Below are 144,179 nucleotides of genomic sequence, written 5' to 3' on the forward strand. Positions count from 1 at the left end.
CCTGAGTAGCTAGGATTACAGGCGTGAGCCACCAGCGCCCGGCGGGAAATTCTTAATTATTAGTATCTGTTGGAATTTTTCTCTTGTGCTAGTTAATTTCCCCAAAGAGTAGTATATCGATCTCCCTTGCTTGGGGCAAGGGTTGTGGTATAAGGAATGAATCTTGGCTGCAGGTTTTCTTAGACTAGAAGGAGGGAAGAAAGAATTTCACAGATGGATAAACTTTCGTCCTTTCTTACATAACAAATGAAATAAACATATAAGTTTTACCCTTTGTATGATTCCAGGATTAGCTGAAACGGAGGTCTACCCTGTACATGGCATTTAAAAGAAACAAATATATTGGATTTTTCTTAGCTTGGGATAAAAACGTCTTCTACAACAATGACATAATTCAGAGAGCAGCTGGTGTGTATTTGAGCATTAAAGTGATGCAGTACTTTCGCTATGCCAGGCTCTGATCTGGATGAAGAACATGAATTGCAGAAAAGTCATGCTGTTACCACATGGAAAATTTAAGATTCAAGTTCACACCTTCTGATTTTGAAGCAATGATTCCTCATAAGGATCCACAGGTGGTATTTGTCACCATTAACCAGAATCATTTGGCATAATCTACCCAGTAGCTTTCATAAAACTTGTTAATATTTAAAAACTGGCTGGCTGAATACAGAAAACTTCATTTCTAGCTTCTCACAAAAACCAACCAGAGGTGTCAACTTTGAGCTCAACCCGGCAACATTACTCAAGCTAAGTGACAAGAGGGTTCCTTAAGTAGATTCTTTTTCTTCATTTTTTTTTTTAATTAAAGGATTGCCTATGTTATCTAATCATTCATTCAGGCAGAGATGGGTTCACAGGTGTGTGATCTGTGCAGTATACTGGGGCTCCTGCTGAGAAGAGCCCTGTGGTTGGTTTAATGTGCCGCTATTGGCATTTTGAAATTTATTATAATCTTTGATCGAGGGAAGGGTCCCACATTTTTATTTTGCACACCAAGCCTGGCAAATTATGTAGCTACTCTTTCACATAGTTATTTGTAACTATGAGCTTTGCCCTAAAGTCCTGTTTTTTTCCCCTTTATACTGCTTCATTAACCTTTACCAAAGTACCTCATCTATTTATTAATAAATTAGAGTCAACTAATCACTTACTAGTAATGAATTCCTTATTGATATGAATGAATCCTTCAATAGTAGATTTAGTTTATTCTTCTCTGTTTTTCCAGGGCTGATTCAGATTTTATAGGGCCTAAAACTTCTATTTGGGGAGGTCTTTGAAGATAAATAGTTACTTAAAATAAGAAAAAAATGATCATTTTTGTAAACTCTACACATTGTATAACTATGCAAACTTGTTGAGGGCCTTTCTCAGGACCTTGCAGTTTCAACCTCATTAGTTTTGTGGGAAAATTTGCTTCTGTGAGAGAAAGTTTAGCACATTTATCTTCACCTTTTAGGACTATGTTACAAAGAAAGAGAAGCGCCCAGGAGAGAGTGCTCCAGTATGCTTAGTTCTGAAAAACATAGGGGAAAAACCCCCAATAATCTATAAAATCAGGCTAGCCTCTTACCATCTTTGAGATGCTGATATAATTAATTGATATCTTTCTTTTTTTCCTATTAGAGTTTTGCTCAAATATTTTTAGCCTTTAGTCTTCTCTGCTTATTCTCTTATAGTCATGATTTCATTATAAATGACTGGTCTTTAAGGCTGTTTTTTTTGTGAAGATACTTTTTTGCTGTTGTTGTTTACTTAATTTTCCTCCTTAAAGTAACTGGATGTTTTCCTGAAGTTCTTTAAAACTTGAGGTGTCCACAAAGGACTAGAGACCTTCCTTAACAAATGCCAGCTGCATATTTACGTTTTTATCCTTTACAAGGCAGTTTATTTTAATTTTAATTTTGTCCCCCAGTCCTGGGGCTTGAACTCTAGGCCTTATGCTATCAGTGAAGCTTTTGTGTTCAACACTCTCATTCTAACACTGGAGCCAAAGATCTACTTCTGTTTTTTTGTGGTTAGTTGGAGATAAGAGTCTGGTGGAATTTCCTGTTGTGGTTGGCTTTGATCCACAGATCTCAGCCTTCTGAGTATCTAGGATTACAGGCATGAGCCACTAGCTACTGGATTACACATTATTTTTATACATAACTCATAATTATAACTGTGGCTTGTCCAGCTTCTTAAAGCTTTTGATATACTTCTGCCTACACTGGTCTTTTAATCTTTACTTTGTAAATATTTACTTTGTAAATAACTAACTTAAAGCACAGAATAACTCATTAAAGCTATTCACTTTTATCCCTATAAGAGCTTAGCATTCATATTTGTATGCATATGATTATGTATAATTTATAAATACATGTGTAGATTTATATAATGGATTTATATATGACATATATTTATTCTTAACCATAGTTTGAGATTCGTAATGAAAGATACATTACTTTTTTGAAAATCTTCAATATTATACAGAGAATATGTCTGAAAAACAGTAAACCTCTACTTATATGTTGACTGATAACATAAAGAATGAATGTCATGAGCCAGGTGCCAGTGGCTCATCCTAGATACTCAGGAGGCTGAGATCTGAGGATCGCGGTTCAAAGCCAGCCCTGGCAGGAAAGTCTGTGAGACTCTTCTCTCTAATAAACCACTAGAAAACCGGAAGTGGCGCTGTGGCTCAAGCAGTAGAGCGCTCACCTTGAGCTGAAGAGCTGAGGGATAGCGGACAGCACATAGGTCCAGAGTTGAAGCCCCACGACTGACAACAACAACAAAAAGTCTAAAAATTATGATTATATGTTCATAATATTATTTTCTCTTGAGATTAATATAGTCTATGGTATAGTGACAAGGTTATATATTTTAAAATTTCAGTGCATTTTGATGGTTTTGACTAAACAAAAACAAGGTTAGAAGAGATGGAGGAGTTGTGGCTCAAGTGGTAGAATACTTGTCTAGCAAGTACAAGGCTCTGAGTTCAATACCAGTATTACCATTAAAAGAAAAAAAGAAGAAAAAATCCAGGCACCAGAATTACACCTGTAATTCTAGCTACTCATTAGGCTGAGATCTGAGGTTTGCAATTTGAAACCAGCCTGGGTAGGAAAGTCCATGAGACTTTCTAAAACAAAGAACCTTTCTTTCTCTTTCTTTCTTTCTTTCTTTCTTTCTTTCTTTCTTTCTTTCTTTCTTTCTTTCTTTCTTTCTTTCTTCTTTCTTTCTTTCTCTTTCTTTCTTTCTTTCTTTCTTTCTTTCTTTCTTTCTTTCTTTCTTTCTTTCTTTCTTTCTTTCTTTCTTTCTTCTTCCTCCTCCTCCTCCTCCTTCTCCTCCTCTTCTTCTTCCTCTTCTTCTTCCTCTTCTTCTTCTTCTTCTTCTTCTCTCTTCTTCTTCTTCTTCTTCTTCTTCTTCTTCTTCTTCTTCTTCTTCTTCTTCTTCTTCTTCTTCTTCTTCTTCTTCTTCTTCTTCTTCTTCTTCTTCTTCTTCATGTTTTCTATTGTAAAAATACTGCACAGAGGGGTTACAGTTACATGAGCAAGGTAATGAGTACATTTCCTATAAAGCATTGCCTCCTCCTTTGTATAAAAGACTCTTTTTAGAGAACACTTTCTAAAAAAGCCAGAAGTGGAGCTGTGGCTCTAGTGGTAGAGTGCTAGTTAGTTACTTGCTCATGTATTGAAAGAAAAAGATGATAGTGCAAAGCAGATTAAAGATCAAATTCTAGGGCTGGGGATGTAGCAAGTATAAGGATTCAAGTTCAAACCCTAGTACTATGAAAAAATTTAAATTATATGAGAAATATTTTTATTCAAAACCAGTCAAAAACATTCAAAATGAAAAGAGTGACATCAAGATACATGACATTCATAAACTAATTTGTTGAATGATAACTCCTTTGTACAACTACTTAAAGATAATTTAAAAAATCAAAATGTCATGTTTTACATGATCTTGTTCATTTAAACCATCTTCCCAGCCCCTACTTTCTTTGTAAGTGCTGGCAATCAAATCCAGGATCTCACGCATGGAAAGGCAAGTGCTTGACCACTAAACCACATTCCCAGCTCCCATTTCCCTAATTTTTAACCTAAAGTTGTAATTGGTTCAATCCAGAGTCCCTTACAATATTAAAATGCACAAAAATATTTAGTAAAATGATATATTTTATCATCAGGAATTGGCTGTTTTGACAAAAATGTAGCTTATATCAGAATTTCATGATGCTTATATAAGCTTCCTTGAAAAAAATTTGTAGATGTCATAACAACTTGTGAAGTTGCCTCTTTATCTAGATATTACTAATTTTCAATATTAGTTTATGAATCAAACTTTTGTCGAATGTTCTACAAAAGATATATTAGAATGATGTATCAAGATAGTTTGCAAATTATTTTATGTTTTATTTTGTTTTGGTTGGTGGTAGGGCTTGAACTTTGGCCCTAGGTGCTGTCCCTGAGCTCTTCAGCTCCAGGTGAATGCTCTACCTCTTGAGCCACAGTACCACTCCAGTTTTCTGGTATTAATTGGAGATAAGAGTCTCACAGACTTTCCTGCCCCATCTGGCTTTGAACTGCAGTCCTCAGATCTCAGCCTCCTGAGTAGCTAGGATTACAGGTGTGAGCCACCGGCTGCAAATTATTTTATATGAAGTCATTATTAACCAGCATTTTCAAACTGTGGTCATTACATAATTTAGAAAAATAATAACTACTTGAGCCATGCCCCTAGACAATTAATTTAAACATTAAGTAAGGAAGGCCTTAGACTGGCTAAGGGAAAAAAATAAAATCTCTAAGTATACTCATTAAAATGGGCTGGGAAGGTGGCTCAGTGGTAGAGCGCTTGCCTTGCATGCCTGAGGCCCTGGGTTCGATTCCTCAGCACCACATAAGCAAAAAGAAAAAAAAGCCGGAAGTAGCACTGTGGCTCAAGTGGTAGAGCGCTAGCCTTGAGCTGAAGAGCTGAGGGACAGCGCCCAGGCCCAGAGTTCAGGCCTCACGACTGGACCAAAAAAAAAAAAAAAAAAAAAAAAGAAATAAAAAAGAAATAAATAAAAAATAACAGTAACCCGGCTGGGAAGGTGGCTCAGTGGTAGAGAGCTTGCCTTGCATGCATGAGGCCCTGGGTTCAATTCCTCACCACCACATTAGCAGAAAAAGCCAGAAGTGGCACTATTGTTCAAGTGGTACAGCGCTAGCCTGAGCTGAAGAGCTGAGGGACAGTGTCCAGGCCAAGAGTACAGGCCCCACAACAGAAAAAAAAAGAAAATAATAACAATAACCAATTGTTAAGTTGAAATCATTTATCTTCACGTTTTACGTTTTCTAACTTTGCTATACAAAATTTTGGAATAATGCTTTTTTCTTGATTTAACTTCAAACTAAAAAAACTGCATGATATTACTTCCTCAGAAGTTTATATTTGGCACAAGTATAAAGAAATATATTACTTTACAAATTGTCTTCTATGATTATTTTAGTGCCTCAAATTTATGTAGAATATTGGCAATCAGGCATTTGTGAATCATCTCCATAATTTCAACAGTACTGTTACATAAACTTAATTCTGTACCATATTTATAATGAGGTAACCATCTTGTCATATGTTATGATAAAATGGTTATATATATAGCATGATAATCACCTTAGTCCTATATTGCCAGCAGTTATGCTAAAGTAATTTAGATGAAGATGTATTTGGGCATTATAGTAACTAATGTAAGTTGAGTATTTTTTGAAGTTTAAATTTTCTTTCATTATTTATTAGTACTTATTAATTTCACAAGAGTGTTTCACTACAATGTTTCATACATGCATATATAGTTCTTTGATTATTGCCCTCTATTGGTATTTTATTCTATATTTCCCTCCTCTATTTTTCTACAGTTTTGCCATCCCCATACATAATGAACATCAATATTTTTCAACACCATTACTCTTTTCTCTCTTCCTTTTTAGTCACCCCTTAATAGTCTCACAATCACATTCATGTTATGCATGCATATACAGTCCAGATCCCACCTATGAGAGAAAACATGCAATATTTGTCTTTCTGAAGTTGGTTTATTTTACTTAAAATGATTACCTCTACAGCCATCAGTTTTCTTGCAGATGACATAATTTCATTCTTCTATTTATGGGTGAATAATACCGCATTTGAGATATCTATCTATCTATCATATATATATATATATATATATATATATATATATATTTCAGTTTCTTCATCCATTAACCAGTTGAAGGACAGCTATATTGATTCTGTAGAGGTTGGCTATTGTGAATATTACTACAATATGGGAACAGGTATCTTTGTATCCTGATTTATATTCTTTTGGCTATATGCTCAAGACTGGTATCATCAGATCGTATGGTAGTTCTAGTTTTAGTTTTTCTGTTTTTTTTTTTTTAATTTTGTTTTGTTTTTAAGAACCTTTATACTGAGCCAGGCATTGGTTGCTCACACCTGTAATCTTAGCTACTCAAGAGGCTGAGATCTGAGGATCATGCTTCACAGCCAGCTCAGGCAGGAAAGGCCATGAGATCCTTATCTCCAATTAATCACAGAAAAAGCCAGAAATGGTGCTGTGGCTCAAGAGGTAGAGAGCTATCCTTGAGAAAAATTTTCTCAAAGACATTGCCCAGACCCAGAGTTCAAGTCCCAGGACTGGCAGAAAAAAAAAAAAAAAAGAAAAAAAGAAACTTCATACTGGTTTCTATGTGGTTGTATTAATTTACATTCTTACCAACAGTGTATAAGTGTAGCCGTCTACTCGACCAGCGAGAAAGAACGACCACCACACCAGGAGTCTTCTCAGATCACGCTTTATTGGAGAGCCTTTTAGTTGATGGGAGAGCTTGGGCGCGAGAGAGCGTGCACCCGAAACATAGCCGCTTATATAGGGAAATAGGAACACGGGTCGGTCTATTGGTCATCTGCCTTTCACCATCACCAGGTGCCACGGGATTGGCTGGGGACTCTACGTGGCTCGCGCATGCGCAAAGCCCAGGACCACCGTCCCGCCAAGCACCGCCTGAAATGGGGTGGTTACCTCAAAGCTGCAAGGGGGTGGGCGGAGTCTCGCCCCGGCTCCCTACATATAAGGATTTGTATAAGGATTTGGCATTCTTATCAGCATTTGTTGTTGATTTTCTTCATGATAGCCATTCTGTCTGGGGCAGAATAGATTCTCAGTGTTGTGCTGATTTATTTCTTTTCTTTTCTTTCCTTCCTTCCTTCCTTCCTTCCTTCCTTCCTTCCTTCCTTCCTTCCTTCCTTCCTTCCTTCCTTCCTTCCTTTCTTTCTTTTCTTTTCTTGTTGTGAGGCTTGAACTCTGGGCATGGGCGCTCTCCCTCAGCTCTTCAACTCAAGGCTAGTGCTCTGCCACTGGAGCCACAGAGCCACTTCCGGTTTTCTGAGTGGTTTATTGGAGATAAGAGTCTCACAGACTTTCCTGCTGGGGCTGGCTTTGAACCACAATCCTCAGATCTCAGCTTCCTGAGTAGCTAGGATTACAGGCATGAGCCACTGGCGCCTGGCAAGCATTAATTCCTTTCTTCAATATTTTATAGGTTTAGTTGTAGAGGTCTTTTGCTTCCTTAAATTTATTCCTAATCTCTTGTGAATAGAAATTATTTTCTAGATTTCTTTCCCAGCCTATTCATTGCTGGTGTATAGAAAAGCTGCTAGTTTTTGTGTAGTGATTTTATATCCTACTATTTTGTTGAAATTGTTTATGAGATCTAAAAGTTCAGGTGGAGTTTGAGGTCATATCATCTGAAAACAGAGAAAATTTGATTTTTTTTCCTTACTTGTTTGAGTCCTTTTATTTTAACTCATATATTTTGTGGTTATACCAAACAGGTATTTGTAATTAAACAACTAAAAGCTTATCAAATAAAAACGTTACATATAATTCCTCTATTGAATTACTGGGTATAAGCCCAAGGATATGTTATAAACAGAGAAAAATCTGTTTATATTTTAAAAAATTCAACCACTTGATAAATCAAAGGATTAAAATAGCATAGACTATATAATAAATGTGTGCCTACTTTCATAATCAATGGCAAGGAGGAAGATTAGTGGCAGGGCAATTGAGAAACTCTCTAGAAAATTATAAAAAGTTCAAGTACTTAAAATATAACATTGTCATATTTCAAAAAGAGGAGAAAGGTGATGCCATTCTTATTTCTAAGTGATGGCTCTAGACTCTGTGTGTAAAAACTAAAACTTAGCCAGGTGCCTGGGGCTCACACCTATAATGCTAGCTACTCAGGAGACTGAAATCTGAGGATCACCGTTCAATGCCAGCCCAGACAGGAAAGTCTGTGAGACTCTTATCTCCAGTGAACCACCAAAAAACCGGAAGTAGCACTGTACCTCAAGTGGTAGAGCACTGGCTTTGAGCTGAAGAGCTAAGGGAGAGCACCCAGGCCCAGAGTTCAAGCCCCCCACAAGTGAAAATAAAACCCTAAAACTCAGTTGAGAGACTACAGCAGAACAGGAATGGCCTGTATATGTGGAATAGGAGACAGAGAAATGAGTGGACAGGACTTAGCAATGAACTGGAAGTGGGGAATGAGGCTAGGAAGTAAGTCAGGAGATTTCCAAGAGTTTGAGTTTAAATATGAGAAAACGCAGAGGAATCCAACAAAGAAAGGAAGAAGAATCAAGAATTTAGTCTTATACGTGTAATAGATATCATGTCTTTAGGATAAGCAAGTAGATTATCATGGCCATAACTGCTTTAGTTCTGAGTTTTTACTTTCATTTGTAGATCTTCAGATATATGTAAAGCATCATTTTTGATTCTTCATATCCCAATAGGCCACTGAAACATTTTTTTAACAAAAAATTTTATTGCAAAGGTGATATACAGAGGGGTTACATATGTCAAGTAATGAGTACTTTCTTTGGGGGTTATGTCATCCCTTCCCTCATTCTCTCTCCGTTTTCCCCCTCTTGATTTCCCTTACTCCCAAGTTGTATAGCTCATTTCCAACATAGTGTCTAGTGAGTATCACTGCTGTACTGGTTCCCCCTTTGTCCCTCCATATCTGTGCTTCCCCTTTCTCTCCCCTCTAATAAGATAAACTCACATATTGAAACTCCTTAAATTGAGGTAAATGCTTCTATTTTGTTGTTGTTGTTGTTTTCATTTTAGGAAGGGAGATCCTTTGTTGGATTCTAATGACTTAGTCAGCAATAGTAATAGTAACTGTTAATATTTGTTGCACATCTGCTAAATATTATTCTTACATGGTTTACACATGAGAATGATGCATGCAAACAGATCAGAACTAAGGCTCTGGGAAATTGAAGGCCTAGCTTGGATCAAAGCAAATCAGTTTGATTACTATTTACATGATAAATCCTGGCAATTACATTTTTCCTCCCTAGCTTGGGTTTTGCCAGCTTTCGTATCCACAGAGATATGGTTGTCAGGGAAACTAAACATTCTGGCTCTGCTTCTGTTTCATTTTATTATTTTGTCAGAAATTTTGTCTAGGGGGCTTACCTACTTGGTTAAATGTTTACTTGGGGTATATTAATCTATTTGTCTCAACAAATGTCTCCATCAACATGGCATTTCAGAAAACTGGAGTAGCCTCTTGCAAGCTTTTTGCAATTCGATTTCAGTTCCTTCTCCCTTCCACTAAAACCATGACTCTCATCTTTGTCGGATCATGTGACCCCACCATCTAGGGCCCTAGAGGGTCCCTCCTTTCTCTAGTAGTCCTACCAGCCCACCCTTACTGAGTCACTGTATGTCTTCACCCTTTCCTACTTCTATAGAAAGATGCCTCAGATCAAATAGTTTATGAATACTAGAAATTGTTTCTCATGACTCTGAAGGCTGGAAAAATCCATGATCAAAGTTCCAATAGCTTTAGTGTCTGATGAGAATTTCTCTCTGCTTCCAAGATGGTATCTTCCAAGATCCTGTGTCCTCTGAAGGATTAATGCTATGTCTTTACAGGAAAAAAGGATAATAGGAAAGAAAGGAATGAATTCATTCCCAAAGGTCCTTTTGTATTGGTCCTAATCCCATCCACAAGAGCCTTCATGGCATAGTTAATTACCTTCTAAAGATCCCACTGCTAATAGTACCATCATAATGATGATTAGGTTCCAACATCAATTGCGGGGGGAGGGGGGAGGATACAGACTTTCATACCAAAACATTGCACTTGTCCAATTCTCTTTTATTCTTCATGCACATTCTGAGTAAGTATCATTCATTTCCAGGCCCTTCCTTCTCCTTTTTTTTTCTCTCTCATGTAGTACTTCTACTTTTTAAATTTAAACTATGACTGCTACCCAAATAACTTTGAGTCACTCCTTAGCTAAAGAGCCTTGATTTTGTACTTTAGCTATATATAGGCAGATACAGCAACTTTGATTGCTGAAGATGGCAATTGAAATAGTCTTGCTATGTAGCTCAGGTTTGCTGATTCTCCTGGCTCTCTCTCCCAAATTCTGAGATTACAAGGTGCTCTGCTACATCTATGAAGATTTTTTTCCTTGGTATGTTGAATTGAATCCAGACCCAGAAGGATAAATGTTAATTTTTTCTCTTATATACAGAATCTAGATTAAGAAAAAGAATATGAAAACAGAAGTGCGATTTTTGGGGAAGAGGAAAGGACCGTCAGGAGAGGGAAGAAAGAAATGAAGATAAGGGGGATGAATACAACCAAATTATGTCACTATACAGATCTTAAAGTGTTACAAGGAAATGAGTCCTTTCTACAATTAATACAGCCTCATCAAAAAGACTTAGAAAAAAGTAGAAAAAAATCATTGTTTTGGTCTCTTACCTGTATTCTGAATGTTTTATTCTCCTACATTACTTGATCACCATCAATACATTCAATACATTTAACTGAACTGACCACAATTACTAATTAGCTTTCATATTGTACCTACCTTATTTCTTTCTGCACTTTCTTCTAGAATCTGGATTGTCTCTTCCTGTGTAAGCAAGCATCTCAAAGGACAGGTTCCTATTTGACTCTGCCCCTTCACCTTCGCTTTCTGCTAAGTCTAAACCTTCCCCAACCTTATATCTAATGTATTCACAGCAACTGATCTTGATAAGATAAATAGGTCTATCTTATTGACTTATTGATTCTCTTTTGACAATGTCAGTCTTTGTGAACCTCTTCTTGACTTTCCGTCTAACTGCATGATCCTTTGTGAAATTACTGTTGAAATTCCTGTGTGTTCACTATGTAAATGTAGTTCTATTCCTAGGGTTATATCTTTGGCTCTTTCTTCTCCTCTCCTATTCTCTTCTTTTGTCCTCTCCTTTCCTCCCTTCTCTCCACTCCTCTCCTGTCTTCTCTTTCCTGTCCCCTCTCTCATTTGCTATCTTCCATAGTAAATTTCTTTATCATTTAGTTAATTCACACATTTAGCTAATTCATCTGCTTTAAAATACCTTATGAACCTTGGAGATGTTAGCATTAGACTTCTCCTCAAAAGAAAAAATAAATACTTAAGAATTTCCTTACATAGTTTTCTTTGTAGTAAGAGTAGGACAAATATGTATAACCTAGACTGTTGCTTGCTCTCATCTGAAGTAAAATCATTGGCTGGGAATTTTAGTCATGTAAAGTCATTCAGTTGGTTTAGCTAGGTCATTCCCAGGTCTAGGTAGTAACAGATTTGATGTACTATTTCTTGCCACTGGCCTGGGAATATAACTTGGTGATAATATATTCACTAATTTATAACCAAACCAGTTATTTTCACCAAGTATAAAGCCATTAATGATATCTTCTATACCACATCATAGATGAAAGGAGCTTGCATTTGTATATGGTACAAGAGGGGGATCAGGAAAAAAAATGCAAGTGTAGAAGTTAAAAATTAGGTACTGAAAATAAAGGAAGTTAAAAAAAACTAATAGGAATTATAAGTAAAGGGGATGGAACTGGAGGTGAGGCTCAAGTAGTAAAAGGCCAACTGTGAGCAAAATAAAATCCCTATGAGAAAAGGAGACCCTGAGTTCAAACCCCAGTACTGGCAACAGCAAAATAATAATAATTAACATAAAATAAAATAAGAAGAAGTGAGGAAAAGGGGATGCATGTGAGCTGAAGGTAAACAAAATAACAGTGGATAAAAATAAGTTTAGCTATTATGTGGAAGGATGTTATATTCCTGGATTACAAAGTGACAGAAATATTAAGAATGATAAAACAAACAAGTAAAATGAACTACCAATAGAAAATTTTATAAAAAGAGGAAGAGAAAGAAAAGTTAATATTCAGCCAGGCGCCAGTGGCTCATGTCTGTAATCCTAGCTACTCAGGAGGCTGAGATCTGAGGATCACAGTTCAAAGCCAGCCCAAGCAGGAACCTCTGTGGGACTCTTTTTTTTTTGGGGGGGGGATCCAGTCGTGGGGTCTGAACTCTGGGCCTGAGCAATGTCCCTCAGCTCTTCAGCTCAAGGCTAGCACTCTACCACTTGAGCCACAGCACCACTTCTGGCTTTTTATTTTTTGCTTATGTGGTGCTGAGGAATCGAACCCAGGGCCTCAGGCACGCAAGGCAAGCGCTCTACCACTGAGCCACTTTCCCAGCCCCTCTGTGGGACTCATCTCCAATTAACCACCAGAAAACCGGAAGTGGTGCTGTGGCTCAAGTGTTAGAGTGTTGGCCTTGAGCTGAAGAGCTGAAGGACAGCACCCAGGCCCAGAGATCAGATCCCACGACTGGCAAAAAAAAAAAAAGTGTATATAACCTACACATACCCTCTTGTGTACTTCAAATCATTTCTAGATTACTATAAGACCTAATAAACATAAATATCTTATAATAGTTGTTGGACTGTGCTGTTGAGGGAAAATGACAATAGAAAAGCTTTACATGCTTTGTATAAATGCGATTTTTTTTTTTCCTAAATATTTTAAATCCATGGTTGGATGAATCTACAGATGCAGAACCTGTAGGCCTGTAGGCCTCACAAAAGTAGGGCCATCTAGTCTACCGGCCACATAAGGCCTGAAAAATCATTTGGTCCAGCTCTGCCAAGACAACTGCAGGCTGGACTTGAAATTCAATAAATGTAGAGGCATTTTTTTCAAAGTTAAGTTCAAAATAAACCAAGGCCCACAAATGACAGTATAAATATTTGAATGGCCTTTGGCAAAAAAGAAAAGAAAAGAAAAACGGCTTATCACCCCTAGCTAAGGGAACAAAAATTAAGTTGCAAAGTTACAGATAAAGTTCCAAAGTTAGGGGACAAGTTGGTAAATTTTTAGATGAAGTAGTCAGGGAAGTTTTACTGAGGAAGTAACTTTTGGATTGAAGTATGGAAAACTGGAATGTGCATTCCAAGTAGGGAAAGCAACACTGACCTATTTGCAGACCGTGGAAGACACCCCAGCTTGAGGGAAAGGAGTAAGATAGTGGTCGCGAATTGAGGTCAGAAAAGATCAAGGATAAAAAAGTAGATCTCATAGTACCTAGTACATCATACTTCAAGGGCTAGGGCTGAGGGTTTGAGGATAGTCAACCAAACTTACAAGAAACTTCATAGGCCTGTGCTGTGTGTGTTTAGTGGGTGGATAGTGGTTAGGACAAAGGTAGCACAGTGGATGTCTCTCAAGCTCCTGTTTTGAGCAAATGAGTACAGTTCACTATATATTAACCATTAGAGGAAAAGCTGGCTGGGTGAGAAAGCTAATAATTCCTAGGGGTTTTTGTTTGTTCTTTGAATTCTTTCTTTCTTTTTTTTTTCTTTTAGTCAGTAGTGAGGCTTGAACTCTGGGCCTGGGTGCTGCGCTTAGCTATTCAGCTCAAGGCTAGCACTCTACCACTTGAGCCACAGCACCACTTCCAGTTTTCTGAGTGGTTTATTGGAGATAAGAGTCTCACGGACTTTTCCTATTTAGGCTGGCTTTGAACCCCGATCCTGAGATCTCAGCCTCCTGAGTAGCTAGGATTATAGGCATGAGTCACGGGCGCCCAGCTGTTCTTTGAATTTTTGACATGGTGTTTCTTTAAATTCTTGTCTCTTTCACACAGAACACAACATTATTGGGTTATAGTACAATAAAATGCTGTTTATAAATGAAAGTGAATTTGATGTGTCTTTTACCTAAGATTATATAAATATATTTGTCAGTTAGCTAGTGTTTTTAGTTGGCATGATGCCACAGACAATGTGCTAAGTACCATATGAAGTTCTTGTGCAAGATAGGACTAAAAGGAGTCAATAATCAGTTAGACAGAAGTCTCTTTGGTCAGAAAAGGGATTTGGGAATATTTAACCTATTGTGGTAACTGAAGTTACCCTTTGTGTGGTAGGCTAAACTGAGGAAGTTCATCATTTTGTGTTCCAATAAGAGACACATTCACAAAGAGAATCTGGAAGTGCATTGGCTTCCTAGAATGCAATGGGAGAGAGGGTTTCAGCTAGATGCTGAGAAACCAAGGAACATAGCAGAAAAGCACACAACTAATTTAGTTTTATGTGGGGTCACTGTTGGCCTTAGTTAAGAAAGGTGGAATTGAGTAGGGAGAATCTACTCAGTGGAAGGTAGAAAATGAGTAGAAAGAAAGTGAAGTCATTGAAAACAGACATTGTTTCTGGGGGAAAAAATGATTGTGACAAAGAGACGGTGAGAAGAGGACGGGCTAATTGGACTTCATAGGTAATGAGTGATGCATTAATAATATAAGGATTATGTATGGCTTTCCTGTAAGACTGGAGGAGCAATCTTTCCTTGGTACTTGAAGAAACTATGCAGAGCCTGCTCATTTCATGCTATTTACTGGAATAATTCTTGCTGTTTTGCAACAAGGGAGCTCTCAACGGCACCCTGGTTTTAAGAAGGCCACTCATTCTTCCAGAAGAGTTTTCAGCTGTCCACCTCATCCCCAAATAAACACAATTCTCCAGTCTTCTTGAAATTATATGTAACCAGATAATTAGTTTAGACAAATGGATATAAACTAATGTCCTGAAAGAACTCTGGAGGGCTGGGAAGGTGGCTCAGTGGTAGAGCGCTTGCCTTGCATGCATGAGGCCCTGGGTTTGGTTCCCCAGCACCACATAAGCAAAAAGAAAAAAAGCCGGAAGTGGCGCTGTGGCTCAAATGGTAGAGCGTTAGCCTTGAGCTGAAGAGCTGAGGGACAGTGCCCAGGCCCAGAGTTCAGACCCCACGACCAGACACCCCCCCCCCCCACCAAAAAAAAGAACTCTGGAATACCTTCCTTAAGGAACAGTTAATTTGTACTATGTTACACACTACTCTTCTTTGTACCTTCCTGCTGGTTTTCTTATATATTATATGTTATCATGAGCCCAGGACAGCAGACACTCTTGCAGTCTTAATTTAAGAAGATAATGGATGGGGCTGGGAAGTTGGCTCAGTGGTAGAGTGCTTGCCTTGCATGCCAGAGGCCCTGGGTTCGATTCCTCAGCACCACATAAGCAAAAAGAAAAAAGCCGGAAATGGCGCTGTGCCTCAAGTGGTAGAGCGCTAGCCTTGAGCGGAAGAGCTGAGGGACAGCGCTCAGGCCCAGAGTACAAGCCCCACTACAAGAAATGTACCCATTGTTGTTCTCCCACTATCCCTTGTTGTTCTCCCACTATCCCTTCCCTCCCCCACCTTCTTTTCTCCTCCCCCACGCTGGAACTTGTAAAGTTCATTTCTAATATACTGTCTTGTGAGTATCATTGTTGCAATGGGAATCCTGTGTCCTTGTTTCAACATTTTGTTATTCCCCTTTACCTCCCCAAATTAGATAAATGTATATACAAGATGCAGGGTACCAAAATCAAGTACAGTGACAATAGGGGATATACCATATGGGGAAGATATATACCATAGGGGGAAGAACGTACAAAGGAAACAAAAAAAAAATCACATGGTACATTTAAAACAGTAACAATAAAGACAGACCTCTTGTGTCCGTATCTTGGGGTTCATTTCATAGTCTTTGAAAACATCATCCTTTTCCTGTGTATGTATAAGGAGATCATAACTTCAGTTCATATTTTTCTGCTAAACTTCAGTTCATATTTTTCTGCTAACTGGACACAGTTACACTTCCATAACTCAGAAAATATATTAACTATATCTTGAGCTTACTCTCACAGAATATCTTTTTTGTTGTTGTTGTTGTCTTTGTCGGTTGTGGGGCTTGAACTCTGGGCCTGAGCGCTCTCTCAGCTCTTCAGCTCAAGGCTAGTGCTCTACCACTTGAGCTATAGCACCACTTCCGGTTTTCTGATGGTTTATTAGAGATAAAAGTAGCTAGGATTACAGGCATGAGCCACCAGTGCCCAGCTCACAGGGTATCACAGGGACTAACAAGTAGGATTTTAAATTTCACTTCTCTGATTTGAATTGCCGTACTCTTTCTGCCTCATTCGTAAGCCATAGAATTAGGTGACCATCAACTGGCACTGTAATTCCATCTTATCACATCAGAGCTCCGGTGACTTTCCTTGTGCCCACTTCTAAACATAAAGTTTACATGTCTGTATGCTATCATGGCATGCCAATATTTTGGAAAGTTTTGTAGAGAAATTCAGTTGTGACTGTCCTTAGATAAATTATGTTTTTTTTTTCATTGCTTAAGGACTTTTATTAAAGCAAGAAGTTTATAATCCAAATTATGTTTTAAATTATGTTTTTAAAAAGGGTTCTTTTAGTGCAGCAGTGAAGTGCACTGGATATTAATGAAAGTGAATTACACAACTGTGGGTGGAGATGGGAGGGAGGGAATGGGAGAGAATGAGGGAACAGATGACACTGTACAAAAGGAAATGTACTTACTACCTGATGTACGTAAATGTTACACTTCTATATATCACCTCTATATTATCAATAAAGGAAATTTGGGGGGGGGTCAGTTGTGGGGCCTGAACTCTGGGCCTGACCACTGTCCCTCAGCTCTTCAGCTCAAGGCTAGTGCTCTACCACTTGAGCCATAGCCCCACTTCCGGCTTTTTCTGCTTATGTGGTGCTGAGGAATCGAACCCAGGGCCTCATGCATTCAAAGCAAGCACTCTAACCACTGAGCCACCTTCCCAGTCCCAATAAAGGAAATTTTAAAGGTTTTTTTGTTTGTTTTGTTTTTAGCTGGGTGTGGGTGGCTCACGCCTATAATCCTAGCTATCCCCGAGCCTTAGATATAATGAGCACAGTTTAAAGCCAGCCCAGGCAGGAAGTTCATGAGACTCTTATCTCCAATTGGAAGTGAGGCTGTGGCTCAAAGTGGTAGGGTATTAACCTTGAGCAAAAGAGCTCAGGGACAGTGCCCAGGCCCTGAGTTCAAGCCCCATAAGACAGAAAAAAGACAATGTTGTACGGAGGGGTTACAGTTACATGAGTAAGGCAATGAGTACATTGCCAATCATTGTTACCCCTTCCCTTTCTTCTTGTTGTCCTACTATCCCTTCCCTCCCCAGCTCCCACATTCCTATTCCCCCTCCCCAGCTTGCTGCCTGTAGTTGTATGTTCATTTCCAACCTACTGTCCAGTAGGTGTCTTTGTTGCAATGGGTCATCCTGTGTCCTTGTTTCAGCGTTTTGTTATTCCCCTTCCCTATGTGTATGCTCTTTTGGGTGTATGTATGCTGGTACCTGAGCTTGAAATCAGTGCCTGGTTCTTCTTCCCTTGTCCTTTTCACTTAAACCTAATGTTCTGCTACTTGAATTACAGCTCCGTTTCCAGATTTATTTATTCAAATTAGGGGTTAATCTGAGATAAGAATCTCACAGACTTTCCCAGCCTGGGTTTCCAAACCGCAATCCTCAAATCTAAGTTTCCTGAGTAGCTAGGATTACAGATGTGAGCCACCAATGCCAGCTTTAATTTCTTTTTCTTTTCTTTTTTTCAATTTCTTTTTTCAATGTTTTTATAGTTTTAATTATAGAGGTCTTTCACTTCCTTAAATTTATGCCTAGGTATGTTTTTGAGGCTATTGTGAATAGAATTTTTATTTCTTTCTCAGACTATTTATTGTTAGTGTACAAAGAAACTATGAGTTTTTCTATAATAATTTTGTACCCTGCTATTTTGCTGAAACTGTGAGATCTAAAAGTTCAGGTGGAGTTTTAGGGTATCTTACAGCACCATATCATCTGAAAATAAAGATAATTTGAATTTTACTTTTTTGAAGGATCATTTCTTAAAATAAATGCTTTAGTTATAAACAATTCTTAAGAGATCAAAGTTAATACAATCTTAAAAAAAATTCTGACCCAAATTTTGCCCAGAATTCTTTTTCAGTTTACTTCATGTACTTATTGCTTTTTCAATCAACAAAGGCAATCAAAATTTGATTGACTAGGAACCTATCCAAAGTCTTGTAATTTTATCTTCTTCAGTCTACCTCTCAAATAATTATGTTAATAACTAAAAGAATGATAGGTGTGGATTGAAGTTCTTCAGAGTTAAAACTATGAATTATTCATCTTTGCAGTTCTCCCAACTCCTAGCAATGTAAAGAGAACACTTGTAAACAAATGAATGTGACACAAAGTATAATTTCATTTACTTTCCATTTTTCTGTTTAAAGTGTTAGCAGTTACTTCTAGTCTCCTTGTCCTCACACTGAACTATACAAACACTCCTGTCTCTAATAAGGGCAGTTGCCCCTATTTTGTCTGTGAGCAGTGCCTAATACAGTTGAGAAAATATGCATTGTATTTTGTACTACCCTTGGGATTAGAGATAATGTAAGCAACACATCTAATGATAGTTAAATTGTTCTAGGCCAAAGTTTTGCTGGTGAATTGAATCACAGTGCCATTCATGTTTAGGAAAACCAAGATTAGAGATTGACTCAAAAAGATCACAAACTACAGTTGTAAAGTACAGATTTATGATGTGACCTCTGAAACTAATTATTCAGCAAAACTGCTGCCATTAAAAAAAAAAAGGCCAATATGATTTTTAAGCCATGAAAACATTTTAGCCAATGATTCTCCTAACACACCTTCTGTCTGAAATGACACGCTAATTCCTTGGAGATGTCACTTTTTGTTTACATTAAAAGGAAACCACAAAGCTCAGCAAGAAAAAAATGACTATCAGGTGAGTGACATTCTACCTTTGCATCAGGGAAGTTAGCTTTATTTTTTAGATGTGGTCATTCTAACCACCATGGTTAGGAAAGCAGAAGTAAAGCAGGACAGGAAAGGAGGGCCAGTATGGAAACTGGTAGCTTTTTTGTTGCTGCAGGTGTGTGGGAGAGAGAGCGAGAGAAGGAAAGAGTGAGAGAGATAGAAGAACAGAGTTGGGGGGGAAGAGAGTGGGGAAAAAAGGTGTGTTTTGAGTTGAGAATGTGTTAGGGTGTGTGCTGTGCTGGGAGTGGGTCTGTTAGGTGGTGAGTATCGGGAGTGTGCATGTGTGTTGGTGTGTGTGTGTGTTGGAAGTGGGAATGTGTGTGGGGGGTGTTGTTGGGAGTGTGTTGGGTTTGTGTTGGGAGTGTTGAGGGTGTTGGGGTATGTGTGTTGGGAGCGTGCTGTGTGTGGGAGGTGTTTGTGTTGTGTGTGTGCTGGGGGTACTGTTAGGAGTTGTGTATGTGTGTTGGGGGTGTGTTGGGATTGTGCATGTGTGTTGGGGGTGTTTGTGTTGTGTAGTGGAAGTGTGCATGTGTGCTGGGGGTATTGTTGGGAGTGTGTTGGGTTGTATGTTGGGATTGTATGCGTGTGTTGGGGGTGTTTTTGTTGTGTAGTGGAAGTGTGCATGTGTGCTGGGGGTATTGTTGGGGGTGGGTTGGGATTGTGTGTGTGAGTGTGTGTGTGGGTGTTTGTGTAATGTATTGGAAGTGTGCATGTGTGCTGGGGGTATTATTGGGAGTGTGTTGGGGTTGTGCATGTGTGTTGGGGTGTGTTGAGGGTGTGTTGGGATTGTGTGTGTGGGTGTTTGTGTTGTGTAGTGGAAGTGTGCGTGTGTGCTGGGGGTGTTGTTGGGGGTGTGTTGGGATTGTGTGTGAGTGTGTGTGGGTGTTTGTGTAATGTATTGGAAGTGTGTGTTGGGGGTGTTGTTGGGAGTGTGCGTGTGTGCTGGGGGTATTGTTGGGAGTGTGTTGGGCTTGTGCATGTGTGTTGGGGTGTGTTGAGGGTGTGTTGGGATTGTGTGTGTGGGTGGGTGTTTGTGTTGTGTAGTGGAAGTGTGCGTGTGTGCTGGGGGTATTGTTGGGAGTGTGTTGGGGTTGTGCATGTGTGTTGGGATTGTGTGTGTGTGTGTTTGTGTTGTGTAGTGGAAGTGTGCGTGTGTGCTGGGGGTGTTGTTGGGAGTGTGTTGGGGTTGTGCATGTGTGTTGGGATTGTGTGAGTGTGTGGGTGGGTGTTTGTGTTGTGTAGTGGAAGTGTGCGTGTGTGCTGGGGGTGTTGTTGGAGTGTGTTGGGGTTGAGCAGGTGTGTTGGGAGTGTGCGTTCGTGTGTTGGGTGTGCGTGCATTGCGGGGGGTGTTAGGTGTATGTGCGTGATTGGATCCGGGCCTGCGGGGCGGCACAGGTCTGGTCAGTTGCTGGCCAGGCGGGTTTGTCCAGTGCAGACCGGAGGCAGCAGGCTCCTCAGGCGGCGGCGGCGGCGGGCGGGGCGAGCGGCGTCTGGGTCAGCGCAGGGCAAGGAAGCGGGAGGGTGGCGCGCGCTGCCTCCTCATCCCGGTTACAGGGTGTCCAGTGGGAGCCGAGGCCGCATCTCGCGGCAGTGCTGCCAGCGCGCAACGCAGCCGGACACTTCCGGTAGGACAGTGACGCTCGGGGCTCGGACCCGGACGCAGCGCGCAGGCGCCGGGGGGCCGCGGCCGCTGAGGGCTGGAGGGTGGGGGTGGGGGCGTGAGGAAGGGAAGCCGACTCTGCGCCTGCGCGCTGCCCAGGTCGGGAGGGGGACGGCCCCGGCGCTGGCGTCGCACACTCCGGGGACGCTCGGCGGGGGTTGCTCTTCGCTGGTCCTCCGGGCGGCGACGCGTCGAGCCCCCTGCGAGCCCCGCCAGGGCGTGGGGAGGTAAGAACCCCCTGAAGACTCGGCCTCCCCTCCTCCCGTGCCCTCGCGGCGGGGCGGGGCGGCCGCTGGTTTGCGCGGCGGGTCCGTCCCTCCCTTCCTCCGGGTGCCGCGTCGGTCTCTCGGCCGGTGTCGCTCCCCGGTGGCCGCGGAACCTCCCGCGGGGGCGATCTCCTCGGCTGGGGGGCGGCGGGACCCACCCACACGCCCGTCCGTGGGAGCGACCCGGGCCGCGGCGGAGGAGGAGCTGCGTCCCGGGGAGGGGCTGCGGCGGCGGCGGCGGCGGGCGGAGTCTCGGGTTCCCGAGGAGTGCGGGCCTCGGCGGCGGGAGGGCCGGGCCGTCCCCGCGGCCGCGCCCCCGCAGCCCCGCAACCCCGGTGCGGCGCCCGACGCACCTCCCGGAGGCCACCTCGGTCCTCCACCTTGACACACCATGAAGAGCTGCCCTTACTTTAACAGCAGTTACCGTGATTGCAAACGACTGCGTTCCGGACGGAGCTCGTTGGACGCGTTAGGAAAAACAAAACCTCAGCGCAGCTAGCCCGACTTCAGACAGCCTTTTAGTTAAAAGACCAGTTGTTGATCGGATGAGGTCCCCTGGTTTATTCGTCTGAGCGCGCTGCCTCTGGAAGCTGATACAGTAGAATACTATGTAGATTTCTCCCTCATAGTTTCCTCCCCTGGCTATCAAGCTTCATACTTAATGGTAATAGGTGAAAAAAAACCAAGGCATTAGGAAAATGTATTCACGTAACCAGCCATTTAATATTTTTTTGTGTTCTCCCTGTAATTAATTAAAATGATGAGATATTAGTATGTAGTTGAATTATTGACTTGTGTCGTTATAATGCTTTATAAATATAATTGTGATTGTACCAGTAATGCGAGAGCAAAAGTATCTTTTGATGTCATAACATTAGATGTAAAACTCAGGGCTGGGAAGGTGGCTCAGTGGTAGAACGCTTGCTTTGCATGCAGGAGGCCCTGGGTTCGATTCCTCAGCACCACATAAGCAAAAAGAAAGAAGCTGGAAGTGGCGCTGTGGTTCAAGTGGTAGAGCACTAGCCTTGAGCTGAAGAGCTGAGGGACAGCGCCCAGGCCCAGAGTTCAGGCCCCAGGACTGGACCAAAAACAATATATATATATATCACATTATAACAAACAATAGAGAAATTCAGACTTAAACATACTATATCACAAAGAGCAGCAAAAGATAAAAAGTCACTTCATGTGGCCTGGGCGCCGTCTCTGAACTCTTTTTGCTCAAGACGAGGACTCTTACCATTTTGAGCCACAGCACACTTCTGGTTTTCTGGTGGTTAATTGGAGATAAGAGTCTCACAGACTTTCCTGCCCCCGCTGGCTGGGAACTGAATTCCCATTTAGTTATTATCCGGTCATATTGTTACATAATGGGATAGCATTACAGTTCATTTTTAACAGTGTCACTAGGGTAATCACATCTAAAAAAATTCTTGAGTACCAAAATAATTTTTGTTTCTTAATGCAGTATAATTACCATTTAGAAATTAAAACTCAGAAAACCATTTTTCATTTGTTTAACACTTTGATTAAAATAACAAATTAGATTTGTATAAAAATAGTTATATCTAGAACAAAATTTAGTGAGAAGAGTGGTATTTTGCCTATAGGCAAATCTCTTTAATGTCTGGCACTACAGAATACACCTGAATTTTTTGTTTTTGTTGTATTTTTTTTTTTGCTCAGATCAGTCTAATGTACTCTCAGGTTGAAGCATAAGAAGAAAATCCATCCTTGCAGAGATATGTATGGAGAAAGGGAATATCTGGGAGACACTCCAAGACTCTTGGGCACTTTCAGGGGTCCTTAGTGCACAGTTTGAGAAAGCTGATTTAATCATTCTGGTATTAATAAGCTTGTTAGGGTGCTTCCAATTTGACACTACTGCAAACTTTAAATGGTGAAAATTCTTTCTGATGCATTTTTATGCAGAGCTGCCAGTGTTTTCCTGAAAGTAGAATTGTTAGTTCATAGACTGTGCTGGGGTTTTTTTTGGAGGGTGGGGGGAGAGTGGAGGGAGGAAAGATAAACATAAATATTGCTTTTGATGCCTATGTAATTTTTCTGCCTCCTAACATTTGCATTTAGATTATTCCACCTAAAGACTGGTGAAACAGTTTTGTATATTTCAGTAGTTTTAGACTCAAGTTTCTGATGAGTTGAATTATCAGGTCAAATATGGGGAATCTTATTTAAGTCTATTGTCACATTGATTTTTTTTTTTTTTTTTGGGGTCCGGTCATGGGACTGTGAACTGTGATCCTCACATCTCAGCCTCCTGAGTAGCTAGGATTACAGGAGTAAGCCACCAGTGCCCAGCTCAGAGTTGTTTTTTAAATCAAAGTTCACCAACACTTTTACCTTCAGGTCAGATATGAGACATTATTGATACATATTGTCACATTGGCTTTTTTTTTTTTTGAAAGGTATCAGCTTTCTGTCAGCAGTATCAGTTGTTGTTTTCTTAAATCATACTTCATGAAGATTTTTTTTTTTCTTTTGGGGCCGGTCGTGGGAACTGAACTCTGGGCCTGCGTGCTGTCCCTCAGCTCTTCAGCTTAAGGCTAGCGCTCTACCACTTGAGCCACAGCGCCACTTCCGGCTTTTTTCTTTTTGCTTATGTGGTGCTGAGGAATCGAACCCAGGGCCTCATGCATGCAAGGCAAGTGCTCTACCACTGAGCCACCTTCCCAGCCCACAAAGATTTTTATTACCAAAACTTTTATTATTTATATAACTTAGGTTTCAACTTAGTAGGGAATAGGTGGTTCTCTTCTTTCTTTTTTTTCTAACTCCTTTGCTTTGGTGATGTATTGATAATTGTTTTCATGACCTTGTTGTCTGATGGCATTCACAGTCTAATTATCAAATGTTTTTCTAACAGATTTTTATTATATTTTATATTGTAAGAATACATACTAGAACTTTATAGAAAAGAATATATTATCCTTTATCCTGTTTTTAAAATTACATATTTATTTTAAAAAATTGTTGTTGGTGGTGGTGGTCAGGGCCTGTCTCTGAGCTTTTTCCTCTAATACCACTTTGAGCCACAGCGTTACTTCCAGTTTTCTGGTGTAAAGCCAGCTGGGGCAGCAAAGTCTGTGAGACTCTTATCTCCAGTTAACCACCTGAAAACCAGAAGTGTGCTGTGGCTCAAAGTGGTAAGCGTGCTCATCTTGAGCAAAAAGAATTCAGGGACAGCGCCCAGGCCATAAGAAGTGACTTTTTATCTTTTGCTGCTCTTTTTGATATAGTATGTTTTAAGTCTGAATTTCTCTATTGTTTATTATAATGTGTCACCTGTGTCTGTAGAGTTTCTTTTAATCAGTTCTGCAAACTTGCTAGCATTATGTTTACATACAATTGTTTCTCTTTCCATTGTCTCTGTCTTTTTTTTTTTTGCTGGTCCTGAGGCTTGAACTCTGGGCCTGGACACTGTCCCTAAGCTCCTTTTGCTCAAGGCTAGGCCTCTACCACTTCAGACACAGTTCCACTTCTGGCTTTTTCTGTGATTTAACTAGAGATAGGAGTCTGACAGAAACTGGGCCCTGGTGGCTCCCACCTATAATCCTAGCTACTCAAAACCAGACCGGGCAGGAAAGGCTGTGAGACTCTTTATCTCCAATAAACCACTCAGAAAACCAGAAGTGGTGCTGTGGCTCAAGTGGTAGATCACTAGCTTTGAGCTGAAGAGCTGAGGAACAACACCCAGGCCCAGAGTTCAAGCCCCATGACAAAAAAAAAAAAAAAAAGTCTGACAGACTTTCCTGCTGGGGCTGTTTTCAAACCTCAATCCTTAGGTCTCAGCCTCCTGAGTAGCTAGAATTACAAGCGTGAACCACCAGCACCCAGCTTGTCTCTTCCTTTTTATATTTTTCTTTTTCTCATTTCTTTCTTTTTTTTGGTTCTGGTCATAGGGCCTGGACACTGTCCCTCAGCTTTTCAGCTCAAGGCTAGCACTCTACCACTTGAGCCACAGCGCCACTTCCAGCTTTTTTCTTTTTGCTTATGTGGTGCTGAGGAATCGAACCCAGGGCCTCATGCATGCAAGGCAAGCACTCTACCACTGAGCCACCTTCCCAGCCCCTCTTTTTCTCATTTCTATGGACTACATTTTAGGTAATTTCTTCAGATAGGTATCCCAATTTCTTCAATTCTCTTGTACCCCATATTTAAAGTAACTCTTTTATCTCTATTTTTCTCTCTTTCTGGACTAGAGAGGCTCTTAGCCCATGACAATAATTATTTGTCATCTTGTTATTTGTTGTCTTTGCATTTTGTTACTTGTAACTTAATTTGTTACAACTATTATTTATCTTTTTATCTTATTTGTTAATCTTTTTGTCCCTCACTGCTTATGATTGTTAACCATTCTAGGCAACCATTTGAAGTAATTTATTAACACATTCTTCTGTTGTATTTATTGTTATTATTATTTTATTTTTTGCCAGTTCTGGGGCTTTAACTCAGGACCTGGGCACTGTCTCTGAGCTTCTTTTGCTCAAGGTTAGCACTCTACCACTTGAGCCACAGCACCACTTCTGGCTTTTTCTGTTTATGTGGTACTGAAGAATGGAACTCAGGGTTTCATTCATGCTAGGCAAGCACGCTACCACTAAGTCACACTTTCAGACCTTGTGTTATTTTTGTATACTGTTTTCCATCTTAAATTATAAATTCATCAAAAAAGTACTGTTAAGCTTTATTTTTCTCTTTTCAGATAATATCTTCTGGTATGAAATAGGTGACACTATTTCATATTGCAAAATTAAATGTTATATCTTCTGTTTTTCTAGACATAAAAGAATTAAATTTTGAGTAAGTCTACGGGCAGGATGGAGAGTTATTTTAAAGCAGCTGTCTGTGACTTGGACAAACTCCTTGATGATTTTGAACAGAACCCAGGTTTGTCGGCTTTCTATTTTATCACTAACAGAACTTTTAAATGTCTGTAATTCAGTAATCTCAGGAATAGAATACAGTTTAGAGTACAGAATAGAGTAGAGTTTGGTCACATTGTCATCTTCTGTAAAAAGTTGACCTGTTTGATTATAACATATTAGTTCATTCTTATATAGAGTGGAATTAATACCCAGAAACAGAAGATACTAGAAGTTTCTTTTCAGATACAAATTTATCTATCAGGAAAATCTACAAAATCAGCATGTGAACAAACTAAAAGTGACATGAAAGAACTACACATAAGTTGAGATTTCATTACTATGAGAAATGGTACTTCCCTCAGAATGAAATTAGGAAACTGGCAGAACAAAATACGTAGATTGTTTTTTAACTCTTAGTCTGGGTTTTGCAGTACAACTGATTTAGAAGGGGCTGGGAAGGTGGCTCAGTCGCAGAGTGCTTCCCCTGCATGCATGAGGCCCTGGGTTCGATTTCTCAGCACCACATAAGCAGAAAAAGCAGGAAGTGGCACTGTGGCTCAAGTGGTAGAGTGCTAGCCTTGAGCTGAAGAGCTGAGGGACAGCGCCCAAGCCCCACAACTAGCCAAAAAAAAATTATTACTCTTGATATATATATATATATATATATATATATATATATTTTTTTTTTATATAAATGAAAACCAGAAAATACTCTAAAGCCAAATAAAAAGGCCATATAGCTTAGAAGTCTTAAAATGCACAGTATCTTCATCATAACTTTTTTATTAGTATATATTAGTAGAAGGGGGTTTCATTGTCTTTATGATTTTTACCTAATTTGGGTCTTCTAAATAACTTCGTTTCTATTTTAATTAGATGAACAAGATTATCTCCAACATCCACAAAATACATATGATTCTAACCACTGTTCAGTTTCTTCAGAGTTGGCTTCTTCACAGCTAACTTTGCTATTACCAAAGGACCAGCAATGTGTTAACAAGTGTGCCTCATCAGAAACATGCTGTGAAAAAAATGAGACTCTCTTGACTGAAAAACCACTTGAAGGACTTACTTCTATACAAAGTGAAAAAAATGTAACAGGACTTGACCTCCTTTCTTCTGTGGATGGTAGTACTTCAGATGAATTACTGCCTTTATATATGAGCCGATGTAGTAAACCTGTCTGTGACCTGATAAGTGACATGGGTAATTTAGTTCATGCAACGAGTAGTGAAGAAGACATTGAAAAATTATTACCAGATGACTTAAAATCTAGTACAGATTCTTTGATTGGATTGGGTTCATCTTCAGTTTCAGATACTCTCTGTGCTTCTTCAACAGACCATGATAGTGATACTGTCAGAGAAGAACAGAATGATATCAACTCTGAATTACAAAACAGAGAAATTGGTGGAACCAAAGAATTAGGAATAAATATAGACACATCACTTTCAGATACCTGTAAATACAGTGGAACAGAAAATTTAAAGGGCAAAAGGGTCTCTAATGAATTAGAACCAGTTGTTGATTTTAATATGCCCTCTGCTTTCATGCAACAAAGTTCTACAGTGTTTGATGCCAAAGATAATCTAGAACACAAGATTCTGTCATGCGGGTTACAAAAAGATGATGGTTGTTTGGCAAAAGAACAGGTAAATATGGTAGTCAGAAGCACCACAGAATGTTTAAAAGAAGGAGATAGTATGAATATTTTGCCTAGCAGTCTTCCAAATACTGATTCAGACTCAAAAGATGAGAATTTCAAATTGCCTGACTTTTCTTTCCAGGAAGATAGAATTGGTGTGGTAACAAAACAGTCTGCAAATGAAAACTCAAGAAATTTAGACCTTAAGCATAACACCACTACAATCCAAGATTCTTCAACTTTACCTCTTTCAAGTGAAAGTATACACTCTTCATTGTCCTGTCTTTCATTATCTGGGTCTTTGTGTGGATCACTAATTGATAGTAAAACCCAGGATGACGTTTTACCTCAGAATGAAGCTAAAGGTCATAAAGAAGATGCAGTGACTATGCATGAAGATTTACAGAAGATTACTCTTATACATGGGGGACCCTTTGGGGAGACTGATCTGTTGAAAAAGGAAAAATCTAAAACCATATTTCTTCAGCCAGTAAATGGAAAGAGAGGTAACAAAGAAGTGGAATGTGAGCAGATGGTAAACAGAGTTGAATCTTTGCAGTACCATGAGGATTCTAGTTCTGCAGCTACAGCATCTCAGGCAGAGCTCCCTGGTGCTAGCGCCACAGAGTCTCTGGATCATTGTGAAGGTCTCAGTTTTTCAAGCAACAATATAGATGGGCAAGACTTAGATTACTTCAATATTGATGAAAGCATGAAAAGTGGCATGCTAATTAGTGATGCTGAACTTGATGCTTTTCTGACAGAACAGTATCTTCAGACCACTAACATAAAATCTTTTGAAGAAAATGTAAATGATTCTAAGTCTCAAATGAATCAGATAGATATGAAAGGCTTAGATGATGGAAATGTCAGTGATATATATTTCAATGCTGAAACAGGAGATCATGAGAAAAGTGATGGTATTAATATGCTTTGTGAAACAATTGATAAACAAAATTCAAGAGAAAATTGTGGCCTTTCTGTAGGAGAAAAATGTACAATTCCAAATGAACAAGGGTTACCTACTAATAAGTCTAAGATGATAAATGAATTACCGGCTTCTGTTAGCAGTCAGTCTGCTCATGTTGGAGGGGCTAGACCTAAACAATTGTTTAGTCTTCCATCAAGAACAAGCAACGCAAAGGAACCAAATAAGCTGGATGTTCCAAATATGCCAGAAAGTGAACCCTGCCTAGCAAATACTATTTCTCCAGTCACTTGTACAACAGATTCTACAATTGATTCTCATGTTGGCTTCAACTCTAATTACATTGATATAGAAAGTAACTTTGAAGGTGGATCCAGGTTTGTAACTGCAAATGAGGAGTCCCCACCTGAAAACACTTGCAAAGAAGGCTTGGTTTTGGGCCAGAAACAACCTACTTGGGTTCCTGATTCTGAAGCTCCCAACTGTATGAACTGCCAAGTCAAATTTACTTTTACAAAACGGCGACACCACTGTCGAGCATGTGGGAAAGTAAGTTAAAAATCTTTTTGTTTGTTTTTTGTTTTATGGTATTGGAATTGAACCCAGAGGCAAGTGTTCTATCACTTACATTTATCTCCAGCCAGGTCATTTCTTTTGAGTCTTTGGAAACCCAGTATAAAAATGCTGATTAATAAGTGGTTATATGTTTATATTAATTTACAATGAGATTTTTTTTTGCTTCCCTATCATGGAAATACATAACGCGCTACTATTTTGCAGATTGCTTGATAGTTGTGGTAAATATATGCTGGAAAGTAATGAACATTTAAGTTTTGTGAAATTTAAGAATATTGTCCTTAGCTTTGTGTCACACAAGAGTTTGAATTCAGGGCCTTGCACTTTCTGGGCAGATACTCTTTTACTCTTTCCCAGCCCTTTTTTAGATCTTCATTCTAAAACCCTCCCAACTGAGCTGTTTTAGTGGAGTTTCAGCCCTTTTTGCTTTCATTATTTTTCAAATAGGATCTTACATTTATGCCTAGGCTAGTCAGACCATGATCCTTCAATGTATACTTCCCACCTAGCTGGGACAACAGCATATACCACCATTCTCAGCTTTTTGTTGAGATGGAGTTCTCATTGCAGACCAGTTTTGAACTGAAATCCTAATGACTTCTCTGGAGCAGGTGCAATTACTGATGTTAACTACTGTGTCAAGCTGAAAAAGGGATTTTGGTTCATTAATGTAGGATCTTCCCTTTGCCTCTAATATGTATAATATATGCTAGAAATAAAATAATATGCTTGAAATAAAAACATTTTGTATTTTATTCCTTATAGGTATTTTGTGGTGTCTGTTGTAATAGAAAATGTAAACTTCAATATCTTGAAAAGGAAGCAAGAGTATGTGTAATCTGCTATGAGACGATTAATAAAGGTGAGTATTTATTTACCTGACATGTTTGCTTCCAGTAATTCAATACATTTGTTTTTTTTTTTTTAATATGGATTGTGACAAAGATAAACTTTTTATTTTCTTAAGGCAAGGACCTAGTGTTGACTTATCTGGCTTAGGTGGGACATCCCAAGGCTTGGTTTCTCTTCTTTTTGTTCCACTCTCACAATTAATACTACCAGTCTGGAAAGGAATCATTCAGTTTCTGGAGTAGCAGTTCATTAACTTTTAACAGGTACCAAGTCCCTAAATGCTGCATTTCATCTGCCTATTGGTTTTGTCACCATCATTGTCATCCTCATTACCTTAATCTCACATTTATAAAATACATACTTAAAAATAGTGCTTAATATTATCTATAAATGTCTTAAGGCAAGATAATAATTTGTACCTTTCAAGAATAACCTAAATTGAGAATAAGATATAAAGTAGTAATATGACTTTATGAATTTTTAGGACTGCCATGCTGTTTGTACGTTATAGTCTTTTTTTTCCCTAAGTTTTAGAGTGTTATGTGTATGTGTGCATCCCATTGTTCTCCGGCTTTCTAGCTAGTTTTCATTTTTAGCAGTAGTTTTGGTGGTCTTCTTTGAGTTCTTACAGGTTTTATGTGAGTGTGTTATGTTTTTTGTTCCCCCTACATACTTGTTCTTTTGAGTACTTCTTGCATTCTTAAAAATTTTTGACAGTTCAAGTTCTCAGCAAAGATTATTTGGAACACTTTGACCAGACCTGTGCACTAGCTCAGACACTGCTTCCTATTAACCAGGAGAATAAATACCTGATAATAATTTATTTTTCTCTTTTGAATGAAGATTAATTTTTTTCAGCAATTCTCCAAAAAGCTCTGATGTGAGTCTGTTAGCCTGAGGTAAGCTGTCCTACTCCCTGCTGTTGATCTATTCTTTGGAAGATAATAGACTATACATTCTTTTAACAGAGTATAAATATTTTCTCAGTAACCACTATTGTTTGTGAAAGTCCTTATAGTTTTGTTTTCTCTTACACTGTTGCAGTAGTCTAGAAGACAACTGTTAGTGCTGCTAGCCAAGATAATTTGCTACAATTCAGAAATTTTAGAGCAAGCTCTCACATAATTAGCTCTGAAACTCATAAAAAATGTTAACAGGGCTATAAAGAACACAGCAGTGTTCTCTGAGTTCACAGGTCAGATTTTTGAATAAGGATTAAGACATATTCTGACTACAGAATCCAAGAAAGGAGAAGATATAAGAGACTCAATACATATAAGAGACTCAATAATAGAGACTCAAACTTTGGTTTATCAGAGAATATACTGTGAAATGAGTTTGTTCAGTTCTGTTTTATTTATTCTTTATATCTTACACAGTTTTATCAATAGGGCTATAAGCTGTACATTACAAGAAAGCATTAATAAAAGTTATCTTGCCATCAGCTATAGGGTTGGAAATAATAAGAATGAATATTTTTATTAAATAAGATTCAAGAGGGCCTGAGAAGGTGGCTCAGTGGTAGAGCACTTGCCTTGCATGCATGAGGCCCTGGGTTCGATTCCTCAGCACCACATAAGCAAAAAGAAAAAAGCTGGAAGTGGCGCTATGGCTCAAGTGGTAGAGCGCTAGCCTTGAGCTGAATTGCTGAGGGACAGAGCCCAGGCCCAGAGTTCAGGCCCCACGACCGGACCCAAAAAAAAAAAAAAAAAATAAGATTCAAGAGTTGGAAGGCATGTTCACTGTAGGAAAGAAGAAAAAGATGGTAAATAATGGAAAAGTTGTGCTACGATGTATAAGTTTTAGGAAACTATGCATGTGAATGCTGTTAGGAAGAGTTGGAGCAAGTTAGAATTACTTTAAAGCCCTAAGAGTAAGCAGTTGGGTTTCACTTGATAATAGGAAGATATCTTGGTTGTTGGAAGCCATTTTTTGAGTGATGTTATTCATTGGCATTTAAGAAAGATTATTTTAGCAGTAGCCAACAGCAGATCACTTTGGAGAAATGCTGAAGGAAAAGCTACCAGAGCTGATGTATATTTTGATTGAAAATGATTCAGCAATTTTATTCTATTTTATATTACTCAATACTATTCTATATTGCAGACTCAGGAATATTGAGACTATTTTGTATTGAAATTGGGAACAAACTAGATGCCCTATTCTTATGGAACTTAAAAATATAGTGGAAAGGGTTGGGAAAGTGGCTCAGTGGTAGAGTGCTTGCCTTGGATGCATGAGGCCCTGGTTTCAATTCTCAGTACCACATAAGTAGAAAAAGCCAGAAGTGGCACTGTGGCGCATGTGGTAGAGTGCTAGCCTTGAGCTGAAGAGCTGAGGGACAGTGCTCAGGCCCAGAGTTCAGACCTCACAACCAACAACAACAACAAAAAACAACACAAAACACAAAAAACAAATATAGGGGAGAGAATAAACAGGATTCAGATGGTGTTAATATTCTGAAATGTCATTAAAAAGTATCAATAGAGCAGATAATGACAGATTTGTGGCAAGATGTTCATCATAAGATGGACATCATACAAGGTGGTCACCATAAGACTTCTAAGATAATATGACATGTAAATTAGAAACTTGAAGGGAGAGACCAGAGCTATGTACATGTCTAAGAAAAGGACAGAGGCAGAGGGAATAAAAATAGCCAAGAGCCTAAGCTAGGATAGTATGGGATTAACTTATTGAAGTACAGGAGGCCTAGGTGTCTGGATTGTTTTAAGTGAGTGGGAGTATAATGAGAAATAAGGTTGGACAGATAAGCAGGAAGGTGGAAGAAGTGGGGATCTTTTGAACCATCTTAACAATTTAAATTTCACTGAGGAGTGGTAGTGATTCATGTCTTTAAAAAAATGATTTTGAACCATGTTGGAAATAAACCCTTGAGGTATAAGGGCAAAAATAAAGACCTTCATATTTTATAAAAGATTATTTTCTGTAGTAGATGTCAAACATATGCCAGATATAATACTGAAATAACTCATTGGTAGGTTATCAAAGTGGAGTGCTACCAACTAGAAGAAGGAGCCAGACAGAATCTTTGTGAAGTGCCAACTTTTTTCTGGATTGGCTTATTTATTTATTCTAACAACTGAAAAATAACAAATTACTATAATTTACTTTGAAGTCCAAAAAAGACTCCTAATACTATTTTTCCCCTTTATAGCTCAGGCATTTGAAAGGATGATGAGTCCAACTGGTTCTAATCTTATATCTAATCATTCTGATGAATGTGCCACTATCCAGCCACTTCAAGAGACCCAAACATCCAGTATACCTTCACCTACAACTTTGCCAATTTCAGCACTTAAACAACCAAATGTTGAAGGTAATGAAGAAAACACCACGTCTTAAAGATTAATTATTAAAATAGAATTATCTATTATAATCAGAGTCCAGACAGGGAATAGAAACCAAACTAAATAACAAGAGGGATTTAATACAGGGAATAGGTTACTACACGCATGCTTGAAGACTAGAGTATCAAAATGGGCATGCTCAAGAGTCTCAGCAGCCCCCATCACTAGGGTTAGTGGATCTTTAAACTTCTTGCCCAAATTGTACTCAACCCATAATAGTCTTGATCGCAGCCTCTTGAGTAGCTAGGATTATATGTATGAGCCACCATGCCTAGCCTGTTTCGTATTTTGATAAAACATTTTATTTTTATGTCTTTTTATGCATGTTTCTTTACTTATCCATTATATTTCTGATCACCACTTCTCATGTCTGCTTCAGTCCTTGAATTTTATTTACCCTTCACTTATTATAGAGGATGTGAAATGTCTCTCAAAGACTTGTTTTGAAGGCTTGGTCTCCTGTGTAGTGCTAAGGGGGTAAGTTATTAGATCTTGAGGGCTCTATCCTGATTAATGGATTAATGAGTTAATCCATTACTGGATTATAATTTAGTGGTATTGCAGAGAATTGGTGGAAACTAGGAAGTAGGGCCTGTTGATGAAGTGGATCACTGAAGGTAAGCCCTAGAGTCTTGCCTCCTCTTCCTTTTTCTCTTTCTTTCTCTGCTTCCTGTCTGCTATAGGGTAGGCAGCTTTGCTTTGCTACACCCTTCTCACCATGATGTCTTGCCTTGGCATAGGGCCAAGCAGCCTTGGACTGAAACCTCTGAAGTCATGAGTCAAAGTAAATTTTTCCTCCTTTGAAGTAGTAGTCCCCAGTATTTTGATAGAGGAATGCAAAGTCCTTAAGATACTATTCCACATTCACAGTACAGCCTCAATAATATCAGCTTTATAGCTTTCCTAGTATCTTTCATGGGTAATCTCTCTGAACACTGCAGAGTACCGAGGGCTGCACTTGGCCTATTAGGCTTCATTTGTATGAGATCTGGAAACACACTCTGTTCACCATAGATGAATCACAAAAAACCATGAGAATTGGCAGTCTTGAGAATTTGGGACTTGCCAATGGATAGCAAAAGTTTTGAAAACATTTCTTGACCCATTTGGTACTGGCCAAGCTAAAATGAATTTCAACTGATTCTAGGTCCATGTTCCAAAGAACAGAAGAGAGTCTGGTTTGCAGATGGCATTTTGCCTAATGGTGAAGTTGCAGATACAACAAAATTATCATCTGGAAATAAAAGATGTTCTGAAGATTTTAGTCCTGTCTTATCTGGTGTGCCCATGGTAAAGAATTTAAGTAACTTATTAATTAAGTAAAATGTTACTTTATAGGTAATTCCTTATGTAATTATTAGAGTGCTTGTCTTTTGAATGCTTTGAGTTGCCTGAAATGAGAAATGTACAGGCGTGCCTACTTTTATTGCGCTTCCTTCATTATGCTTTGCAGACACTGCATTATGTATGAGTTGAAGTCTGTGGAAACTGTCCACAGAACAAGTCTTATTTGACCTATTTTCAACAGCGCAGTTAAAAATTTTTAGCAGTGGGCTGGGAAGTTGGCTCAGTGGTGCGCTTGCATTGCATACCAGAGGCCCTGGGTTCGATTCCTCAGCACCACATAGGCAAAAAGAAAAAAGCCGGAAGTGGCTCTGTGGCTCAAGTGGTAGAGCGCTAGCCTTGAGCTGAAGAGCTTAGGGACAGCGCCCAGGTCCAGAGTTCAGGCCCCACGACCGGACCCAAAAAAATTTTTTTTTTTTAGCAGTAAAAGCATTTTTAAATGAAGCTGTGTACTTTAAAAAGCGGTGCCAGTCTTGGGGCTTGAACTCAGGGCTTGGGCGCTAACCCTGAGCTCTTTTGCTCAAGGCTAACAATGTACCAGTTGAGCCACAGCTCCTCTTCTAGCTTTTTTGGTAGTTAATTGGAGGTAACAGTCTCATGGACTTTTCTGCCCAGTCTAACTTTGAACCACGATCCTTAGATCTCGGGTTCCTGAGTAGTTAGGATTACAAGCATGGGCCCCTGGCACCCAGCTATATTTTTTTATATAATACTATTACATGCTTAATAGACTGCAATATAGTATAAACATAACTTCTGTATTTTCTGATAACCAAAAGCAATTTAAATGATTTGCTTTATTAACTATGGCCTGGAACTGAGCCCACAGTCTCTCTGAGATATGTCCTTATTTCTGTAGTTTATTTCTGTAGTATATTTATGTCTTTATGCAGTTTAGATTTGTATTCTTTTTAGTGTGAATTTAAGGCAATGGCTCTGAAACTCTTTGGTCTTGGGTCCCTATTACATGTTTAAAGTTAGGGAGGGCTTGAAAGACAGAAGTTGTGTGGGATTTTTATTACTAATTTCTGTATTTAAAATTAAAATAGAGTAAAATTTAAAATAGTTCACTATTCTAATAGAAATAATATTTTCAGGAAAAAATATTTTTAAACAAGTATTTTAGTAAGAAGAGTGACATTAGTTCACATTTTTACTATTTTTAAAAAATGTTTGCATTAACAGTACACAAATTTCACATCACTTCTGCCCATAGTGTTTTATGATATGTTATGTTCATTAATTTCATGGAAGAGAATCCTAGGACATTATCAACTCCCTGGCAATGCCAGGGATCCATGGGCCACATATTGCTACAATGAAATGTAATGAGACTTTTTAAATTTAGATCAATATTGAATTAATGTTTTTGAAAACTTCTCGAAAGATTCTGGTAGTGATTATTTATGCATTTACATAAAAGTGCTAGGTTTAAACAGAAAATGAATAACATGCCATTTGTAAGTATGGGTTCTTGAATTCAAATTTACAAATAAGCCCAATTATCCAAAGTATGTCCTTAGCTATCACCTATTCTTAATCATTATTTCAACAAAATGAAAGTTATAAACAGGATAATACATTATCACTTGATTTCATGAATTGTTCTCACTATTATTCCAGACAGTTTAGAGAAAGGGGGGCTTGCCAGACGTTGGTGGCTCATGCCTGTTACCCTAGCTCCTCAGGAGGCTGAGGTCTTAAGAATCTGTGGTTTGAAGCCTTTGGACAGACAAATCCAAGAGACTCTTATCTTCAGTTAGCCAGCAAAAAGCCAGAAATGGAGGTATGACTCAAGTGATAGAATACCTACTGTGAGCAAAAATAGCTGAGCTCAAGGACCTAAGTTCAAGTCTTCATGCTGGCATTAAAAATGGGAAGGTGGCTTTATTAAACCTGTCTTGATGGGTAGTTTTTTTAGGTGGTTGCTATTATGGAATGTATCTGTCTTCTGCTTCCTAATCACTCCCCTCCTTCCCTCCTTTCCTTTTCACCTATCCTTCCAGAGCTTTTTTGACTGGCTGAGTTGAGCTGAGTTTCTTACTGTATAATATGGTACAGGATCCTCAACTTCTCTTTTAAGTCAATAATGTTAAATAATACTTTTCAAGTCAATAATATTAGACTCATTAATATCTACCTAAGCATGCAGTAAGAGTAAAACCTTATGCTCTTTAATGGCATCTGCCTCTGAACTTAGAGAAGTACAATGGCATTGTTTCTTGGGAACTTTGATTTCAGAAAAATTTATGAATACATTGTGGTTTTTATTCTTACTAGAAGGAGTTTGATTATAGGTATCAACGTTTGTGGTTGAAAAGATAATATGAAGTGATTAATTTGTTTTCTGTATTTTACAGACTGTAAACACAGGAGATCATACTCTTTCTACAACAGTGGGAAAACGAAACAATGAAATAGGAGATAGTACAAGAAATGAGATAATTCAGAATCCTATTTCTCATGTCTCATCTTCAGAAAAAATGCTTATAAACACAGCAACTGAGGGGTTACCGAATGCTGCTTCTTTTACTCTAGATGATGATGTTTTTGCAGAAATTGAGGAGCCATCTAATTCAACTGGTATCATAGTTAATAGCAATTTACCTGTTGCTACTATGTCAGATTATAGGTTATTGTGTGGTATTGACAAATATGTTTGCAAGAAGATTTGTCTTCTACCTGATGATGCAGATGGTTTGCCTCCACTTCTAGCAGCATCTGGAGAAGAAGAATCAGGTAGGATAGCAGTTACTTATAATTTTAAAAAGAATATGCTGGCGAATTTGATTTATATTTTATGAATTTTTACCTAGACAATTTTGTTGTATGTACAAGAAATGATGATTTTAGTTTACAAAAATCTTATTACAGAAAGCAAATCCTAAATGACTTGAACTTTTATGATTCGTTTTTTCACATCTGGATCCCTTATTAGAATTAGTCAAAGTGCAATATAGTCAAGAAATTCAGAGACTTGTAGCATTCCATTATATTAGTGTTACAACTTAAAATAAGAATCATAGTACCAAAAGAAAAAGAGTATTAGATTAGATGACAAAACTAGGGATTTTTAGTTCCTCATCTGCTCTTTATTTCACATGTGATTTAAAGCATCTTATTTTATTTCCTTGGGTCTTAGTTTCCTTTATAAACAAAATGTTCTCTAAGGTCCTTTCCAAGTTAGAGATTATATGACTAGCTCATAAGAGTGGCACCCTAGAATAGGTACTTGGCATCTCAGCCAATATGTTGTATCATGAAACATGAAATGCTGGTCCTCTGCGTAATATAGGGAGAAGAAGCTTAAGATACCTGTTCTTGGGATGTCTGTAGGGTCCTTTTTTTTTTTTTTTTTTTTTTTTTTTTTTGTCGGTTGTGGGGCCTGAACTCTGGTACTGGGCGCTGTCCCTCAGCATTTCAGCTCAAGGCTAGCACTCTACCACTGAGCCACCTTCCCAGCCCTGTAAGGTCCTTTTCATAAACAGCTACAGTGACAGAAATATATGAAGTTTGTTCTTTGTATGCCTTGTATATTTCCTATATATTTTTTTAGCTGTGTGTCACTATAGCACCAAGAAGTATTTATAACATAGAGCTAACAGTATACCCCCAAGTTATCCATATTTGCTCTTTGTAAACTAGAAATTTTCACATACTTGTAAATTTCAGAAGCTAGAATTGCAACGATGGCCAAACTAGAACGCACTTTTGACATACATACTTGTTTTAAAATTTTGAAGATGCTAAAGTTTTACATGTAAGCTGTTTAATCAATGCATTTGTACATATTCTATATATACATATGTACTATATGTATATATATATTACTACATATATTTATAATAACTATATATACAAATGATTTGTTGCATTTATAATATATCTTTCCTGGATAGAAAGGTAAAGATGACTATAAAATAGTTGACAGGATGTCGATTGATTTTATGAATATATTTTTGTTCTTCAGTTTCATCAAGCTATTGGTGAATTTGCACATTTGTATTTTTTCATTGTAAGCATATTTAAGAAGATATTTGTGCTGACTGATATGTGACCTCTTTTGTTTAGTGCCTGTCATACAAGAGCACCCATCCCATGAACAAATAATTTTGCTTCTTGAAGGTGAAGGGTTTCGTCCTGTTACATTTATCCTAAATGCTAATCTACTTGTGAATGTCAAATTAGTATCTTGTAAGTAAATATTCATCTTTTTGCTTAATTGTTAAGCTAGACTTCTGAAATAATTATGTCCTTTAAGTAAGATTTTGAATAGCAACAGTGAAAAAAATAAGCAGCATTTGATGTTGGTTCTTCAGTCATATATGATTAAATAAATTTTACAAACTTATAATCAATGGAACTTGATGTATAAGCTTAAAAAGATTTTTGTAGTATCCCTCTGTTCATCCTAGGTTAAGTTCATTGTTTTAATAAATACAGTATATTTTAATTCTTCTATACAGTGGACTCATGGCTTTTAGAAAAGTTGACATTTGGTAAATGAGATAAGCAGGAAGCATGATTTAGTAGCAAGAAAGATAAGTTTTAAAGTAAATGACATTGATCTAATTTAAAAATTCCTGAATAATAATCCTCATTACTCAGTAATATATTTGTCAGCGTATTCTCTTTGAAAATAACATATTCTTAACTTACTTTATTTCAGAATATTAGTAAACCTCTTCAGTATTATTTGTTCTTTGATTTAAGATAATCCTTTTTCTTTTCTTACATTAAAATAAGAAAATAAGAAATTCAAAAAGTTGTACTTCATGCAAAAACAGGTTTTAGCTTATTAGATTAATAGAAGTTAATTTATGATTGTATGCTTTTGTCATTCAAGATTCTTCAGAAAAATATTGGTACTTCTCAACCAATGGATTGCATGGTTTGGGACAGGCAGAAATTTTTATTCTGTTGTTATGCTTGCCAAATGAAGATAGAATTCCTAAGGACATCTTCAAACTGTTCATCACTTTGTATAAAAATGCTCTAAAAGGTATAACGTTTTATTAGTACTGTCAGAATAGGAGATGTATAGACTAGTTAAAGGAGTTTATGTTTTTGCTTGTGTAAATTATATGGAAGATTGCTTCATTTGCAGTCTTCTTACTTCATTGCTGTAAAGGGATTGCTGATTTCCTTAAAAGAACCTAATCATCATTTTCACTCCCCTTATGATAGATTTAAGGATAATTAATCATCATTTTTCATCTCCTTAAACTTAGCACTAAATTGATTAGTGATTTGTGTCTGTATATAGAGGTTCAATTTTTAAAATGGAAATGTATCTACTTCCTTGATTTTTAAAATGTATTTATATACTTTCTTACCATTTGTACCACATTGGGGGATGTAATTTGGTAGAAAAACATAATGATATCTATGGTTAGAAATATTTTCAAATTCTTGTTCATCTTTCCTAGTTCCCATGAGTAGATAGCATTGAATAGATGACCCCAGTTTGCAGTACTGGATTTGAACTCAGAGCCTTATGCTTGCTAGGCAAGTACTTTACCATTTGAGTTATGCTCCCAACCCTTTTTGCTTCAGTCCATCTTTAGTGCTCACCTGAGGCCAGTCTTGGACTGTATTTATTGCTCCTACCTCTGCCTCCCAAGTTACAGGAGTGCCACCACTCCTAGATTGCTTTTTGAGATAAGGTCTCATTGATTTTATTTTATTTATTGTTGGTTGTGGGACTTGAACTCTTGGCTTGGGCGCTGTCCCTGTACTCTTGAGCTTAAGGCAAGCACTCTACCACTTTAGCCAACAGCGCCACGTCCAGTTTCCTAGTGGTTTATTGGAGATAAGAGTCTCATGGACTTTACTTTGCTTGGACTGGCTTTGGCATCAAACTGATTATCTTCCTATTCTCTGCATTTTAAGAGGCTGAGATTGTAGTTATGTGCCACCACACAGACTAGATACTTGTCTAAGATTAGAAATAAGCAGACTAGTCATGGTGGTTCACAAATGTAGTCCCAGCTACTCAAGAGAGATTGGGATGATTATAATTCCAAGCCAACCAGTGTCAAAAAAAAAGTGAAACGTTATCTCAATCAGTAGTCTAGCATGGTATATACTGTGATGCCAGCTACTCAGGAATAGATAGTAAGATTATGGTCTTAGCCTAGCCCTGGACAAAAATACAAGACACTGTGCAAAAAATAACTAAAAAATATGCAAGATGTGGCTTAAGTGGTAGAGCACCTGCCTATCATATGTGATGTCTTGAGTTCAACCCTATTATTGCCCCTCTCACTACCCTACCAAAAAGAAAGGGAAAATGGAAAAAGGAAAAGTAGGAATGAGAAAAACATTCTCTATTTGTCTTAATAAACTCTGGGTTGGACATTTAGAATTGAAAAGTTTTGTCAACAATTACAAAACAATTTTTAATGTTTTTATTAACAATTTTGTTTCTAGGAAAATATGTAGAAAACTTGGACAATATTACCTTTACTGAGAGTTTTCTCAATAGCAAGGATCATGGAGGATTCTTGTTTATTACACCTACTTTTCAGAAACTTGATGATCTCCCATTACCAAGTAATCCTTTTCTTTGTGGAATTCTTATCCAGAAACTGGAAATTCCTTGGGCAAAAGTTTTTCCTATGCGTTTAATGTTGAGATTGGGTACAGAATATAAAGGTAAGTTTGAGAATAATAAGATTGCATATTTTTAAATGCACTGTAAAGGAAAACATTCAGGGAGATTATTAAAATAATTTAACAGATTTACTGGAATTACTTTTCATTTGCTCTATTTTTAAATTCCTGAAGCATCTTCTACCAAGTTAATCTAGACAACCTTGGTATGTTATGTAGTTTCTAGGTGTTCATAAGTAACTTTAAATGTTTTCTGAAATTCAAAACAAAATGTAGAAAACTTTGATAGTGTTATTTTTGTTGAAGTCTTCATAGAAGCATGTATTAGTGAGAGTGAATAATTATCCCTTAGATTATCAGTGCTACTTTATTTACTTGCTGACTATAACCAAGAGTTAAGTATTTTGTCATTTTTCTATGCCTTAAATTTTTAATTATTATTTTTGGATTCTTGATGTTATCAAGAATCCAAAATATCAAAAATGATAATGCTAGGCACTGGGAGCCCATACCTATAATTGCAGTTGTTCAAGAGGTTGAGATCTGAGGGTTGCAGTTTGAAGCTAGCTCTTACCTCCAATTAAAACAGCAAAAAAGCCAGATATGGAGCTGTGGCTAGGCGTAGTAGAGTGCTAGCCTTGAGTGAAAAAGCTAAGGGACAGTACTAAACCCCTCTAAGTTTGCTCTGGTATTGGCATAAAAACAACAAAAAAGTGATAGAGGCTAAATTGTGTGTGTGTGTGTGTGTGTGTGTGTGTGTGTGTGTGTGTGTGTGTGTGTGTGTGTGTGTGTGTGTGTGTGTGTGTGTGTGTGTGTGTGTGTGTGTGTGTGTGTGTGTGTGTGTGTTCTTGTATATAGTTTTGACACAACTGGAGATTTGGAAACTGTTGTAATGGCCTAGTTATAGATCACAAAATTAATTACAGTGTTACTCTTTTTTTTTTTAGTGAGGAGGAGAATTGATGCCAGTATTGGGACTTGAATTCTAGGCCTCAATGCTCTTGCTCAGCTTTTCTGCTCATGGTTACTTGAGTGCTGTACCACTTGAGTAACATTTTCACTTCTAGCTTCTTCCCCCACCTCCCCAGGTTAATTGGAAATAAAAGTTTCTCTAATTTGTCTGCCTTGGACGGCTTCAAATCCTCTATCCTCAGATCTAAGCTTCCTGAGTAGCTATGTGAGCCAACAGTACCCAGTTAGTGGTTTAACATTTTGAATTCTCATCATATCTTTATCCTTAATATTTTTTTTTTTTGGGTCCGGTCATGGGGCCTGAACTCTGGGCCTGGTCGCTGTCCCTCAGCTCTTCAGCTCAAGGCTAGCGCTCTACCACTTGAGCCACAGCGCCACTTCTGGCTTTTTTCTTTTTGCTTATGTGGTGCTGAGGAATCAAACCCAGGGCCTCCTGCATGCAAGGCAAGCACTCTACCACTGAGCCACCTTCCCAGCCCCTATCCTTAATATTTTTCAAGAAATAATTTGGTAAATGGGCAGTACATCACATCTGATGAATTTTAGGCATTTGATTCTAAATAATATTTTCTTTCTTTTTTTTTTTTTTTGTTGGTCGTGGGACTTGAACTCTGGGCCTGGGTGCTTCCCTCAGCTCTTCAGCTCAAGGCTAGTGCTCTACCATTTGAGCCACAGAGCCACTTCCAGTTTTCTGAGTGGTTTATTGGAGATAAGAGTCTCACAGACTTCTCTGCCCAGGCTGGCTTTGAACTGTGATCCTCAGATTTCAGCCTCCTGAGTAACTAGCATCCGGCTCTAAATAATATTTTCTTGGTGGAAAGTTCAATATAGGGAAAATTTTTAAAGCCACATTGTGGTTTGAGGCTAGTCCAGGCATAAAGTCCAGACAACATTTCAGCCAATAAGTTGGGCATGATGGTGTGCACCTGTCATTCCCAGACTGGCCCCCAAAACCCTGGACCCCTTTTCCCACAAAAGCTAAAGCAAAAAGGGCTGGGAGCATGAATCAAGTGGTAGAGCACCTGCTTAGCAAGTACAAGGTCCGGAGTTCAACCCCTGGTACTACTAAAACAGCAGCAACAACAAAAATTACTTTCCTTTGAGATTTTTGTTTTGTATAAACCGGAGAAGATATTTAATTGAGTCAACTCTTTCTCCATTCAGCCTAATGTTTTGTTTCTGATAATATTGGAATGTCATTTTTTGTGTGTTATATTTTGTTTTGTTTCCTAGGTCTGGGCCATGAACTCAGTGTTCAGATTGTTTGTTCATGACAAATGTTAACTTTGAGAGAGATCTTCAGCCAAGCTGTTTGCTGGTTATTTTGAATATGGAGTCTCAAAAACCTTTCTGCCTAGGCTAACTTTGTATCTCAGTATAATAGCTAGGATTACAAGCATGAGTCCCCAGTGCCCATTTTGAATGCTATTTTTATGGATGATTAGAAGTGACTAGCTAATCATAGTGAGTAGGGAAAATACAGTCTGTAATAAAGGCCAGTATTTTGGCTGATAACATCTATAAACAATAGGACCGAAAGTTGGAAAATTTTGAAGCAACATGTGGAAATTATTTTTTAAAATTGCAAGTGTTGAAACTGTAAAGTTAATACCTATTTAGTGGTAATGAAGAAAAATAATCAATTATACATGGAAATAAGTACTCTCAACTATTTTCTGTATTCTTATGTTCTGCTAAATTTTAGATAAACTGGCAGTTTTTTAATTTGTTGTTTTGTTTGGGTCTGTGCATTTGTGTGAAGTTACTGGGGCTGGAATTCAGGTCCTGGGTTCTATCGTCCCTTATAGTTATTTTCCCTCAAAGCTAGTGCTCTACCCTGGAGGCACAGCTCCATTTCTGGCTTTTTGCTGGTTAATTGGAAATAAGAGTCTTGTGTACATTCCTATCCAGGGTGGCTTTAAACAGTGATCCTTGGATCTCAGCCTTCTGAGTAGCTAGAATTACAAACATGAGCCACCAGCACACAGCAAAATTGGCATTTAGAAGGTAGTGGTGCTCGTGTAATTTTAGATATAGCTTGGCTTTTATTATAGAGATGTACAGTTTACAATATGAAACAAGCTAATGACAAAAGTTAAGGTCTCACGGGGCTGGGAAGGTGGCTCAGTGGTAGAGCGCATGCCCTGCATGCCAGAGGCCCTGGGTTCGATTCCTCAGCACCACATAAGCAAAAAGAAAAAAGCCAGAAGTGGCGCTGTGGCTCAAGTGGTAGAGCGCTAGCCTTGAGCTGAAGAGCTGAGGGACAGCGCCCAGGCCCAGAGTTCAGGCCCCATGACCGGAACCAATAAAAAAAAAAAAAAAAAGGTTAAGGTCTCAGAATAAATTACTAAAACTAATGCGAATTAGCTATGCTTTAATGTTGAGACAGTCTGATTGGAAAGTCATTAAGTGTTAAATTAGGTAGTATATAAATTCCCTTTTGTAACACTGATAGGCCATGAATCTGTTGAGAATAATGTAAATTTACACAATAAGGGTTAATATCATATTTCATTTTCCCCTGATGACTGAGTGGTGCTTATGCATAATGTTTGTTTGAAAATAAGAATTAAAATAATAAACATGACTTTATTTTTTAAAATTTTATTGGTAGTAACCAGTTTTTCTTATGTATATGTAGCCTATCCTGTACCTCTAACAAGTATCAGAGGCAGAAAACCTCTTTTCGGAGAAATAGGACACACTATTATGAACTTACTTGTTGTGAGTAACAAGTTATTTTATTAAGTATTCTTATACTAGTAGTTGAAGTATTGAACAAATTGTATTTGTTTACCGTTTCGATTTGGCATTTTGGGTATCTGAAAACTCTTATTAAAACCTAATTCACTTAATATAGAGTATTTTTGATGAGTTGAGTTTTATTTTGGTATCTCTTCATTTATGTATGAATGATTCTGATATGTTCTGATGAGTTCTGTTGCAGTTTTTACATACTTAGGTAATATAAGACCTTTACAAAGAGCTCTAGAATTGTTGAAGCTTTAGTAAAATGATTAGTAGTAAAATCAATTTGTTTTGTGGTTTGGGACAAATAATAGCCTTAGTTTCCACATTTGTAATAGCAAAGGTTGGATTCAGTGCAGTTTGATTCCCTTTCACCCATTTTGTAATTTTGTGTTTACCTGTTGCCATAGAGAAATATTTATGGATTTTTCATTAATCCATATCTGGTTTCAAGACTGTGTTAGTCAGATTTCTGCTACTGTGACAAAATACCTGAAGTGATCAAATTATAAAGTGAAAAGGCTTACTTTGGTTCCATAGTTTCAGAGGTTTCAGCCCATAGCCACTTGACACTGTTTTGTAGGGGAGAGCATAGGACAACATGTGAGAACTCTTCACAGAGGAAGTCTGCTCACCTGATGGTGGCTGGGTAGCAAAGAAACATGAAAGGATTGGGACACTAATATCTCCTTCAAGGCACACTTCAGTGACCAAACTTTCTTCTACTAAGCACCTCCTCCAAAAGCTCCCCCTCCCATGCAGCACCACAGGTTAACAAACATTTAGCACATGGCTTTTGGGAAACAGGAAAACCATAGCAAAGACCTGTATTTGGAAGATCTGGGGCTAGAAATAGAAGTTATCACCAAGCACTGCAGAAGTCTATTAGGTAGCTGGAAGGATTTGTTTAGTTTTGTAACAACTTATACAGTTGGTACTAGCTTTCTAGATAGTATTTTGATAGCTCTGTCAGAAGCTTTAATGTGGTAGAGCCTAAAAGGCTTTAATGGATAGGTAAATTTTTGTGAGTAGCAATGTAAAGTTTGTGGAAATGTGATTCTTTTATGTAGGATCTTCGAAATTATCAATATACCTTGCATAATATAGACCAGCTATTGATTCATATGGAAATGGGAAAAAGTTGTATAAAAATCCCTCGGAAAAAATACAGTGATGTGAGTATACTTGGTTTATTAAAATTTTAAAGATATATGTTAAACATTAGAATTGCTTAGTATTGTTAAAATACATTTTTTATTTTGAATTAGGCTAATATATAATGGCAACAAGTATGAAATTGACATTTTAGAATTTGGTAATAATTTGTTTAATCCTATTTTTTTCATCATCAAGTGATTGTTTTTTTCTAGGTGATGAAAGTAATAAATTCTTCTAATGAGCATGTCATTAGTATTGGAGCTAGTTTTAGTACAGAAGCAGATTCCCATCTGGTCTGTGTGCAGAATGATGGTGTTTATCAAACACAGGCCAACAGTGCCACTGGTCATCCTAGAAAAGGTAAGATCACTGCTCCTAGTGCTAATTTATAAAGCCTCTTCAATTGAAGAACTCACTTCTAAGGAAAATACACATATATTTTACATATTTGCTGAAATGATAATAAATTCTTAGTTGCTTAATTGCTTGAAATTTCAGCTACATAAGTAACGTGTTGGGTACTTCCAATTTGTGATATTTTCTTGTTAATCAAGCTTGAAGACTTGTAAGACTTCAGTCCTTTTGTGCTATTCATGTTTAATATACACTATGGGACAAGTCTGAGTAATTCTCTTTGGAGTAAGGTGGTTTCATTTTCGCATTTAGTCCCTGCCTAACTCTGTTAGTTAGGAAAGCACAGGGTGGAAAAAGATGAAGATATGTAAAATTATAAATAGGTCAGGCTATAAAAATGATGAAGATGGTCAAGTGAAGAACATGTATGAGTGGCATTGTGCTCCGTTGTGGCTGAATGGCCTCAATGACTGCTGTGATTACCAAATCCTTAAAATACTGGGCCTGAAAAATGTGAAGTGAGGTAGAGATAAGTATTCCATGTATTTAACTCATTATTATAGGATAACATACTTAAAATAGCCTGATACTCTGGATGCTAATACAACTTTTTCCTCTTTATAAAGGCAACATATACTAATTTTTAGTGAGCTTAGGAAATGTCCTTTGAAAACTAGTAAAAGAAAAGGCCGAGAAAAGGCTATTGTTGGCATTTTATTATCTTTCCTTTTTAACATTTTATACTGGATATTTATACTTTTTGTATTATGTTTTACTTAATGTAAATTAACATCATTACATTTAATAACTCAATATTGGTTGATAAGTAAATATATATGCACAGACAAATATGTGTGGTAAGATTCAGAACATATGAATATTTATACAGTAATTAAAACGAACATTTTTGTCCCTTAACTATCTAGGCATCCTCTTACAGGTAACTGAACTAGTATTAGTCAGTTCCTTGATCCCTTTTTCAGAGACATTTTTTCCATTAGTAAATACATACATGCATAGACATCATCTCTAAGATATTTAAAAAAATTATTTTTGTCAGTCCTGAGGCTTGAACTTGGGGCTTGGACTCTGTCCCTGAGCCTGTCTGTGTTCAAGGCTAGTGCTCTACCACTCGAGCCATAGCATCACTTCTGGCTTTTTCTGTTTATGTGGTACTGAGGAATTGAACCCAGGGCTTCATGCTTGCCAGCAGGCACTCTACCACTGACCACATTCCCAGCCCCATCTCTCAGATTTTTTAAAGATAAGTTGTAACATTGTTCCATTGTGCATCTTGTTTTTTTTTTAAATATTTCATGGTGGTAATTCTTTGTATATAAGGAGCTTATCTGTCCGTTATGTTGTTATAAATTGTCAGCTATTTATAAAAATGCTGTTCTGAATAACCACATACTTATCTGTAGGCTGAGTTCCTACAAATGGAATTTCTGTGTCAAAGTCACATTTATTTGTAATTTAATATACAGTTATCAGGTGTGGGCTTCCCTTCTGAATTACGGTCTCACTAATATTATTTCTCATACCCTTATATAAGCATAAACATTTAACATAGTGTAGCCTATTATTGATTACACAAAAAATCAAGTTGTTTTTATGCAATATTTTAATTTTATCTTTTTTTATTGAATTTCTGATGTATTAGAAGCATAATATTTATTGAGTACTTAAAACATATATGATCTTGCCCAGGCACTGGTGGCTTATGCCTGTAATCCTAGCAACTCAGAAGGCTGAGATCTGAGGATCATGGTTTGAAGCTAGACTGGGCAGGAAAGTTCAGGAGACTCTTATCTCCAATTAATTTACGCGTACTGCACACACACATACATACACACAGATACAGAGAGAGAGAGAGAGAGAGAGAGAGAGTAGAGCTGTGGTTCAAGTGGTATAAAGCACTAGCCTTGAGCAAAGAAGCCCAGGGACAGCACATACACACTCTCTCTCTCCAACCATCTCTCTTCCTCTCTCTTCTTTCCCTCTCTCCTCCGCCCCGTCTGTGGTGCTGTGACTCAAGTTCTTTGAAGCACTAGCCCAGGGACAGTACCCAGGCTCTGAGTTCAAACCTCAGGACTAGCATTCCCCCCTCAAAAAAAAAATGGTCCACATTCTGATTTTCACAAATATCACATAACGTAAAATAAGCACTTTATAACATAATGGTTATTTTATTATCAGTGACAGGTGCAAGTTTTGTGGTATTCAATGGTGCTCTGAAAACATCTTCAGGATTTCTTGCTAAGTCCAGCATAGTGGAAGGTATGAGCTTTATTTTTGAATGTTTTAATACAAAGGTGTTCTTTTAAAAATGTATTTGATGTTTGTAAAAGAATTATATATGTTATAAAGAATAGGGCCATAGACTTAGGTGAAATGAAGTTATCATCTAATCCAAGAATTACAGCATGACCCCAGAATTAACTACAAGACTTAATATTATGTTGAGTGTTATCTTGTTTAAAAAATATTATTACTGGGCTGGGAAGGTGGCTCAGTGGTAGAGCGCTGGCTTTGCATACCTGAGGCCCTGGGTTTGATTCCTCAGCACCACATAAGCAAAAAGAAAAAAGCTGGAAGTGGCGCTGTGGCTCAAGTGGTAGAGTGCTAGCCTTGAGCTGAAGAGCTGAGGGACAGCGCCCAGGCCCAGAGTTCAGGCCCCACGACCGGACCCCCCCCCAAAATATATATATTATTACTATAAAGGTGATGTACAGAGGAGTTGCAGTCACATAAGTCAGGTAATGAGTGCATTTTGTTTTGGACAGTGTCATTCCTTCTCTCACTGTCTTCAGTTATTCCCTTTCATCCCCACCCACAAATTGTATAGTTCATTTTCAACGTAGTGTCTAGTGGGGACCACTGTTGCATTTGTTCACCCTTTGTTCTACCATTTCTGTCCCACCTATTACCCTCCCCAAAGACAGATAAATGAATAAAACAAAAGGAAAAGAAAAACAACCAAAAAAAACCCCCTCTGTGCTGTGGCTAAAAGTGATAGAGCACTAGACTTGAGCTGAAGAGCTCAGGGACAGTCCCAGGCCCAGAGTTCAAGCCCCATGGCTGACAAAAAAATAGAAAGAAAGAATAAGTCTATTGGCATTCATACTTGTGTATGTATACATGGGATACACGTTCCAATTTTTTCTTATATTTCTAGGAGTGGAATTTCAGGGACAATTAATTAGTGACTACCTCTGCCAGAAACTGCTAAAATGTTTTATGAAGTGTTTAAAGCAATTGTTTGGTGTTTTTACCACTATTACAAACAATAGGGAAGTGGTGCTGTGGCTAAAAGTGATAGAGCACTAGACTCGAGCTGAAGAGCTCAGGGACAGTCCCAGGCCCAGAGTTCAAGCCCCATGGCTGACAAAAAAATAGAAAGAAAGAATAAGTCTATTGGCATTCATACTTGTGTATGTATACATGGGATACACGTTCCAATTTTTTCTTATATTTCTAGGAGTGGAATTTCAGGGACAATTAATTAGTGACTACCTCTGCCAGATACTGCTAAAATGTTTTATGAAGTGTTTAAAGCAATTTTCATTAACATTGATGTATAAGATTTTTTTATTGGTGTACATAGTCTCCAAACATGGTATGATCATACTATTAAATTTGTGTCAGTCAGTAGGTGTTTCCAAATTTGGTCATTATTGGCATATTTCTATTTATTAAGAAGTAGATCACCTCATTGTATTTATTACTATTATTATTATTCTTTGGTCAGTCATGGGGCCTGAACTCTGGGCCTGGGCACTGTCCCTCAGCTCTTCAGCTCAAGGCTAGCACCCTACCACTTGAGCCACAGAACCACTTCTGGCTTTTTCTGCTTATGTGGTCCTGAGGAATCGAACCCAGGGCCTTGTGCCTGCAAGGCAAGCACTCTACTGAGCCACCTTCCCAGCCCTGTATTTATTATTTTTGTTACATTATATTTTATTATTTATTAGGCACATACATAACTTTGAAATGCCTATTCCTAACATTTGCTCATTTTTCATCTGTTTGTATGTTTACTTATCTAGCTAACTTGTAATTGGTATAGTGTTAGACACTGTACATCTTTCACTTCCATTTTTTTTTTTGAGGGGGGGTCCGGTCGTGGGGCCTGAACTCTGGGCCTGGGCGCTGTCCCTTAGCTCTTTAGCTCTACCACTTGAGCCACAGCGCCACTTCCAGCTTTTTTCTTTTTGCTTATGTGGTACTGAGGAATCGAACCCAGGGCCTCATTCATGTAAGGCAAGCACTCTACCACTGAGCCACCTTCCCAGCCCCTCACTTCCATTTTTTAAGTTACATATAGTAATCCTGTAATCCTGTTTATTTGCTGTTCAGTGTTATATATATATATATACATATATATATATATATATATATATATAAAATGTGTAATGATTAAATTGGCAATTAGTCTTCCATTTTCATAAAACCATTTCTTTGTATTGGAAAACTTCATATTCTTCTCTTATAGTTCTTTATGAAATATTTAATAAATTGTGCAAACTGTAGTCCCCTACAATAGAATGTAGTCCTCTATGTAACTGTATTTTGGTACGTCATTTAACATCTATATCTCCCTTCTACTATCTTTCTTTGTCTCTAGTAACTACTGTTTTATTCTCTACTTGTATGAAATCAGTTTTTTAGTTCCTACATGTAAACTGGAAACAATTTTTTTTTCTGGGTGTGGTATATTCACTTAACATAATGTCTCCCAGTTCCATCTATGTTGCTGCAAATGGCAGCATTTCATTCATTCTTCTGGGTGAATAGTACTCTGGTCTGTACACCACATCATCTTTACTCATTCATCTGTTGCTCTCAATGTATTTTAACAGTGAATTTTATGGCATAGGAATACAGACTGATATTTGGAAAAAGAAATGTAAAATGTAACTTTCCTTTTTAGATGGCTTAATGGTCCAAATAACTCCAGAAACCATGGATGCCTTGCGGCTTGCTCTACGAGAGCAAAAAGACTTTAAAATTACTTGTGGAAAAGTCGATGCAGTAGACTTGAGAGAATATGTGGATATATGCTGGGTAGATTCAGAAGAAAAAGGAAATAAAGGGTAGGAATTTTTATTAGTACAATGTAATTGATTTGATGGAAGGAGATGGATAAAAACTATGATATAACTAAATATTTCATGATTGAACATATATTTATGCCACTACTTTAAGTGCTTATATTCCATTTAATAAATATAGTCTGGTTTTTCAAAGATGTGTTTTCTTGGTCACGTTGCTATTAATTGGTGGCCAAATTGGGAAGGAACCAGTGTCAAAACATTTATTGAATAGCATTGTGGGCTTGACAAAAGTCAACATATTTTCCGCTATATGGTGTATTTTTTAATCAAATAATAATACCTTTTGGATGGGTGAATATGGACACTGGCAGTCTTGTAGATGATTACTGCTGTTCCTTCCACTTTTCAATTACCCATAGTCTTTCCCTTTTGGAGATTGCTGAGGGGTGGAACACAGAAGGAAGAGGTGGGTGGCTAATGCTGAAACATTCCAAAATAAATTTTTAAGTTGAGACAGTTTGTTTTTTGTTTTTTGTTTTGGTCAGTTGTGGGGCTTGAACTCTGGGCCTGAGCACTGTCCCTCAGCTCTTCAGCCAAAGGCTAGTGCTCTACCACTTGAGCCACAGTGCCACTTCTGGCTTTTTCTGTTTATGTGGTGCTGAGGAATTGAACCCATGGACTCATGTATGTAAGGCAAGCACTCTATAATTGAGTCACCTTCCCAGCCCTGAGGAGACAGTTTTTATGTTAGGATACTACTTAAGATATTTTAAACATAGGCTCTAATTGACTATATGAAAAAGAAGATATAATTTACTGATTAACAAAAATTACTTATACATTCAAGAAGTTGGGATAAGTGAAGTAGAGATTTAATTGTTTTGCCTATAATTGAGATATTTGTTATTTCAAGCTTTCATTTTCTTTCACCCATTCAAATCTGTTAATTTATTTTATAAAAAGTACTTTGTTAATAAAAGGATTACATTGTTTTATTTTGTAGTGTTACCAGTTCAGTGGATGGAATATCATTACAAGGATTTCCAAGTGAAAAAATAAAATTAGAAGCAGATTTTGAAACTGATGAGAAGATTTTAAAATGTACTGAGGTAAGGGGAAAAATTTTTTTTTTTAGTCTTGAGATTAAACTCAGGGCCTGGGCACTGTCCTGGAGCTCTTTTTATTCAAGGCCATTGCTCTACCACTTTGAGCCACACTCCACTTCCAGTTTTCTGGTAGTTAACTGGAAATAAGAGTCTCACAGACTTTCCTGCCTGGGCTGGCTTTGAACTACGATCCTAAGATCTCAGCCTGCTCAGTAGCTAGGATTACAGGCATGAGCCACCAGCACCTGGCATTCTTTTTTAATGTAGAGAGTACATAATTCTACCTTTGCATGTTTAACTACAGTTCATTACACTTCTTACTTTATACTTTGAGATGCAGATTTTCACCTATGTCTGTCTTTTACCCATCATGTTTGGATTTCAGCAGACTAACTTCAGGTTATCATCATGATGGTCCATTGCCATATTTGTTTGTACTGTAATATGTTATTTCACAATATTTTTATTTTACTCTTACAGTGAATAAAATGTTTTATTGACATCAGCTTATAATTAGTATTCTTTTTTTTTTTTCCCTGCTGGTCATGGGGCCTGAACTCTGGGCCTGGGCACTGCCCCTCAGCTCTTCAGCTCAAGGCTAGCTCTCTACCACTTGAGACATAGCACCACTTCCAGCTTTTTCTGCTTATGTGGTGCTGAGGAATCGAACCCAGGGCCTCATGCATGCAAGGCAAGCACTCTATCACTGAGCCACCTTCCCAGCCCCTATAATCAGTATTCTTATAAAAGTTATTTTTGCTTTTTTTTTTTTTTTGGGGGGGGGGTCCGGTCATGGGGCCTGAGAACTGTCCCTCAGCTCTTCAGCTCAAGACTAGCGCCCTAGCTCTACCACTTGAGCCACAGCACCACTTCCGGCTTTTTTTTTTTGCTTATGTGGTGCTGAGGAATTGAACCCAGGGCCTCATACATGCAAGGCAAGCACTCTACCACTGAGCCACCTTCCCAGCCCTATTTTTGCTTCTTTTACTTTTTATTTTAATGTTCTGGGTTTAGGGCTTGAACCCAGGTTCTAGGTGCTGTTCTTGAGCTCTTTTGTTCAATGCTAGTGCTCTACCACTTGATCCTCAGCTCCACTTCTGGCTTTTTTTTGGTGATTAATTAGAGATAAGTGTCACGGACTTTTCTGCCCAGGCTAGCTTTGAATTCCAATTTTCAGATCTCAGCCTCTGGAGTAGTTAAGATTATAAACCTGAGCCACCAGTGCCTGGTGTGCTCACACCATGTTTTAAGAAAATAAGAGAATATGAAATTATAGAACTAAAGCCTCCCAATCCTTTATTCTCCCTCATTCAACTATCCTGTAATCAGGTAATCAGGTATTCTTTGTGATTTTATGTATGTGTAAGATAAAAGCTACAGTAAATATAGAAACAGTAGAATATTATCTTTGGTCTTAATTTCATATAGCTGTCCTTACAGGATGGGCTTTGTAAACTGAGATAACAAGAATTTCATTGATAACAAGTCAACTTTAAGTGAAAATAACTGAGCCTTTTTCATAATCTGCAATCTTTGGTTTATATAGAGTTAACTGTAGATATATATAGAGAGAGTTAAATTGTAGATATAGAATGTTCTCACTGTATTTGATGTCGGTATAATTTGTGCAGGGGAAGGGGAAAAACAAATCGTTTAAATAGGGATACAGGTGGACCCATTGCAACAATGAGATGTACAAGTCGTTATGTCAAAAACAAACTTTACAACTTTCGTGGGGGAGGATGGGGGGCAGGGAGGATTGGGTGGGGGAGTGGGGGGAGGATGGGAAGGGATGGGAAGGGGAAACAAAGGAGGAGGCTACAATGCTTGATAAGAAATGTACTCATTATCTTGCCCATGTAATTGTAACCCCTCTGTACAGTATTTTCACAATTAAAAAAAAATAAAAAAAAGAATGTTCTCAACTAATGATTTTCATGAAACATTGGAATTAAAATTTAACCAAAAGTAGCAGTTGGTACATTTAAAAAATTTTTTATTGTCCAAGTGATGTACAGAGGAGTTAGTTACATATGTAAGGTAGTAAGTACATTTCTTGTCAAACTTATTACCTCCTCTCCCATTTTTTCCCACTTTCCCTCCCCAAGACATATTGTCTTGTGAGTATCACTATTGCATTGGCTCGCCCTTGGTCCTTTGTCTCACCATTTTGTTGTTCCCCTTCCCTTCCCTAATTAAGATAAAGGTATATACAATACCCAGGGCACCAAAATCAACTGCAATGACAACAGGGGATAAACAATAGGAAAAAAAAAACCACAAAACAAAAAAGAAATCACATAATACATTAAAAACTACAAAAACAAAGAAAAACCTCTTGTTTCCATGTCATGGAGTTCATTTTGCTTAGCATCATCTTATATGGTCATATGTACATAGCTATTTAGCTATTCTGCTCATCTGCTAGGATTATCCTAGACAAATACTAATTATTACAAATGAGGAAACCATGGGATGTTTCTTTGGGCCTGGCTTACTTCACTTAATATGATCAATTGGGGTGCATTTTTAAGTTTCTTTTATTTTTAATCATGACTTGTTTCCCAATTAAATTCATTTTAGGTGATATACTTCCCAAAAGACCAGGATTTATCTACTTGTTATCAGTTTGCAAAAGAAATAGCCATGGCTTGTAGTGCTGCATTGTGCCCTCACCTGAAAACTCTTAAGGGGAATAGAATGAATAAGATTGCACTAAGAGTTTCCATTGACACTGATATGGTAAGGCGGATTTTGTGGTGTGATTTTGAAATGAATACACTGTATATTAAAATAATTAAAAGAGGGCTGGGAAGGTGGCTCAGTGGTAGAGCGCTTGCCTTGCATGCCTGAGGCCCTGGGTTTGTTCCTCAGCACCACATAAGCAAAAAGAAAAAAGCTGGAAGTGGCGCTGTGGCTCAAGTGGTAGAGCGCTAGCCTTGAGCTGAATTGCTGAGAGACAGCGCCCAGGCCCAGAGTTCAGGCCCCACGACCGGACCTCCCTCCCCCCCAAAAAATCAAAAGATATTTCTGTAACTTTTTGAGAAAAAGGGTCTTTTTTTTTTTTTTCTAAATGGTGCTGGGAATGGCACTGAGCTTCATCCCCAGCCTTTAACTAGAACTTAAGGACATAAAATATGTGCTAAACACTTCATATGTATTATCTCTGTTGATCTCCAAAACAGAATTTAGCCAATTTTTAAAATAAAAGGCCAGACAATAAATATTTTAGGCATTGCAGGTTGTTGTGTCTCTCTTACAATTCAACTCTGTCATTATAGTGGAAACAGCTATTGACCAATATGTAAAAGAATGTGGCCAGTGAAATTATTTTACATATAGCAGGGTGTTCTGACCCATGGCTATCCTGCCTGATTAGTAATTTATTTATTTATTTATCTATTTATCTATTTACTTATTTATTCATTCATTCTTTTGGTCATGGGGCTTGAACTCTAGGCCTGGGTGCTGTCCCTGAGCTCTTCAGCTCAAGACTAATCCTCCTACCACTGAGCCAAAGTGCCACTTCGGCCTTTTCTTTTTATGTGGTGCTAAGGAATGGAATCCAGGTTCTCATGCATGCAAGGCAAGCACTCTACACGGAGCCACCTTCCCAGCCCTGATTAGTAGTTTTTTAAACTTACTTATTCTGACTAAATTCACATGATTTAAAATTTTAAAAGTTTGAAAGTATATATGTAAAAGGATCAGTGAACATTGCAGAAAACTACATTCTCAGTATATTCCTTTTTTTTTTCCGATTGTGGGGCTTGAACTCTGGGCCTGGGCGTTGTCCCTCAGCTCTTCAGCTCAAGGTGAGTGCCCTACCACTTGTGCCACAGCACCACTTCAGGTTTTCTGAGTGGTTTATTGGAGATAAGAGTTACATGGACTTTCCTGGTGGGGCTGACTTTGAACCCGGATCCTCAGATCTCAGCCTCCTGAGTAGCTAGGATTACAGGCTTGAGCCACCGGCGCCTGGTTGCATTCTCAGTATATTCTATGTAGATGTTAGAACCTTGTAGATGATAAGTCCAGACAATAAAGTAAATGGTACTAGTAGATATATATTTAAGGGTTGTTACCTTACATATAAGGTAACAACCCTTAACTCTCAACCCCACTTTACTTCCACCTTTCCTCAGCTCTCTATCCCTGATCAAGCTATCCACATTCAATATTCTTTATTATTTTATACATGTACAAAGCAAGTAGGTGTGTGTGCTTTTTTTTTTTTTTTTTTTTTTTGGGTCCAGTCGTGGGCCTGAACTCTGGGCCTGGGCGCTGTCCCTCAGCTCTTCAGCTCAAGACCAGCACTATACCACTTGAGCCATAGCGCCACTTCCGGCTTTTTTTTTTCTGCTTATGTGGTGCTGAGGAATCGAACCCAGGGCAAGCGCTCTACCACTGAGCCACCTTCCCAGCCCCTGTGTGTGTGCTTTTTATCTCACCTTTTATACTATTTTTACCATGCTTCCTTAATATGTCATAGATCTATTACTCATTAGGACATATTTTTTTAACAAGATCTTCATGCATTATATGGTGTATATTGTTAAAATTTAGATCGTCAACACAATATTTTGTTTTTGAAAAGTATGAGTACAGCCATAAGAAAAATTTCTAGGGGAATTGACAGATTCAAGTATGTACTCTATAGATAATATATTGTTCTAAACAGCAGTCATGCCAATATATTTCTGCAAATGCTGAGAGATCTTGCTCCTATGTCATGCATATGTGGGGGCTGGGAATCAAGCTCAGGGCCTCATACATGCTCTATAGCTAAGCTATATTCCTTAGCCCTAAAACTTTTGGACTTTGACAATTTTATAGGTAAAATATGATACCCCAATATTATCTTAACTTGTATTATTCTTAACAATGAATGATGCTCATCTTACAAGTAAAAGCTGTTTGTTTTTCTTTGAACTTGTGGTTCAAATCTGTTAGGTATATTTAATTTCTAACTGTTTCCAACATCTCGTAAAGACTTTCAAAGAAGATTCTCATTAGAGTGGTTAAAATACTGGCTTGTTTTTCTCCAGCTAAGATATATTACTGGAAAAAGGAAGTTTTGTTTTCAAAGCTCCCTTTCAAGAAAACTACTTGTAATTATTGGTTATTTGAGCAAGCATTGTTGATTTTTTTTTTAGTCAAATAGAATTTTACCATCAATATCAAATTCTAATATTATCACATCTGAAATATGTTAAGTAAATTTTAAAAATATTATTTAAAGTAATTTTGATAATTATTCAAAGACCCAACCCTTCCATTATATTTATATATTACTTAAAAGAATAATATCTGCCAAAGGAACAAATATAATTTTTGTAGTAGATGGATAAAAGAAATAATGGAGCCGGGCACTGGTGGCTCACGCCTGTAATCCTAGCTACTGAGGAGCCTGAGATCTGAGGATCGAGGTTCAAAGCCAGCCCGGGCAGAAAAGTCCGTGAGACTCTTATCTCCAAAAAACCACTAGAAAACCGGAAGTGGCACTGTGGTTCAAGTGATAAAGTGCTCCCTTGAGCTGAAGAGCTGAGGGACAGCACCCAAGCCCAGAGTTCAAGGCCCACAACTGACAAAAAAAAAAAAAAGAATGGGAGAACATAGACTGTTTTTTTTTTTTTTTTAAAAATAAAGTGTCTAGTGTTTGTACTAACATGCCTAAACTAAATATTTTTAAATATTTTTTAAATACTTACATTTATATTCATCTGTAAAAGTAAACTAGATTGCTAATCTTCAGGGTCATCTTATCAAGATTTTCTTTTTCCCCAGGTTGAATTTCAGGCGGGATGTGAAGGCCACCTTCTGCCTCAGCATTATCTAAATGATCTTGACAGTGCCCTGATTCCTGTGATCCATGGCGGGACCTCCAGTTCTAGTTTACCATTAGAAATAGAACTGGTATTTTTCATTATAGAAAATCTTTTTTAGTGAAAGGATGTGTTATATTTTATATTTTGAACTGATCTGTTAAAACTATTTCTAGCACCACCTCTGAAATGCCACAATGTTAAAAAAAAAAAAAAAAGTAAACATTTAATGACTGAAACATAAAAGCTTTGCTTTTTTAGGCAGAAATAATCTAAGAATTTAAGAGAATAACAGTTATTTCAGCTTTACATAATACAAGTACCTGAATGACACAGATTTCTTCTCACTTTAAGAAATATGTCTTATTTACTGTGTTAACTGTTAAGCCAAAGTATCTGCACTTAGTTATACCTCTTTACACCCAAGAGTGGTTTTAATGAAGGCGCTTTTCAGATGTAACCATATGAAGGAAATATCTGTTTTGTGTGTATGCCACTTAGAATACCAGTTTCTAAAGTCTGTTAAAAATCTGTTTCAATGGCACTGATCAGTTTGGAGATCTTAGACACAGTTCTTTGAATAAAGCCAATAATTTATTTGTATAAATGGAGTGGAAATCTACCTCCATGATTACATAAACTGTTTGGATTGGAGTCAGAGTTTTACATTTTTCCCTTAAATTATTATTATATATATATAGAAAGAGAGAGAAAGAGATAGAGGTAGGTAGATATAAAAACAAATATTATCATTTTTCTTGATTAAATGGTATTCATAAAATAATTGTGGGTGCTTCTGGATTTTATGATTCTATATTTAAGTATATTGTTTTTATAGTAACATATGATTTGAAATGTGTTTTATAAATGGTTAATAATTTATAAATAGGCAATATTTTTATATCACAGTGTATTAACTTTTTTCCTTCCTTTCAAAGTATACCACTGCATTTAACATTTCTAAGACTGACAATAGGCCAGAGATGATCCTTGAAATAGTTATTATGTAGCAATAAATGCAGCCTGAAACAGATTTTTTTACTTCCATGTTAATCCTTAGAAAGTTCTTGACAACTTTTTTCATCAACAATGTATGAAGTATACATTTTAATGAGCTAATTACTTTTACATATTTTAAATTCTTTGTATGGTAACTATTTTTTATACCAGGATATTTAAAATAAGTTAAAGACTATGTATTTGAGACTGTTACAGAGCTTTCCATATTACTTCAAGCAGCAAAAAGGAAAGAAAAAATGTGTATTGTATAAGTTATGTAAAATCTAATCATTACTTTGATGCCTTTTTTATTCTTATGTGAAATATATGTTTTGTATCATAAACACTCATTGCATATCTAAAGAAAAGGAAACTACTAACACTACATAGCCCTAATTAAAAAGCATCTAAAATTATAGATCAAATCAAGTCTATAACTCAGGATCAAAGGTCTCAAAATAGGAGAGACGAAGAATTTTAATCTCTTTGGGCATGTGGTCCCTGCTCAATCACATCTTTAGTACTAGCCAAATGCACATGTTGCCGAGTATTGTCTTCTGGTAATTGCTATTTCATAAACAATGTAAAATGTTGCTGGTATTAGTTAAATGGCAACATAATTTGTGAAATTTACTGAAATGATATAAAAAGTACATTTCAAACTCAGTTTATGTTTCTTTTATATAATGTCTGTTTACATGTTGGAAAGTGTTTTGTAGAGTAGGTGCACAATTTATGAACACTAAATTCTTTAAAGTAATCAAATAGATGAAGGCTTTTCTACAATGGGTTAACTTTGGATTCCTTTTCATAAAGCATCTATATTCAGTAACAGTTGGAATTGTGTACCTAAAGTTTGGTGGCACATGTTTAAACATTCTTGGTACATGGATATTTCTAAATGCATTTGTACTTACTTGAACATGTTCTTCCCATTGGTACTTGAAATACTAATTTTTTAAGGGTTAAGAAATAGAATGCCTTCTTGTAGTTCATCTAGATTGATCAGTTTTTAGTTGTATGCTTTTTCATACAACTAGCTTTCCCTGAATTTTGAAATATGAAGTAGAACATTGCCCCTTTGTTTTATATCTATATCCAACAAACTAGGGATGCATCTGTATGTGTGGTGTGTGCAGAGCAATTTGTTAGGTTTTGTTAGGAAAGGAATAAAAGCATTGCTTTGTCTCTTGGAGGTAATATATAGCAAATATATTTTATATAATATATAGTAAATATATTTAATTTTTTTGCTATACTAGAGATATGACTATGTGGTAACAAAACAATCCAGGAAGAGGCTGGCCATACCAATAAAAAATGACAACCTGGGATACTGTTAATAGTGGACACTAAACTTGTTTAGGTAAAAGTTGAGAATCTGAAAAGGAAGTAATATTGTAGAAAGACTGGACTTCTTTTTTTTTTTGGCTAGTCCTAGGGCTTGAACTAAGGGCTAAGATGCTTTCACTGAGCTTCTTTTTCTCAAGGCTAGCACTCTACTACTGAGCCACAGCTCCACTTCTGGCTTTTTTTTTTTGAGTTGTTATTGAAGATAAGAGTCTCATGGCCGCGCGCTGGCCGGCTCACGCCTGTAATCCTAGCTACTCAGGAGGCTGAGATCTGAGGATCGCGGTTCAAAGCCAGCCCGGGCAGGAGAGACCGTGAGACTCCTATCTCCAATAAACCACCAGAAAACCGGAAGTGGCGCTGTAGCTCAAGTGGTAGAGCGCTCGCCTTGAGCTGAAGAGCTGAGTTACAGCGCCCAGGCCCAGAGTTCAAGCCCCACGGCCGACCAAAAAAAAAAAAGTCTCATGTACTTCCCCAGCTAGCTTCAAACTGTGATAATCAAATCTCAACCTCCTGAGTAGCTAGGATTACTGGCATAAGCTACCATACAAGCATAACATTGATAATGTGACCCAGGTTTTAAAGAATATATCTAGAAATAAAACAGAGGGCTGGGAAGGTGGCTCAGTGGTAGAGTGCTTGCCTTGCATGCCTGAGGCCCTGGGTTGGATTCCTCAGCACCACATAAGCAAAAAGAAAAAAGCCGGAAGTGGTGCTGTGGCTCAAGTGGTAGAGCACTAGCCTTGAGCTGAAGAGCTGAGGGACAGCACCCAGGCCCAGATTTCAGGCCCCACGACTGGACCAAAAAAAAAAAAATACTTGAGCTTGAGCAAAACAGAAACTTCCAGCTCATTCTAGGTTTTATTTTTTCTTTATGGTTTTTAAGAAATTGTTCATGTAATATATGTGTGTGTATTCATGATTCAGAAATTTTTTTTAATTTTAATTTTAATTTTTTGTGAACATACTATACAGAGGGGTTACAATTACATGGGCAAGATAATGAGTACATTTCTTATCAAGCATTGCAGCCTCCTCCTTTGTTTACCCTTCACATCCCTTCCCAGCCTCCCCCCGCCCCCCCACCCCCTCAGAAATTTTTTAAACAATGTTAAGTTTTACTTCTCATCTGTATGCATCTACCCTTATATTTCCCACTCCTTAGCCTCAATAGGTAGTCATTTTTATTTCCTAATATGCCAAGATTTAGGTGTAGTTTCAACAAATACATTATTTCTCCCTTCCTTTTACAAGCATACAATACATTGTTATTATGTTATTTACTATTATATAAGAAATTCTTTGAACTTTATGCCTGACTGAAATTTTGTTTCCTTTGAGAAACATTATCTCCCAATCTGTATCTCCTCCAATTCCCTATCAACTGTCACCAATTCAACCCCTGGAAACTACCATTTACTCTCTGCTTCTATGAGCTTAACTTCCTAGATTCTGCATGCCATGCAGTGTTTGTCTATCTGTGCCTTGTTATATCATCTACTGGCCACCAGGTTCATTCCTATATTGCGATGACAAGATTTCCTTTCCTTTTAGCCTGTAGCCTGAGTTACTATACTCAAACACCCCCTTCAGTTATGGCTACCAGATTCATTCCTATGTTATGATGGCAAGATTTCCTTTCCTTTTAGCCTGAGTTCACACACACACACACACACACACACACACACACACACACACACACACACACACACACACACACACACACACACACACACACACACACACACACACACACACACACACACACACACACACACACACACACACACCCTTCAATTTTACATTAGGTTAATTCCATGTCTTGTTATTGTGAACAGTGTTGCAATGAAAATGCGGTGCAGATAGTCTTAGATATAACTTTATTTCCTTTTAGATATATTCCCAGTGGATTATTGGATCATACAGTAATTTCACTTGTATTTTTGAGGAACTTCACACTTTTTCATGACTATGTTTATTTTACTCCCTTATAAAACATAGCATATTGAACACAATTGTACCAACTCAGTTACTTTGGGTTTTGTAGTTTATGTTCACAATCTTAAAGTTTTCATTACTTCTGACCACTTTTCCATAGTGATTGAGAAAAGCATCTTAGTTACAAAAAGGAAGAAAAACTATTACTGGAATTACAGCATGCTTTTTGTAGGAGTTCTTTTTTCATAACAAAATTTTTATTACTAAAATACTACATGGCTATCTTTCTTACTGGAATTAAATTTCTCTAATCTGTTTTTTTTTTTACTAGGCACTAAGCACTAGGCACTAAATTTGTTTTACCACTTAACTGATACATTAGTATTTCTCGTTTATTGGATTTTTATTATCTCATATTAATTGTACGAAATGTGTTTCAAACTTCAGGCTGGTGGCTCACTGATGTAATCCTAGCTACTCAGGAGGCTGAGATCTGAGGATGGCCATTCAAAACCAGCCCAGGAAAGTCCATAAGACTCTTACCTGCAATTAACTACTACAAAGCCAGAAGTGGAGCTGTGGTTCAAGTTGTAGAGTGCTAGTGTTGAGCAAAAAAGCTAAGGGACAGAGCCAGGCCCTGAGTTCAAGCCTCAGGACTTGTACACACATAAAAGATGTCTATTAGGGCTGGGAAGGTGGCTCAGTGGTAGAGTGCTTGCCTTGCATGCCTGAGGCCCTGGGTTGGATTCCTCAGCACCACATAAGCAAAAAGAAAAAAGCCAGAAGTGGTGCCGTGGCTCAAGTGGTAGAACGCTAGCTGAAGAGCTGAGGGACAGTGCCCAGGCCCAGAGTTCAGGCCCCACAACTGGACCCCCCCCCAAAAAAAGATGTATTTTATTATAACATACATTAATCTATTTATTCCCAATTATTTTCTCTTGCTCCATCCCTCCAGATTTTTAGTGGCTTTAAATTTTTTTGTTTTGTTTTTATTTTTTATTTTTGGTTTTAAATTTTTTTGACTGGATATTTATTTATTATTAATAAGTTTTTTTGATTGTGAAAATACCATACAGAGCGGTTACAATTACATGAGCAAGGAAATGAGCACATTTATTTATTTATTTATTTATTTATTTTGTGAACACACTGTACAGAGGGGTTACAATTACATGGGCAGGATAATGCGTACATTTCTTATCAAGCAAGCACATTTCTTATCAAGCATTGTTGCCTCCTCCTTTGTTTCTCCTTACCATCCCTGCCCTGCCATATCCCACCCCTCCACCTCTACCCGCCCCCCCGCCGCCAAAGTTGTAAAGTTTGTTTTTCGACATAACATCTTGTACATCTCATTGTTGCAATGGGTCCTGTATCCCTATTTAAACAGTTTAAACAATTTGTTTTTTCCCTTCCCCTCCACAAATTATACCAACATCAAATACAGTGAAAATAGGGGTTATAGCATGGGGAAGAGGGGAACTCTACTGCATTGTTGGTGGGAGTGTAAACTTGTTCAACCACTTTGGAAAGTAGTATGGAGGTTCCTCAAAAGACTCCACATAGAGCTCCCCTATGACCCAGCAATACCACTTTTGGGCATTTACCTGAATGATCACAAACAAGACCATACTAAAGCTACCAGCACAACCATGTTTATTGCAGCATTATTCACCATAGCTAAAGTATGGAACCAAACCAGATGTCCCTCAGTAGATGAATGGATGAAGAAAAATATGGTATATATACACAATGGAATTCTGTGCCTCCATCAGAAAGAATGACATTGCCTCATTTGTTAGGAAATGGAAAGACTTGGAAAAAATTAAGTGGTTTTAACTTTTATTTATTTATTTTTGTCGGTTGTGTGGTTTGAACTCTGGGCCTGGGCACTGTCCCTCAGCTGTTCAGCTCTAGGCAAGCTCTCTACCACTTGTACCACAGCGCCACTTATGGTTTTCCGAATGGTTTATTAGAGATCAGAGTCTCACGGGAAGGAGGAAGTAGCAATGCTCAATAGGAAGTGTACTCATTACTCATGTAACTAAAACCCCTCTGTACAGTATTTTTACAATTAAAAAAACATAAAAAAGAAGAAAAAACAGTCTCATTGGCTTTCCTGCCAGGGCTGGCTTTGAACTGCAATCCTCAGAGCTCAGCCTCCTGAGTAGCTAGGATTACAGGTCTGAGCCATCGGTTCCCAGCTTAAATTTTGTTCTTAATATCCCATTTTGAATTAAGCTTGGACTGATAAACAATATATTTTGGTAAACATGTTCTACATTTGTGATAAAAATTCAACTATTTTTTGTGCTTTATATAGATGAATAGATCGAATATTAAAGATTGTGTGTGTGCACATATGTGTACATGTACCAGTCTTGAACTTGGGGTCTAGGCTCTGTCCCTGAGTTTTTGCTCAAGGGTAGCATGCTGCCACTTGAATAATAGCTCCACTTCTTGTCTTTTTGGTGGTTAGAGGTAAGATTCTAATGGACTTTTCTGCTCAGGATGGTGTTGACATGTGATCCTTAGATCTCAGCTTCCTGAGTAGCTAGAATTACAGGCATGAACCATCAGTGCCTGGCAATGATTTTTTTTTTTTTCCTGGTGCTGGGACTTGAAATCCAGACCTAGGCACAGTCCCTGAGCTTCTTTTGCTCAAGGCCAGCATTCTACCACTTAAAACACAGCTCCACTTCTGGCTTTTTGGTAATTTATTGGAGATATGGCTCAAACTTTCCTGCCCGGGCTGGCTTTGAACCAACATCCTCAGCTCTCAGCCTTCTGAATAGCTTGCTAGGATTAAAGATGTGAGCCACCAGTGCTCAGCAATAAAGATCTTTTTAATAAAATCTTAGTCTCCCAGATTGCCTCTACAGTGATTTCCACTGCCTATTACCAGAACTGTTGTGTGGTTCCCTTACTCATACTGGTTTTGGTCTTTGTGACCAGTAGAATATGGTAGAAGAGTATATGATAAGACTTCGCTGTCCATCTTTAGTCCATTTGTCTTTCTTTCCCCTCTGTCTCATCTTCTCTTGGCTAAATAACTGAGGGAAACTAGCTAGCTGCCAAGTGTAGGCAGCTACATAGAGGACCTGAAGCTTTCCACCAACAGCACATGCACACCTTCAGGAGGCCCTGCTTCTCACTCTAAGAAGATAACCAATTACCTTTTGTAAGATAATAAATGTTTTAAACTTAAGATTTTGGTCATTTGTCACATGTAGCAACTGATATTCTATAATACACATATTAATTTTGAGCAGCTTTTAAGTAAAAATTGCTAATGGTTTTGACAAAATTAGACAATTCATTTATGGACTCCATGCCACCATTCATAGGTGCTAAGTATAGAGAATGAATTTAGCAGTTAATTTGCCCTGCAGTAGCAAAGATGCAATTGTGGAAAACTTCTGTTTCTGAAAACTGCCTACCTGGATATTTAGGTCTATGCTCCCACTGAAAACAACAGAAGATGATTAGAGTCGTCATAAAACAAAGATTTTAAGAGAATAAGGAATGTCCAGTCCAACATTAAAAGTGAACATGAGCTATATTGTAACAACCATATAAAGGATAACAAAAATCAGCTCAGGCCTCACATAGTGGGGTTAATCTAACAAGAGATCCTATTATCACTTTTAGAATGAGGAGAAACCTATCAAAAATAAAAGCCAAGTTTAAAGTTGCATAAGTCACACAAATAATCTTATGCATTGCATTAAGATACATCAAACCTGATGCCTTCAGGTTCCAGGAACATAAAATTTTGTTTTGCCAGTCCTTGGGCTTGAAATCTGGGCCTGGGTGCTGTCCCTGAGCTTTTGCTCAAGGCTTGCATTCTACCAGTTGGGCCACATCTCCATTTCCTGCTTGTTCTGAGTAGTGTATTGTAGATAAATCTCATGGACTTTCCTGCCCTGGCTGGCTTTGGCCCACGATCCTCTGATCTCAGCTTCCTGAGTAGCTAGGATTATAGGCCACAGCCACTGACATATAGCCTAAAATTAAGTCTTTTCCATAAAAAATTCCATGTAGGATTCAAGTCCTTTTTTGAATACAGCATCTACTAACACAGAAAAAAACATTTTGCTAGATTCCAAAAAGAATAAAACTCATATACATAGGCATTCACTTTATGGTTTCTGAATTTTAAATTTAGATTTGGAAATTCATGCAAAAAATGGCAAATTACAAAAATACTGTTGTTGCTTGTGATGAGCTGAGCCCAAACAGCCCTTCTGGCTCAGGAGCAGCAGTCACTGGAGTTGCCTCTCAGTGACTATTCCTTCCAGTAGTAGCCATTGTCTGCCAACATTGTACCTTCACCACCACTGCTGCTGAGCCTTCTCAGGTTCTTGTGCAGGATGAGGGAAGATTGTGTGAAGAACTTAACTCAGAAAAATAAATTGAAGGCCTCTGCTCTCTTTCCATCCTCTTCCCCAGGAGATATCTCTGTGTTTGCGTGTGTCACTGTCTCAGTGGCTTTGAGGTTAGGGGTTCTTACACCATTGCTGTCTTCTGGTTTTCCCTTTAGGTATTTTTGGAAGGTGACACGTTATTGGTTGTGTCCTACAATATCCTGATGAGTTATTAATTCCTAACCAGTTTCTTTCTGCAAATCCCTCCCTCCCCCTCCCCAGGGTCATAGGAAGGCTATCAAAACTAGAAGAGGCTAGGATAAGGAGCTAGAGGCAAGATATTTGAAGCACTCTTTTGTGTCTGATTTCAGCCTACTAGGCCAAGATGCTGACCAAGGGTCTTGGGTCCTAACTGATTTACTTTCAATGCTGCAATGATCTTCAAAATTAATTCTGAATGCTACTCATCATTATATCCTCCTGCATCTGGTCTCAAATGAAAAGTAAGTGCTAATTGGGTTAAGGTGGGCCTCTTTGTCCAAGACTATGTCATAATCACATTTTACTTTTAAATCACCACCACACCCCATTTTTTCTTAGGTGGTCACGTGTAATCACAGGCACAGGGTGACTTTTTTTTTTTCTGTCCGTCATGGTTCTTGAATTCAGGGCCTGGGCACTGTTCCTGAGCTCTTCTCCTCAAGGCTAGTGCTCTACCACTTGAGCCACAGCTCCACTTCTGGTTTTCTGGTGGTTAATTGGAGATAAGTCTCATGGACTTTGCTTCCCAGGCTGGCTTTGAACCACAACCCTTAGATCTCAGCCTCTTGAGTAGATAGGATTACAAGCGTGAGCCACCAGCGTTGGGGGTCAGAGGGTGATTCTTGAGATGTGGAATTCATTGACAACCATGTGTCAATCATTCCCTGTGGGCTGGCCTTGGGGAAGAACTTAACCCTTCAGGTTCCTGAAACCTTGATAAAAGTTGGCCAGATATAAAAGTGATGGTCCTACTCAACCTCTCTTGAGACAACCCATTGTCACTTCTGACAGTGCCTTTCTGTATGAACTTCACTTTTTTTTTTTCTTGGTCGGTGGTGGGGCTTGAAGCACTGTCCCTGCGCTCTTCAGATCAAGGTAAGCGCTCTACTGCTTGAACCACAGCCCCACTTCCAATTTTCTAGTGCTTTATTGGAGATAAGAGTCTCACGGACTTTCCTGCCCGGGCTGGCTTTGAACCGCGATCCTCAGATCTCAGCCTCCTGAGTAGCATGAGCCACCGGCGCCCGGCATTGAACTTTACAATTCTTAATAAACTCAGGTTTTGCTCTAGATTTGGTGTGTTGCCTGAAATCTCAAGAATACAAAGCTGCCTTGACTTCTGGTACCACTAAGGCCCTCAAATTTAAGGAAGAGAGAACAAAGTTCAGTATTTTTATGCAGCAACACTCTATTCTTGGGAGCACTGATGATTTCATGGCGTTAGCGTATGAGTAGGATTAAAAAGAAAATATACCCAACTTTGGAAACCCATTCTTCACACTAGCCACTTCATCTTCCCCTAAGGTGGCAAAGCTAGAAGCTCCGGTGGTACTTCAGGTGCTGTGCGCGTGCGCAAAGCTCTGCGCGTGCGCACTCCTCCTCACAGGCGCGCCCGCGAGGCACAGGCCTGCAGCCTGCCCGTAGTGGAGTCAGATTTCCACCCCTCCCGTGAAGCGCCTGCGCGGACGGCGGGCGTCCGTCACCATGACAACATCGGCTGGGGGCCCAGGTACTCCTCTCTCCTTGACGTCGCTCCGGGCGGTCTCCGCCGTTGCCCGCGGCGTGGGCTTCCGGGCGGCGGCCTCCCCGGGACACGTTTCGGGCCTCAGTACCCGGGTGGGCGCTGTCGGGGATTCGCCCGGCGGAAGAGCGCCGCTCCGTCCCCGCGGAGCCCCGGTGGCTGGGGATGGACCCCGTCCGCGCCCGGCGCGCGGCGCGGAGGCTGGCTCCGGGAGGAGGTTTAGGGAAGAGCATTTAGCGGGCGCGGGACGCTGGCAAGATGGTTGCCTTTGGAGGACTCGCTTGAAATGGAAGGGCGGGGACGCCTGTGTAATCGGTGGCACGGTGGGTCGCTGGGGTTGGTGGGAGGCTTAGCCTGGAGGCGCCGGGCCGGCCGCGTGCGCTCGCTGCAGGCTCCACCGAGGTGCTCAGGCCTTCGCTGGGGTCGGACCTCTGCCGTCGGAGGCAGTCCGCGGCCTGCAACTCCTCCCAAAATCAGCCGGCCTGGTGACACTTCTTTTTCAGGGTAGCTGTGTTCCCAGACGTATGAGCATTTTCTAAAGTTCTTCGCTTTGAAGAAAGTAAGGACCGAAGTATGTTTGTACCCTGCATCTTTAAAAAGAAAAATCATATCCTCGGTGCTACAAGAGCTTTTAAATAGACATAATTTCAAATGACTGATTTTATTTTATTTTTAACTTTGTGTCCGTCATGGGGGCTGATCTCCGCCTGGGCGCTGCCCCTCAGCTCTTCAGATCAAGGCTAGCGCTCTACCACAGAAGACACAGAGCCACTTCCAGCTTTTATCTGCTTATGTGATACTGAGGATTCGAACCCAGGGCCTCATGCATGCGAGGCAAGCGCTCTACCACTGAGCCACCTTCCCAGCCCTAAATTTTTTTATCCTACAAAAATAAAAATGTGTTCTGAACACATAATAAACACAAAAGGCACATTAGGATTTATGATGAAAACTTCCTTCCCATCAACCGATTAATTCCAAGCTTAGGTCAATTAAAGTGTCAGAGCATGCTTAAGGTAGGCTAGAATAGGCTATGACATTGGGTATTAAATGTATTCTTATTGGGCATAAACTGTAGGCCTGGGTGCTGTCCCTCAGCTCTTCAGTTCAAGGTGAGCTCTCTACCAGTTGAGCCACAGCGCCACTTTGTTTTCTGTGGTTAATTGGAGATAAGAGTCTCACGGACGTTCCTGCCTGGGCTTTGAACCGCAATCCTCAGATCTCAGCCTCCAGAGTAGCTAGGATTACAAGCGTGAGCCACTGGCGCCCGGCTAAATGTATTCTTTTTTTTTGTTTGTTTGTTTTTTTTACTGTCCCTCCCCTTCCCCCCTCTAAATGTATTCTTGTATTTCCAATTTATAATATGTTCATCTGGACATGTGTCTATTCTCAGACGCAAGGAGCATCTTGTACATAGTTATGGCTGAGTACATACAATGTAGCAATTCACCTATTTAAAGAATTAGTAGATCTGGGAATGGTGGCTTCCACCTATAATCTTAGCTACATGGAAGATGTAGGTAGGAAGATCATGATTTTTCTAGTTTCCTATGAAAACATACATACCTTAATTTTAGACTTTGTAAGATAGAAACTTCTGTTTTAACTACCCAACTTTGTCAAGGTAGCATGAAAATAAGTCCCCCAGAGAGGTATGAATAGGTGCAGCACAGAGATATAGAGTCCTAAGTCTACTCCTTTCTCAGCCTCTCCAGCCATCTTCCCTGCCCCCTTTTATGGTGCCAGTCCTAGAGCTTGAACTAAGGACCTTGATATTTTGTGCTCAAGGTTTGTACTCTGCTACTTGAACCACAGCTCTGCTTCTGGCTTTTTGGTGGTTTGGAGGTAAGAGTCCCACAGATTTTTCCTGCCTGGGCAGACTTCAAACTGCGATCCTCAGATCCCAGCCTCCTGAGTAGCTAGCTTTACAGGAATGAGCCACTGGTGCCATCTCTCTCTCCCTTTTGTGATGGGGCCTTGCTTTGTAGCCCAGGCAGGCCTCAAAATTACAATCCTCTGGTGCCAAATTCTGAGGGCTGGGTGTAAGGTGTATGCCACCACAGCTGGCTCCATTTAGTGTATCACAGTGAATACTGTGATTTCATTATTTTCTTATTGGACATGTTGGCCATAAATTGCCATTTAAGTTTGTAAGGCCATGACTGTTTGATGTGCTGAATAGGGCCAGTGTCTGAGGTGAATGCTTGGGGACAATGGGGTCCCCAGCCAACTCTTTATTCAGAGTGGTTGCTACATCCCATGTGTATTGGTTAGAAGTTGTCTTTATTTGCCCCTCTCTTCTCCAATCAAATACTGCTTTGCACAATATTTCATTGGCAGTTTCTAATATCTGTTGTTTAACAGTTAATGAAGGGCATAATCTTATGCATGAGATACTTGAAGTCACTTGGAAGGCAATTAATAAATGGTTGAATAAATAAGCAGAGTTAGAGAGATGATGAAAATATGGTGTATTTTAAGTAGTTGACAGATAGAATTAACTACATTTCTACATGCTATATAAGTCTATAAATACTATCTCAAGAGTTCACTTAACCACTCATGAATATTTCCAAGAGTCATAATCTGAAGAGAATATGCAGCAGAATGTTCATTGGAACTTCAGATGGAGGAAACAAATTGTACAAAACTAACAAGTTTCAAGCATAACTTTGGCTTTATATTCTTATTTTTATTTATAGGTCTGGGATATGATGTGAAATTTCTGAAGTTTCAACCCTTGAAGATCTATTTCTTGCCATTTTAATTTTCTTCCTGCATCCTTTTTTATGCTTCAGATGTTCAGACCATCTTGAATATCTACTGATTATTACATTATGTAACATATGATATCTTTATATTTATTATATACTTGCAGCATCATAATATATGTTGTCTTCAAGTGTTTGTATTTTTCCCAGTATAACTACTTTGTTAATATCCCTTACCATCTTCTATTCCTTTTTATTAGAGACATACTGTTTTAGCCCAGCAATCCTTCCTGTAGGCATAGACTCAAAGGAAATAAAATCACTACCTTGTAAAGATATCTCAAGAGCATTATTCATAATAGCCAATGTATGGAAACAAGCTAGTTATCTGATGGCCGATTTTTAAGTAAAGATGTGTTGTCCACACACACACAGATACACACAAAGAAGAATATTATTCATCCCAAAAATGACTTATTAATAGCCACAAGTGCATGAGCCTTGAGGGAACTGTTAGTCTAAGTGAAAGAGCTACACAGGAAAGAAGGAAATACTGTGTGATGTTATATAGAGAATTTAAAAGAGAATTCAAGTATACAGAAATAGAGAACAAAACTTTAGTTGGGTATGTGTGGAGAATATATGTCAGAGGATATAAAGTGGCAAATCTGTCAAACACATCTGTAGATCTAACATATAACAAGAGGATTATGGGTAATAAATTGTAATACATATAGAATGTTAATTTGCCTCATATAGTAACCTTTTATCTATCAATATACGTCTCACCACATCATGCCTACATTTGTTTAATTTTGCTTCAAAATTTTTTGCTCCATTGAAAGTACCAGTCTTTCTCATGTAAATAAATCCTGTTATTTTAGGATCATGGAGTGAAAATGTACTGGAATATTTTCTGAGAAATAACCAGATTACAACAGAAGATGGCGCTGAGATTGTCTGGTATCATGCTGCTAATCACAAGGCACAAATGTATGAGGCCTTGAGAAGTAAGTTGCTTGCTTTCACTTATCTTGGAGCTAACACAAGTAATAATTTCATCCCTGTCTACTAAGTTAGCTGTTTTATTTCTCAGAGGCTGTTATTGGAATCTTCAAACCACCTCAGTAGCCAAAAAGCCCTTGTACAAGCTGACCTGTTTCTTCAAGTTCACCTGTTATCACCTTCCTATGCTTCTGAAATTCTGAAGAGTTAATTATTTAGCTTACTCCTTTCTTATTATGTACTATAGTTAAAAGAAGTCTTCGCACTTTCAGCTTTCCCCTGGATACCTCCTTCTCTTAAGTCCACAAATTCATCTGGGAGAAGACTGTCTTCTCCTAGTTGCTACAGATGACAGTGTTGCCAGGTTTTACTGCTGCATAAAACAAGTTGTATATTCTCATACTTCAAATAAGAGTTTCCACACTGCTCTTCCCACTTCCATGACTAGCTCTTTCCTTGCCTTTGTAGCCCTCACTAGGTTTCAAAGCCAATGATGCATTGTTCCTATTTTTTTGTGAGGGCAACACTTGACTTCCAGATGTTTCCTTCTGTTTATATACCTCAAACTTACAACTTAAAATAGCATTGTGTACTATGTCTCATGATAGTGTGGGTCAACTGACTGGTTCCTTTGCAGGTGGTGTAGATGTAGACCAGAGTCTTTATAGAGCTGCAGTCAATGGGGAGCTCAGCTGGAGCTAGAAATCCTATTGTCAAAGAATATGTGCTTATAAACAGAGATATGAGTTTTCAATATACACTTCAGCCATAAGTAATACATAACCACAGCTTCAAATTTGAGAGTTGAGAAGAAAAAATAATGATTCATTATTTCCAGAAGACTTCTGCAAATCTTAGTAAGTCTACCCTCACATACTCATTTTGCTCAGTACTGGAACATGTACATAAGTCTGACAACAGTTTATGCACTCTGTAACTTAGGCAGTGTTTAGCTTCTGGGCACCTGTTAATTCATCTGAAAAAAAGTAAGGACAACATATAGGGCTTAGTATAGTACCTGGCATGTAGTCATTCCTCACCATTAGCTTTCTTTCCTTCCTTTTCCATTCCTCATTATGTACAGGGCATGGCATTTCCTGTGTTTCTGCTTGTTGTTTTATTAGCACTAACTGAAGGTTTTCCATTCGGACAGGCTGTGCTCACATGATAGAGGCTGATGTCCTTCTTCCAGGCGACGAGTCAGAGCATGGTCAGCCAATCATGGCCCACCCTCCTGAAATAAGTAGTGATAACACTTTGCAGGAGTGGCTGGCAGAGGTTATGAAAAGCAATAAAGGCATCAAGCTGGATTTCAAGAGGTATTTATACAAACATGTGTTTGGTTGTTTCAGAAAACTTTGAGAAAAAAATTAATAGTCACACATACCCATGCCTGTGTATTTTTGTACTTAATTCAAACTGCTAGTTGAATTATAGGCTTTAATATGTTCCAGGAATGGACCTGATGCTCGCTGAGATATATATGCTAAGATTGTTTCTTGGAACCTTTAGAGGCTACAATTAATTTTTATAAAGGAATTAGTCACAAGTGATCTGTGTGATAACAGAGTGGTAACTTAAAAAAAAAAATGCTTCTTTTGGGCTGGGAAGGTGGCTCAATGGTAGAGCGCTTGCCTTGCATGCCTGAAGCCCTGGGTTCAATTCCTCAGCACCACATAAGCATAAAAGAAAAAAGCTGGAAGTGGCGCTGTGGTTCAAGTGGTAGAGCACTAGCCTTGAGCTGAAGAGCTGAGGGACAGCGCCCAGGCCCAGAGGTCAAGCCCCACGACTGGACCCCCCCAAAAAAATGCTTCTTTTGTTGAAAAGCAATCTGTGAGGGAGAGAGTTGGGAGAACATTATTGAAGCAGTTAATATGATTTATTATATGATTTATTATATTTGTAAATAGAATTATGTAGAGTTTTTCAGTAACTAAAGTGTTCTTTAAAATATTGTTTTGGAAGTATTGATAGTGAAGTGTGACTAAATGTCATTTCCTTACTCATAAATGAAAATTATTTATAACTTGTATTTATAAGAAATACCAGGAAAGCTCACGATAAGCTTCATGAAGGCTGCCACTATTGAAATTCAGAATTGATGCTAAACCTACCTCATCTCTGAATCATATTTTAAATTTGAATTAACTCAAGAAAGTAATAAGGATTTAGAATCCTTATAGATTTAGTAAAGTAGTCCAGCCATTTGCTGTAGGACAAGCTGTGTCAGTAAGCCTCGTTGTTGGTGAATGAGGGTATACAGAATCTTGAGTATACAGCAGTTCGTATTGATGGGGACTTGTGAGTTAAAGAACTGGCTTAAAATTATGAAGATTTTCCAGTGGCATCTGATTCAACTGTTTTATTGACAAAGAAACTTACTTCCCGAGAGGTTTTTTGAACTACCAAAGACAATAGCTAAGCTTTGCTGACTAAACTAGCACCAGATCCTACGATTTTGGAAATATTTATTCCACCATGAAGTAGAGCATTTCATCAGTAGTAATTGGCAATTTCAAGTTTTAGACCTCCTTGCCTTTTTAAGAGCTCAATTTTTCTTGTTTACTGTTTCCCCTTAAATTGTTCCCTGGGATGTTTCCTTTGGCTCCCCACAGATTAGCTTGTTTATTCTTAAATGCTAGCAGCTACCACAAAAGAGCCAGGCTATTAAAAAAATTAATCCTATTATTTGAAGGGGAATGACCAAAACAGCTGTAAGAACATGTATTATTTGTCAGACCATCTTCTAAGAACATCACATGGGTTTTTCATTTAATCTTCCTAACAACCCAGGATGTAGGTCATTGTTGTTATCCTCCTTTTCCACATAGGGAAATGGAGGCAGAGGGGGTCAGGTAGGCTGCTGGAGGTCGTATGGTTAGTAATGGAGAGCTTCAACCTGGCTGGAGAGTGTAAGGGGAAGGAAGCTAAATAATATTCTAATCAAAATTTAGTTCTGAAGCTTGAATTCAGGACCTGGCTGCTGTCCTTGAGCTCTTTTGCTCAAGGCTAGTGCTCTACCACTTCAGCCACAGCTTCACCTCTGAACTTCTGATATTCATTTTTTTGGGGAGGTGGGGAGTGGTTTGTTGGAGATAAAGAGTATCACAGACTTTCCTACCCACTCTGGTTTTTAACTTTAATCCTGAGATCTGAGCCTCTGGAGTAGCTAGGTTTATAGGTGTAAGCCACCCATGCCTGGCTAATGTGTGGTATTTAAATTTTTTATCTGGAGTTTTGGCAAGGAATTACTTTTCCATAATAAGTAATTTAAGTGACTTATTACAATTTTGAATATGATTTTTATTCTTTCATCCTAATTTCTAAATGAAATTCATAAGAAAGCGTGATATTTTGGTCATTGTAGCTTTATAATGCTCTTTGAAGTCAGATAGTGTGATGCCTCCAGCTTTGCCCTTTTTGCTCAGGATTACAGGCTATTCTGGATTTTCTCTGTTCCATATGACTTGACATGAGAAATGACACACCTTATTTGGAGTTTACAAGCGCAGATTTAGGGCTTATTAATCTTCCATTTCAGGGGCAGAAGAGTAGAAGAAGGAAATATACCACATAGGAGCAGAGTGACAATGAGAAGCTAAGAACTAGAGCCTGGCTTCTCTGGTTTTAGTGTAGTACTTTATGGGATTGTTGATTTGACTTTGGAAGGTACACAAAAGGAGTAGAAAGAAGGACAAAAGCCCTGTTAGACATGTCCCGTCTTGAAAAAGCGGAGGACCATGAGGGGGGCTGCTCATTCTCCCGAAGTCATCCTCATGATTCTTAGTCTTCCACCACAGATGAGCTACTAACTGTTTTACACTAGCCTAGTGAGGAGCTTCCGAACTTCTACTGGGTCTATAAGTAATGGCACTATTCATAGATCTGTAGAACTTTTGCATTCCTTTCATGAATAATAAGTAGAAATCAATATTTTGAAATATAGTGTAGGTTAGCTTTTTCCTCTGCTATGATCCTTGATTTTATTTGTCAAATATTTTTGTATTATGCTATTATCATGAATTTGAGAACATCAACACCAGTGGTCTAAAAGCCCTTTTACTGTGAGAATGTTTTGTTAACAGCCAACTGTTTTTAGTCTGGCAGCCGTGGAGCCATCCATGATGCTGCTGGAAAAGGTGAAGAGATACCTGAAGTGTCCTGTGTGGATTAATGCTGATATTCTTCCGGGTCCAAATGGGAGTAGCAAGGTAGTAGATGCGAAACCATTTATAGACACCGTGACATCCTTCTTTCCAGATGTGACATTTTCCCTTGGTTGGACAACAGGCTGGCATCCTGAAAAAGTCAATGAAGGTGATTGATCATTCTAATGTGTTTAAAGTTAGTCAAATTAAAATATCCTCCAGTTATAAAAATAGTACCTTTAATACAAAGCCAATAAAAAAAACAAACCCCTTCCAACAAAATCTAAGAGTCTAGTGCTGAGAAAGTCCTGACCCTTCATGTATGGGTTTGACCCTTCTTTCACAATGGCACTGTGCTCATTGGTTTCACTCTCTTCATCTATCACCAAATGGAAATACTTGGTTGAAAAGTCTAGATTTACTGAAGTGAAGTTGCCTCTTTACATATTTTGAACAAGTCCTGAGTTGCTCTTGTGTTGTTGTTGAACCGTTGAACCATTTTAGTGCCTTCTTCACCCTCTCCCCCAATTACACTGTGAAGCAGACTCTATATTTTAGATAATGGATGCAAAAACTTTTCAGAAGTAAGAGTAATTGAAGAGCAAAAGTTCTGCCCTTTAGATATTAGAGGCACCTCCTTACGTTTCTTTGATTGGACAAGACATTGGGAAGCCCAGAGACACTTCTGGGGCTAGATTTGTTCTTTGCATTCGCATCCTGCTACAGGTAGACATGATCGGCTTCTTATTACACTCCCTTGGCTCATGTTTGTATTTTCTTTGCAAATCCTTAGGCAGTGATGTCTAGGTTAAACAGCCAGTAAACAACTCAGTGCCCTAGAACATTAGTTCACATGGTAAAAGTAATAAAGTAGATAGCATTTGGAATCTACACAGGTTTTATCTATGGGCTTCAGCGCACTCTTTTTTTTCTGCTTGAGGGCCTGGGTCCTGTCCCTGAGCTTTTGTGTTCAAGGCCAGAGCTCTACCACTTAAGCCACATTTCTACCTCTGGCATTTTGGTGGTTAAGTGGAGATAAGAGTCTTTCAGACATTCCTATCTGAGCTGTGATCCTCAGATCTCAGCTTTCTGTGTAGGTAGGATTATTGATGTGAGCTAGTCATTTTTAAATTAATTGGCTATTGCTTTGTATTATCATTATGTGTGTATGGGGGTGCTGAGGATTGAATTTATTGCCCTATTACTGAGTTGTTTCCTCAGGTCCAGATATAACGGCTTCATGTTCAGCATGAGGTTCGAGTAACTGCCACCTAGTGGGTAATGACACAGATTGTGACTTTCTTAGCCAATAATTGATACAATTGAGAGAAAAAAAACTATCCTAACTCAATTAAAAATTTCTAATCATTTAGGTTTTTATTATTTTCATTGAGGTAATACGTAATTTAAAATGCTGAAGAGTAGCACTGTTTGAAAAGAAATGTACTTACTTACATAACTGTAACCCCTCTGTACATCACCTTACAGTAAAATAAAATTTTAAAAAATGCTTGAAGAAAATAAACTGAAAAGTATTTAGTACCTCTCTTGTGATTATAAACTCTATCTTGTCCCTATGTAGTCTAACAAGGGCTCTCCCCCAGGTTTGCACCTAGTAAACCATGTCTGGAACCAGAGTGTGCTCAAGTTCTTTTCCATCACTGTGCTTTATCCTGTTCTACTTCTTATGCTAAAGATTGTTAAAAAGGGTATGTATAGCTTTCTAACCATAGTATAGTTTCTGTTAGCGATCACTTCTTCTAGTATTCTAGTATTCTGTAATTTTGAAAACTTAAAGAAAAAAACATTTCCTTTTTATTTACCAGAAATTTACCTACTAAATTGAGATATTCACTGAGGATTTCTGCAAATCCTCCTTTACCTTCCAAGACTTTTTTTTTTTTTGAGAACATACTGTACAGAGGGGTTACAATTACATGGGCAGGATAATGAGTACATTTCTTACCAAGCATTGCAGCCTCCTCCTTTGGTTTACCCTTCACCTCCCTTCCCAGCCTCCCCCCTCCCCCCCACTCAATCATACCCCCCTCCCCCCCCCACCGACATTGTAAAGCTGGTTTTGACATGACATTTTGTACTTCTCATTGTTGCAACAGGTCTACCTGAATCCTTAAACGACTTGTTTGTCCCCATCTCCTCCACATGTTATACTGACATCAAATATAGTGAAAGCGGGGGTTACACTGTGGGGGAGGGACATACAAAGCAACAAAGAAATAATCTTATAAATGTGTTAGAAACACATGCATGAAAGAAATGAAAACATTAAAATACATATTTAAGGATTCGTTTTCCTAACATCACATTATCTGACCTTTTCCGCTTGACTCATACCTATACTAGATATTGCAAATAAGGGAAACCATGGGACCTATGTTTCTTTGGGCCTGGCTTACTTCACTTAATATAATTTTTTCCAAGCCTTTCCATTTCCTAACAAATGGGGCAATGCCATTCTTTCTGATGGAGGCATAGAATTCCATTGTGTATATATACCACATTTTCTTGATCCATTCATCTACTGAGGGGCATCTGGGTTGGTTTCATATCTTAGCTATGGTAAATAATGCTGCAATAAACATAGTTGTGCTGGTAGCTTTAGTGTGGTCTTTTTTGTAAATATTAGGGTAAATGCCCAAAAGTGGGATTGCTGGGTCATAGGGGAGTTCTATGTGAAGTCTTTTGAGGAACCTCCATACTGCTTTCCAAAGTGGTTGAACAAGTTTACATTCCCACCAACAATGAAGTAAGGTTCCTTTCTGTCCACATCCCCTCCAGCATCTGTTGTTGTTAGAGTTCTTGATTTTTGCTGTTCTAACTCCTTCCAAGACTTTTTACAACCCACTTTTGGTAGAGATTAGGGCAATACAAAATGAAACAGTTTTAGATGCTATTTATACACAACCAGTGCATTTTCTAGAATATCCCAACAAGATTTATAAAGTCAGTTTTACTTCTACTTCTACTATACATAAAATCTGTAAGTGATTTGGACTAGCCACAAAGAAAATTGAATTGAAGTCAGTTATCACTTAAACAGCTAATAAATACCTAGTAATCACTTTTTCTTGGAAAAGTTAACTAACACAAATAGAAAAATCTCCATTCATAGAGCATATTAATGATACAGAATGACCTAAGAGATGACACATACCTTAGAATCTTTCAATAAAAATACTATCATATTTTTTTGTTTGAGAGATTAAAAGTTATTTATTTATTTTTGGTGCTGATACTAGAACTGGGCATTTTCACTCCCTGTTGGAGCTCTGCTGCTTGAACCACACCCCCACATAGCATTTTGCTAGTTATTTGGAGATAGAGTCTCTCAGACTTTTCTTCCCAGGCTGGCTTTGAACCTTGGTCCTCAGATTGCTGCCTCTTGAGTATCTAGTATTACAGACATACGCCATTGATGCCTGACTTTGTGGGTTTTTCTTTTCTTTTCTTCTCTTTCTGTCTCTATATACTTAAGAAAAAGATCTTAGGGCTGGGAAGGTGGCTCAGTGGTAGAGCGCTTGCCTTGCATGCCTGAGGCCCTGGGTTCGATTCCTCAGCACCACATAAGCAAAAAGAAAAAACCCAGAAGTGGCGCTGTGGCTCAAGTGGTAGAGCGCTAGCTTTGAGCTGAAGAGCTGAGGGACAGTGCCCAGGCCCAGAGTTCAGGCCCCATGACCGGACCCCAAAAAAAAAAAAAGAAAAGAAAAAGATCTTAGCGATGAAGTAAATTAAAATTGTTTCAAGTATGCTTTTTTTTACTTGAGAGATTAGTAAAACTTCCTTGGATTTTGTTTTCTATTTTTTGTTTTGTGCTGGAGATTGAACCCAAGCCTGACATATTTTAAGCTCATGTTCTATCATTGAGCTACACCTCTATGCCCTTAAAACCTCTTTAATGTTATAAGTTGTTGTGCTCTAGATTAATGTGGTATTTTTATTTATTTATTTATATTTTTGTTGGTCGTGGGGCTTAATCTCTGGGCTTAGGCGCTGTCAGCTCAAGGCGAGCTCTCTACCACTTGAGCCACAGCACCACTTCCGGTTTACTAGTGGCTTATTGGAGATAAGAGTCTCACAGACTTTCCTGCTCATGCAGCCTTTGAACCACAATCCTCAGATCTCAGCCTCCTGTGTAGCTAGCATTACAGGTGTGAGCCATTGGCGCCCAGCTATTTTTTTTGTTTTTGTTATTTTTGTCGGTCGTGGGGCTTGAACTCTGGGTCTAGGCATTGTCCCTCAGCTCTTCAGTTCAAGGCTAGCACTCTACCATTTGAGCCACAGCGCCACTCCTGGTTTTCTGGTAGGACTCACAGACTTCCTGCTCAGGTGGGCTTTGAACCTTGATGCTCAGATCTCAGCTTCCTGAGTAGCTAGGATTACAGGTGTGTGCCATTGGCGCCCGGCGATATGGTTTTTATATACATTTCCCACTACAGATATTTTCTTGGATAACCAAGTATGGGAGTGTGATTCTTCACAGAAAAATCACAAGTTTGAGGCTATTTGAGCTACATATTAAGAACCCTGTCTCTTAAATTTAAAACCTAAAACCTTATTTGGTTGGGTTGGAGATATGACTTGGAGTTAGGTAATTTGTTTGCCTTGAGTAAGACCCTAGGTACCTCTATCCTACCACACAATTAAAAAAATGTTCACTTGTATTGTGATATTTCAATTTACTCTGACTCCAAATGGAAAAACTTATAAATTATTCATTTACCTGTAAATTTACAATAGATTTATCTATTTGAGCTAATTGATTTTTTATTTAATTGACTTCTAAGATTTTAATTAGAAATCTTCATTTTTTTTCTCTTTCATTTCAGGGTACAGTTGGACAATGGTGAAAGAGATGGAATATATATGCAGTGGACTCAATCAGCCCGTAACATTCCCTGTCAGGGCAGCATTAGTCAGGCAGTCCTGTTCTCAGTTACTTTGGCTATTAACGAAATCAAACAGGTATGTATTAGTTTAACAAGGTAAAGTGTGCAAGTGAGTATGTGTGAGAATCAACTGAGCTTGAAAATCATAGGACAGTGTGTATGAGAAGAAAAGGAAATGGAAAAGGTTGTGTATATGCACAGATTTCCCCAGCAGATGGAAGCGCTGTGGACTTTCTCTTAACAGCTAGTCTTTTAACCTGTTTCATACAAAAGGTTGTATATGAAATAGATGCTCCCCCAGTGCTATCATCTTGCTTTATTATTACACAGTCACAAACTGTTAAAAGAGGATAAATTAGTTTCTCTCTTAATTCATTTCATTTCAGAAATCTTTTTCATACAAAGTTTTATTAAAATTCCCTTTTTTCTTTCTCTTTTCCTTCTTGGATGGATCTCTATATTGCATATATTGGGTGTATTAATCCTCGAAAGTTTGTTCACAATGTTTCCTTGTTTTTTATCCCCTTTTTTTTCTTTTCTAAGTATACAATTTCACATAAACTCTTTGAGTTTATGGAGTATTTTTTCTGCTTGAGTCTGTTGCTCATTGTTGTATTTTTCATGACATTATATTCTTTAGTTCCAGGATTTCTGTTGGGTTCTTATTTTATGATTTGTCTCTATTGTATTTCTTTTTTTTATTTTTTCTTTTTTTTGGGGGTCCGGTTGTGGGGCCTGAACTCTGGGCCTGGGCGCTGTTCCCCAGCTCTTCAGCTCAAGGCTAGCGCTCTACCACTTGAGCCACAGCACCACTTCTGATTTTTTCTTTTTGCTTATGTGGTGCTGAGGAATCGAACCCAGGGCCTCATGCATGCAAGGCAAGTGCTCTACCACTGAGCCACCTTCCCAGCCCCTCTATTGTATTTCTAATTTTGTTCATATGTTGATTTCCTGATTTCATTCTCTTATAGCTTCCTGAGCATCTTTTAGAACAGTGTTTTTACATTCACAGATATATCATAGTTTTTTCATTTCTTCTAGGTTGTTTAGAACAGAATTATTGTGAGCAGAGCACTGGTTGCTCATGCCTGTAATCCTACCTACTCAGGAGGTTGAGAGCCAGAGATCAAAGCCAACCCAGGTAGAAAAGTCCATGATACTCTCCAAAATAACCAGCAAAGAAGTGTGGCTCAAGTGACAAAGCCACTAGCTGAGCAAAGTTAGGCCAGTATGATACCCTGAATTTAGAAAACTGTAAGAAGAATAGCAGTAACAGTAGCAGCAGGAGGAAGAGGAGAAGGAGGAGGAAGAAGTGGAGGAGGGGAAAGGGAAGAAGGTGGAGGAAAGAAGAAAGGAAGGAAGGAAGGCAGGCAGGCAAATAAGGAAGGAAGGAAGGAAGGAAGGAAGGAAGGAAAGAAGGAAGGAAGGAAGGAAGGAAGGAAATTACTGAGTTCCTTTGATAGAGTTATATTGTCAAATTTCAACTCTACTGAGCATTTTAGATGGAAAGACCTTCCCGAGTCAAACTGTGTCAAGATTCTGTGGCTCTTCCATAACTGTTCTCTGGATGCACATACTTTACCCATCTTATTTCTTCTTTTGTGCTTTCTCTTAAGCTTGGACAGCCAGTCTGGAAACCTCCTATTTATTTTCCTTCCTGTAGTGCTCTAAAGCAGTGAAGCATATTTTCCAAATTCAGAAGAATCAATCTGGCTGTTTGTGCTCATGCATGATCTGCAGAGGCTTGAGTGTGCCATTTGTGAGGATGCCATGGACGAGGGCGTCACAGAGTACTGGTTGTAATCATGGGCCTGTAGAGCATCCACAGGTATCCATCCTCCAAGGCTTGTAAGCAGAGATCTTGGAAGTCTGTGACATGATTAACGGGAACTCCCCCACTTCATTGAGTTCCATGGATTTATTGCTTTGAGCCCTCACCTCTTCTTCCTCCTAGTTGCCCTCAGGCTTGATCAGATTCCCTCAGTATCCTGGGTAAGCTGAATATGAATCAGATTTCTTGACCATCATCCCACAAGTTTAGGGAAACTGAGAATTCATTATGTTTCTACTTTCCCACATGGGAAAAATCAGATGGCAAGGAGGTCTCTTTGGACCCTAACTGAATTACACTGGGAGAATGGGGTGTGGATAAGGTGAAACTGTTCTTTTTCACCCTTCTCCAGTGTCTCCTTAATACTTTTTTCCATGGGTCATTGCCCAAAATCAATGTTTCTCTAGGAGGATGAGAGCTGAAAACTATAATGTGTGCTCGCGTAACTCATTGAAGATGACAGTCGTGCCCACATCTAGCTTCATGTAGAGTTGGGGAATGTAGTTTCTATTTTGTATGACATTTATGTCTAGAAAAGAATTCAGAGGTTTATTAAGTAAAAAGGAGAATGGATATTGAACAAAGCTGCCAGTTTCTGTCACACAGTTACATATACTGTTATTTAAATAAGAAATTGGTTCCAAAACCCAAAAGAATAAAGGATCATGCTGTGAAAAATCCTTTCTTCCATCTTCCTGACCAATCTTGCTAACCACAGTTGTCAGTTTCTTGTTATTTTATTTATTTATTTATTTTTTGGTCAGTTGTGGGGCTTGAACTCTGGGCTTGGGCGCTGTCCCTGCGCTCTTCAGCTCAAGGCGAGCGCTTTACCACTTGAGCTACAGCACCACTTCCTGTTTTCTAGTGGTTTATTGGAGATAAGAGTCTCACAGCCTTTCCTGCCCAGGCTGGCTTTGAACCATTATCCTCAGATCTCAGTCTCCTGAATAGCTAGGATTGCAGGCATGAGCCACCGGTGCCCAGCTAACAGTTGTCAGTTTCTTATTAACCTGTTATTAGCTTCTTTGTAAATATAAGTGGATATGTAAATATAGATTCTTATTTTCCCTCCTTGTAAAACAAAATATCCATTGTATACAGCTAGCTTATTAAGGTAAGAGGACAGAAGAAGGGAGGGAGAAGAGAGGTTGTGCTGGAGCAGGGATACCTCCTGAGGTGTTGTTTTGTGTTTTGGTTAACTGACTTATACTTGATGATAATTTATATAACTTATGTATGTTTTTTGGACAGTAAGAAGCTTTAAAATGTAGGTAGATAATTTATTTGAATGAACATAATTTAAGATACTCTTTAGCAATTTTGTTTTTTCATTTTTATTTAAGTTCAGTGGGGGGGGGAATATGAAATGAGGCAAGCTAACACTGGAAAGCTCTTCTTTTAACCACGATGATCATATCTGTGTCTTTTTATAAGTCTTGTCACCATGGTGCCCAGATAAATTAATAGATTCCATTCTAGCATGAAATATAGGCTTCAAAGAGAATTTTCACTTTTCCTTTCCTCTATGATCTGTGTGGTAGTTTAAAATTATTTCTGGTTTGTCATATAATACTGCTGTGGCAAAATCCAAAGTACTTTCCTTTGTTATATATCGAAAATGGTGTAACTGTTCACGAGGGCAGGAATATGTCAGTGTAACAAGACCATATGCCCAATTACACAGCTATTTCTTATGGGTAGTAGAAGAAATGCTTTGGGGATTACCTCCTCCCTTCCTCCAAATTATGACAAATTTATGGGGAAAATAAATATGAAACTACTTAGGGCTTTGCTTTTCCATAAACTCTAATGTAACCATATGACTGAAAGAAATTATTATTATTGTTGTTGTTGTTGTTGTTTTACTAGTCCTGGGGCTTGAACTCAGGGCCTGGGTGCTGTCCCTGAAGCTCTTTTGCTCAAGTCTAAGACTCCGCCACTTGAGCCACAGCTCCACTGCTGGCTTTTTAGTAGTTAATTGGAGATAAGAATCTCATGTATTTTCCTGCCTGGCTGGCTTTGTAGCTGAGATTACAGGTGTGAGCCACCAGGACCTGGCTAAGAAATGAATATAGGGTAGAAATGACATTTTGATTACAGTATTCGTAAATCCATAAAATGTTGCATATGTTATTGTTCTTTTTTGGGGGGGGGGTCTGGTCGTGGGGCCTGAACTCTGGGCCTGGGCGCTGTCCCTCAGCTCTTCAGCTCAAGGCTAGCGCTCTACCACTTGAGCCACAGTGCCACTTCCGGCTTTTTTCTTATGTGGTGCTGAGGAATCAAACCCAGGGCCTCAATCATGCAAGGCAAGCGCTCTACCACTGAGCCACCTTCCCAGCCCTATGTTATTGTTCTTTAACTTCAGAAATGGTTGTAAATTTATTCTTTCTAATATTCTTAATAACATCCCTTGATGTGTTATCATCTCATACAAAAATCTCCCAAAGAGATAGCAGGGCCATCATAAGTGACTATGGATGTTGACAATGGTAGTGATATTCTGGTCCCTTCACATTCTGCTGTTAATGCTTTCCCCTCCTACAGACTACTGAATAAACCCAGGTTACAGCTCTCATTTTTTTGTGTATGTGCCTCCTGGAGCTTGAACTTGGCCTGAGCACTGTCCCTGAGCTCTTTTGCTCAAGGCTAGTGCTGTAGCACTTGAGCCTCAACTCTACTTCCAGCTTATTGATTGTTAATTGGAGATAAGAGTCCACAGACTTGCTTTCCTGGGTTGGTTTCTAACTGCAATCCTCAGATCTCAGCCTCCAGAGTAGCTAGGATTATAGGTGTGAGCCAATTGGGCCCAGTAACAGCTGTATTTTTTTAATCTTTTTTTTTTTTTTTTAAATCAGTCCTGAGGCTTGAACTTTGAACCTGGGCATTGTCCCTGAGCTCTTCAGCTCAAAGTGAGTGTCTACCACTTGAGCCACAGCACCACTTCCGGTTTTCTGGTGGTTAATTGGAGATAAGAGTCTCATGGACTTTCCTGCCCAGTGTGGCTTTGAACTGCAGTCCGCAGATCTCAGCCTCTTGAGTAGCTAGGATTACGGGCATGAGCCACCAGTGCCTAGCTTAACAGCTGTAATTTTGACATTAGGTAACACAGTCCCTTCAGTTCCTTTTTCCAAAATTTGACATATTTTTATTTATTTATTTATTTTTTGTGTTACTAGTCTGAGTTTCTAAAAGCCATATAAGGACTGGGATATAGCTCAGTGGCAAAGCACTTGCCTAGCAAGTGCAATGTCCTGGATTCAGTCCCCAGTACCCAAACAGAAAAGATATACACACACACACACACACACACACACATACACACACACACACACACATATATACATACACATGTATATATGTATATATCTGTGTATATATATGTATATGTATATTTGGCTTTTCATATATATATATATATATATATATATATATATATATGCAGTTTAAAAACCCAAACAACAAAATAATAAAAGCCATGTAGTATTTCTGTAATTCAAATATAGTTGTTATGCAATTTTGACAAACACCGGTGTTAAATTTTTTAAATCTCTAGTCTCTTTGTTGTTGATGAAGGAATGAAACAGGAAAGTATAGTTATACTATTGCTAATTAACTTAAGTTTGTGTATGTTTGGTATAGAAACAAATATGTATTTTTAGACTTAGTAGAATCACTTGCCATTGTTTCTTACCAAAAAAAAAAAAGGCTTTTAACTACATAGTTCTCTTATTTTAATACAGGTACAGCCTGACTATTTGGACTGGAAAAACTGATAACTATCCCATTGAAGATTTGCTTTACATTAGAGAACACTTTAATAAAAATCAAGTTTTCTATGACATTTTGGAACCACAAAATCAAGAATTTAAACAAGCCATTGGAATCAAAGTTAATTTCTGAGAAAATTTGTCTACATCCTGTTATCATATCCATCTGTGCTTTATTTTTGCAGTTATTTGACAAAGGTGAAAGGGACAATTACATTTTAGTATTTTAACAGCTGCCATAAAATCATTTTTTTTAGTTACAGTAAAAATACTTAACTTGGGTATAATGTTGCATGTTTGTAATTCCAGCATTTGGAAGGCTGGGGCAGATGAAGGTTTGATTTAAAAGGACAACAACAACAAAACCTCTATGAGTTTTCTCCTAATGACCATGCATTAATTTTGTGAAGAGACCGGAATAAATAAATTGCAATTTGGTGATATTTGACCCTCTATTCTTTTTTTTTTTTTACCCTCTATTCTTTAACCCTAAATAGTTTTTTGTTTGTTTGTTTTTGCTGGTCCCAAGGCTTGAACTCTGGGCCTGGGTTCCTCCCTGAGCTTCTTTTGCTCAAGGCTAGCATTCTATCATTTGAACCACAACCCCACTTCTAGCTTTTAATCATTTATTGGAGATATGAGTCACATGGACCTTTTGGCCCAGGCTGACTTCCAACTGTGATCCTTAGATTTCAGCCTCCTGAATAGCTAGGATTACAGGTGTGACCCACCAGCACTTGGCTATTTTTTAAATGTTATGTTTAAAAAATCTTGTGCACTGATGACTTACACCTATAATCCTATCTACTCAAGAGTCCGCTGGAAACTCAGGCAAACCTACAAGATTTTTGGAAATCAGATATCTGGAACTGGAGTTGTGGCACAAGTGGTAGAGTGCCAACAATGAGTAAAAAGTTGAATGAGAGGTGAGGCCTTGAATTCAAGTCTAATACCAGCACATACACATAAAAAAAGAGAAAAGAAAAATTGTTTTATGTTGAGATATCTCTGAGTCTAATGTTACTTAGGTTAAGGTTTAAAGGTACACTTGTAAACTTTTCTTAGGAACATCAACAATTACGAAATTTATTCTGTTGAGTAGCAAATTTGAATGATTATTCAGGGGGAAAAGCAATCTTTTTTTTGGGGGGGGTCCGGTTGTGGGGCCTGAACTCTGGGCCTGGGCACTGTCACTCAGCTCTTCAGCTCAAGGCTAGCGCTCTACCACTTGAGCCACAGTGCCACTTCCAGCTTTTTTTCTTTTTGCTTATGTGGTGCTGAGGAATCAAACCCAGGGCCTCAGGCATGCAAGGCAAGCACTCTACCCACTGAGCCACCTTCCCAGCCCCATGGGAAAAGCAATCTTTATCCCTACTAATCCTCACACAGGTGGTGGTAAGCCGGAAGGGAACCCTTGAACTATGGAAAGTGAATCAAATCCATCAGGTATACTTGTGGGGAGTAGCCTTGCAGGCAGAAAAGGTACACCAGCTAGGTGGGAAAGAGCCTTTGTCTTGACATGGTCAAAACAAAATATGAGGTGCCAAACTATGAAGCAAGGGATAGATTTCCACACTAAATTCATACCTTTCCTCTTAGTCAGTGGGAGCCATGGCACTATTTTGAGGAGAAAAGGTTAACCATCAGCAAAGTGTAACAATGGGTTACAAAGTCAGGAAGAAGACAGAAACCAATCAAAAGAGTAGGACTTCTTAAAATGAAAGAAGAAAACCTTTAAGTAGTATGGTAACAAAAGGAGATGAAGAAGCAGAGAGGGAAATTAAAAAGGAAGTCTTGTAGGAGTTTCAAAACAAGACAAATGAGTATGCAAGAGGGGGGGAGGGATCTAGGATTCTTAGCTTGGATGACAGCAGGCCAGATAAAGTCACTGAGCCCAAACAGGATGAGAAAGAGGTTAGGCATGGCTTTATTTCCCCCCACTGGTTCGTTGATATTGCTACCCTACACCAACTAACAAAGATAAAGCCATCTATCTGACATTGGACTTAACCTACTACTATTAAGAAAGATGTTCTATTTTATATTTAATCCTGCCAGTTTCTTCAAAATCAACTATCCTTACTCCTCCACAAAATGCAGTTACTTCTCTTTTACTACATATTTCAACTATTTGCTAATCTTATATATTAGGACCACCCACACAGCACCATGATCAGAGTGGAAAGAAAGCATGCAGCATGTGGCTCTCAAGGAGGGCTCCCTTTCTTCTCCCTCTGCTCTCTGGTAGCACCCAGCCCACTAACCCTGGTGACTGAGTTGTGCTCACTATAGTTGGTGTTGTAGATCAAAGCTAGTAGTTGCTCCCTTCTTCACGAACATGAATACAAAGGTAGAGTTATAGCTCTTGAAATCCTGAAATCCCAAAGCCTATTTTCAACAATATGTTATTTACTTTTTGTGACTGGACAAAAATACCTGACAAAAACAGAAGAATTTATTTTGGCTCATGGTTTCAGAGGGTTCTGTCCATAGATGATTAGCTCCATGGTTTTGGGTAGAATAATCAAGAGAAGCTGGGGATGGATGAACTTCTTCACCTCACTAAATACAGGATACAGAAGGGGGAATTTAAGGGGAAAGGGACCAGGGACAAGATGCCCCATAAACTCACCCCTCCAAGTGGCTGATTTCTTCCAGCTTGATCCCATCTCCTAAAGTCTCCAGAACCTCCCAAAACAGTGCCACTTGCTGGAGACCAAGCATCCTCCTGGTCTTGTGGGGACATTCCAATTTTTCAAACCATAGCAAACTTTCTTTTCAACCTGCAGCATCTAGAAGTATTAATATATAAATAAAGCCATCTCTAAATGACTCCTGCCATGGATCACTATTATCTATGTTCTTGGAAATCTTGGTCTCCAGTAACTAAAAATGTTACTTATAAAAGTTAATGAAGTTTCACTAAAGTTAAATCCTATTGTTACATGATATTATAATTTAACATAAGACCAGATTAAACATACACACACATGATTCTGTTATAAGCATCTGTGATTCAGCTTTGGCACATTAACATATATTTCACTTAATGGAGTGTAAAGTCCCATAGAATGGCCTTAGAACCAAATTCCAACAATCATGGCACTGAAAATATTCTTAGGTTTGCTAGCAAGTTAAAAAAATAGTATTGAGTTTTTCCTAGCTTTAACAAATGTAGCACAATTTTTATGTTCAAATCTTTGCTCTCAGCATTTAAGAAATAAAAAAAACAATAATCAGCAATAGTCAAAATGATTTTTAAATCTTTATTGGTACTGTCTTCTTTATGAACTAATCTATTTACATGTTCTTCCAAACTATACCCTTACAATGTAAAGTCAAGTACTTAACTCGATATTAAAACTCGCAAAAAGCAGTTAGCTACTTATAAACATCAGGTACAATTTTAAGTTCTGAATAAAAAAATTTCTAATGTAATGAATGCTTTGTCAAAATATTAACTGGAAAAGCCTCTAATTTTTAAAATAAAAGTCACAGTAAACAATTACTACGTACACAACAACTTGCTTTTATGACATTACTGAGAAGAGCACTGTGCCCAGCATTAGGCTCTTTTCTCTATTTCTAGAATGCAAATAAAGTTGTCTGTGACAATTATCAGGTTAATACCTTTACATTTTTAGTTGGATTTGATCTTTGTTTAGAGCTGCTAGTCTGAAATAAGTCTTTGTATAAACACCGTACTTGGAAGCCATGAAGATATAGTCATTTTTTTGAATATTTTATAATAGCATTTATTTTGTTATTCACAGGTGCTAGAATACTAAGGTGATTGGAATGTCACACTAAGGAAATTACCTTTATCCTTATTGTATGGATGTCTAATAACTACATATCAGAAATAAAAAGATATTAATACTGACCGAATGCTTAATACATTTTAGGATTACATTTATGCTTTTTAAAAAATAATTTTAGCTAATCTAATCTAGTAACTTTTCTTTTAAAATGAAGCAAGCATTTAGATTTATGATAAATTCCAAACTTTTTTCTTTTAAATGTTGTTTCCCCATTTGATTACTTCTTTTTGGAAGACAGGAATAGTAAGTGAAAAGGGATGCCTTTTAATTTTTGTATTATCTTGTTATTGGAAAGATATGTATAATAAAAGATATGGATGAAGCCACGTGTTGGTGGCTCATAATTGTAATTCCAGTTACTCAGGAGGCTGAAATCTGAAGGTCAAGATTTAAAGACAGCCTCAGCAGACAAATATAAGAGACTCTTATCTCCAACTAATCATCCAAAAGCTGGAAGTGGAGGTATGGCTCAAGTGGTAGAGTGCCAGTCTTGAGTATAACAGTTAAGGGTAAGTTCGAGGCCCTAAATTTAAGTCCCAATACTGGCACACACACATACACACACTCACACACACACACACACACACACACACACACACACACACACACTAAAAAAAAAAACATGGAGGAAGAAAAAGTCTCTAAGCTAACATTATATGGTAAGTTTGTTTAAAAAGACAAAATGAAAGCCAGGTGCCAGTGGTTCACCTCTGTAATCCTAGCTACTCAGGAGTCTGAGATCTGAGGATTGTGGTTTGAAGCCAGCCCAGGGAGAAAGGTCCATGTGGCTCATCTCCAATTAACTTTGAAGCCAGAAATGCAGCTGTGGCTCAAGTGGTAGGTAGAAAGCTAGCCTTGAGCAAAAGAAGCTCAGGGACAGCACTCAGGCTCTGAGTTTAAGCCCCATGACCAACATAAAAACAAAATGGGGTAGGTGAATGAAGAAAGGAAGGGGGTGGGGAGAATGAAATCATAATGCATGTTGATGAAACTAGGAAAATTGAGGGGAGGGGTTAGATTGGGAGGCATTTGGGGAGAATGATGAAAGGGGTGACATTGATCAAGATGCATTGCATTTTTAAACTGACTGTTGGAGCTGGGAATGTGGCTCAGTGGTAGAGTGCTTGCCTAGCATGTATGAAGCCCTGGGTTCAATTCCTCAGTACCACATAAACAGAAAAAGCCAGAAGTGGTGCTGTGGCTTAAGTGCTAGCCTTGAGCAAAAGAAGCTCAGGGATGGTACCCAGGTCCTGAATTCAAGCCCCAGGACTGGCAATAAAATAAAAAATAAAAATAAATAAACTGACATGTTGAAGAATAACCTTTTTGTACCACTACTTAAAGATAATAAGAATATAATTAAAAAATAACATTTAAATTTAATTTTTTTTAAAAAATGCAAAAAGTGGCCCAGAAAACTCAACAGACTATTAGTACTTTATGACTCTGTCCTACCAGCTCTACCTTGGTTTAGCTGGCAGCAAGAATAATGGTTGCCCATTCTAATGACAGTGGCTGGCCTTTATAAATTAGATTGTTGCCTACCTGCAGTCACTATTTTTTTTAATTTATATTTTTTGGCTTATACATATTTGTAGCTATCAGTGTTCTCTTTTATGCTTTTGGTACTACGGACAATTGCAACTAGTTTGTGATTAATTTACTGAGATGAAAATTTATAAAATCACTAACATGAGAACATGATGTTCTCATAACACTTTAAGCCAATCTAAAATTAAAATTTTTTTTCTAACATAAATTACTATCTTTCTTTACCAATATTTCTTTAAGTCAAAAACCACAGGGAAGTTTTGAGGGGGGGAAAAAGCTTTCATTTTGTTTGAAAGAATTCTTTTAGCAGAAACTGTGTATTACTGGTGTGTTCACTATGCCTAATATGAAACACATTGTATTTTGATCCACCTAACAATGTTGACCAACTAATTACAAGACCTTAAAAGGAGAGGGACTTAGATTTCATCTCCAAGTCTATGTTTTTCTGATATAGACATTTGTGTTTTCTAGCCATCTCTTAAAAATTTACTAATTGCTTAATTTGTTCTGTCTGCAATGACTGTCTCCTTAACAACATTTTTTTGCTTTTGTATTCTTTAGGGAAAATAGGAACAGTTGGCATAAGCACTTTTTGACCACAAGACAGAAGGCTGCAAATCTTGTTGCTGACATTGATATCTGCAATGGGAGGGTGAGGATTTACATTTAAAGGTGGCAGAAACCCAGGTCTGTTCTGCACAATACTATGATCAAAAGAAAAAGCTCCAGAACCACGCCTTTCTAAAATTGCATGATTTCTCCTGCTCAAGGAAGCTGGTGGAATATTCTCCAACAATTCTTTGGATCCTGACAACAGAGAAGGAGATGGTGAGAAGATTTTTTTCTTTCCTGTAACTGTTTTGCCATCTTCTCCTGTTGGAGGGGTCAGACCCTCTGAGAGCTGGGAATCAGAGCTGTAGTGATTAGCACCAGAGTTTCTTTTCTGAACTATACTTTTCAAGGTGGATGCAAATACTGTCTGGTTCTCATCTGGATCCTGGTCAACAGGGATTTCAATACATGGCTGATTTCCTTCCGGAAACAAAGACTGGAAGTTTATTTCATCATATGACATCTTCCTTGAGTTGGCCTGATCAAAGGCTCTGAGTAAATATGCAGTGTCTTTTACATCAATGCTTTGGTGTCTAGTGATGAATCTCTTGGAAAGTGCCAGTGCATTGGTTTTGTAGGATAATTCTTCCTCTGGAGTAATATCTTGGAGCTCTTCTTGTAAAGAGGCCACTCTATTTTGGTGCTTTAATGATGGTGGAGTCTTGATCCAGGCTGGGTTCTGGGATACCTTGGGTCCATTAGAAGCCATTGCAGGTTTCCTTACAGGGGAGCCTGGGTCCCAGGTGTCGTCACTGCTTCTGGAGGGCTCTCGATCTTTAAAGCCAAAAAGTGTCAGGTCAGTTTCAGAAGAGGGCGTTTTGATGTCTATCTCTGATGGAGTAGTGCAGGTGGCTGGGGAGTGACCCCCATCAATATCTGCAGGAGGCATATTTAGGTACTGTTGAGTAGTATGCCTCCCAGAGGGGGATTTTGCCGTTGTTATGATGATGACCTCTTTCCCTTTCGCCTTGCAAGCACTAAGGAGAACATTCAGGGTCTCTCTGTCTTCTGCATTTATGGCATAAATCAGAGCTGAGTAACCAGAATGGTCTTGCAAGCTGAGGTCAGCTCCACTCTTGAGGAGCAAAGAAACCACTTCTGGACCAGCTTTTTCCAAGCAAGCATGCATTAGTGCCGTTTTTCCAGATTTGTCCTGGATGTTGGGATCAGCATTGTTCTCTAACAGGTATTTAACCATCTTGGCTTTACTGACACTCTGGTGATCAACATGTTTGGTCCTACATGCAATCATTAGAGGTGTTTCCCCTCGGTCATTGCTCTCATTGATGTAAGCACCACCTTCTAACAAAAGTCTCGTGAGGCGAAGGCGGCTCTGATGGACTGCTTTGATCAAGGAATTCCCATCACTTGAAATTTCTGTACTTTCATCCATCCTCAAAAGTCAGAAATCAATACCTGGTTATCAAAGAAGATGAAGACCAAAAGGTGAGCCAAAACCAGCATCCCAACTTAAATTTATTTTGCTACTTAAAATTTCTGAAATGTGCAGATATAAATGGGCTATGCTATCAATACTTGTGGAGGAAAGATAGGAATTGCAAAATGAAAGAAATACAGGATGGCAATGACCTTCAAGGAATTACAACTAATATGAAATTTTAGTTATTGTAATTTGAAAGTGTAAATTTTCAAAATCTTTCTGAATATTTATGATTTAGCTGTAACATAGTACTTTCCAAAATATCACATTAAACAATAATATATGGATTTTCTATCTGTGAGAAATAGCTCCACTTCTGGCTTTTTGATGTTTAACTGGAATAACAGTCTCACAAATTTAATACCTGGGCAGGCTTTGAACTGCAATCCCCTAGCTACTCAGCTTTTGAGTAGCTAGGATTACAGGCGTGAGTCACTGGTGTCCAGCAACTAAAGAATACTTTAAAGAATATCAGCCCACAAAGACAAAAAAGGAGAGAGAACAGCAACACATTTAGAAAGCCAAACAAGCCAATGGTAACTGATTTAACCTAAGAAAGCTGCACCTCATGTCACTGGGGGTAAGGGCTAGGAACTAAACCCAGGCCTAGTACAGAATTCTCAAAATATGCAGCCTCAGGAAATTACAGAACTGAGATTAGGGTGGGTGGTGAAGACTTCAGCAAAGATTAGGAGGGTCTGGTGAAAAGCTGTTAGAAGCACAAAGGCTGTGCTAATTGAAGTGTAATCTACCTTGGGCCAGCAGCAGAAAGCGGCTGAAAGCAGACAATCTTAGGCTCCAGCCCTGAGCCACTGAATCATAGCCTAAATTTTGCCTGGCTGCAAGTTTGAGAAGTGCTACCACTGTGGTTCCTCCATCACTAATCCCTGACAGGCAGACCCTAAGGGATGTCCAGAGATTTGTTCTCAAAAAAAGATGAAATAGTAGGTGTCTGGACTGGAGATGCTCTTCTCTTTGGAGCAAAAGCTGGGGAGAGAGGAAAGGGCGGGGTTGGCAATTGTTTGTATGCTGACCATTACCTAAAAGGACTCACAACCCACTTCCCTCAGCTACACTACAAGATGGTTGGCAGCCTACCTTACCTCCTGGGCAAAAACTGCTATACTCTTCTCTCAAGACTAGGACCTGCCTAAGAGAAAGCACATAAGGTACTGAGCTCACATGTCACCAGATCACTGCACAATAATGATGACTACAGGTGACAAGCCTCACCTGTAGGCTCTGGGACTCTTACCATTTTTTCAGACCCAACTCTTTGTCTATGAATAGTCCAAACAACAACAACAAAAAAAAAAAACAACAGGAAACAACCAGAAGGCCTCTTACATTAAAACAGAAACCAAAACAAGTAGGAAAAGTAACTTGGAGGAAACAGGTTGTAGTTAGGAAAATGAAAACTTCACTCAGTGAGATGTTGTAAGCATGAAACAAGAGTAAGAAGATTCTTTGACAAAGTGATATTCAGAAAATACAAAAAGAACTCTCAAAAGGAAAGCGTATAATACAAAACTGCAAAACTCAATAGAAGAGTTGGATGACAACGTGATAAAATCTCTAACATACTTAATCAAAAGAATAACAAAAATGGGGGCTGGGAAGGTAGCTCAGTGGTAGAGTGCTTTCCTTGCATGCATGAGGCCCTGGGTTTGATTCCTCAGCACCACATAAGCAGAAAAACCTGGAAGTGGCGCTGTGGCTCAAATGATAGAGTGCTAGCTTTGAGCTGAAGAGCTGAGGGACAGCACCAGGCCCTGAGTTCAGGCCCCATGACCAGCAAAAAAAAAAAAGAAAAGAAAACAAAACAAAACAAAAATGACGACAACAACAACAACAACAACAAAAAACGACAGCACCAGGCTAGGAACTCCAACATTCAAATAGAAGTTCCAGTAAGGAAAAAAAAAATAATAGGAAAAAGAGATAGCAAGAGAAGGATAAAATTTCTAGGACAGGCGATGGTAAGTGTCTCACACCTGTAATCCCAACAACTTTGGCTAAGATCAGGAGAGTTGTGCTTCATAGAATAGAGTGGGCAAAAAGTCCACCACCTCATCTCAACATGTGATAACATGCAGCTGGCATCTCAGCTACAGCGGGAAGTATAAAATAAGAAGTTCATGGAAGTGGTGCTGTGGCTCAAGTGGTAGAGCGCTCGCCTTGAGCTGAAGAGCTGAGGGACAGCACCCAGGCCCAGAGTTCAAGCCCCACGACCAGACCAAAAAAAAAAAAAAAAGTCTCAAACATTTGGGCTGGGAAGGTGGCTCAGTGGTAGAGCGCTTGCCTTGCATGTCTGAGGCCCTAGGTTCGATTCTTCAGCACCACATAAGCAAAAAGAAAAAAAGCCAGAAGTGGTGCTGTGGCTCAAGTGGTAGAGCGCTAGCCTTGAGCTGAAGAGCTGGGGGACAGCGCCCAAGCCCAGAGTTCAGGCCCCATGACTGGACCAAAAAAAAAAAAAAAAAAAAAGAAGTTCATGGTCCAGGATTGCCTGGGAAAAAAAGCAAAACTGCATCTAAAAAATAAACCAGAGCCAGGCACTGGTGGCTCACACTTGTAATCCTAGCTACTCAGGAGGCTGAGAGGATGGCAACTTGAAGGTAGCCTGGGCAGGAAAGTCCTTAAGAGTCTTACCTCCAATTAATCACAGAAAAAGCCAGAAGTGATATTGTGGCTCAAGTGGTAGAGTGCTAAACTTGATCAAAAGTTTGCCCAGGATTGGCAAAAATAAATAAACCAGTGCAAAAAGGGCTAGAGAGTAGTTGAGTGCTTGCCTAGCAAAAGTGTGAGGCCCTGAGTTCAAAATCTCAGTACTACAAAGAAGGAAAAGGAAAGAAGTGAGGAAGGAAAAGAGGGAGGAAGAGAGGGAGGAAGGGAGGAAGGAAAGAAGGGAGGGAAGAAGGAAGGTAGGAAGGGAGGAAGGGAGGGAGCAGCAAGGGAGGGAGGAGGGAAGGGAGGGAGGGAAAAAAAAATTTATAGCTGAGCATGCTGGTGCATACCTGTCATCTTAGCACAGACGGGAGATTGAGAGTTTGGGACCAGCCTGGACTACAAAGACCCTGCTTAAAAAAAATTCTAGGTTCGCAGATGTGAGTTACCAAATTGAAAAGGCCTAATTACAATATAGCACTATGAATGATATTGACCTTGACACATGCTTGTGAATTTCCAGAACATAGAACAGAAAAGATTGCATGGACTTGTAGGAGTAGGTCAGGAAGGTGCTTCAGGGTGTGGAGATAAGTCACATATGAACTGATCAAGAATCGGCACAGATGCAGATATGGGAACAACAAGAATGGAACATAATGGAGAAATGTCTTTAAAAATCTGAAGAAAAAATTATCCTAAGCTTTGAAGTCTATATTTAGCCAAACTATCAAGCAAGAATTAACTGGAGGGGCTGGGAAGTTGGCTCAGTGGTAGAGTGCTTGCCGTGCATGCCTGAGGTCCTGGGTTCGATTCCTCAGCACCACATAAGCAAAATGAAAAGAGCCGGAAGTGGCGCTATGGCTCAAGTAGTAGAGCGCTAGCCTTGAGCTGAAGAGCTGAGGGACAGCACCCAGACCCAGAGTTCAGGCCCCACGACCGGACCCCCCCCCAAAAAAAAGAATTAACTGGAGCTATGCTCTATCAGGATGAAATAGTGAACAAGTGAACATGAAAATGACAGAAGACAGATCTTTAGAGAAGAGATGTGCTCAACACCTCCCCTGCAGCCCCGCACGCCGCCCCCCCCAGAAAAATGCTAAAGAGCTGCCTATGGGACACACAGACATCCTCTCTAGGATCCGCCTGCCATTTTACCATGTACCACCTGAGAGCCTGCCTGCCCATCAGTTCTGGTTTCTACTTGCTGTGTCAAGATACACCTGTGCTTTCTCCTTGTCCTGCTATCTGTGTGTAGGCTGACAGTGCTCACTTCTGCTCTTCTCATTCACCATGTTCTGACGTCTGGGAGAAGTCCTGGGCTCAAGAGAAGGAGGGAACAGCCCTCTCCCTTTGCATCCTAGGACTCACTGCTGATCTTGAGGTCATCTCGTTAGTGCTCAGGGATGCTGAGCATTCTTCATTTGTCTCTTTTGTGCCTTTCACCCAATTAAGTAATTATGCTATTTAGGGGCCATTTATAAGTAGAAAATAAGAAGGAAAAAGGAGTGGGACTCAGGAGAACAAGGCAAGTCGGGAGGGACATTGAGCTTCACATAATGTTCTGTCTCTCAACTTAGATGGTTTATATAAATATATAAGGGTGTCTGCTTTTTATTCTTTAACTAGTATTTATTTTAAGCCAGGCACTGGTGGCTCACACCTGTAGTACTAGCTACTCAGGAGACTGAGATCTGAGGATCATGGTTCAAAGCCAGCCCAGGCAGGAAAATCTGTGAGACTCTTATCTCCAGTAAACTACTAGAAAACCAGAAGTGGCACTGTGGCTCAAGCAGTAGAGCACTTGCCTTGAGCTGAAGAGTGCTAAGATAGCACCCAAGCCCAGAGTTCAAGCCCCATGACTGACCCCCCCCCAAAATAGTATACATTTCACATAATCTTCTGTATGATACTGTTCTCATTTATTTATTGCAAATAGAACATGTATAAGAAAGAGAGCATATGTGAACATATAACATTATTAGAATTTAGTCATAATAAATTTTGTTTATATTTGTATATATACAAATAATGTATTTAGAGTTGAATTATTATTATTATTATTGTGCTGGAGTTTGAACTCAGGGCTATGAATGCTTAGCTTGCTTGCTCAGCTGGCACTCTACCACTTGGGCCATGTCCCCAGGCCTGCTTTTTGCTGGTTATGTGGAGGCATGGTCTCATGAACTTTTCTGCTGGGACTGGCTTTTTTTTGGTCAGTTGTGGAGCTTGAACTCTGGGCCTGTGAGCTGACCCTGTGCTCTTCAGCTCAAGGCATTTACTCTACATGTGAGCTACAATGCCACTTCCAGTTTTTTTTTTTTTTTTTTTTGGGGGGGGGGGTCCGGTCGTGGTGCTTGAACTCTGGGCCTGGGCGCTGTCCCTCAGCTCTTCAGCTCAAGGCTAGCGCTCTACCACTTGAGCCACAGCACCCACTTCTGGCTTTTTTCTTTTTGCTTATGTGGTGCTGAGGAATCGAACCTAGGGCCTCATGCATGCAAGGCAAGTGTTCTACTACTGAGCCACCTTCCCAGTCCCTACTTCCAGTTTTTTGAGTGGTTAATTGGAGATAAGAGTTTCACGGAGTTTCCTTCCCAGGCTGGCTTTGAACCGTGATCCTCAGATCTCAGCCTCCTGAGTAGCTAAGATTACAGGTGTGAGCCACTGGTGCCTGGCTGCTGAAACTAGCTTTAAACCATAGCCTCCTGAGTAGCTATATGCAGCAAAAGGTATTATTGACTGTATTCATGCCTAAATATTTCATCTGAGTACTGTGAGTTCCTAAAAGGTGGTATTCCACTTGGTTATCATTCATGATGCAAAAACAAAGGTCAATTATTCAATAAACATGTCCCTAAACAAGTGGCAGTGAGTGCTTTGATATTATACCCTCCCATTGTTACATGCCAGACCTAAACATACCAGTAATGCAGGAAGGCAGGAATTAAGAATCTGTAGCAATCTGGTTCCAACTCAGAGCTCTATTCTGGAAACAAAGCATTTCAAAAGAGCCCATGTGAGACAATGAGTACAAAAGAAACCTCTTAGCATTTGTTCACAAACAAATGGTTTTGATATGGCTAAGAAATTTGCAGGAGTAAGTTGGAACATAATAGCAAATACAGAAAGCACTTGTTAACTGCAGTCCAAGAAATATACTTCCAATTATTAAAACATACACACACACACACACACACACACACACACACACACACACACATGTTAAAAAAACTTGGACATAAGCATTTGAAAAAGATATTCAAATACGAACATGTAGCAGGGTGCTCTAATTGAATATTATAATATCCTACACTTTCTATAGTTTGGAAAGTCTTTTTTTTTTTTGTCGGTCATGGGGCCTGAACTCTGGGGTCTGGGCACTGTCCCTCAGCTCTTTAGCTCAAGGCTAGTGCTATACCACTTGAGCCACAGTGCCACTTCCAGGTTTTTCTGCTTATGTGATGCTGAGGAAATGAACCCAGGGCCTCGAGCATGCAAGGTAAGCACTCTACCACTGAGCCACCTTCCCAAACCCTATTTGGAAAGTCTTTTACTTGTTTTAGAAGAACTTTTGGGGGAGCTATCAGACTTTTTACCCACTCTTATATAAAGGATCTTCTCCACAACACTAGACCTGGGTACTTCCTAGAATCACGAAAGAGAAGAATAGCTAGCAATGTGCTGGTGATGGGATGCCTGAATCTGGTATTGGAGTCAGGATACCTAGACAGGATGACCTAGGATCATTTTCCATAGGCCCTCTGAGTCCTGTGGAAAGGAGAATGCTGTGACTCCAGAGTCTCAGAGAAGCTGAGCAGCACCCCAACTGGATGTCCATGTATATAATGGCAGACTCTCTCCCTAGAGGCCTGGAGTGTTGTCTCGAAAACATGATGCCATGATGTTTGTTATTTCTTCTCTATCTATCTATCTATCTATCTATCTATCTATCTATCTATCTATCTATCTATCTATCTATTTATGTCGGTTGTGGGGCTTGAACTCTTGGCCTGGGCGCTTTCCCTGCATTCTTGAGCTCAAGGAGAGAGCTTTACTGCTTGAGCCACACTACCACTTCTGTTTTTCTAGTATTTTATTGGAGATAAGAGTCTCACGGAGTTTCTTGTCCAGGCTGGCTTTGAACCGTGATCCTCAGATCTCAGCCTCCTGAGTATCTAGGATTACAGGCATGAGCCACTGACACCTGCAGCTTTTCTTATTTTTTAACAGACAGTGCCATGCTATGTTTCCAGGCTAGCCCTGGGCTAAAGCTATCTTCCTGCTTTAGCCTCCTGAGCAGCTGGGATTATAGAAACATGTCACTGCATTTTCTATCATGGCTATTGAAGCCACTTGGTTTGTTCCCACTTAGTACAATTCTGTTGTTGCTTAAACAATAAAACGTGCAGAGAAAAAAAAGTTGTTAAATACTTTATCCTCCAAATGCATAATACATGTATGGGTTCCTAGTGTTCATTGTATAATCTGTGCCTTACTGGAATATTTCCTGTGTTTTTAGTCCTTTATCTTCTTTCAGGTAGTTCTTTTATCTTGCTTTATCCATTTATACACCAAAAGTGCCAACATTTAAGCCTGACTTATATTTCACTATGTTTGATGTGACTACTTCCCTGCCTTGAATGTTCTTTCATCCTGTCTCCTCCTGTGAGAAGCATCCTGCCTGAACACCCAGAACTGGTGTCATATTAGTGTCCAATCAATTCCTTTGTTACATTTTAGACAATTCTGAGGTTCAGGTACCCCTTTCATATACATAATCAACTGGAAAGAGCTCAGGGTCAGATAGAGCTAGATTTCAATTGTGATTCTCCTTCTTACTAGATACTTATAGTATGTCTGGTTAAGTCTTAGCCTCTCAGATTGAGTTCATCTCCTGTGCAATGACAATTGTATATCACTAATTCCATGCAAACGTGAAAATGAAATTGTACAATGTTAGAAGGAGATGTTTTTCTGTTGTATCTTCTGCTCACTATTTTTTAATGTATCTCAAAATTTAGCCTTCTTTTATTTTGATCACATCTCAAATCTATAACCTATTTAAGCAACAGCTAAAATGTTGAAAAAATGTTTAGAATCTATAATAATAGTTGGTAAAGTATGCAAGGAATTTAATAATTGGGCAATGTCCTTTATGTATGTACATTTTCCAAATACCATTATTTCAGCATCATTGTAAGATGTTAATTATTAACCATATTAATCTTTAACAAAACAAAGATTGATTCTCTGGACAAATGGATCAGAAATGCTCCAGACTTGCAGACAGAATGCTGAAAATGAGGACTAAGAGCCTGTGGGCTGAACAGTAGTATCCCTTGCTCTGTCCTGCTACTGGGGGACTGGGAGCCAGAAAAAAAAATGTAAAAATATTGCATTTAGAATTTTGTGCCCTAGTAAAAATATCTGTTGATAAATGAAGCAATTCAAACCATAACGACACATACCCTTTGAAGCAGACACCCACTCCAAACAGAAATAGAAAATTACCTGAAAACATGATTCCAGATTTCATAGTTTACTTTTGTCTCTTCTCTCCCCTTAGATGAGGTTTTCTACCACCAGCTGTCAGTTCCTACCAAGGAAATCAAAGCTATTCAGACTCATATAAACACCAATGATTTGTTACGCGCATTTGGAGTCTAGTTTTTTAATTCCTTGTTAAGAAATCTTTACAGTGTTCAGTTTATCACATTTCACTGATTATGAGTTTGTAAAAACATCTGGAGTGGATCCTTTGCACAGCAACTGGGTATGTGTCTGTTTGTAGAGTCTGACCAGCAGTGAGTGCTTGGTGGAGGGCGTAGAGAGCCTGGTCACTCACGTGGCCCCCATTTTGTGAAGCTGAGGAGACTGAGGAGGGAAAGCCCCTCATCTTACTCACTTGCCTGGGGTTTAAATGCAAGGTTCTGTGTTTTTACCTTAATACCTCCATGGTAGTGAGAATGTGGGCTGAAGTGCTTTGAAAGCCATCTTGGAGGTGACAGGCAGGAATTTTCCTGCAGTTATATTTTTTTCTCCCCATTCCCCTTCCCTCTCAGATTTCCTTTCATTAGGACAATAGGGACATTTCCCTTTCTGCCTTTACTAATATCTCCAAGGAGGATCCATGCTCCCTCCCATAAAACGAGTGGTTTGGTGATGGTAGAGGAGGGCCCGCTTGAAGATGGGGGGGGGCATCATAAATGGGTGTTAAGCTCAGAACTCACTCCTTTCCCCTGTCCCTAGTCACTGGCATTCTACATTCTGTGCAAGAGGCATCAGGAACCTGGGTTCGCTCTCTCACTTTCTTTTCAAGTTATCAACATATGAGAAGTCATTCTAAACTAGAAATAATATCTACTTTGTAGCAGATGATTGTGAGGATTTTTATAAAACCTACATACACTTGCTACTTAGGAATTCAATAGATATCGGTTTCCAAATATAAATCAGCAAGTAAGAGTCCCTGCCTATGTGTTCCCCTCTGGGCTTGGTGGGATCTGACAATGAAAGGCCAAGTTTAATACATCAATGGCTTCTCCATCCTAAGGATCACATGAGCCTGTTGCATAGATTCCTCATTCCCGTCCTATCCGCAGTCAACCTCTGTCTCCAGCTTACATAGAGTTGTCTCCATCTTCACCCCGGGATGGTTTGATGCTTAACTTACCTAGTGGAGAGAAGAGCCAGGTCAGTTGCCATATCCCAGAGAAGGGTTAAGGGAGCTCTCAAGTCCTAGGGAGACTTAACATTGGGATGGAACTGACCTGGATGGGAGGTTTGCTGATCTTCTGAGGCCTGGCGAAACCCAGAGTCCCAATGGGCAACACAAAGCCAGGATGTAGAGGCCCGCTGTACTCGAAATGATGCAAACCTGCCAGCCACAAGCTCAGCGTGTCTCCTCTCTAGCTAGAAGAAATGTGCTCCGTCCCCAGAAAGGAGAGGTGCAGAGCCAGCGCAAAAGGCTGTACCTGAGATGGTCTGGAAAAGGGAACGACTGGCCGGCAAGAGTGCACTTCCCAGCTACTGGTTCCTAAGAGATATTCAGAAACAGCCCAAGGAAAAGAGGAGTTGGGAAGCTTTTGTTGTGTTTCCCACAGCTATTTTCTAGTTCCCTCAGGCCTGTAGGTCTGGACCACAGGGCAACTGATGCCCCACCATCTTTGCGTAAATCCCTTCCTCGGCAGAAGAAGAGCTAAAAGAAGAGGCAGGCAGACAGAACCTCAAACCTGCACCTACCTACCTCCAAGTCTTTGAGAACCAAGGTGAGTGGATGCCCGAGCTGCTGAGAAGGCTGGTGGCCCCTTCACGGTCCCTCCCCCGCGGTCGTTTCCTCGGATTTTTTCAGGAGCAGGAAGGAGCAAGGGCAAGGCACTGTCAGAGAAGGGCAAAGGAAGGTGACTGGGGCGACAGTGCTGGGGCACGGGTGGGGGCGGGGTGCGCAATTCGTCGTCTCCTCTCTACGCCAGGGCCAGGAGCGATTGCCATCCATGAAAATAGGCTGGGCTCCGTTGCCTCTGCCGAGTGGCTCCCCGCCTGGGGAACGCGGCCCTTCCTTGGGAAATGGCGCGTCTGGGGAGGGGACAGCCATCGCACTCCTCCTGAGGCAGGTGAGCCTTTGCACGTCCCAGCTGGGGTCTGGTTTCCGAATGCCATAGATGTGCGCGCCCCGGAGCCACGGGGACCCAGCCGCCAACCCCTAGTATGGCTCTTCTGGAACAGCCGGTGGCTGCCAACAGCTCCCAGCCCCCAGCCCGCCCTCGGGGCCCGTCCCGCCCGTCCCGCTGCCCAGCGGCCCTGGCCCCTGCGGAGGCGCGGGCCAGCCCGACCCTCCGACCCGCGCGCTCCCGCGGCGGCGCCGGCACTCTGCACCCCGCGGTCCCCGTCCGCTCTGCGAGGCCCACAAGGAGACAGAACCTGCATCCCAGCTGCCGCCAGCTGGAGCCCTAAGCGGGAGGGCACTGCGGGAGGGGGGGGGGTGACTCCGGCAGAACGCGCCCCGGGGTGGCGGGCCAGTGGTTCCTTTTGGCTGCAGGGGGTGGGGGCGGCGAGGGGCTGCAGCCCGCGGGCCCTCGGCCGGCCGGGTCTCCCCCGCCAGGGCGCTGCAGTGTCTGGATGCGCGGGAGGTGTGGACACCCAGGGCCTGAGCCGTGGCACCGAGCGGGGCGCACGGAGGCCAGGCGATCGCGGGGCCCCTGGCTGCGCCCTAGATGCCCTTCTCCCAGCAGTCGCCCCGGACACCCAAAGTTTCCCCAAGTGCAGCGGGCAGACACGGCGCAGCACACTGACCTGGGACGCGCTGTCGAGTTGGCGATGGCGCCCGCTGCCTCCCCCGGCTGCTCCCACCCTGGTTGCTGGTGGCCCCTGGGGCTCTGTCGGAGGATCTGGGCTGTGATCTTCAGCACCACGGTGGACCTTGGATCCTGGTAAGTGCCTCCCGGTTCCCGCCCCTGCTTTGGCAGAGACTGGCGGTTGCGGGCGGCGAAGCGCAGCGTTGGAGTGGGAGCCCGGAGGCGCGCACCTCGCCAGACGCCCGGGTGGCGCGGCGCTTCCGCTGCGAGTGACGCGCCGGCTTCCCGCTGCCTGCAGGTGGGGGCGGCGGGCCCGCGCGGCCCCGCTGGCCAGAAGATGCTCCCCGAAGCCCCGCCTTCTGTCCTCACAAGCCCCGCCCCTGACCACCACCACCACCACACCACCCCTCTCTGGCCACCTAGCTTGGGTCCAAGCACAAGGGCGTCAGTGTTTTGTTTTTTGTTTTTTTCTGTAAAGATGATGTTCCTGGGACCGCTGGTCAGCGGCTTGCACCCAACACTCCCCCACCAGCTCATATCAACCCTGCTGGTCCATGATTCTGCCCTTCTCCATGTCCTTCTCTCCTGTTATTATCCCTGTACCCCACTTAGTGGAAGCCAGAGAGTCACACACATCAGCTTGGAGTGTTAGTGTTTTTATTTTATGACTACCTAGCCCTATTACTCTACTATTGAAGTTTAATATATAGCTTAACAAAATTCCACAAAAGAAATGTCATATATTAAACTCCACCAAGAGATCAAGGAAAAAGGAATTAAGTAGAATTAACTGGTTTAACTCTTCATTTATCATGGACTGTCTGATTGGAGAAAATATCGATATTTTCCATTGTTCAGATAATGTCAATGAACACAGCCAGTAATTCTCCCCAAATGGGGAAGGTAGATTGATCTCTCTGGGCTGGCTCCTTTATAGAGGAAAACAGCCGAAACAAATGCAAAGCACGTTCCAAGGACAAGCTGCTCCAAAGATGGGCTCTGAAGGAGCTGGAATCCTAGGTCTAGGTTACCGTTTTTCGGCGCTCATTTGAGGGCATAGGGAAGAGAAGAAAGAAAACAAAAACAACAACAAAACAACAACTGGGCAGGTTTTCATGAAGGCATCCTTCTCTTCCCTTCCACCCTTTAAAGTTTGTACTGATGCACAATTTACACATCAAAAGATGCACATTCACAAGTTATCTGACGCATCGTCTAGATCAAGAAACAGAACATTACCAGCTCCTAGAAGTCCCCCCTTATATTCTTGGGAAGATTATTGATTTCCAACAATGAAGTTGATATTGCTTGTTTTTGCACTTTATAACACCAGAATATGCCCTGCAGTGTGACTTTTTCTCCTCAATACTATGTTTAAAAGATGCATACTGTTGTGTGGTTGTCACTCATTCCTCTTTACATATAATATTACAGTAGGTGTATGTACTTCAATTTGTTTATCTTTCCCCTGATAGACATGGGTTAATTCTCAGGTTTGGGATGTTACAAATAAACCTACTATGGTAATAGATGCTGGTTGGTGAACATACATATGGATTTCTTTTGGGTACATACCTAGGAATGGAATGTGAGTCATAAAGTAGGCATATGTTCACTTTCTGAAGATATTGCTGCTTTGTAAAGTAGATGATCCCATTTTCACTCTATTAGTATCCAGTTGCTACTTGTGATCAAATATGTATCACTACAAGTTTAGTGATTCAAACCAATACAAATTTGCTTTCTCACCATCTAGATTTCATGTGGCTAAAGTCAAGGTGTCAACAGGGTTATGGGTGTGTTTTCTCTGGAGGCTCTGGAGGACACCCCATTTTCTGCTGTTTCTAGCTTTTAGAAGCTGTTTTGCGTTCTTTGGCTGGTCGCCCCTTTCTGTATTCTCAAGTCTCTCTCTCTCTCTCTCTCTCCCCCCTCGGTTCTTCTTCCCTCCCTCCCATTTTCCACTGTTTATGTTGTCCCATCTCTTTCTTCCTCTGACTATCCTGCCTCACCTTCTTGGGGACTTTTGCAACTACACTTGGACCCACTTGGATAATCTGCCATCTGAAGGTTCTTAATTTAACCACCCTGAAAAACTCCTCTTGCAATGGCAAGTAACATTTTTCTAGGTTCTAGGAATGAAGATATGTTTTAGGTACAAGTTAAAGTAGATTTTTGGATTTGATAAGCATCCTGTCCAGAAATTCGTCAATCTGCTTTCTATCTTTAAGAAATAAGATAAAAAAAAATCTGATCCTACTGATCAAGATATAGAGACCTGTGTGTGATTAGTCTGCCCTCTTGAATTAAAAAAATCCCATGGTTATCATTAGCCTAGCTATCACCACTGAAATTTTTTTTCTTTCTTTTTTTCTTTTTGTCAGTCATGGGGCCTGAACTCTGGGCGTGGGTTCTGTCCCACGGCTCTTCAACTCAAGGCTAGTGCTCTACCACTTGAGCCACAGTGCCACTTCCAGGTTTTTGTTTTTGTTTTTATGTGGTGCTGAGAAATCGAACCCAGGGCCTCATGCATGCAAGGCAAGCACTCTACCACTGAGCCACCTTCCCAGCCCACCACTGAGATTTTATAAAGCAAAACAGAATATTGTAACAGCTATCACTTAAACCTACTCAGCTGGCATTCTTGTGTCTAAAGTGCTCAGAAGTTGGTACACCATGTACCTTAGAAGCGGGGAGATGGGTAGGAAACTGCCATAACTCTGTTTTCCTTACAGCATTACATGTACTTAATGGTAGAAGACTGAAATATTTGTCCAACAATTAGAATTAAGTAAGGATGTAGATTATTGCTATTTTTGTTTGCTGTAGGTTCAAACCAAGTAAATTAGGAAAGAAAATGAAACAAGGGATTTAGATAGGAAAGAAAAATAAAGCTATCATTTTCAGATGACATGATCTTGTGTATAGAAATGACACACTCACACATATAATTAAAACTATTAAATTAGTTCAGCAAGGCCATAGGATGTAATATCAATATGCAAAAATGTATTTCAGTAGCAGCAAACAATATGAGATGCAATTATAAATCTATTCCCTTTACTAGAGCACCAAAACAAATACAGCAGCAATAAACAATATGAGATACAATTATAAAACAATTCTATTTACTGGCGCATCAAAACAAATACAATATTTGTGACAAAATTTTGTGTGAACAAGAAAACCATTGGTGAAAGATATTAAGGAAGATCTTAGTAAATGGAAAGACATCTCATGTTTATGGATTGGAGGACAATGCCATAGGATGGCAAATCCCAAAATTCAACACAATGACCATCAAAACTCCAACTCTCTTCTCTCCACCCCTAACTCGGTAGGTGTCCAGCATGCTGCAAGCATGATAAATCCTCATCTTTAAAAAAATCCCAATATTCAAAGAAGCAATGCAACAGTAATATCAACAAGACAATATGTTGGAAATGATCTGTACAACTTGGGGGTGGGGAGGGTGGAGTGGGAGGGAAAGTAGGAGAAAAATGAGGGAAGGGTAACATTTGACAAGAAATGTACTTACTACCTTACTTATGTAACTTCGACCCCTCTGTACATCACTTTGACAATTAAAAAAATGTAAAAAATATACAGTATATTGGCTGTACATGGAGAAGTTGTTTGCTGCAATTTCTTTTTTTTTTTTTTTTTTTTTGGTCGGTCATGGGGCTTGAACTCTGGGCCTGGGCATTTTCCCTGCGCTCTTCAGCTCAAGGCTAGCACTCTACTGCTTGAGCTACAGCATCACTTCCAGTTTTCTAGTGGTTTATTGGAGATGAGAGTCTCACAGAGTGCCTGGACTGGCTTTGAACTGTGATCCTCAGATCTCAGCCTCCTGAGTAGCTAGGATTACAGGCATGAGCCACTGCCACCCGGCTGTAATTTCTTTTTTGTCAGTAGTGGGCCTTGAACTCAGGGCCTGGCCACAGTCCCTGATTCGTTTTGCTTGAGGCTAGCACTCTACTACTTTGGGCCATAGCTCCACTTCTGGCTCTCTACTGGTTAACTGGCCATAAGGGTCTCACAGACTTTCCTTTAGGGTCTAGCTTTTGAACCAAAAAATCCTCAGACCTCAGCTTCCTGAGAGGCTAGGATTCAAGGTGTGAGCCACCAGAGCCAGGCTCCTTGTGCTATTGCTGCAAATGTAGCACATGTATATGATGAATTCCCATCAATCTCCTTCCTTATCCCACTTTTCTTAAAACAATTTCAATCACTTTCATTTTTCTTTTTCATACATGCAAGCAAACAATTTCAACCACATTTTACCTCATTTATCCTTTTTGGTAGTCCTCCTCCCTCTTGTTCATCCACCCAATAAACAAAGTTTATTTTACTTTCCTGTGATTCATTTTTAGTATGTATTAATTGTACACTAATATATTGCACACTAAATATAATATGCATATGTTATATTTTGCTCAGGATAACTTTATTGCTTTATCAGTCTTCCCACTCCCTATTGATCAACAGTTTACATCCATTGGTGTTCATTTTTAAAAGTTCAGATCAAATTCAGCAGTGAGTCCATCTGGTCTGCGGCTTTTCTTTGTTGGGACACTTCTTTTCACGATTTCATTCTCATAGCTTGTTATGGTTCTGTCTCATGAGAGGAGAGAAAATCTTTGCTAGCTAGTCAACACATAAAGGATTAATATCCAGGATAAATAAACTTAAACATCAAAGAAACAAATAATCTAGATAAATAGGCAAGCAAAGAAAGCCAAATAACAAATGGAAAGAAATAATAAAGATTAAGGCAGAAATTAATGAAATGGAGATCAAAACAGCTCTACAAAGAATCAATAAAACAATAAAAGTAAATAAGATTAATAAATCCTTAGGTATACGTACACTTCCTTGTATGTCATGCCTTCATAGCAATATTCCCAGCTCTTTGTTTCCATGATCATCTCTTCTATCTGAATTGTTGAGAGTACCCATCTCAGTATAGGTAACGAGCATTGGATGACTGATGGTAGTCTCCACTTAATCTGGGAGTTGGGAGAGGATCCTGAGGGCTAGGGAGGGGGATGATGTTTTATGACACACTAAATGAATTCAAGAAGCCCAGAAGACAGTGCAGAGGATGAAAATGAGAAGCACTTAGGAGAAGAGTAAGTAGAAGGATTTGGGGCTCCATCCCCAGAAAAGTGCATATGCATCTAAATAATGGCTCAATTAAGGGGGTCAGGACAGACTTTGAGGTGGATGAATACCTTGTGCACTGGCAGTAATTCAATGTCTATTGATCTGTGACAGTTTACGCTTGCTACACTCTAAAATGCCGCACTGGGCTGGGAAGGTGGCTCAGTGGTAGAGCGCTTGCCTTGCATGCCTGAGGCTCTGGGTTTGATTCCCCAGCACCACATAAGCAAAAAGAAAAAAGCCGGAAGTGGCACTGTGGCTCAAGTGGTAGAGCACTAGCCTTGAGCTGAAGAGCTGAGGGACAGCGCCCAGGCCCTGAGTTCAGGTCCCACAACTGGACCAAAATAAATAAATAAATAAATAAAATGCTTCACTGCAGCTGTATGAGCTGTGGAGGTAAAAGGATCGTGATCTGAGGCTGGCACTGGCAAAAAGTGGGAGATCCTATCAACAAATACCTAAAGTGAAAACGGGCTGAGGGTATGGCTCAAGAAGTAGAGCATCTGCCCAGCAAGTATGAGGTCCTGAATTCAAAACCAAAAGACAAAGGAAAGAAAAGAAAAAGAAAAGTACAGCTCTTTCTTGGGTAATCTTTGATGAGAGGGTATTACTGATGGGGGTGGAAAGCATGAGGCCACTGTGTTGGGTCTCAGGACTCATAAGGCTTTCACTGAGCACCACTGGAGCTTAAAACAAGATTCTAGGTAACAGCGTCTGTGGCCTCGTGCTACATCCCCTTCCCTCATCTCCGATTTCATCCAAGCTCTCAGTACCTAAAGTGGTGACATTGGGAACACACCCTTTAAAGTCCCTTCCCCATTCCTGACTCACTCACTTCACCGCTTCCTTCCTAGTTCTGTCTCCTGGGATTACAAACTACATTCCTAGACCTGGTCCAAGTTCTTCTTTGAGGGCAACTAAAAGCCACAGCAAAGGAATAAACTTCACAAAATAGGATAGTACCCATAAGGGACTCATAAGTTTAGCATATTTGGTAAGTTTTCTTGGAAAACAACTAAATGAAACTAAAAGGTAGATTTCAATTTAACAATACTGAGAAGCACGGATTCAAGTCCTTTGTGATTGTAAAATTTAGTAACAATTCTTCCATGTTAATAGCTATAACCAGGAAAAGTTGACTATTCCAGAATTGTTTCTTTTGATACTGTATTAATCTCATATCTTATGGAAGCATTTGTTCTCAGCTAAGTGTGAAGAGGTTGGGTTGGCTACATCTTGTATCATAACCTTATGTTAAGCATTTCTATCCTGTCATTCAAAAGCGACTTTATTCAACTTACAGAGCTTACATATCTCTTAGCATTTGACTTTTTCTCATACTGAATGGAACACATGGGTTTTTCATCAAATAATCTTGGAACATGTCATGAGAGTAAACAATGAATGAAAAACTATTATTTTGTGCTTGGGGTCAATTATCTTTAAGGAAAGAGAACTTAATGTTTTAATTGCAAAACCAGTGTAACAATACTAAAAAACATGAGTGAATAAAAGCCTCAATGCAAACCTACTATTAAGACATTTTAAAATTATGGTTGGCCATTTTATAGATTTTTTAAAAATGTAATTGTACCACTGGCAAAATATTGTACCCAGTCCTTTATCCAGAGAAAATCTGAGCTTAATAAAGTTTTTTTGGGAAATTTGCTAGTCCAATAAAGTAATCAACATATATAATATATAATATACTAATCAATATATAATCAATATTATATAATCAAAATTATATTATATATATACCGAGAGAGAGAGAAGAGAGAGAGAGAGAGAGAGAGAGAGAGAGAGAGAGAGAGAGAGAGAGAGAGAGAGAGAGAGAGAGAGAGAGAGAGAGAGAGGCATTATGGCTTGAATGTGTTCCCTTCCGAATTAACAAATTGTCTGATGGGAGCAAAAGGTGGTATCTAGCCAGGCACTGATAACTCATGCCTGTAATCTTTGTTATTTGGGAAGCAGAGATCAGTAAGACTGCAGTTCAAGGCTAACCTGTGCAAAAAGTTTGTAAGACCTCTTCTCATGACTAGCTGGGCATGCTGGTGTACATCTGTCATCCCAGCTCAGCGGGAAGTGAAGGTTGTGCCTCAGGTCATCCTGAAAATAAAAAAGAATTGAGACCCTGTCTCAAAAATAAGCAGGACAAAAGGGCTGGAGATGTGGCTCAAGCATTAGAATATTTGCAGGCAAAGATGTGGCCCTGAGTTCAAGTCTCAGTATTTCTATTTTTAAAAAATAAGAAGATTAAAGTCTTTAAGAGGCGATCAGGTCAGGAAGTGGTGCTGTGGCTCAAATAGTAGAGCACTTGCCTTGAGCTAAAGAGCTCAGGGATAGCACCCAGTCCCAGAGTTCAAGCCCCATGACCAACCAAAAAAAAAAAAAAAAAAGGGAAAGAAAAACAGGGATCAGGTCATCAGGGCTACCTCTTCATTAAAGAAACAAAGGGGCCCGGGCTGGGAATGTGTCTTAATGGTAGAGTGCTTGCCTAGTATGCATGAAACCCTGGGTTCGATTTCTCAGTACAACATAAACAGAAAAAGCTGGAAGTAGTGCTGTGGCTCAGTGGTAGAGTGTTGACCTGAGCAAAAGAAGCTCAGGGACAGTGCCTAGACCCTGAGTTCTAGCCCCAGGACTAGCAAAAAAAAAAAAAAAAAAAAAAAAGAAAAAAAACACATAAAAAAGGAAACAGAGGCTCTTACGTATAAAAGAGGCATCACACTGAGAGGCAAGCTAGCCTTTAGCTAACCTGTTGAAAGAAGGCCTTCACCAATCACAATAGGCTTAGACTTAGACTTCCCAACTCCAGAATGGTGAGACATAGGTTGCTGTTTATAAATTATCCAGCCTCAAGCACAAAATGGATCAAGCCAAGTGGCCTCATCAGTCACCTCCCTTGTCTATGCCTATTTATACCAGGCATCTTTGCTCTATTTATGAAAGAAATCACAACAAAATTCCTTAAAATATCGAGCCCTGTTTTAAAAAACATTTTTATGATTTTCTTGAATTTAAATTTTTTTCCTTAAAAGTTTTAGTTGTTGGAGAGGAATATGTATCATAAATGCAGAGCAGTATACTTGTACTTCAGTATCTGAGCAACACTATTCTTCATGCAACGTTTTTATCTGTATTTTCTTCCAGGCTGTATGATACTATACATTTATCTTCCAGGACAATGAAAATGTGTCTTCATTTACTTATTTTTTAGTGCCAGTCCTAGGGCTTGAACTCAGGCTTCGGTGCTGTGGTGCTGTCCCTGAGCCTTTGTTGTTGTTGTTTTTTCCTCACGGGTAGCACTCTAGTCCTAGCCAGACCTCCACTTCTAGGTTTTTGGTGGTTAATTGGAGATGAGTCTCACAGGAATGCCGTGTCTGACTTCAAACTGCCATTCTCAGATCTCAGCCTCCTGAGTAATTAAATGAGCCACGAGTGTCCAGTGGCAGTATGTCTTTTTGCCATTCCCAGCGCTCCCCCCCCCCCCCACCAGTGGTAGGAACTTTAGACATGAACATTCCTTATTTTTCAATTCTAGGAAGTTTTTCTTATATTATTTCCTTGATGACTTTTTATTTTCTCTATTCTATTTTGGGCCACTCCTACTTTTGCACTGGTATTGTCTTAATCATATATATATATACTAATATGATCTCGCCTATTATTATCGCTTTGGTTATTTTTCTGCTTTTGCTAAAATGTCCTCAAATTTATCTTTCTATTTCATATAAAGCTTTTAAAAACTGATAGCATCTTTTTTTTTTTTGTCAGTATTGTGTTTTGAACTCAAGGCCTCGCACTTGTTGGACCTGAGCCACACTTCCAGCCCTGTGTTTTGGCTGATTATTTTGGAGATAGAGTCTTGTGTCCCATCTGGGCATACACCTGAGCTGTGATTCACATACTTTAGGTTTCTGTCATTGTTAGAATCATAAGCCCCACTTGCCATGTCCAGCTTCCCATGGAGTCTTGTGGACTTTTCTGTCAAGTCTGCTCTCAAACTGTGATCCTCCTGATCTCAGACTCCCAGACAGCTGGGATTCCAGGCATAAACCCCCACTGCCCTACTTTAACACCATAATTTCCAGGAATGATTTATTGGCATCTGAATAGTGACTTATCTATAGCACTATTCTCTTCTTTCACATATATAAAATATTTTACTTTTTTTAAAGACTACTAAGTCTATACTGAAGCTAGATATGAGTGTACATGCTTGTAATCTCAGCTCTCAGGGAAGCTGAGGCAAGAAAGAAAGGGGGGGTTATTGAATTTATTCCTCTTCATTATGTTAAAGTTTATATTTTTGGTATTATGTTTTCCAACATCTTAAATCTGGTAGGAGAAAAGGTCTTGAAAATCTTAACTAAAAACTTGAGACTTTAATGTCATTGGAAGATTGGTCAATGAGTATCATTTGAGCTCTGTGTGTGTGTGTGTGTGTGTGTGTGTGTGTGTGTGTGTGTGTGTGTGTGCGCGCGCAAGCGCACTTGTGCATGCAAACATGTGTGCGCTGGTCCTGGGGCTTGAACTCAGGCCTGAACACTGTCCCTGAGCTAGTGCTCTACCACTTGAGCCACAGTACCACTTCCAGCTTTCTGGTAGTTAATTGGAGATAAGAGTCTCAGAACTTTCCTGCCCAGGCTGTCTTTGAACTATAATCCTCAGATCTTAGCCTCCTGAATAGCTAGGATGACAGTTATGAGCCTTTTGCTTTTTTTTTTTTTTTTTGGTTGATTGGTCATAGAGCTTGAACTCAGGGCCTGGGCACTGTCCCTGAGCTTTTGCTCAACTACTTTGAGTAGTTGGTTAATTTGACTTGAGGCTTTCCAGGACTTTCCAGCCTGGGCTGGCTTCCAACCCTGATCTTCAGATCTCAGCCTCTTGAGTCATTTGCTCATTGTTTTTTTTTTTTTTTTTTTCTGTTTTCTTGTTTTGTTTTTTTGATTAGTCTTGCAGCTTGAACTCAAGGCCTAGGCACAGCCCCTGGGCTTTTGTGCTCAAGGCCAGTACTCTACCAATTGAGCCACAGCACGACTTGCAGCTTTTTGGTGTTTAACTGGAGATAAGACTATTAAGTACTTTCCTGCTCTGGCTGGCTTTGAACCATGATCCTCAGATCTAAACTCCTGAGTAGCTAGGATTACAGGTGTGAGCCATTGGTACCCGGCAACAGACAGGTTTCTAAACCAAGTGGTTATATTAACATTAAGCAAAAACTTGCTTTTATCTAATTTTGTTTGGCTGGTATCTCTAGGAGAACGGTGTCTGAGTTCATTTACTTGACCTCCTGCCATGTGGAGAGTGGCATTATGTTCTGATGGGAACTTAAGAGCTTCTCGAAATTATTTTCAACCCCCAAAAATGTAGTCTCATCTTTTCCAACTATGGATTAGAGGCCATCTGTGGAGCTGCTGGGTTTTTACAAAAAGCCTGCATTCAGACTGACATTTATTTTATAACGTGGCAGTAGAAAGAAATCTGAAACATTTACAGAACAAAGGTTAAGGCTGAACTTTATCAGTGCAATGTTTATAGAGCATAAATCTGCCCTAAGAGGGGGTAGATTTGTTATTTATGCTTAACCATAGGCTCTCTTGTGCATTTAAAATCCAATGTTAAAGAAGGTGAGAAGGAAAGGAAGGGATGGAGGCAGAATGAGGAAGGAGGAAGTCCTTCCTTTTCTTTTCTTTTTGTCAAAGGTCTCCTTATATAACCCACACTGGCCTCACTATCTAGCCCACAATGGCCTTGAACTTGCAGTCTACCTTGCTTCTGCCTACCAAGTGCTGGGACTACAGGCTTTTATTACCATGCCTGGCTGTAGCATTCTTCTTTGAACTGATTCCAGACACTTGTGTATTCTAGAAGATTTCCTTCCATTTCAATTTTAGATACTTTCAAACATAATGAAAAGTTTACAGAGTATTTTAAAGATGTTTGTATAGTCCTCTGTGTCAATCACAGTTCTTCAAAGGCTGAATAGAATGGATGAGGTGATTGATTTGAATTGACTGCTACAATAATGGAGTCTCCATGGTGGACAGGCTGCCAATAGAACCAGGAGAGCCTGGTTTTGTTTCAGTCTGAGTCCAAAGGCCTGCTGCTGTGGTTCCCATCCAGAGCCAGCTGGCTGAACACTCAGAAAGGCAGAAGTTTTCAGTTCAAATCTACAAAGAGAGTAAAAGTTTGAAAGTCTTCTTGACTTAGAGGCAAATATTTCCAAAACAGAAATCAAAGAAGCATTAACTATAAAAGAAAAAAAATCTGATAAACTAAATTTCATTAAAATAGAATATATCTGTTAATCAGATCAGAAGATACAATTAAGAAATTGAAAAGGGAAAGACAAACTGAGAAGAGAGCTTCAGTGATTACACTTAAAAATTCTATGATACCCAGCATCAACAGAGAACTCCTTCAAATCCATAAAGTAAAAGATAACTCAAGTTTTTATTTTAAGGACAAAAGACTTAATTGGCACCTCACAAAAAGATATCTGGGGGGGCCGGGCGCCGGTGGCTCACGCCTGTAATCCTAGCTACTCAGGAGGCTGAGATCTGAGGATCGCGGTTCAAAGCCAGCCCGGGCAGGAGAGACTGTGAGACTCCTATCTCCAATAAACCACCAGAAAACCGGAAGTGGCACTGTAGCTCAAGTGGTAGAGCACTCGCCTTGAGCTGAAGAGCTGAGGGACAGCGCCCAGGCCCAGAGTTCAAGCCCCACGACCGACAAAAAAAAAAAAAAAAGATATCTGGGGGGCTGGGAAGGTGGCTCAGTGGTACAGCACTTGCCTTGCATGCCTGAGGCCCTGGGTTCGATTCCTCAGCACCACATAAAGAAAAAAGCCGGAAGTGGCACTGTGGCTCAAATGGTAGAGAGTTAGCCTTGGGCTGAAGAGCTGAGGGACAGTGCCCAGGCCCAGAGTTCAGGCCCCACGACCGGACCCCCCCCAAAAAATGATATCTGGATAGCTAAAAAATATGAAAAGAAGCTCAACAAATATATGAAAAGGAATTCAACAAGAACACACATTAAAGTCACAATGGAATACACATCCATCAAAAATGCAAATGTAAGAACTGAGGGGTTTATGAAAAATTTTAAACTCATATACTGTGGCCCGAGTTGAGTTGGTACAACTACTATGTAACTGCCCACCCAACATTTCTGCAATGTATTTGTGAAAAGTTTCTCTTTTGTTATATGTAACGAAAGCATTTTGTCCTATGGCTTTTTGGGGGGGGGGGTCAGTTGTGGGGCTTGAACTCAGGGCTTGGGCACTGTCCCTGAAACTCTTTGTGCTCAAGGATAGAGCTCTGCCACTTGAGCCACAGCACAGCTTTCAGATTCTGAGTGCTTAATTGGAGAAAAGACACTCCTGCCTAGGCTGGCTTCGAACCACACTCTTCAGATCTCAGCCTCCTGAGTAGCTAAGATTACAGCTGTGAGCCACTGGCGGCTGACTCCATTATATGATGTTTATAAGAACAATTTATTTATTACACAGTCTATAGGTGTTTGGGTCATTTCTAATTAGTTACATTACCATTTTAATGCATCCAGGTTAATTTTCTTTTTTCTTTTCTCTCTTCCCCTCCCCCCCCCCCCATTGTGGGGCCTGAACTCTGGGCTGGGCACTGTCCATGACCTCTTCAGCTCTAGGCTAGTGCTCTACCACTTGAGCCACAGCGCCACTTCCAGCTTTTTCTGTTTATATGGTACTTAGGAATCGAACCCAGGGCCTCATGCATGCAAGGCAAGCACTCTATCACTGATCCACGTTCCCAGCCCAGTTTTCTTAAAATAGAAATGTTCAACTTTTTATGTTCCTTTTTTATGATGGTATCCTTTGTCCCTTATTCAGATTAAACCTTTTGGCAAGAACACAAGTGTTGTATACTTCATTTTGCCAAAGTTCCTTCATCATGTTCTATTCACAGTATGAAGTCAAATTGTCAATGGTGCAATTTTACTTGGCATTTCCTTGATTTCTGGTGCTGTGGGGAGGTTTACTATATGTTGAAGGGTCATGTGTTTTTATATTTTTAAAACTTTTTCGAATATTTTTATTGTCTTTAAGTAGTTGTACAAAGGAGGTACCATTCAACAAAGCAGTTTATGAACACAATATGTCTTGATTAATATCAACCCTTTCCACATTCTCACCCACCCCTCCCAACCTACGCCTTCTCTCACTTTCCTTAATATTTTAGGGTGTGTAGTGAATTTTCCCCTGTTTAGCAAGGCAGTTCATGTAGACAATGCATCTTGATCAGTATCATCCCTTCAACTCTTGCACCCTCCTTCCATCACCTTCCCTTATTTTTCTTATTTTGTGGTATAGACAATGAATTCTTAACTGCATTTTCCTCCTTCTGCCCTTCACTCGTCTATCCTACTCCTCTTGTCCCTGCCTCTCCACCCCCTGCAAATAACTGTTTCCTAGTACTTATTTTGTTGGGCTTTGACTTAGTCTTTCTAAAGAATTATACTATTTGAGCTCTGTATAGAGTCTGTTATGTGTCAGTGATTTCATTTGTAACTACTTGCTTACCACCCAGTGTGTTTACTTATAGACTGATAGGCACATAGTTTTTGCCCCTTTTTCAAATAGCTTTTGTTTCTTCTCTGATTTTCAGTAAACACACACTCACACACAATAGAGGTTGAACATGAAAACAAGAAAACAGCTAAAACTTCACATAGCATTGTATGGCATTCTACTGAAAACTAGAATACATGAGATTTTGTGCTGGGATGGAACCCAGGGACTCCCACATGCCAGGCCATTGCAATTCCACAGAGCTACACCCCCAGCCCATCTTGTTCTTATTTTCATCCCAAATATATATACCTTGACAGGTGTACATATACTCCTGACTGTTAAATGTGTGCCAGCTGTCTTCTGTAGATCTGTGGTCGCTGGCCAGCTCCATCTTGCAGTGTGCCGGCCCACCTTTAAAAGCATGAGCTCGGTTTCCTCAGAGGCTGGCCGTACCTCTCTGAATCCACAGGGACTTAAACTACACACATAAAACAGCCTCCTTCCTTCCACATTCTCTTTCCTCCCTGTTGTCTCTGGGTGCTTCTCATTGCAGTTTCCTGAGTCCAGAAAAATGCTATAGGATTACATGGCTTACACAATGGAGATTGATTTCTTACAGCTCTGGAGGCTGGAGTTCAAGGTCAGGTGCCAGCATGGATAGGTTCTAGTTGCTTCTTGCTTGTAGGAGATCTTTATTCTCCTGAGGGCCATCTGGATATTTATTTGGGTGGGCCATGCAAAATGATCCATACGGGCAGATGGCCATGGGAAGCTGATAAGCAAAAGTAATTATCCCATCATGTACCAAATGATTTTACAGGTCTTTATATAGCTTCCTGGGCAGATGTTCCTACCCCTTTGGCTTGCTTCACAAGATGGACAGCAAACTCCCGGCATTTCTTGCTTCTATAAGGACACTAATCTCATCATGGAGGCCCCACATCAAGACTTCATTTAAACCTAATTACCCCTCTAAGGCCCATCTCTAAATACCACCACTTGTGGTTAGGGTTTCCACATATGAGTTTTTGTTGTTTCTGTGCTTCAAAGCCAGCCCTAGCACAAAAGTACATGCGACTCTAATCTCCAGTTCATTACCAGAAAGCTCCAGGACAGCACTCAGGCTCTGAATTCAAGCCCCAGAAACACACACACACACACACACACACACACACACACACACACACACACACACACACACACACACACACAGTTTTTGTAGTTTAACATGTTCAAGGCTTTTCTTTTTCTTTTTCTTTTTGTTTACCCATTTTCCTCTGATTCTGTGTCCTCTGCCTAGCTTCCCTCTTAGGCACACATGTATATACCATATGTGGGGTCAAGAACATAGAGTCATCTAAAAACAATGTGACAATTAAGAAGAGGTCCTTTGTTTCTTGAGTCCTGTTTACTTTGTTATATCTCGTTGCATTTTGAATTTAATATCTGCATATCAGGGAGACCATGTTATTTTGCTCAACATGATTTGTTCTAGTTCCATCCATTTCCCTGTAAATGCCATTATTTTGTCTTTCTAATGGCTGCATAATATTCCATTGTAAATAGGTATCACAATTTTTGGATCCATTCATCTGTAGTGGGGAATCTGGGATGTTTCCATATCTTGGCTATTGTGAACACTGCAGCAGTGAACATGGAGGTGCATGTGTCCTTGTATCCTGGTTCCTGTTGCTCAGGGGTATGGCTGGGTCATAGAAAAGGTCTATGTTTGGTTTTTTGAGGAACCACCAGATTGCTTTCCAAAGTGGTTGTATTAGTTTACATTGCTACCTGCAGTGCAGGAAGATTCCTCTTTCTCCACATCCCCTCCAACATTTGTCATTGTCTGAATTTAGGATATAGGCCATTCTAACTGGGGTAAGGTGGTATCTCAGGGTTGTTGTTTTTGTATATCCTTTACAGCCAGGGATGATGAACATTACTTCATGTGTTTCTTTGCCGTTTTTACCTCTTGTTCTGAGAAGTCTCTCTTTGGCTCCCTTGCCCATTTAATGATTGGTTTGTTAGATTTGGGAGGGGTTCATTTCCTGAGTTCCCTGTATATAATGAATATTAGGCTTTTGATATATTGCTGGTAAATATCTTTTTCCCAGTTAGTTGGCTGTCTTTCTAGTTTGGTAGCTATGTCTTTAGCGGTGCAGAAACTTTTTACTTTAAGGTAGTCCCATTTGTCGAGTCTCTCTCCAATTTGTTGTGACCCTGGGACTCTGTTCAGGAAGTTCCTGCCTGTGCCTATAAGTTCAAATGTCTCTCCTACTCTGTCCTGCAGTAGATTCAGAGTGTCGGGTTTGATGTTGAGGTCTTTAATCCATTTTGAGTTGATGTTGGTGCATGGCGACAGGCTGGGGTCCACTTTTAGTTTTCTGCATGTGGCTGCACAGTTTTTCCAGCACCAATAGTTAAAGAGGGTATGTTTTTTTCACTGTATGCTTTTGGCTCCTTTGTCAAATATCAACTGAACTGCAAGAATGTGGTTTTATTTCTGGGTCTTCTAATCTATTCCATTGATCTTCAGGTCTATTTTTGTGCCAATACCAAGCTGTTTTTGTTATTATGGCTCTATAGTGTAGTAGAGCTTGAAATCTGGTATTATGATCCCTTCTGCATTGTTTCTTTTGCCTAGAATTGCTTTGGCTATTCTAGGTCTTTTGTTGTTCCATATGAATTTTTGGATTGTTTTCTCTATTTCAGTAAAGAATGTCACTGGGATTTTAGTGGGAATTGCATTGAATTTGTATATCATTTTTGGCAGTATGGCCATGTTCACAATATTAATTCTGGCTATCCAAGAACATGGAAGGTCTTTCCATGTCCTCATTGATTTATTTCTTTAGGATTTCATAGTTTTCACTGAATAGGTCCTTTACATCATTGGCTATGTTAATTCCTAGATAGTTTATTGTTTGAGGTTATTGTGAATGGGGTTGTTTACCTGATTTCCCACATATGAGTTCGGTGGGTGCCTGAGTGACAGCTCTGTGGGCTGGGGCTGTGGCTTTCATCCTGTGCCAGTGGAGGAAATAGGGATGGGAAAAGATTAAGCCCTTTGCCCAAGTGCCCTAGTGCTCGGTACAGTCCAGCCTCAGAATATCTAGAATGCTGACCTCTATGCCTCATTGAGAGAGAAGCAGCCTGATTTTTCTGGACCAGCAAGAAAACAGACCTGTTCCTACAAGCAGCCCATCTGTATTGGACTAATATAAAGCTTTATTTAAAAGATGAGCTTATAAAATGAGCTGAGACAATCATATCACTTGAGGATTTAAACTAAGAAATAGAAAACAAGGGGTTAGTTATGAGATCCTAAACACAATGTTTGGCGGGGATGGAAGGCTACAGCCACAACGAAGCCTGCAGAGATTAGGGGACCACAATTGGCTCCCTGCAGAACCTCCTGGTTCCCAAAGGCCTTGAGGCTCAGGTTCTAGCTTGTTTTGCAGATACTGGGGTTTGAACTCAGGGCCTCACTCTGGCTCAGCTTGCTTGCTCATGCTGGCTGGCACTCAACCATTTGAGCCATGTCTCCAGTTTGTCAGGTTCCAGTTTATATGTATCTTCCAGTCCCTGCTCTGTCCTGCCAGACGCACGAGGTGATTCCAGTATTTCTCCCTTGCAACTAAAGATTTTTAAGGAACACTCCAAGGTGGACCAGAATCAAAACACTTGCCTTCCCACTGAGCCCAGGGCTTGCTATTTCAGGGATGGGGACAATGTGTGCAAATTTCAGCAGAAGGCCATTTAGGGGAATACATAGTGCATATTAAGTGTATTTTAATGACAATGAAAAAAAGCTGTAATGGGGACTTGAGTGGGAACAAACAGCCAGAGAGGCAAACTAAATCCCCTCTCAATTTAAACTCAACCAGTAGGAGGGCCCCAAGGAACTGAAAATAAGTCCTCATCAGAATGCCCTGTGCATGGCATTCTCTGCTCTCTGCTCTCTTTCCACCTAACTAACCTCTCCTCCCCCCCAACACACTTCCTTCTTGTTTTCCAGCTTGCAAGACAGGGATGGCAAGGGAGACCAGCAATCACATGTGGGCTTCTGCACCCCAATTCTCAAGGCTGCCAGAGTACAAAGAATGCCAAGATAATGGTTTCTATCTCTGTGTGGCCCTTTGACACACAAGCTAATGAACATATTCTAGGTACAAATCGTTCTTTCCCATGAGCTGTTCTGCAGGTTTCCAATGAAACAATTACTCCCATCCACTTAAAATGACTCAAGGACAGAGCTGAGGGCTGACTTATGTCAGCCCTGGCCGTTTGCCTGCCCTCTCCCTGGCCTTAGCATTTTAGAATACAAAACGCCCCCAGCTCTTCCACATCTCACCCCACGCACCTGGCTGCAAGGACAGCTGGCTCTGCTCTTCTGTCCCTCTGGTGGTGCCTGGCAATGTTTTTCATATGCTGAACCGGTAGGTTCATGCTGTTGAGCTACAACAATGGCCCAGCCAGGAGGGGTTGGCTCACCCTCTTGCTTCTCTGAAAAGCTGCTTCTACTCCACAGGTACCTACCTAAGGGTCACCTTTTGAAACCATCTGAAAAGAGCCTATCTTATAATCAACAGTTCCCAGAAATTACTCACCAGTCACAGGCTATGAAAAGAAACAGATTTTGACAAAGTGCTTCAATGTATATTATTGCTCCAAGTTTGGCAGCGCTGAAGGCCAGCTATTTGAATAGTGTCAGATGTTGTTTCAGAGAGGAATTGGCTTTTAAGAGTACAAATACTTGGAAACACCAAGAGAAAGCAAGAGCAGGAATTTGAGGTAGAATTTCAGGAGCATGAGCATGATGATCTGAAAAGTTCAGAGTTGACCTTTCATGATCTGAGCATGAAGAAAATCAGTAAACCAGAGGAGGAAGTGAGCGCTAAATGCAACCATGAATCAGGAACCTCCAGATTGTAGTGGTTGTCGTTCTGTTTGGGCAGTACCACAGTATGCTGAAGTGTGTTTAGGAAAATGGAGGAGAAAGGAAGGCAAGAGGCCAGACTCAGTCTTCTACAGGCAAGGACTGTTCATTGAGATAGAGCAGCAAGGGACACCATCTTCCTGCAGGCTTGGAGATTTTATAAAGAGCTGGGCTCAGGAATGGGTTTTATGAAGTCTGAGCAAGGAGGCAGAGGTTAATGAAAAAGCCACTAGGTCTAGGGAGGTGGGGCACTTTACGGTTAGGCCCACAGTGATTTGGTTACAGCCAGGCTTAAGTAGATTGCCTGTGTCAAGCAGTCCGCATATCTTTAGTGGTTTGTCTGATGATTATATGCACCTGGAAAAAACAGGGTGGGGGTCAACCCTTCATATTCCATCTTTGGATACATAGAAAGAATGGGCCAAGAGGGGAGAGGCAAGTCCCTCATATAGGGTCTTTGATACATAAAAAGATTGGGCTGAGAGGGGAGCAACATAGAGTTATGAGAACAAGGCAGATTCCCATCAGTGTGGATCTTTTTTTTTTTTTTTTTTTTAAAGCATTCTCACATGAGAGATCAACAAATGCCACTTCAGTGTTCAAGTATGCAAGGCAAGCACTCTACCACTGAGCCACCTTCCCAGCCCAGTACCAGTGATTTAATCCAGTACAAATCAAGGAAGTATTGAGGAGGTATTTTACAGATGTGATTATAAATTAGTTGACCTTACATAAAGGACTTTCTATCATGTGGGCAGGCTTCATTCAATCAGTTGATGGTGTTAAGAACAGAAAGTTGTCAGGAGAAAAATTTGTGCCTCCAGTTTGCAATGTCAACTCCTGAATAAATTTTTGACCTTCTGGCTTGTCCTAAAGGTCTGATTTGCTAGCCCTTACAATTGCATCAACAGTTCTTCAAAATATATGCCTTAATTACAAGCTTTTCTTCAATGGAACTGACCTATACAATCACTTGTATGGTATGTACTAGAGTAATAGTTAAAGTGCTTTTGCTCTATATTTCTTCTCTTCCTGCCCATCCACCCCCTTTAGGAACTGTGGATGGAACCCAAGGCCTTATTTATGCTAGGTAAATGCTCTGCAGAACTACATCTCCAGTTCAAGTTTTAAGCTAGAATAGTTCAAATCTGAACAAGTGGACAAGCCTGCTCTCTGCCCTTCTATGAGTTTGTGCTTAGCTAATTGATAACATCCTTTTTTTTAATGTTAGAGGTTGAACTCAGGATCTTGTGCTTGCCAGGGAGGTGCCTTACCACCTGAGCCATGCCACCAGCCATTTTTGCTTTTATAATTTTTCATATAGGGTCTTGACTTTGTGCCTGGGTTGTCTTCTATTTACATTTCCCACTGAACTGGAATGACAAGTGCATACTGTTAGGTTTTTTGTTTTTTGTTTTTTAATTTAATTTAATTTTATTTGTGGACATACTGTACAGAGGGGTTACAATTACATGGGCAGGATAATGCGTACACTTCTTACCAAGCATTGCACCCTCCTCCTTTGATTTACCCTTCACATCCCTTCCCAGCCTCCCCCCTCCCTCCCAATCCCAATCCTTCTCCTTCCCCCCCTTCCCTCCCCCCCCCACCTACATTGTAAAGCTCGTTTTGGACATGACCACTTGTACTTCTCATTGTTGCAACAGGTCCACCTGTATCCTTAAACAACTGGATTTTCCCCATCTCCTCCACAAGTTATACTGATATCAAATATAGTGAAAGCAGGGGTTATACTGTGGGGGAGGGACATACAAAGCAACAAAGAGATAATCTTATAAATGCGTTAGAAACACATGCATGAAAGAAACTGTTAGGTTTTTAAAAAGAGATAGCCAAGTAAAAACCACACCACGCATGTGGTATTCAGGTAAGAGGTAGGTTTATTCATTGTTCCGGCTGGCACCAGGCCATATTGGTCCTCCATGAGGCTGGGAAAGACCTGGGAAAGAGAACGTCTGGGTCTGGGCTAGGCCTTATCTAGGGTATGGGCGGAGAAAGGTGTGACCACATCAAATTCAGATGTGACCTCAGCAGATGCAGATGTGATCTCTTCCAGGTGTGCCAGTTGCCTAGGTAACGCAGGTACTGGGTGGAGACTTTGCTGCGAGGAGGGTGGAGTCTGCTTGCCATCCAGGAGTGGACCTTACACATACCACCATCCCACTTTTTACTAATTGAGATGGTGTCTTGTGAAGTTTTTGTGCCTTCGCTGGCCTTGAATTTGTAACTTCCAGATCTCTGCCTTCTGAGTAGTTAGGATTACAGGTGTGGTCTACCTCATCCGGCTAACTGACAACATTCTTAATTTCAACCCAATGACACAAATGCTAGAAAGTACGAAGTGAGAATGAAATTTGGGTTGTGAGGCTGCCTGGGGTGGGGGGGGGAGAGGGAGGGAATGGGGGTGCACAAAGCATGCTGGGTGGTAAAGAATCAGTGAGGAGCATTCCTTAATGCAGGCCACAGGGTTCTGCTTCCTCTCACTAACATCCTGACCTCAGACCTTCAGCTGTGAATTTTGAGGATAGAATGTGAGAAGTCTGAATTACCAATGGCATATTGGGTAAGATAGATTCCCTAGTCTAGATAGAAAGGCCAACCCAAAATATACCGCACACGAAAATTCCTTTTACCAAATACAGTGACACAGACTATGAGAACAGGGCTAATAGAGAACCAGAGCCAACCAGATAAGGCTGTATGTGCATATGTATCTACAGGATGAAGTTACTTCCCAGTGTCAAATATGGGAGTACTTGATTCATTCTTTATGAGAAAGAAATTTGACATCTCTGTCCCTGAATCACAGAAATTGACCTTTTTTCTCCCTCAGGAGATTTGAGCTCTGCTTGTCTTTCTCCCAGTCATTAAAGAACAATTAGCATGATGTCTGGTTGGAAACACCTCACAGGCCCTCACTACAAACAAGATGCCTTTCTAGTCTCATCCAAATCTATTAATTGCAGAAGAAAGATTAAAAACATTGCAAAACAGAAGAAGGAATCAATGTATGTGCCAATTACCAGTTTCTCTGTATGATGTCACAGAACCTGGGCTAGCTCTTTATAACATCTGCTTCCTCTTCATCCTGATCCATGGGCTAGCCTACATTTCCCAGACTCCTGGCACGTGTGATCGCAGGGCAAAATTTTGGCCTTTGGATTGTGGCCAAAAGCGATATGCACCATATTTCAACCTTTCTTCCCTGTCGAACTTCCCACACATGGTCCGGCATGTGTTTTCCTCTCTGGCAACAACTTAGTAAGTCCATTGTTGAAGATAGGAAGGATCCTGGATCCCTGAGTCACCACCTGGAGAGCTGCTTGCTGATCAAAACTATCTGTGCTGACATTCATTTTCACAGTGTTATGTCATGAAGATCTGCTCAAGCTACTAGTGAGCCCTTGGCCAACATTGTGGATGACTGGCATTGCTTTTAACTTTTACTATAATGCACTGCAGTGAAAGTGTGTAAGTTTGTTTAATCCACTGAGAATGCAATGAGTAGTAATGCAGCTAATATAATGAAATGCCCAATCAACTCTGAGTGTGGCTGCCATATCAAATTTATTATCATGAGACTGTAGAGGATTTTGGTTCAACACTGTCCTTAGCAACTTTTCCCCAATTAACTATGATACTGTGTTATGTGTTTGTTTGTTTTTTGTTTTTGCCAGTCCTGCAGGGCCTGGGTACTGTCCCTGAGCTTCTTTTGCTTAAGGCTGCACTCTACCACTTGAGCCACAGCACCACTTGCTGCTTTTAAAAATTTTTTTTATTGTAAAGATAATATACAGAGGGTTACAGTTACATGAGTAAGGTAATGAGTACATTTCCTATTGAGCATTGTTACCCCCTCCATTGTTTTCCCCCTACCATCCCTTCCCTCCTTACCTTCCCCGAGGTTCTTTTTTTTTTTTTTAATTGTGGTTAAGTGATTACATACTTTCCCAAATTTCACAGTATTGTGGAATAATGATGCTCATTTAAAGTCACAAGTTCATTCTAACTTTCCTGGAGCAAATTGTCTATCACATTCTATAACATATAACGGTGTACACTATACACCATACATGTGATCAGCAGCATGGGGATATTTAGTAGTGGTTCGACCAGATGAGTGGGAGTTCTTTGTTTTGTAAGTCCTGTTAGTTTTGTCGTATCAGCTAACATTTTGGATTTAGCATCCGCTTATCAGGGAACCATGTACCGTTTGTTTCCTTGCTCTTGGCTTCCCTCGCACAACATGATTCCTTCTAGCTCCATCCATTTCCCTGCAAATGCCATTATTTTGTCATTTCTAATGGCCGCATAATATTCCATTGTGTATAGATACCACAATTTTTAGATCCATTCATCTGTGGTGGGGCATCTGGGTTGTTTCCATATCCTAGCTATTGTGAACAGTGCTGCAATAAACATCACTTCCTGCTTTTATGTGGTACTGAGGAATTGAACGCAGAGCTTCGTGTATGCTAGGCAAGCACTCTACCACTAAGCCACATTCCCAGTCCATGTTATGAGTCTTTATGTGTTTCATAACCTGAAAAACATTTTAAATCATCGGTAGAGTGGAGTCAATGGTAACCTAGGAGAAAGCTAGATGCAGATAACTGGGGGGAATGGGAAACTGATTCTTTTCTCTTGGCATTTTGCCTATGTGTAGGTACCCAGCCACGAATAAGAGATAAATCAGTGTCAGTTTCTACTCATTTCTCATAAAATAAAACCAATGTATGAACACTTCATTGTAACAGCTGAGTATTAGCTGGGTGTGGTGGCTCAAGCTGGTAATCCTAGCTATGTAAGGGGAGAAGGGGACTACAGTTTGAGGCCAGCCTGGGTAAAAAGTTTGTAAGACTCCATCCCAACCAATGGCTGGGGACACTTACCTTCTGCAACACAGGGAAGCCTAAGTAAAAGCACTGCAGCCCAAACCCAGGTATAGAGATCCTACCTTGAAAATAACCAGCACCAAAAGGGGCTGGTAGGATACCTACTTAGCAAGAACAAAGCCCTGAGTAGATTAAAAAAAAAAAAAGTGTGTGTGTGTGTGTGGAAGGAACGGGAGAAGGAGAGTGTAAAGTGTAAGAGAGCTTAGTATTGTTGTTTCTTACTGATGATTTATTGAGGCTCACTTTTCTAGAAAATCAATACTACAGGTTATGATCTTCCAAAGATGATACAGAAAATAATTTAAATGTTGGGCATTTAAAGGGGAGACAAAAGTAAGGTATAAAGTACATATTGTGCCCAGAATGGCAGAGTTGCTGTATTAAATACTAAATGTATTCTTCTATCTATTTTTTTTCCCCTTGTCTCTATCTACATAACCAGTCCTCTGAAACTACTTTTTGTTTGAACTAACTACCTGATTTATGTATAGTTTGCTTGGATAGGCTCTTTAGAAAATGTAATGTGTCTTAGTTTTTTTTTTTTAACCCTAGTGATAAAAAGGGGAAAAAAACAAGGGGGAAGGATTTAATTCAGAGGAACAGCATGTGTCTGGCAAGTGCAAGGTCTTGAGTTTAGTTCTCAGCTCTAGAAACAAACAAAATCTCCAAGTTATAGAAGCAACAACATAGGTTACAGTCAAATAAATTATATTGAGCAAAATAAGCTAGACCAGAAGAGTATATCCTAGATGATTTTACTCAAATGAACATAGGCCAAAACAGACAAACCTGGAAAACCAAAACCTGGAATAGTGGCTGTGGCATTAGTAGAGAATGACCGGACAGAAGTTTGGGATCTGTCAGTTTAAGATACACTTAAAGATCTGTACTGAATCATAAGAAAGAAACACTTCTAATGATACATAAGCAGAAGAATTCAGGCTGGAGCATTCAGGTATCTGTGAGTTGGTCTGAAATGCATCAGAGCATGAACAGATGGATGATGTCCAAGGATGTGATAAAACAGAGACAGATGACTGGATCTAGGTGATGCTTTCCACATAATTCCCCTATCTTCTCTGTGTGCATGAAGGGTTTGTAAGAAATTACTAGAAGAAAGCTCCTATTTTACATATTTTATTCTTCTTCTAGCAAAAGTGAAACCACCCCATGAACAATGCTGGATAGCTGGAAGCCTTCTAACTCCTGGCTACAGGACTGTCTTTTTTTGTCTACTCCAAGGTTAGAGCTTAGGGCCGGCCTCCTACTTCCTCAGCTTGCTCACGGCCGGCATGCTAGTATTTCAGTCACACATCTAGCCTGGCTTTTTTGCTGATTATTTTGGAGATGGAGTCTCTTGGAATTTTCTGCCACGCTGCCTTTGAACCATGATCCTCCAAATCTTAGCTTGCTAAGTAGCTAGGATTACAGCTGTGAGCTACTCTTGCTGGGCTTTCTTTTATCCTTTTGAAGGGGACTGTGACCGAGGGATGAAAAATCCCCTTCAGGATCCCTCTTCTAAATGGTTTTGTTTTTGCTGTAGAATATCTCTTCTCCCTCCAGCATTTTCTGTGTTCCAGTATCTTCCAGTCTTCTCCCTTTTGAGCAGTCCTTTAAGGTCTGCATGTGTGTGTTCTGTGGCTCATAGGTCTAAAAACAGAACACCTAAAATCTGTCTTCTATTAATCTAGCTTCACATTTACCTTGTTAACTACAAAGTGTTTTGAAATACCACACATTAATGTGATTTGTTCTCCTTCTTTGTTCCAAGAAGGTAGTTTAACAGAAATGTCAATGCATTGTGGAGAAACACGTGAGGTCTCCCAGGGAACTGAAAGGCAAGCGCAGATCACTGGAAATGGTGGCTAATGTCATTTTTCCCTTTGCAACAGGAACGGCACACACAGCACAACTTCACATGGAATGTTGCTTCTTTCCTGTTTGGCCAGAGGCTCTGTCCCCTTTGTAACACTGTCTTCTCACTATAGAGTCTAATTTTATTTCCTGTACTCAATTAATTATGCATTTCATTCTCCTCCCAGTGGGAGCACCCTTGATCATAAGGCTCTATCTTTCAAAGGTAATTATTTTTCTGAATCCTTTCAGCAGCTGGCCAGCCAACCTTTGCCTCACAATTATGTTACTTAATTAGGTTGTGTGCTTTGTAGTTTTTCACTTATTAACTATTAAAAAGTGCATCAATCACTCATGTTTACTATTTTCATTACTTACATGAAATACTTTCACATACATTTTACTACATATTTAAGAAGTCTTTAATTTTTAAAATAATCAAAAGTAAATCTAATCTTTACAATTTTATCTTCTCCAGGTTTTAAGCAGTGACATACTTTGTATGCTTTTATGTCTGTACCAGGGACATGTTTCTTACATAGGGTATAAAAAAACGCTGGGTTGGTGCTTTATAAACTTGAGCAGGGTTCAGAATCCTCTGGGGTGCGACTGAAAGGCAGATCTGGGACCCCCCCACCCCATCTCTAATGCAGGTGTAGTGAGGATATTTGAGAACTTCAATAAAATGTGCTTATTTATGTTTACGACATATGTACCTTCTTTACATCTTTTTATTGTTGTATAGTGTTACTCCATGAATGCTATTGGAAAAAGTGAGGTTTATTCCTCATGGAAGATGAAGAGGGCAGTCATGAGAGAAAGCCTGATGATTTTCTGACAGCCTCTCTGTGGACTTCTCTGTGCCCCAAGGCTAATTGTTTTCAAGCTGACTCCGGTAGGCATATTGCCAGCAAAGTCTTCTTGCAATTTTACATAGCATAAAGAGTGACAGGAGGCTAGCACTTAAGAACTACTGCAACATTCTATAAGGAAGGAATTGTTTTTAAATAAAGAAACACATGAAAAGGGGTTAGCAAATTCCAAAGGCTTTAAAAGACTTTAAAACTACAACAGTGCCCTGGTTCTCTAGTTTCAGTTGCTCTATCCAAAGGCAAGTTTTTCTCTTGATTTTTCCTTCAGGTAGAACCTTGATGTTCTTTACAAATTATTATTTTCTTCGAGTGAATGTATACATTATTACAGTAATGTATTACTAAAAACCCTTTCAGCTTATGGAAGCCTTACTCCATCTCATCCCTTCCAGTTCTTCAGAGCAATTAATTAAATGTGGAACATTTTTTGTTTTTCTAAAAAAACTGTCACAGCTTGAATCATTTTGTATATTATATAGTGGTTCCCTGATAATGAGTTAGTGTTTGCATCACTTCTATTTTCTCTTCATCTCATTGTCCCCAAGGTGATTACATTTGGGCTCAGCCAGTAATCACATTGCTATGAGCATGTGTTCTCACTGTTGCGAACAACATTCTATGCTTTTATTTCCTCTTCTTCCCATCCCTTGCTTTATTTCCAATGAATACTTCCTTCCAAATGTTTCAGGTCTGTCAACAGCATATTTGCTTTCTATGCCAACTACACAACTGGAATATTGCTCGTTTTAAGTCTTATTTTCTGGATCCCAAGCCATCTTCATTTTGGTTTTATTTAGTTCATTTTGCTGGAGCATTTGCTTTGGTAGCTTTCTAAGAAAAGAAACACATGAGGAACCTCTGAGTCTGTGGTCTTATTCAGCTCAGTGAAGATTATCAGTCAAAAATCACTTCTTTCATAGAATTTGAAGGTACAGTTCCACTGTTTTCATTCCCCCCTCAATTCTCACTCCTTCTTTCCTTTCTTAAAGATACCACAAAGAAGCTGGGCACCAGTGGCTCCCTCCTCAGGAGGCTGAGATCTGAGGATTGTAGTTCAAAGCCGGCCCCAGCAGGAAAGTCCGTGAGACTCTTATCTCCAATTAACCAGCAGAAAACCAGAAGTGGTGCTGTGGCTCAAGAGTGCTTGCCTTGAGCTGAAGAGCTGAGGGACAGTGCCTAGTCCCTGAGTTCAAGCCCCACAACTGACCAAAAAAAAAAAAAAATTACCTTAAAGTGTGTTTAAAGCCAGATTGAACCCTATCAGAAAATCCAACTGATTTTCCAATGTAAAAATAGATTTAAAACTAATACAAGCCATCATCACCCTTCATCTTTAAGTTCTAATTACTTTTCCTGTTTACATATATATGTTTGTGTATTTTTTATCTCACTACGTAGTCCAGTCTGGACTTGAACTCAGAATCCTTGTGCCTCATTCTGCCAAAATTTTGAAATACAAGGTTTTTGCAAAAGAAACTTCACAAAATATAAAGATTTTGCATGCATAGTTGGAAGTGTGGAATTGCTTTAAGTTTCTTGTTTTTGCGTATGTTACTAGCTTCATATTGCAAATACCCCAGACTGCAAGGACTGGAGTTCAGCCCATATAAGGCAAGGAGCTGACAACCCTGGAAACAGCCCCCAACCACTAAGTGGGAGAAAAATACTCCGCTTTTCCTTCCTTTATTCCCCAGATATAAATATAATAGCAGCATTGACCTCTGTATCCAATGGGACTCTGCCCACTGTCCAGTTTTTCTATATTGGTACTTTTTGGAAAGAACTACTAAAAACCTCAGTACCACTGACATTCTATTAGTCTTAGAATCTAATTTTGGGGAAGCACAACCTGTGATACATTCATTTTCTAGGCTCTAGACTTCCAGATTACATCCCCCCACTCCCTCTCCCCCAACCCCCTCTATGACACTAGATTTTCTCTTGTTATTTTTCCATTAGAGGATCTGCTGGACATCAGTGGTGGTCATCACTAATAAACACTGCCACATTTAAAAAGCCTGACAGTGGCAGATGCCACGAGATGGGTGTAGAACAAGTGGCAGATGCCACGAGATGGGTGTAGAACAGCACCTGACTGTACTTTTCACTTGCATTTCTCTATGTCTTTGTATGTACAGATTGGCCATTGCTTTTCTTCTTAAATGACTTTTTCCCTCATCAGTCTTTGACTTCTATAAATTCTGGATACTAATAGAGTCCAGGTTATGTTCATTGCAGAGACCTATGTAATTGTTTTATCATGTTTTGTAACTTTTCTGCAATCCTTTTTTTGTTGTTGTTGTTGGTAGTGGGGGCTTGAACAGGACTGGGCACTATCCCTGAGCTTTTGTGCTCAAGGCTAGCATTCTACCACTTTAAGCCACAGCTCTACTTCTGGTTTTCTGGTGGTTAATTGGAGATAAGAGTCTCATGGACTTTCCTACTTGGGTTGGCTTTGAATTGTGATCCTCATAACTCAGCCTCCTGAGTAGTTAGGATTACAGGCATGAGCCATCAGTGGGCCACAGCCTCCCATTCTTTTTTGTGATGTTTCTTCTCTTTATGGAAGATTTTCAGAAGCTCCTTTTTACCCGATTTTCTGCATATTTATTTTATTGCTGAACACAAATGCCTTAATTATCTGAACAATTTTTCTTAAAGATATATAGTATGTCCAAGAACAATAATCATAGTAGATGTACCTAATATAGAGAATACTGATTTAGTCTGATATTGTCAACTATTTGTAACATATATTTTTCTTTTTTTTAACAAAAAGTTAAACACTTTTTTTTGTGTCTGATGTTTTTATTTTTTATTATTATTATTATTATTATTTTTTGTCAGTCGTAGGTCTAAACTCTGGACCTGGGTGCTGTCCCTCAGCTCTTCAGCTCAAGGCTAATGCTCTACTACTTGAGCCACAGTGCCACTCCCTGCTTTTTCTGCTTATGTGGTACTGAGGAATTGAACCCAGGGCCTCATGCATGCAAGGCAAGCACTCTACCACTGAGCCACCTTTCTAGCCCCAAAAGTTAAACATTTAAAATTTTATAAATAGATTTATCCTAGATTTAATTATTATGCAATGGCTTTCTCTGTCCCAGGCTCCAAGTTAGGTAATGGAATGAAGTGAATAAACAAAGTTCATACATCCATAACTTCCAGAGAACTGAAAAAATTCAAAAATATAGGTCATTTGAATATGCACATTCAGCATTTAGAACAGAAATGATTTGCTAAAAATGGGGGTAGAGAACATACATTTTTCTTTACATATATACTAATATTAATAAAATGAGTAGCATACACAATTTTTGTAACCTCAGAAATCTTTGGCATTTTCTTAGTACTTAACTCCTTCTAACTGCTGCAGACCATCACATTTTATAGACTAGTTACTCACTTCCTTATTGGTTGACATGGGGGGGGGTCCTTCCAAGTTTAGAAAAACTGTTGCAACAAATATCTCCGGGTCCATCTCTCTGTTTACAATAACCTTCTAGAAATGGAAGCCCTTGATCCAAATCCAGGATATTGTGAATTCCAATTCATACAGCTAACTTATACCCTAAAACAGTTGTGTCAATTTACAAGGCAGAAAATGCTTTTTTTTTTTTTTTATTGTGAAAATACCGTACAGAGGGGTTACAATTACATGGGCAAGGTAATGAGTACATTTCTTTTTTTTCCCTAGCACAACTATGTTTATTTATGACTACATTTCTTATCAAGCATTGTTGCCTCCTTTGTTTCCCCTTCCCATCCCCTGTCCCCACCGCCAAAGTTGTGAAGTTCGGTTTTTGACATAATGTCTTGTACATCTCATTGTTGCAATGGGTCCAACTGTATCCCTATTTAAACAATGTTTTTGCCCTTCCCCTCCCCAAATTATACCAACATCAAATACAGTGAGATCAGGGGTTACACCGTGGGGGAGGGACATACAAAGCAACAAAGAAATCATCTTACAAATACGTTAGAAACAATCACAAGAAAAAACATTTGAATCCTTATCTTGGGGTTCATTTTACCTAACATCAACTTATCTGACTGTTTCTGCTTGTCTCAGACATATACTAGTAATTGCAAATAAGGGAAACCATGGGACCTATGTTTCTTTGGGCCTGGCTTACTTCACTTAATATAATTTTTTCCAAGTCTTTCCATTCCCTAACAAATGGAGCAATGTCATTCTTTCTGATGGAGGCATAGAATTCCATTGTGCACATATACCACATTTTCTTGATCATTCATCTACTGAAGGGCATCTAGGTTGCTTCCTTATCTTACCTATGGTAAATAATGCTGCGATAAATATAGTTGTGCTGGTAGCTTTAGTATGGTCTGGTTTGTGATCATCTGGGTAAATGCCCAAAAAATGGGATTGCTGGGTCATAGGGGAGCTCTAAGGTGGAGTCTTTTGAGGAACCTCCATACTACTTTCCAAAGTGGTTGAACAAGTTTACACTCCCACCAACAATGCAGTAAGGTTCCTTTCTGTCCACATCCCCTCCAGCATCCGTTGTTATTAGAGTTCTTGATTATAGCCACTCTAACTGGGGTGAGGTGGTATCTCAATGTTGTTTTGATTTGCATTTCTTTTATGGCTAGGGATGTTGAACATTTCTTCATGTGTCTATTGGCCATCCTTCTTTCCTCTTCAGAGAAGTTTCGCTTTAAGTCTTTAGCTCACTTATTTATTGGGTAGTTGTTGGGGGATTTAATATTTTGAGTTCCAAGTATATTTTAGATATGAGACCCTTGTCCATTGTATGGCTAGTGAAGATCTTCTCCCAATCCATGGGCTTTCTATTGATCTTGCCATGCAGAAGCTCTGCAACTTCATGCAATCCCATTTGTCCAACCTTTCTTTGATTTGTTGTGTTTCTGGATCTCTGTTAAAATTTCGGCCTGTGCCAAGGAGACCTAGGGTTTCTCCTATTCCATCCTGTAATTTTTTCAGAATGTTTGCTTTGACTCCAAGGTCTTTTATCCATTTGGAGTTGATTCTGGTACAGGGTAATATATAAGGATCTAGCTTTAGTTTTCTACAAGTGATTAACCAATTTTGCCAATACCATTTACTGAAGAGGCTGTCTTTCTTCCATTCTATTTTTTAGCTCCCTTATCGAAGCTTAGATGGCTATAGGTCTGTTGGTTCATTTCTGGGTTTTCAATTCTATTCCATTGGTCCTGAGGTCTCCTCTAGTGACAGTACCAAGCTGTTTTGATTACTATGGCCTTGTAGTAGAGTTTGAAATTTGGTATTGATATTCCTCCAGCACTGTTCTTTCTGTTAAGGATCATTTTTGCTATTTGGGGCCTTTTATTGTTCCATAAAAATTTTTGGATTGCCTCTTCTATTTCCTTGAAGAATGAGGCTGGAATATTAATAGATATTACATTGAATTTGTAGATAGCCTTGGGAAGTATTGCCATTTTCACGATGTTGATCCTTCTAATCCAGGAGTACGGGAGGTTTTGCCACTTTCTAAGTTCTGTTTTAATTTCCTTTTTCAGGTTTTTAAAGTAGAAAATGCTATTTCTTTTGCATACCAAATAATTTATCCTGCTAACATGGTAGCACACTTTAGTCTCATTTTTTTAAAAAAACTTTGTAAAGTTTTAGCTTCTAACTTGCTAATTTTGGTTTCTAGTAATATCCATTCTTAGTTCATTATCTCTATGAATTTTTAACTGCAGCTATCATTTTTATTGCTCTCTTTTGGGTAAAGAACATTACCACAGTGGCCCTCGAATCCCACAAAAGATTAGAAAGAAATTTCACAGGTCTCACAGTGCTCCTTAGGTAATCTCCTTCTGTTTCTTGACCATCCCTATAGATAATAATGGAGTTCTCAATTTACTGAGTCCCTGTTTAAGTCAAAAGAACTTTGTTCAGAAGTGTGATGTGCACAGAATAATTCACATGCCCAACTCTGATCTAATTTTGTTAAAAATGTGAGTTATAGCTCTCTGTTCCTGTCCCTGCCCTATAGACTTATCTATCTAGTTCCTATCTCTGTGGGCCCTTACATTAACTCATGTTCCCAGGGCACTCTCCCACTTCAGGCCTTTTTGCAGATAGATATGTTGCCTTGAGCAGGTATTGGGAGGAAGTTAGTTCTGGCCTTGGAGCAAGGGTGCTGAGCCAGTTATGCCAAGAGATGTTTCCTAAATGGTATTTAATATAACCTCCCTAATATTAATGAGGAATAAAAACATACTGCTTAGATATAATTATCCAGTGGCTAAGACTGTGACTGGGTAGTAGAGTGCAAACCTACCATGTGTTAGGTCCTGTGTTTGATCTCTAGAACCATAAAACAAGCATGCAAGAAAACACATAAGCAAAAAAAATTATAGATCTAAAGTAAATATATGTCTTTTTCCAATGTAAAAATACATTAATTTTAAGGGGCGAAGGGTCTGGCACAACTTGAAATAAACCAGAAAACATCTTTATATTAATCAATCTTCTCGTATACTTCAAATTTGTACTTAATGCCCTTTTCCTCCTGGACCTCAGAGAGCACACCTGGGTATCTGTAAAAGAAAAGGACGTGTGCTTTAAGTAGCATCCACTGAAAGCAGAGCTCCCCTGACTTCTCACCCAACAGGCGTCCACAGTATGTGAGTCAATCAGTTTTCCCTTTTTCTTCCAAATGGTAACTCAGCCACTGTTGAAGTGACTATCAGGCTAAGATACAACATAGACAAATGGTAAGACAAAATAGCAAATTACATGATTATAAAATGAAGTGCAATTTCTTATCCTGATTCCTAATTCTTTTCTAAAAACAGTTTGTCTTGTATCTATTCTATCTCCAACCTAACATGAAATTTCCTAAGCATATTTTGCAAGTGTTCCAAATTGGTACCATATTTCATATGTTAAACAAAGGAAAAATGAAATATCATCTATGGCTGTTTAGAATCCATGCAGGATATGGATTCTGTTTCCTGGATGCCACACATGGTTCTAACTCCCTATCTACCTGATCTTTGCTACCCTCGGGTATCTGCTCCTTCCAGCTTCCCATTCAAAAGAAGTTCTCTGTTCAATACTGCCCTAACCCCTGGGCTCCAAACCTGTACTCCTGTCACTCAAACCTTGTTACTTCACTCAGTGTGTGTTGGTGGGGGTTAGAGGCAGCTGCTGCCTCTAACTCATGCTCTAACTCTAGCTCATGCCTGCCACTGGCTGGTATCCTCATAAAAAAATCTGGCATTGCGCCTGGCATGAAAAATGCTCCAACAGTATTACAGGTTTTTGTCCCTTTAACTACTTTCGAAACTTATGGTAGGCAAAAGACACAAAAAAATTAATTTCTTGTGATATACATTATTAAATAATGTCAGACATTAATTTCTTCAGTGACTAATTACAGAGATTATTGTGATAAAAAGAAAGACAGAAAGTAACAAACAGCCTAACAATGTATAAGGAGAACACAATGGTATTTTGTCTGTAGTAATTTATATCTCAGACTAACAAACCATGTTTCTATTTGCCAACCATTTCTAATCTATTGCTGTTCCACTGTTTAAGTAGTAGTAGAGCTGTTTTTATTAAAGAAAATAAAAAGCCAGGCCTATTTTAAAACCATAATTTTAGTTTCTTTGGAGTGAGTCATGAAAAGTAGCATTTACATATTTTTTGCATGTGCACAATTCTCAAGAGTGTCAAGACTGTCAGTTAATAAGACAAAAGCAAAGTACCAAGACGTTCCTTTCACAATTAAGAATAACAACTTAGAAATAACTATCCTGCTGGCTGAATATGATCGGTAGCCATGGTAATTAATATTAATCTCCTCTGTGAAGAGGAGGATTTAATTCTTCTTCACTTTCACTTCTTCCTCTACTACTCATACATTTGTTTTAATAATGGTCAAACTTACCGCTTAACCATAATTGAAAACTTCCAAAGAATAAACTCTGTCTAAGATGCACACTTGGATTCAGAACTCAAATCTGGTGATAGAATTTGGGAACATCACCTATTTGTTATGAACTACCCACATAAGGACTCCTTTCTAGAAACTTGAAGCATCAAGAAAGGCAATGGTAATAAATAAACACCAGATCTGAACTGACAAAGGACCATAGCTCAGAGATAGAAGGTCAAAGAGGCAAACAGAATTCTTGAAAACAGGGGCTAGGAAGGTGGCTCAGTGGTAGAGCGCTTGCCTTGCATGCATGAGGCCCTGGGTTCGATTCCGCAGCACAACATAAGCAAAAAGAAAAAAGCCAGAAGTGACGCTGTGGCTCAAGTGGTAGTGCTAGCCTTGAGCGGAAGAGCTGAGGGACAGCGCCCAGGCCCAAAGTTCAGGCCCCACGACTGGAACCCCCCCAAAAAAACCCAATTATTGAAAACAGTTATCCAATAAATAACACACACAGACACACAACACACCCTGCAAACAAGACGAAATAAAAGATTTTAAGACATAGGCTCCAGAGGAAACATTTAAAAGGAGTGTAGACAAATATGGAACATCCTAGAGAGTTGGAAGTGGTGAAGTCTGAAGAGGAACATTAAGATCTACTTCCAGCTATCTGTCTGTTAAGGGGCATCCGTCCTAGCTGTGGAGCCAATTACTGTCTCAGTTACAGTTTAGGATGTTGTTTGTCCTCCATGGGTTCATGTGCTGGAGGCTTCTCTAGGGCAATCAGGAAGTGGTTTTGAGCCTTTAAAATGTGAGGCCTAAGAAGAAGTACTTAGGTAAATTGGAAGTGTGCCCATGGGACTCTCGTCTCTCTCTGGCTTCCTCTTTGGAGATATAATCTCTCCCCATTCATGCTCCTATCACTGTGATCTCAGTTTTCTTGAGGTCCTCTAACTGGTGCTGAGATGCCATTGGTATGATTTTAAACCTCCAGAACTGGGAGCCAAATACATCTTTTTACTAAAGTTAGCCTGCCTCAGGCATTACAGCAATAATCAAGGAGACAGCTTCTTTGGTATTCATCTGTTTTTGACTAGATAGTTACAGGAAGGCTGGTAACTACAAGAAAAAGCGTATTTTTCCTTAAACAAGAACCTGCTGATATATATTTGGGCCTGTTAGTTTGGTTGGGGATTCATGTGAGACTGAGATAGAAAGATTTCTTCCAAGATGGATGATTGAGAACAGAACCTCATAGGACAGACTGGTATGGTACCATTGAAAGAATACTTAAGAGGAGGTAAACATGTTTGACAGGAAATGTACTCATTACCTTACTTATGTAACTGTAACCCCTCTGTACAACACAACACCTTACAATAAAATAAAATTAAAACCCCAATTACCCACTCCCTCCACCAAAGAAAAATACTTGCAGAAGCAATGATCTATGGAGTTTAAAAAAAAGGCAGACACAGAGTAAAACCATCTCACTTTGTTAATATTAACTTCTGTTTTCAGGTTTTAATCATTTGTGGCTTCATCTACTTTCTAAATTTATCTTTTTTTAAACCTCACCATACTTCTCACTTTCATTTTTATTTCATTATATTAGTACTAATTTTTTTCCCTCTTCTAAGCCAAGAAGTAGAGTTAATAAAAGATACTATATTTGAACTGAAGCCTGGATCACCACAAAAGGATACTGATAGAGATAATGGGAGTCTAAACTAAGGAGGTGGTATGGAGGGGGAAAAAGAGGAAATGGAAAATGATCAAAGGTTGTTTCAGGACAATAGGGAGCAATGACAAGTTTTCTAATATATTGAGGACTGGAGAGAAAGTCTCCAAATGGAGCAGTGTTACAGTCTTTTGGAGCTTTCCTTTTTTTCTCTATTTAATGAAGCCTGACCTACTCCATGTTTGCCCTTTGGAATTCCCTCCACTCCATGTTAAGGAGGTTGCCCTACTGGTAATATACATTGAAATCACAGAAAACTACAAGTATTGCAATGGAAGAGAGATTTTTTTCATTGTCTTTCAGTCTTGTTGAGAATGTCTGCTTCTGAGCAAGGGTTTTGTTCCTATCTCAATCTACTCAACATTAAACTTTTCTAAGACACTTGAAGAAATACTACCAAACCTTCATAAGCTGTGCCAAGAAAGAGAAGAGGAGGGTGTCTCTTACTCATTCTCAAGGTCAGTTTTTTTCCTAATACCAAAATCAGGTACCGACATTAAAAGACACATGAACAAATAAACCTCTGTAGATTCAGCATTGCTTTGAGATGTAAATGTGAAAATCCTTAACAAAATACTAGCAAACTGAATTGAGCAACATTAAAAAAAGGTTATAAGAATGACCAAGTTGAATTTGTACCATAATGTAAGATTAAGTTAACATAAAAACTAAGTAGTATTTCATATTAATGGTATATTAAAGCACTTGTTAATAGACAAAAAAAAATCACACAATCATCTCAGTAGATTCAGAAAAGCAAATGACAAAAATCTAACATTCCTCTGTGATAAAAAATACTCAATGAACTAGAGAAGGGCTCTTCTCTGCTTCAGGGTGATACGGGCATGTGTGACAATCCCACATGTAACATGCTGAATGCTTCTACCTAAGATCAAGGAAACAGTGTTTAAGCATGTTTGCTCTACTCACCTTCTAGGAAATATTGTATAAGATTTGAGCCAAGGTAATTTGGCATGAAAAATTAAAAAAGAAAATTCAGATCTGAAAAAGAACTAGGTTATTTCTATTTGCTGCCAACAATTATAATATATATAGAAAGTCCTAAGCAATCTCACAACTAATGAATTCAGTGAAGTTGCAGGATATCAGTTCAATAAGCAAAACACCACTTGTATTTCTATAAACAGGTCGTGAAGTATGAGAATAAAATTAAGAAAAAAGACCACTTATAATAGCATCAATAGAATACTCAAGAAATTTAATGAATTAATAATATAAGACATTCACTAAAAGCTATAAGACATTACTGAAAGAAATTAAAGGATCTAAGTAAGCAGAAAGCTGTCATATGCTAAAAGCTTAGAAAACAATACGGCTAAGATGAGAATACTCCTCAGAGTGATTTTCATACACACAGTATTTATCAGTATCTACCAGTTTGCTTCCTGACAAACAAAAACACTAGTCATAAAATTCATATGGAGATGTAAGGGACCTAGAATAGCAAAGCAAAATAAAACAAAATTGGAAGACATATACATATATTCCTGATTATCAAGTTTGTGGTATGGCATTGGCATAAAGACACAGATTGGGTTCAGTGGAAGATAACTGAGTTCAGAAACCTCTCTCACATTTATAACTACTTGAGATTGTTATGATGGCTGCAGAACCTGGCAAATACATAACAAGTTACATACTTTCAATAGTGAATGTTACCATGTGTGAATGCTGTTAACATTTTCTTTCCTATAAGAGTCAGAATGTTATTTATCAAGGATCCTGAAGGGTCATAGCTTTGCAGAGTTCCAGGTGGGAACAGTAAGATTTGGAAAAGTACTGAAATGAAAGAGATTCACACAGTAACTCATTCTCTCTCCCTTCCTTCCTGAGCCTGGCAGCTGTCCTTGAGCTTTTGTGCTCAAGGCTAGTGCTCTACAACTTTAGCCACAACTCCACTTCCCCTTTTTGGTGGTTAATTGGAGGTAAGAGTTTTAGGCTGGCTTTGAGCCAGAATCCTCAAATCTCAGCTTCCTGAGTAGCTAGGATTACTAGTGTCCCTCAGTAGTTCATTCTTGTGGGTGATAGCCAAGAGAAAAAAGTGAAGAAGAGCTGAGATCTATATTTACCTACTGTGAGAATCAGTAATAACGAAGTTTTTTTTTAACATAACATATATGAAATCATCAAATGTAGTTTTTCTGTGTAATCACCTTTGGAGCCTAAGCCGAAGTCTGTATTTCAGCTGTTTAGTTTTTACAATTTTCAATTTTTCTTTAGAATAAGGAGCCCAAGAAAGCTGAGGTCCTAGTAGCTTGTGCCTATAATCCTAACTACTTAAAAAAAGGATCTTGGTCTTAATATTCCTTTGGGTATTTAAAAAACAAATGTACACTCACAGAATAATTGCTAGACAAAATAGAATATTTAGAAGAATGTGTTAAAAGCAGGTCTAAAAGTACTGATGAAACATTTTTCTTTTATTCTCTCTATACTCAATAGCTGAATGATGCTTGTAAACTGAAATACTATTTTAAATCAGGTGGTCTCATGTTAGTGTCACAAATGTAATTTCTTCTCTCTATCTCCACCTACTGCTACCACATTAATCAAAATCGGCTAATCTTTGA

At 39.4% G+C, this 144,179-nt stretch overlaps 4 protein-coding genes across 13 annotated transcripts in view; 2 read left to right on the top strand and 2 right to left on the bottom strand.

Moving 5' to 3' along the window:
* Positions 1-20,708: 20,708 nt before the first annotated feature.
* On the top strand, positions 20,709-60,931 carry LOC138807207 (zinc finger FYVE domain-containing protein 16-like). Of its 3 annotated transcripts, none has more exons than XM_069992789.1 (18): positions 20,709-20,727; positions 25,828-25,936; positions 26,791-29,036; positions 29,829-29,925; positions 33,094-33,255; positions 34,434-34,576; positions 36,991-37,369; positions 38,702-38,824; positions 39,477-39,632; positions 41,063-41,287; positions 44,859-44,941; positions 46,036-46,140; positions 46,336-46,483; positions 48,677-48,757; positions 51,411-51,573; positions 52,538-52,643; positions 55,224-55,382; positions 58,428-60,931. In XM_069992789.1, the coding sequence occupies exons 2-18, from the start codon at positions 25,867-25,869 to the stop codon at positions 58,584-58,586; spliced, it is 4,605 nt and encodes a 1,534-aa protein (XP_069848890.1). In that variant the 5' UTR covers positions 20,709-20,727; positions 25,828-25,866; the 3' UTR covers positions 58,587-60,931. The 3 variants fall into 3 exon arrangements, with proteins under 3 accessions (XP_069848890.1, XP_069848889.1, XP_069848891.1); XM_069992788.1 differs by lacking the exon at positions 20,709-20,727 and adding an exon at positions 20,879-20,989; XM_069992790.1 differs by lacking the exons at positions 20,709-20,727; positions 33,094-33,255 and adding an exon at positions 20,879-20,989.
* A 7,829-nt stretch (positions 60,932-68,760) lies between these two features.
* LOC138807210 (protein FAM151B) lies at positions 68,761-87,712 on the top strand. 4 transcript variants are annotated; one of them, XM_069992800.1, is made up of 7 exons: positions 68,761-68,890; positions 72,498-72,623; positions 73,772-73,937; positions 76,718-76,935; positions 78,371-78,475; positions 81,614-81,749; positions 87,245-87,712. In XM_069992800.1, exons 1-7 carry the CDS (start codon positions 68,866-68,868, stop codon positions 87,402-87,404), a joined length of 936 nt encoding a protein of 311 aa, XP_069848901.1. In that variant the 5' UTR covers positions 68,761-68,865; the 3' UTR covers positions 87,405-87,712. The 4 variants fall into 4 exon arrangements, with proteins under 4 accessions (XP_069848901.1, XP_069848904.1, XP_069848900.1 ...); XM_069992799.1 differs by lacking the exon at positions 68,761-68,890 and adding an exon at positions 68,925-69,225; XM_069992803.1 differs by lacking the exon at positions 78,371-78,475 and having other exon boundaries at positions 68,762-68,890.
* A 2,814-nt stretch (positions 87,713-90,526) lies between these two features.
* LOC138807209 (ankyrin repeat domain-containing protein 34B) lies at positions 90,527-105,819 on the bottom strand. Of its 5 annotated transcripts, none has more exons than XM_069992797.1 (6): positions 105,656-105,819; positions 104,610-104,740; positions 103,988-104,036; positions 102,875-102,959; positions 100,286-100,349; positions 90,527-94,674 (listed from the first exon to the last, which is right to left on the bottom strand). In XM_069992797.1, the coding sequence occupies exon 6, from the start codon at positions 94,649-94,651 to the stop codon at positions 93,125-93,127; it is 1,527 nt and encodes a 508-aa protein (XP_069848898.1). In that variant the 5' UTR covers positions 94,652-94,674; positions 100,286-100,349; positions 102,875-102,959; positions 103,988-104,036; positions 104,610-104,740; positions 105,656-105,819; the 3' UTR covers positions 90,527-93,124. The 5 variants fall into 5 exon arrangements, with proteins under 5 accessions (XP_069848898.1, XP_069848896.1, XP_069848895.1 ...); XM_069992795.1 differs by having other exon boundaries at positions 103,894-104,036; XM_069992794.1 differs by lacking the exon at positions 103,988-104,036.
* Positions 105,820-135,553: 29,734 nt separating this feature from the next.
* Positions 135,554-144,179, bottom strand: part of LOC138807211 (dihydrofolate reductase) — a 22,159-nt gene continuing 13,533 nt past the window's right edge. Inside the window, exon 6 of the mRNA XM_069992804.1 lies at positions 135,554-138,501. Coding sequence (XP_069848905.1) covers positions 138,423-138,501 — 79 coding nt within the window. The 3' untranslated portion in view covers positions 135,554-138,422. The remainder of the gene's footprint in view (positions 138,502-144,179) is intronic.

Source organism: Dipodomys merriami, unplaced genomic scaffold (assembly GCF_024711535.1).
Source record: "Dipodomys merriami isolate MVZ:Mamm:240054 unplaced genomic scaffold, mDipMer1.0.p SCAF_416, whole genome shotgun sequence".
In the NCBI taxonomy this organism is placed as follows: domain Eukaryota; kingdom Metazoa; phylum Chordata; class Mammalia; order Rodentia; family Heteromyidae; genus Dipodomys; species Dipodomys merriami.

Bases quoted from the DNA above. Each gene is read 5' to 3' on its own strand.
- LOC138807210 (XM_069992799.1), top strand. From the start codon at position 69,189: ATGGAAGGGCGGGGACGCCTGTGTAATCGGTGGCACG. The intron at 69,226-72,497 runs GTGGGTCGCTGG...CTGTTATTTTAG, and splicing joins CCTGTGTAATCGGTGGCACG to GATCATGGAGTGAAAATGTA. The intron at 81,750-87,244 runs GTATGTATTAGT...ATTTTAATACAG, and splicing joins CTATTAACGAAATCAAACAG to GTACAGCCTGACTATTTGGA.
- LOC138807207 (XM_069992789.1), top strand. From the start codon at position 25,867: ATGGAGAGTTATTTTAAAGCAGCTGTCTGTGACTTGGACAAACTCCTT. The intron at 34,577-36,990 runs GTAAAGAATTTA...TGTATTTTACAG, and splicing joins TCTTATCTGGTGTGCCCATG to ACTGTAAACACAGGAGATCA. The intron at 46,141-46,335 runs GTGAGTATACTT...GTTTTTTTCTAG, and splicing joins CTCGGAAAAAATACAGTGAT to GTGATGAAAGTAATAAATTC.
- LOC138807209 (XM_069992794.1), bottom strand. From the start codon at position 94,651: ATGGATGAAAGTACAGAAATTTCAAGTGATGGGAATTCCTTGATCAAA.